This window comes from Cricetulus griseus, chromosome 2 (assembly GCF_003668045.3).
Source record: "Cricetulus griseus strain 17A/GY chromosome 2, alternate assembly CriGri-PICRH-1.0, whole genome shotgun sequence".
NCBI classification, from domain to species: Eukaryota; Metazoa; Chordata; class Mammalia; order Rodentia; family Cricetidae; genus Cricetulus; species Cricetulus griseus.
The window spans coordinates 412498395-412606150 of NC_048595.1; the positions used below are offsets into that span (position 1 = coordinate 412498395).

A 107756-nucleotide genomic window follows, 5' to 3' on the forward strand; every position below is an offset into this window, starting at 1 on the left:
AGTGTGGCTAGTTAGAAATTAATTGGTCTTGAACTGACAGACACCTATCAGCTTCGGCCTCCTGAGTGTTGGGTTTAAAGGAGTGCAGGTGTGCGCCACCATACCTGGCATACATTTTCATATTTTAAGAATACTGCTTGACAGGGGCTGGGGAGATGGCTCACAGGTGAAGAGCTTCCAGAAACCAGGCATAGAACAAACCTGTCTTCCTTATACACTGTCCAGTGTTGGGCATTCAGCCTCAGCAATAATGAACAGAGTAAGAGTTAGAATTAATTGTACTATTTCCCTGACGCCAACCATCTGGATTCTAAAATCTTAAACTAGAGGCTGAAGAGATAGCTCAGTGGTTAAGAGTACTTGATACTCTAACAGAGGACTTGGGTTCAATTCCCAACCCCCACAGTCATCCATAACTCTAGTTCCAGGGAATCTGACTTCCTTTTTCTTAAGTCCCAGGGCCACAGGCACGCATGCACACACACACACACACACACACACACACACACACACACAAACACCCACACGCATACACACACAGAGAGAAAAAACACAAAAAAAGCTACTTGCTTTATTTTCTCCATACATCTATTCAAAAACAAAAACATCAATATTACAGTACCAATAAAGCCAGTGAGTGTTTAATTCTTTTTATCCCTGCAGCACATTCTGCTGAAGATGCAAATTTAATCTTCTCCAATGACACTTATCCCTTTCTCGTAACCAACTTAGTGAAAAGATGCTTTCATTTCATGGGGACTTCAAGTGACCTCCCATCCATTGGCAGTTGTTAGATATTTGTTGTGGTAGAGGGAAAGAATAGCATGCTTTTCCTGCTCTTGCTTGTTAGTACAAACCTGGCATTTGTCTAGGAGAATTTTTGATAGTTTCCCAAAACTGGGATTGCAGAAACAAAAAGTAGATGCATAAGTAAAATTTCTGGATAACGTCAAAATCTTTTCTTTTGGCTTCTATATAGTTTTGAATGCTTCCAGAAATGTGCAAGCACCAACTGTGATAACAAAGGGAAGGGGCTGGATTAATAGAACCTAGATATCTGGGGAACCTCTGAGGGAGGTCACTGCCCAGTCTTTCTCAATAACTTAGGAGGGGGCATTTCAGGGGCTAGACCTGAGATGTATGAGGAGGGCTGCAAGGGAGGAGGGGTCTTGTGAGAAGGCGGGCTGTGGCCTCTCATGGAGGTGTACAACTCCAGACTGAACAGCAGGCTAATCTGGGAAGGCTGAAGCAAGCTGGCAACCGGAACCAACTGATACCGTTGGGCAAAATGCCATTACTAGGGTGACGTTGACAAAAAGTGTCAGTAATTAGGAAGGGGCAAGTGAAGTCCTTTGACCTCTGTACTTTTCTCCTCTGGTGGCCCCATTGGAAGTGTCAAAACAGGTTATCTAGCAAAGAACAGAAAATTTCAGTCTTGGTATCATACAGGCATGTGTCAAGTTAGAGTTGAGATGATGGCTGGCATGCATTAAAAAGTGGAGTTTGGTTTAAAGTGACTCAACTTGTAATTCTTCCTGCATTTGGAAGCCAGCAAAACAACACAAGGTTTCAGTATCACCAAATCTCTGGGTGTGTTCATCTTATCAGTGCACTGGAGAACAAATGGTCCTAGACCACTGTGCTATTAATGTTACTGAGAGTCCATACTTCCTACTCCAGCAGCATCTGCTGGCCCACACTAGCAGATCAGAGTCATCACACCTCTTCTGGGGAAACAGCAGGAGACCTGGGACTCACAGTTGGAGGTGTGTTTTGTTTTGTTTTTTAGATTTGTTTATTGTGTATACGCCTGTCCATATGCCTGCAGGCCAAAAGAGGGAACCAAGGCTCATTATAGATGGTTGTGGTTACATATAGATGGTTACCATGTGGTTACAGGGAATTGAACCTGGCTCCTCTGGAAGAGCAACCTGTGCTTTTAAGCTCTGAGCCAACTCCCCAGGCTGCCTTGGAGGTTAATTCCATTCTTTCCGTGTCCCACTTCAGACACAGGTGTGTGGGTGATTTCTGGAGTCACTTTTGTGGTACTCCAGGTGCTCCTCCCCCTTGCCTTCTCAGTTCTTTAGACTACAGCAAACAGTAATTATGGATTTTATCTCTTGGTTGGTGCTAATCAAATTTCTATCAGTACCAAGCATCATTTGACAAAGTCAGTATCAACTGGGTTTTCAAAAACTCTCCAATATGACTCTCTATGCTGAGATGCGATCATAACATAGATTTTCTGGCCATGACACCACCACCTTCTTCAGGAGAGGCCTTCTCATAGAAATTAGGGACAAGACAAAGATGTTCTTTCCACCACTAGCAAACGTTTTAAGGAAAGTCATGTGACTAGATAAGAAAAGCTATGAATGACTGGGGAATTATAATCAAGGAAAATAAAACTCTTCAGTTTCATTTGCTTTGACTTTCAAAATCATTAATTTTGGAGATCATTCGGGTTGAGTGAGTGATACTAGTGTAGCTGTACATGAAGTGGCCCTGTGTTTTAAAACCCTTATTTCTCCCTGTTCTCCAGCAAAAGATGCCTTTGTTAATGGTTAACTATTCCTAAGAGAAGATCTCAGGTTCATTAATCAGTAACTTTTCTTTAGATTAAAGAGTCCATGTCGTCTGTCCTTCAGACAAGTCAAACTAAGGGCCAAGCGCTTTTCAGTTATGTTAATAGAAGTTAACTGGAAGCATTTGAATAGGAATCCTCCCCATAAGCTATGTTTTTAATATTTGGCTCCCCAAAGCTGTGGGCACAAGTAGGATTTTTCTTCAAATTGTAAGAAACAAATTGCAATGTGCCTGAAAGTGGGCTAGAGACAGTTCAGTTCATGTTCTTTCAGAGAACCCAAGTGCAGTTCCAGCACCTATGTCATTCTTCTGGATTCCTCAGGCTCCTGCACTCACTCCTGCATACACCCACATAATTTTAATAAATCTAGATTTAAAAGAGAGAGGAGGCAGGACACTAAGTAAACCCAGCCATCCTTCCCTATGGGGACTGATGAGATGGCTCGCTCAGTGGTTACGAGCATTTGCTGCTCTTCCAGAAGACTCCAGTTTTGTTCCCACCACTCACATGGGCAGTTCATGATGGCCTGTAACTCAAGCTTCAGCGGCTCCCTCTCACCTACACAGGCAGCGTCCCCTCCATCCTCATGGCATTCACTCACATAGACAAATACACATGTATTAAAAGAATAAATAAAATTTAAGTAAGATCTGGAAAAGTAGGATATTGGCTACTTTTCTGGTTGCAGGGACAAATACCTGATGGAGTAGCTTGAGTAACTTGAGTAAGGGTTTATCAGTTTGTGGTTTGAAGGGATCCAATCCAGAATGGTAGAGAATGCTCGGCAGCAGGAATGTGAGGTGACCGTTCCCATCTCACCTCTAGCCAGGAAGCAATGATTCATGCTGGTCCTGGGCTCAACTTCTCCTTTTCCTTCATATACAACCCCAGTCTGTGAGCTGCCACCGCCCTTCCCACCTTCCTTAGTCTAGAAAGCCACTCAAAACATCCCCAGAATTCGTCTCAATGTGATCCTAGATCCTGCAGAGATCATATTAACTGTCACAGCTACCACTGTCTGAGCCGTAAGATTACATATAGCTGAAGTAATTTTATTTTATTTTTTTAAAAAAGCGCTCATCCCTAACAAGTATTTCTAAAAGCAGAAAGAAGAGAGGAAATGGCAACAAACTAGGACAGGAGTTGATTTTTCAAGTCCTTTTTCATCTTCATGTATACTGAATGGCTCAAAAGCAGAAAACAATATATCCTGGTATACAAAATAAATGCAAAAGTATTTATTTGGGAAAAAGGAAAATAGTTGAATGGTTAAATGATATTCGATAGAAATTTAAACTAACAAGTTATATAATAACCAATGTTTTTAAAAACAGTTTGCTATTTGAAATATAGCTTCTTTATGCACACACACCTCAATGTAAAAATAGACAAAGCAATACTCCATGAACACCTCCCCCCCCAATGCAAAAGAAAGAAGACAACAGAACTCTTCTTCATGAGAAAACCAAACAGAATATTCTTCATGTTTCATGTCTTGGTCCTAGTTACGTTTCTCTTCTGATTTGTGTTGAGAACTGAGAACAACTAGGACCCATTGTCTACTCTGTCTTCTCATCTTGCTGCAAAAGAAAAGAAAAAAGAAACATCAGCAGAAATAATTCCAAGCTAAATTATTTTTATCTGCAGTAGAAGACCCATGCTCCCTCCTCTCATTCACATTAAGTGATGGTTTTTCTCTTCTGAAGCTGGGAGATGGGGCAGTTTTCATCTCACTCAGAGAACTCTTAAGACTTTGATCTGAGTCATCACGGCCCTCTGCAAAATAAAGAAATATAAAATAACTATCAAGCTACAGTAAATAACACATACTTAGCTGTATGGCAGAGAGGATTTCTGATAATCTGTTCTCAGATACTTGTATTATTCTGAATTCATGCTGACAAAAATTAGCCTCTTATTGGAGTTACTGCTATCATTTGAGTTCACCAATCTCCTTAAGCTCTAGAAGTAGTAATAGCTCCATTGCTGAGAGACTCCATTCTAATCTTGGGGTGGAGGCTGAGTGAATGCTCAGTAGTATGCATTTTCCATGGATTCAGATGTAAAATGTGACATGCGAGTACTCCAATTATTCAAACTAATTTTTTTTTGGAATTTTAACTGGTAAATGCACTTTTTAAATATCCTTTAATTCCTACTCACATTTACATATCCATCCCTTCATTCCCTTGCCCTCCCATGTTCCCCACCAACCCCCCCCCAACCCACTGCCCCCAACTCCTTCCAAGGGATAGTGAGACCTTCCACCAGGGACCTTCAAAGTCTGTCACATCATTTGGGGGAAGGCTCAGGCCCTCCTTCCTGTATCTGGGTTGCAATAGTATCCCTCCATAGGGAATGGGCTCCCAAAGTCCATTTGTGCTCTACAGATAAAGACTGGCTCCACTGTTAGAGTCCCATAGACTGTCTTGGCCTCCTAGATGGCACCCACATTCAGAGGGCTAGGTTTGATCCAATGCTGTTTCCCAGCTTTATGACTAGGGTCTCCACGCTATCAGTAGGTCAGGTCCACTGTTTCTGTGGGTTTCTCCAGCCCCATCTTGGCTCCTTTGCTCATTCCTCCTCCCTCTCCACAACTGGATTCCAGTAGTATGGTTCAGTGCTTAGCTGTGGGTGCCTGTTTCTGCTTCGAACAGCTACTGGATGAAGACTCTAGGAATAGTAACCAAGGTAGACATCATTTTATCAGCATGACTATGGAAAGGAAAACTACCATGCTCTAAGCTTAACAGTTAGGGCTCCGTATTTCAGTTTCAAAATCTAACAAATATGTAAATACCGTAGACTATAGCACAGGATCATCAATAAGGAAGACCATGAAAATGAAATGTGTCAGCTCGTTTTCTCACTAAGTCATTACTCTAGCTCATTAGCACTATCAGTGTCATTTCTGTTGCACTGATAATGTAGCACCTTAAGGGAGAGTTTATTTGGCTCACAATTGTGGGTTAGATAACTCTGTCCAGCTTTTAGCTTGCCTTGAATGTGTGCTAATTTGCCTCAGTCTGGAACTTTATTAATCTGACAAAATCTAGAAATCCAAATGTTCATACCATACCAAACAATGGAAGCACAATAAGAATGCCTGCTGTTATTACTTCATCTAAATTTGAACAAGTAGCTATTGCAATAAAGTAAGAAAAAGGAATATACAAACAGGCTTGTAAATTAGGGCGCTAAGGGGAAGGAAAACTATGCTTATTCACAAATAAAAGAAGTACATTCAAAGAAAATTCAAAGAGATAGCCCCAACAAGCTGTTAGAATTAATAACAACTTCACTGGGAACAAAGTCAGTATCTGAAAATTGATTGTATTTTTGCAAACTAACATCAAGAAGAAAACATAGTTAACAAACAACAGCACCAAGTGTCCTGGCACATGCCTATAAATCCCTGTATTCTAGCCATGGAGGAAGGGGAATAGGAATTCCAGGCCAATCTCAGCTACATGAGACCTGGCCCAAATAATCAACACAAAGAAATTCATAAAGTATCAAGCAAGTAGGAAAGAACCTATGATATGGAATAACTCAGAGAGATTCTCCTGTCTCTGCATCCCGGAGTGCTTGGATTAAAGGAGTTCACAACCGCCAGTCAGTTGTTCAAATTCTTTGCTTCTTAGGAATCATATATAGAGTGTGTAGCATGGTGGAAATTATCATTCACACCAAAGAATCTACAGATTGTTAGAGGATGGAGATGTAACCAGCACACAGGCAGGGCCTGATGTTTTCTGCACTTTTAGGTTAGCAGAAAGCAAGTCATAAGGGTGGATTTGTTCTTTCTCCACCCACAAAATGGAAGCTCTACAGCAATGCAGAGCAGTTTAAACTTTTTTTGGCTGACACTTCCTGAACTCCATGGTTCAACAAATGTCACTGAGCTGGTCAGACTCCATGTATTAGCTACATAGTAGCCACAGAGTTTTGCAACAGGGGTTTTGAAGGCCAAAGATATTGGCTTTTGTTGTTCCACTGTTTTTTGTGGTAGATTAAATTTAGTCTCTTGTGTCAGCCAGCTTGAAGCTAATCAAAAGCGAGTGAATTCTTTTATTTCCTTGGAAAACAAATAGTGCTTAATCTGGGCTTAAGAGTGCTTGTGTGGAAGCTGGAGAGATGGCTCAGTGGTTCAGAGCCCTTACTGCTCCTGCAGAGGATCCAGTTCAGTTCCTAGTATGCACACAATGGCCTACAACCGTCTATAACTCCAGTTTCAGGTGACATGGCACTCTTCTGGTCTCCATGGGCACCAAACATTCACAGAGTGGCCATACACACTGAAACATGAAAGGAGAAGCATCGTCTCAGCACCACCAAGACCAAGTTCTCAGCAAAAAGGACATTTATTTGTCCTAGAGGGAAAGAGGACAGGAAATAAGAGACAAAGACAAGAGACAGAGGATGAGGAAGAAGGTGGAGGAGGGGAGACAAGGAAAAGGTGGCAAGGTAATTTGTCCCAGAGGGACAAAGGACTTCCTTTGGAATGAGGGGAGACAGATGCAGCACATAGGAAAATGGTGGTTTATAAATGTAGAAAGAGGGCTGGAGAGATGGCTCAGACATTAAGGGCACAGATTGCTCTTCCAGAGATCCTGAGTACAATTCCCAGCAACCACATGGTGGCTCACAACCATCCCTTATGAGATCTGGTGCCCTCTTCTGGTGTGCAGATATACATGGAAGCAGAATGTTGTATACATAATAAATAAATAAAAATCTAAAAAAAAAAATATGTAGAAGGGAGACCCCCATGTTAGGATGAGGTGTTAATTAGGGTAGCCAAAGGGGGCTTCTGATTGCTGGACTTTGGTAGTGAGCCTCAGGAGGAGGAAGTGACAAAATAAGGGTATAGACATTGATGGCTAACTTTAGGAATATAATCAATCTAACAGTTTTTAGCAAGGCAGAGGGAATCTGGGAGAAGGGCAAAGCTGGCCAGAATCCTTCACATACTTACAGGCAAACACTCATCCACATAAAGTAACAACAAATAAATCTCTTTTTTTTAAGAAATGCAGAATGGGGATGGGGAATGGAGCTCAACTGGTGAAGGAACTGTTTGCCTGGGATGTGTGAACCCTTGGGTTCATTCCTCATCACCACACAGGCCAGGCTTGGTGGTGCAAGCATTAATCAATGGGGAGGAGGGGGTAGGAAAAATCAGAAGCTGAAGGTCATCCTTGGTTACACGTCACATTCAAAGTCAATGACACCCTATCTTAAAACCAAAGGTTTTCAGATAATAAACTTTGTCATATAATTTTTGTTGCTTCTTTATCATGAAATGTCATGGGCAGTGCAAAGAAAGACTTTGTCCAATACCTGGCAGGTAGCATTTCTGAGCTTCTTCTCTGTGTGTTATCTGCATCAGAACATTTCAGCTGGCATTTTAGAACCAATCCCCCCATGCTGGCATGCAGCCTTGATACAGGTGGGGGGTGGAGCTTGGTCCTGCCTCAACTTGATCTTGTTTTGTTGACTTCCCTGGGAGGCCTGCCCCTTTCTAAACAAAAGGAATGGGTGGGGAGAGGAATAGAAGGGGAGGGGAGGAAACAGTAAGAGAGGAGGGAGGGGAAACTGGTTGGTTTGTAAAATAAATGAAAAAATTAATAAAAACTTCTGCTGGACTATCAGAACAGACATTGTGATGGATGCTGGCCACAGTATAAACCCAGCCCTTGACATAGGCCACTTACATGTAATTATTTTGTCTTGTTTCCTGTTTGTGGAGCAAAAACTGCTGCGAGATCTGAAGAGGAGCCATCCACTTGCTCGTCACTGAGAACCTTACCCTAGTAGGCTGGATCTGTTCAGGGTCAGTCAGGAAAGAGTTTCATCTGCCTCATTGGCAGAAAACATGACACTATGTGGACAGGCCCTGAGGACTCATCTGGAGTTATCATTGCAATGGCTAAGCGATGACTAAAACCCAAGTCCTCTGACTTGGAATCTAGCACTGAATGAAACATACAGAAATGTTTTTAAGTGGGCTTCTGGTGACACTCTCCCAGATACCCTGGAAGGCCCTTGACTGCAGTTCTCAAGGGCAGACAAGCAGCAAGCAGTGGAAAGGCTCCTGGGCGTATTGCCTCATAGGTAGTCATTCCTTCTTTTCTCTCAGATTGAAGGCACATTTATTCAAGGAATGGGACTCTACACCATAGAGGAGCTGAGTTACTCTCCCCAGGGCGTTCTGTACAGCCGTGGCCCAAGCCAGTACAAAATCCCTGCAGTCTGTGATGTCCCCACAGAGATGCACACTTCTTTCCTGTCCCCATCTGAACACTCGAACACCCTGTATTCATCTAAGGTGAGCTCTGCTCCATGAGTCCCTGCTTCCTTGATGTCTGTGGGGTGGACAGACATTGGTCTGCTTGGTTGTTCAGTATCTTTACTGAGATTACAAAGGGAGTCCTTATTGAGCATTCTAATTATATAGTAACTTAATGGCATGGTAAAAAATGCTTCAAATATTCCCAATCTGCCTAACATGAACTATCAGATTTCATTTGTCATTTTACATACAATAGTCATCTTCATGCCTATATGTGTTTGCTCTATTTTAAATCATTTTCTTAGGCTAGAATTCTAAGTAAAAGAACATTGAGATCATTCTGGGTCTGAGTTACCTCACTCAGAATGTTTTTCTTGTTCCATCCTGCAAATTTCAAGATGTCATTGTTTTTTACCACTGAGTAATACTCCATTGTGTAAATATACCACATTTTCTGTATTCATTCTTCTGTTGATGAGCATCTAGGTTATTTCCAGGTTCTGCAGGTTCCGGCTGTTACAAATAATGCTGCTATGAACATAGTTGAACAAATGACTTTGTGGTATGATTGTGCATCCTTTGCATATATGCCCAAGAGTGGTATTGCTGGGTCTTCAGGTAGACTGATTCTCAATTTTCTGAGAAACTGCCATACTGATTTCCAAAGTGGCTGTGCAAGTTTGCACTCCCGCCATCAATGGAGGAGTGTTCCTCTTACTCCATATTCTCTCCAGAATAAGCTGTCATCAGTGTTTTTTTTTTTTTCTACCTTAGCCATTCAAATAGGCACAAGATAGTATCTCAGAGTCATTTTGATTTGCATTTCCCTGAAGGGTAAGGAGTTAAGCAATTCCTTAAATGTCTTTTGGCCATTTGAATTTCTTCTGTTGAGAATTCTGTTTGGATCTGTACCCCATTTTTTTAATTGGGATTATTTGGTGTTTAGTTTTAATTCTTTATATATTTTGGAGATCAGCCCTCTGTCAGATGTGGGGTTGGTGACAATCTTTTCACATTCCACACGCTGCTATTTTGTATTATTGACTTTATCATTTGCCTTACAGAAGCTTCTTAGTTTCAGGAGGTCCCACTTATCGATTGTTGCTCTCAAAGCCTGTACTACTGGTGTTACATTTGGGAACTGGATTCCTGTGCCCATGCATTCAGGGCTACTTCCAACTTTCTCTTCTGTCAGGTTCAGTGTACCTGGATTTATGTTGAGGCATTTGATCTGTTTGGACTTGAGTTTTGTGCATGAGGATAGATATGAATCTATATGCAATCTTCTATAGGTCAGCATCCAGTTGTGGCAGCATCCTTTGTTGAAAATGCTTTCTCTTTTCCATTGTACAATTTTGACTTCATCAAAATTCAGGTGTTCATAGGTTTGTGGATTAGTATCAGGGTCTTCAATTTGTTTCCATTTCCACGTGTCTGTTTTTATGCCAATAACAAGCTGTTTTTATTACTGCAGCTCTATAGTAAAGCTTGAAGTTAGGGATGCTGATACCTCCAGGAGTTCTTTTACTGTATAGGATTGTTTTGACTAGTGGGTTTTTGTTTTTCGATGTGAAGTTTAGTATTGTTCTTTCAAGGTATATGAAGAAATGTGTTACAGTTTTGTTGGCAGTGGCACCAGAACCTATCCTGCATTAAATGGCTTTTGGAGTCCATTCCCTATGGTAAGACACCTTGCTTAGACTTGATGGCGGGGGGGGGGGGGGGCTTGGTCCTGCCTCAACTTTGAATGCCAGAATTTGTTGACTCACAGGAAGGCTTTACCCCATCTGAGGAGTGGATGAGGGGTGGAAGGGGGGCTCTGGGATGGGAGAAGGGGAGGAAGGAGGGACACGGGTTGGTATGTAAAATTAAAAATAAGTATTTTCAATAAAAAAGTATATTAAGATAGGTGGTTAAATTACTTTTTCAATAACAATTTACTTATGGTAGTCTATAGGTTATATATGTACATAACTAATATATACTGCATGTTTGTACATATACAAGTTTGCATGTATATAGAAAGGGATAGGCAGTTTGTGTCATAACACACATGGCTCATTTCTCTCAAGGGTCTAGGAGACTCTGAGTTGTTCTGGGATATTTGGCATTTTTTGCCATCCATGTTGCAGTGAGCGCAGCAAGAGAGGCATATCTGGATCATTGAGGCTCAACCGTCCACTGATTCCAGAGAGGATCCCAATGGCCTGTGAAGATAAGTTCACAAAAATGGTATGTTACACTCAAGAGAAAAAAAACATACAATTCTTTGTTTCTGTCTCCTGGCTCTATGGCCAAGTTTCTTTAACCCAGTGCTGTGGTTTTTCCACAGAAGTAAACATGACAGGAACTCATTAGGGTACCTGAGAGGGACAGAATTGCTCTTGAACTTGTGCCCCTTGGCTGTGTCTTTTCATCAGCCTGGCCTTGCTTGGTCTCCTGTGTGCTCAGGTCGTTACCACTTGAGGGGAACTGAAGATTCATTCTCTCAGTTTCGTTTCCCTGAGTCAGGCCTAGGAGTTCAAGGTCTGTAGCCTGGCCCTGGGACACCTGGCCAGAAATCAAGGTCACTCTGCTATATCCCCACTGTCGCCCAAGCAGACCCTGGCAGCGTGATGGAAAGAGCCCTCCCACAGTATCATTCCTGCTGAGCACACACCCCCTGTCTCTGTGTGTCTGTACAGCACCATGACTTGTGATCTGTGACTGTAAGGGAAGACTTGCCACTCAGCTACCTCTGTAGCTACAATTCCCTTCTCTCACTGGGGTAACCTCCTACACTCCTTCCACACTGTCTCTGCAGAGCATCCCGCACCTCACAAAGAGAAACAGACACTGACTCCATGTTTCCCTAGTCCCTCTCCACATGCATTTGAAAGCTCTCCATCCCTCTGCTAGACCCTCTCCATGAGGCCTCCCTACATCACACGATGTCATTCTCTGATCTCATTGGCCCTGAAGCCTGTGGTGGTTTTACCTTTACTATCTTCTGCTATTATTAGCCTAAGTCACAAACAAGCATGTTTCTGAGTTATAAACATCCAAATTTGCTCTTTCCTTCCAGATTCCGAGAGATGAACCTGGATCCTTTGTTCCCTGGAACACACCTGTGTGAGCTATATGCAAGCTTCTGAAGGGACTGGATCAGCTCCACTGCAGAAGGCACTACCTGGTCTGTCTGCTGGAAGGAAGATGCTAACTATGAAAGCCAGATTTTCACAGCCAGGAATCATCTACAGCATTGTTTAACATGGAAGTTCTGTTTCTGGGTACATTAGCATACCTAAGCAATTATAAATCATATTGTAAATTACATAAATACTAAATTGTTTCCTCTAAGGTGGGAACTTATAATTCTGTCCCCTGGATCTGTCCACCTAAATATGACAACTTGTCTGTAGCTAACTTTTGGGTTGTATACACCAGAAAAAGTTATGCTATCTAGTGAATGATGATTTTATAAATAATTTCTTTCCTGTTGTAAACTGTAAATTCAGTTTTTTTTTTTCATTTGTCCCTGAGAGCCATCACCCAATTTTCCTTATCAGGACAGAAACGGGCCCTATATCTAAAGAGTCTCTGAGACAATGGTGGTCAAAAGAAAAGAGATAAAGGAACGTCATCCAACTACAAAGATGGCGAGAGCATTCCCACCACTCAGAAGGGTGAGGAAGGTCTATACTCAACAAGGTCAGCCTGGGCTTCATAGCAATAGTCTGTCCCTACAAGAAAGGGTCTAAGCATATAGTTGGTGATAGAATGCTTGTCTAGTGTGTTCAGGGCCCTTGGAGCATTTCAAACATTGGAAAGAGAATCAGAGAAATCACAGAATAGGAGAAGATATTTGCAAATATATGACAAAAGTCTTGTGTCCAGAAAACTTGCAACTTAGTAGTTAAAAAAAAACAAATGACTCCAGGTTGTTTGTTTATCATTTTTAATGGACTGATAAAGCCAGAGATCTTTAAATGTCCAATCAGCACATGAAAAGATGCTCAGCTTTGTTTATCCTTGAGAAATGTGGGTCAAAGCCTTAGTGAAACACCATTCATATACACTGTGACAGCAGGAGTTGAAACAATTGAACAATGGCAGGTGTTAGCAGGATATGGATAAAGTAGAGGCTCTATTCATTGCTGGAGGGATGTACACTTTGCAGCCACTGGAGAACAGAGAAGCTGGTAAAAGCTAATCAGAATTTCCACGTTATTATAGGATTTAATACATCTTCACAGATAAATCTACACACAAACACTCTGGCATTTTTCACAATACCAAAGGTAGGAAAATGTTCCACCAACTCATAATGTTTAATAAACAAACTGCAAAACATTCACAAAAGTGAATCCATTCAGTCCTTCAAAAGGACAAATTACTGATACACACCTCAGGAGATATGAATGGTGGAAGCATTATATAAATGAAGGAAAATACACAGAAAATGACATCTATATTCCATCTATACAAAAGGCCTTAAATTGGCAAGTTCTCAAAGATGAAGTGGATGAGTGGTTGCTACGGCCTGAGGGGACAGAGGAACTGGAAGTGATTGCTCATAAATGTGGGGTTTTCATTGGTGGAGATATCTGTAGGGAAATCAACAAAATCATATACATTGTTCCAGTTTGCCATCTGTTACTGTTATAAATACCATGGCCAAAAGCAATTTGGAAGGAGAGGGTTTATTTGACTTACACGTCCCAATCACAATTGATCATTAAGGGCAGTAAGGGGCAAGGACACAAGCTGGAGCAGAGGCAGAAACCATGGAAGAATGCTGCTTACTGGCTTGCTCTCCACGGCTTGCTCAGCCTGCTTTCTTAATCACCCCAGGGATACCAGCACAGGAGTGGCATTGCCACAGTGGACTCCATCAATTATCAATCATGAATATGCCCCACAGCCTTGCCTACAGGAAATCTGATGGAGAATGAAGCATTCTTCAATTTTAAGGGTTCTCACTGAAGCCTGTCTTGTTAGATGGCTGAGGACAGGGAAAACAGGCTGGGCAGTTCTCTGCTTTCTCCCATCTCCCTGGCAGCTGCCTCACTTGTGGACTTTTGCTGGCTTCTCCTGTAGCCCATCCCTCCAAGTGGAGGCCTCCTGTGGGGGTGCCTTCATTCTCCTCACCCCACAGCCTGATGCTGGCAGTGACCATTACTCCACCTTAGAAATGGTTTTGTTGCTGAGGCTCTAACTCTGAACACAGTGCTCTGATGGTGACCAGGCAGACATTCAGACAAGGTCTGTTGATGCTGGCTGGCAGGAATGTGTTCTATATACTAGACAGACCTCACAGTCATGGGGATCTTCTGCCGTTGACCACTAAGGGCTGGCATCACAAGCACATGCCACCACTCGCTCCAAGTCTTGCTTTCGATTGTGACTTGGATGTCTCAGACCCCCAGGCCTAATGTGTCCCAAACAAATATCCCAATAGTAGAACTGTCTCTGAGTTGTTAGCCAGAAATGGAGAGTCAGAACTGCCCAATTTGTGAACACAACTTGGCAGGCATGACAGCCTGTCAGTCCCCCTCAGAAACAGTTCTTAATGACCTCACTGTTTCGTCAGCTGCTGTCACTGCAAGCCACCTTCATTTGCCCCTGGCTATTGCAATAGTTGCCTCTTGCTTCTCTTCCCAATTGTTCTTCACTTTGAAGCCAAAGTTTTGTGTGGACTTATGGAGACACATCGTCATCCATTCTGGACACATCAGAGGCCACACGCACATGCTATGCTCTTGCCTATTAACCTCCAGTGGCATCCTACTCACCTCATTGGGATCTTATCCTGGATCCCTAGGGTGCATATGTCCACTATGTGAGTTAGACCCTGTCTATCTACCCAACCTTGTCTCACAGTCCCCTTTTCTGTCATGGATTCCCATATCCTGTCCTTCTTTTGGAGCTCCTGCATCTTTCCACTGCCTGGAAAACATTCTTACGTGTCTGACTGACTACCTCCCTGCAGTGTTTCTTGTTAGGATGAAAGCCCTGTGGCAATGAGAAGGATGGACGTAGAGCATCCAGAGTAAGGTGCAAGAGGTAAGGGAAGGTGGGGTCAGGCAGTGATAAGTACCCAGACCCCAGATATACCCCATCCTGGGTCAGCATCTCTCCCTCAGCTCACACCTCACCTCACACTCCACCATGGAGCAAAGGTGAGTGTCCCTGATGACAGTGTGATCAACCCTAACCCTAACTCTAACCCCTAGCCCTAACCCTAACCCTAACCCTTTCTTGTTCACAGGTTGGTTGGCACCAGATGTAGGTAAGGACAGGATGGCACGTATGCATGACAGTCTCTCTAGCAGTTGGTGAGGGACATATTTTACCAATGAACAGAATTTTAGATGGTGAACGTGGTTATCACCTTATTCTGGTTAATGCAAGTGTCCCATGGATAGAATAACCATGGGTAACAGATGGTATGGCCAGGTATTCAGAGCATAAAAGAGATGAGTGGGGGTGGGGAGGTTTAGACAATAAGTGTATAAGTGGATGACAGTAAGCAAATTTGTGAAGGTTTTTTTTCTTTTTCTGTTTTTTTTTTTTTTTTTTTTTTTTTTTTTTTTTTTTTTTTTTTTGAGACAGGGTTTCTCTGTGGCTTTGGAGACTGTCCTGGAACTCACTCTGTAGACCAGGTTGGTCTTGAACCTATAGAGATCCGCCTGCTTCTGCCTCCTGAGTAATGGGATTAAAGGTGTGTGCCACCACCGCCCAATGTGTGAGGGTTTTATATCACAGTTTTCGTAGCTACATTACTATTGCTATGATAAAACATCATGACTAAAGCAACTTAGAAGAGAAAGTATTTAATTTGAGGCTCATGGATCCAGAGGATAGTAGAGTCCATGACTATCATGGCAGAGAACGTGGCAGCAGGCACAGGCCTGGAGCAGTAGCTGAGAGCTTAGATATTGAGACAACAACCATGAGGTGTGAGTGGGGGGGCAGTCAGTTAACTGGGGATGCCGTGGTATTTTTAAACCCTAAATCCCACCCCCAGTGATACATCTCCTCCAACAAGGCCACACCTCCCAATCCTTCCCACACAGTTCTGCCAACTGGAGAACAAACATTGAAATACATGAGTGTATGGGGTCCATATTCATTTGAACCACCATAAAAGCTGACACCTCGAAAAAAGCTTCCATGATACTTCCAATCAAGCAACTAGACAAAATGTCATGGTCTCTCTCCTCCTCAGTTAGCCCAGTGCTGACACAGGGTGTGATAGGTTGTGACAGCCCTCACATTCCAAGGACTCACATTTACACTTGTCATCTGAAGATCTCGTGAAACAGCGTGTCAGAAGAGTCTGCAGCCAAGTGTGAATGTGGAGCCCACCCACATCACTCGGGCTCTGTGCTACCAGACACACTCAAGACTGACAGTGCTGCAGTGGCCTAGCAGGGACACAGCTGGGGCTTCAGGTAGGAAGTCCCACCTCTCAGGATGCAGAGGTGTGCTGTGAAAGACTCTACACAGTGTTCTACCTCAGGGACAATTGGCTAGCAGAAAGGAGCTGGGCGTTTATAGATTATGCTGCTATCCACTGCATGTTTTAAAATTTCCCAAATAAGAAACAAACAAACAAACAACTGACAGAAATAATGGGACACAAAAAACCAGAGATATTCACTAAATATATAGCACACGGATAACCTCAGGTTAAGAAAAGAAATGCCAGCTGACTGTGGACTGCCCTCAGTGGAAGCGACAGTGTGCATAACAGTGTGGTGGAGATGAGAAGGTCACACCCTGTTATATGTGACACATATGGGACACATCACTTAGGAGGAAGTGGCCTCCAGAACTATACTCACTTCCAAGCCAGGAATTCCAGTTCTGAGAATTTGTCCCACAGGAGTTCTTGTCTGATTCCTTCACCCCAAGCAGTCCTCTTCTCTCCACCACACGACTTATTCTAGTGCCTCCTCCAAACCCCTTCCTTAAAACCTTTCTCCTGTTGCGGTTCCTTCTCTGGCTTCATGACCTCACACTCCACATAACTCCACATGCATGGAAATCAGATGCCATGAGCCCTGAGAGAGAATTCCTGTTACACTAATGAGGAGTGGGCTCAGCCAAAGTGTGTATGAGATGCCATAGGGAAGCTGCTTGCTCTCTATCCTAATTTTAAAATAAAAATTAACAAGAATAAAAGCAGAAACAAAAAACAAACAAAAAAAAAACCTTGCTCAAATAAAAGGAAGGATGGCCAGATGTTGTGGAACACGCCTTTGATCCCAAATCTCAGGAGTCAGGCAGATCTTTGTGACATCCAGGCCAGTCTGATCTACAAATCAAGTTCCAGGACAGCCAGGGCTGTTACACAGAGAAACCCTGAAACCCTGTCTAAAATAAATAAATAAATAAATAAAAATAGAAAGGAGAGAAAGGAGGGGGGCAAGTACAGGCTGCCTCTAAATATGCAAAGATAAAGCCCCATTTCCACTGCAGCATATTTTTAATATCTGGTGTGTGTGTGTGTGTGTGTGTGTGTGTGTGTGTGTGTGTGTGTGTGTGGTGCCCAAGGAAACCAGAGAGAGGTGTCAGATACCCCTGGAGCTGGAGATACATGAGGTCATATGCTACCCTTCAAAGCAGGAAGTGCGCTAAAGTGCTGAGCCCTCTCCAGCCCTGTGGCATGTTCATAACTAGAAATCTGAACAGTTCATGATGTATATCCACAGGTGACCAAGGAGGGTGTTTGGCAATAACTTTTACTGGGGGCTTTCCCCTGGCAGCTGCTGTTTTTAGCACTGTCCCAGCATTGGCTCCTTTGAGCCCGACAACAGCCCTGATAAAGGTCCTACTGTGTTGCCCAACTCACAGGAAAAACCACTGAGGCAGAGAGAATAAAGTCACTTTTGAAGCCATGTGAACAGTTCATTCAATTTCACCTTTTAGAAAATAACAAAATTATTGTTAAGAAACTAACAAAAATGATGTTTGAAGACATCTATATGTAATCTAAGTTCCTTCTGAAACTTTGAAAGACCACAAGAATCCGGTTGCTAAATGTTAGCACAGAGAAACATTATTTTTTTGCTTTTCACACTTGTGTCATTTCTTAAAATATTCTTTTTATAGATTAAAGTCCAAATTAGCAAACAAACACACTTCGGGCCAAGTCACTGCTCTGAAAGCAGTGTGTTGGCTTCATTTCCACTTCACCAACTCCAGCAATTGTTTTGGAAAAGGCCCTCCTGTGGTTGCCCCGAGGCAGATTAAGTACTGAGCATGCGCTACGACAGGAAGGCCCTTCCAGGGTGGTTTAAGGAAAGAGGAAAGTGGAAGACACAGAGGAGAGGAGTGAAGAAGGTAGGGAGCTTTGATGGGACAGGGCTGGGTGGGAGGAGCCAGCAGACAAAGCCCACATCCTGCTGGGTTCCTCAACCTCCTCAGAGCTCTACAGTTCTTCAGAAAGTCTGTCTCCGGGACAGGAGCTTTAAACACAACTGCACAAAACACTGGCGACTGTCGTCAAGTCATGTCTCCTTCTAAGGACTCAGATGAACTTGTTTTCTTTGTGAATGGAAAAAAAGTAAGTGTTCTACACTGTAATTAATAAATGTGCATAAGAAACGCTGGTAGAAGCAATCTGTTACTAACTTTGCCAAAATGAAGGTACTGGGTGGAGGGAGGGGGTGGGGGTAGGGCTAGATCTAGCAACCTGCCATGCTTCTTGGGGAAGAAAGGAGGGAAGAAGAGAGAACCCACAACATGCATGGAATGTGTTGGGGACAAGAGGGGAAGTCTGGAGACCAAACCTCACATTTGAATGCACCTATGTAAGCATCAGGCACTGGCTTCCCTGCAACAGGAGTCTCTCTCTCTCTCTCTTTCTTCCTCAAACCTCCTTTTCCAGCTCCAACTCAAACATCTATGTCCCCAAACAGTACTTTCACATGTTTGCACACACACATCCAGAATCCAAAGTCTTCAGGTCACTTACAAATAATTAAAAAACCTTCAGTCAATACAAATGGGAGAGAAAGTATACTGGAAAGCCAGACAAGAAGTGTTAGTGTGAATGTTATTCATGCCTGGAATCCTAGAATAGGAGGAGGTTTGAAGCCAATCTGGTCTGCAAAGTGAGTTTGGGACATGAAGGTCTATGTAATGAGACCTTCAGAAGGAAGGAAGGAAGGAAGTAAACAAATGTTTATGTGCAAGCAAATAAACAAATCAGGAGTCATAACCCACTAGAGAGAACAAGCTGAAGTGTCTTTTTACCGCTCTATCCTGAGTACTTGACACCTACACAAGACATAAATGACAGCAATATGCCCTTTGCATATATGCTCGATGTCCTTGACAATTGTGTGGAATGGGAAACCCAACACCCTGTTCTCAGCACTATTGGCATAAGAAAAGGTCAGGAAAGTTTAAACCAAGCTTATGGCATTGTGTGCTGTGTGCTGTGTGCTGTGTGCTGTGTTTCAGGGCAATTGTGCAATATGCTCTTGGCTAACAAATATGGGAGAGACCTTGGCTTTCATCTCTTGGCTCCTTTCCAGAGCTCTGTGACCTCCTCCTGGGGAGATGGCCATTCTTCTAGAACACCAATGCTAAAGGGAGGGGCTGGGGATTCATATGAATCTTTTCCTGCAGCTGCCAAAGGAATGCTGTTTGTCTACTGCTGCTAAACTCTTGCTTACTTAACTCTTCAAAGTTGGATGGGGAACACAGACCATAAACCATGTTTGGTGTATGATAAGAATTAAAATGCTCAGTTTAATTCTATGTCTTCTATAATACTGTAGGAATTCAAGAGATTTTTAAATATTTGGCTCTTCAATTTTTATGCCTTTTTATTATTTTCTTGACCCCATATTTTGTTTGAATTCAAAGACTTATTGCTTATCCTCTGAAACAAAGCCAAACATTTGCTTGCCAAAGTATGGCCATGTATCATATAGCATTGTATGCTTTCATAATTGCAAAGAGTGAGGTTTAATCGAGTTAGGCAAGTAAGACCTACAAATATGTTCTCAATCATTCTTACTATTTAGAGATCAAAATGGAAACTGCCTCAACTTACATAATCATTTCCTGTGTACAGGTCATTGAGAGGAATGCAGACCCTGAAGTTACTTTATTGTTCTATCTGAGAAAAGTCAGTATCCTTTTGCTGGTTTGTGAAAAGAAAACAAAGTTTCCACCTCTGGGAACTGTGGTTTCTCCAGAGCTATTTTGCCACGTTCCCTTGAGAAGGTTTTGCTGGTGTGTAGGAATGCAGTGAAGCTGCTTGCCTTGTAAATGGGACTGCCTGTGACAAGGGTTCCAAATTTATGTGAGTTTGAAGATCACCTGGGCATAGTGGTTAAAATGTGAATTTCAGAAGTAGGAAAGAGGGCATGGTGGAGAAAGTGCCTACAAGTAAGTGTGGGGGCGAGAGTTTGGATCCTCAGAAATCACAGGAAGCCTGGCAATGTAGTGTCTGTCTGTTAATCCAGTGTTCTTACGGCCAGATGGGAGATGAAGAGTGGAAAGTCTGGATGCTCACTAGCAGCACAACAGTGAGCAAGACACTGACATCTACTCTAACCTTGATACGCATACCAAGGCATGCTAACATGTACATGTGAATACACACCACACAGAGGGGGGGGAGACAGAGAGAGAGGGAGAGGAAGGGAGAGAGAGAGAGAGAGAGAGAGAGAGAGAGAGAGAGAGAGAGAGAGAGAGCACTCCTCATTTGTTCACAAACACAGCAAACTGTTATTCTTTTGTTTAAGCTGCAGCTGCTAATATAAAGAAAGGAACAATGGATAAACAACCCACGTGGAGTTTATTTACCAGAAAAGGGGAAAGAGGGGGATGGGTAGTCGGCTAACCCAAGAGGAGCCGAAAGGAAGAGAGCGAGGGATGGGTGGCAGGACCTTTTAAAGGAAAGGTTGCATATGCGCAGTGGGGCTTTGCCCCTCACAGGTCGCAATGCATATAGGGTGAGTGAGTGCCCCGTTGTTAGGGGGCGGGGTCAGGGTCATCCAGGTGTTTTGTTCTTACAATCCCGGCTGTTGTTTATTATAAAAGTTGGAGAATTGGGCGTGGCAGGTTAGGGAAGTAGGGGCGAAGATGTCTTAAGGCTGCTTCCTGCTGGCCTGGGGCGTTGACCGTCTTTGGGGGGTTGGGGTGCTGCCATGTCCTGGGTTGATTGTTGTTTCATTGTAGTCCAGGCCACTCTGGTGCCTTTTAGACCTGGCAAGATGTTCGAAGAGTAGAGGACAAGGTTAAGTTTAGAAAAAAATTTTTTCTTAGGTCCTGTCACTTGTAAGAAGAGGGAGGGGTTCCCGAGGTGTCCCAAGATGAGGGAAGGGAAGTTGGGACTGGGGAAAGGTTGGATATTACCTGGAGTGAATCTGACCTGTTTGGATCTGATTCGGCTCCCTGGAACTTATAAGAGTCCTTAAAGTTTGGGAAAACATAAAGATTAGACATATTAAATCATATCTAGGTGGTATGAAATCTTTCTGGTTACCTTTAACCAGAAGGCACAAACACTTGGTGGTCCTTGTATCTTTAGATCCATGGCTTTTAGGTTGGCATTCCTGTAACAACAGCTAAGTAAGTTATTGTGAGATACTTTGGAAATTAATGAGCAGAGTGTAATTAGAAGCAGGAAAGTTTAAATCAGCATTGTAAAAATTGAGCCTTATTCTTCTGAAATAGGAGGCAAAGTAGATGATTTCAGTGTCCTCTGAAACCTAAGAGAACAGGGTCCTGTTGTAGAAGCTGTGTATGAAGGGTGAGTCTCACGTGGAGAAATAAAGGGCTTGAGGTGGGATAAGTAAATCCAGTGGGGAAGGCCCTCAAGTTTAGCTGCTGTTGGAGTGACAAGAATTACTTTGAAAGGGCCCTTCCACTTAGGAGACAGGGGGGAGGGGCTCTGGTCTGGAGGAGAAAGAAGTACTTGATCACCTATGTTAATTGGAGAGGTACAGGGGGTGGCACATGGTCGAGGTAGAGAGTGGTCAGCAAATTCCCAAAGGAGGGAACGGAGATGATGAAGTAAAGGTGTAAGCAAGTGGTCAGGGAGAGGCGAGAGTTTAGGTGAGAGACCAGGTGTTAGAGCCTCTCTCTTTGAACATGAGTTCAAAGGGTGAGATGAAAAGTGGTTGTTTAGGGAGAGCCCTAAGCCTGAAAAGGGCCAGAGGCAGAAGCTTTACCCAGTCAAGGTGAAGTTCCTGTGACATTTTAACCAGAACAGTCTTTAAAGAATGGTTAGTTCTCTCCACCTTCCCTGAGGACTGGGGGTGGTATGGAATATGAAAATGCCAAGGAATATTGAGAGCTTTAGACAGGGTTTGAGAGATCTGAGAGGTAAACTCAGGACCATTGTCTGACTGAAGAGAGGCTGGAATCCCAAACCGGGGGATAATTTCCCTGAGAAGGATGTCAGAGACGGTCTGAGCTTTCTTGTTAGTAGTAGGAAACGCTTCTACCCACCCAGAGAAAGTATCCACTAGTACCAGGAGGTATTTAACTCGCCTGACTGTGGGCATGTGGGTGAAGTCAAGTTGCCAGTCAGTCCCTGGGAGAGAGCCCCTAGCCTGGTGTGTGGAAAAGGGGGAGTTACGATACTTGGAATTAGGGTTTGACATCTGACAGGTTCTACAGGAGGCAGTGATAGTTTTTAAGAAATTTAAGTCCTCAGAAGTAGGCTTGAGGTGAGCCTTGACAAACAGAGAAAGAGCCTTACTGTTAGGGTGGAAAAGCTTGTGTAAGTAGGACAGAATTTGTCTCATGTCAGGAGGTGGCTGTGAGGATGTGGGTTGTAGTGTATGAACTCCTTGTGGTGGGTGAGGTAGATCTGGGCCTTGGAGGGCTGCAGCCCTAGCTGCTCTATCAGCCCGGTTGTTGCCCCTAGAGATAACGGAGCTGTCAGTCTGGTGTGACCGACAGTGAATAATTCCTATAGCTTTGGGGAGGTGAGAAGCCCTTAGCATGGCCATAATATAACCTGAGTTAGTTATGGATCCTCCTCTTGTAGTAAGTAGCCCACGTTCCTTCCAAATAGCTGCATGGGACAGGAGGATATGAAAAGCATATTTAGAGTCTGGGCACCAAAATGTTATTCTTTTGTTTAAGCTGCAGCTGCTAATATAAAGAAAGGAACAATGGATAAACAACCCACGTGGAGTTTATTTACCAGAAAAGGGAAAAGAGGGGGATGGGTAGTCGGCCAACCCAAGAGGAGCCGAAAGGAAGAGAGCGAGGGATGGGTGGCAGGACCTTTTAAAGGAAAGGTTGCATATGCGCAGTGGGGCTTTGCCCCTCACAGGTCGCAATGCATATAGGGTGAGTGAGTGCCCCGTTGTTAGGGGGCGGGGTCAGGGTCATCCAGGTGTTTTGTTCTTACACAAACAACATCAAATTCTGTCAGATTTCTCATTGGATGTTCCCAGTTATTGCATGGGTACAGGCAAAAATGTGAAGATTTCTAAACTGGGCCAAGATAGGGATGAGGAACCTGTCGTCACCATGATTTTCAAGTCTGGGAAGCAACCAAATCCACCCTTAAAGGTAGACTAGCCAGATACGAGTTGTGTTTGGGGTTTTTTTTGTTTTGTTTTATTTTTTGTTTTTTGTTTTCAGAATAGTTTTGTGTTCTTGGAAGCAGGGATGGAGAAACACATATTTTTAAATTTTGTCTGTGTATAAAATTATTGTGTGAGCATGTGTGTAGGCATGCATCTGTGGGGGGTATGTGCATGCACATATGAGTGTGTGTACATGTACCTCTGTCTGTGTCTATTCTTTACACTTGGATATCCCTCACTCACGTAACCAGATGGATGTGCTGTTGTTACCCTTGGCTACTCACTGCTGTGATTCAGGTGAGACACAGAGCATATGTAGGAGACAGCTGAATATACCGTGGACTAACAGGACATGCTCAAGAGTGAGAATGACCAAAAGGACCGCTGGAGAGGAAAGCACTCTCAAGAGTGAGGTTGGATAATGGCCAAAAGGACCCCTGTGACAATGCGTGTGTTTAAGTGGGTTGTTATGTTCCAGACCTCATGTCTCTGGAGCAGAGAGGTTTCTGAGGAGCATTTTCCAGTCCAGGTATTGACAGGCCCATTTGGAATAACTACTGAATGAGATATTCCTTTGTTCTTTATCAGAAAGCTAAATAATAATCATATAGTCTTCCCCGGACTTTATAAAAGTCGTGTCTTCACATGGGGCCAGAGCTCAACACAGATTCATTCATTTATTTACCAAAAAATCACATACCAGGGAAGGTTAAAATAATTAAAGAAAAATGAAAAAATCCTATAAAATGACTAGCTTAGACTGGGATGTAGCCCAATTGGTACAGAATATACGTACCATGCACAAAGCCTTGGATTCAGTCCCCAGTACCACAAATAAACCAGGTGTGGCAGTACCTGCCAATAACCCCGGCACTCAGAGGGTGGAGGCAGGAGGATCAGAAGTTCAGTGTTACCTGAGACTCTTTCTAAAAACAAACGCAGTAAAAAGAAAGAAGCCACACTTCAGGGAAAGCCTGATCCCTCTGCCTACCTGACCTCCATCTGCTCTCTAGCTCTCCTTCCACTTGGTATCTTAGAGAAGGGCAATTAGGTGGAGCAGTTGGGATGCTTCCCCTTCCTGAAGAATTGCTGTGTCAGCAGGGCTGTAGTAATTGAGTCCCACAGTGATCCCAAAAGAGGGATCCTTCCCTGATGACCTTGAAGCATGCTCATTTCTTTTGCTGTTGTCATTTTAATTGGCATTATGGTTTTTATACCTAATAATAGGCTTACTATGGTATTTTCATACATACATACATACTGTATTTTGAGTCACCCCGTTACCCTCTTTTGACCCCTCCCACTCTTGCTGACCTCCTTCCTCTCCCCAGTTTGCCCTTCTTCTACTTTTGTGTGTATATTTTCTTTTTTATGAAGCAGTGAGCTTCACTAGGGTTGCTCACGGGACCATGGGTGTGGGTTATCTATCTTCCAGGGGAGGGAAACCTTACCAGTGGCTTCACCCCAAAGAAAACATCTCTTCCTCTCCTAACAACCATTAACTGTCTATAAATTCGCAGAGGTGTGTTGCTGCATGACACATCCCATTCCAATTTTAAGAGTGTTGATGTTACCACTCTTGTGCAGGTCTTGGCAGATCATCACAGCTGCTCTGAGTTCAAGAGTTCAATGGCCATATCATGCCCAGAAAACAGCCTCTTCCATGATGTTCCCTAAGTCTTGGAGGGGGTGATGTAGATTTCTAACTCATGGTTGAGCATTCAACAGTCACTTATTTTCATCACTTTGACTAATTATGGATCTCATTAATTGCTGATGCCCATTGGAAAAAAGAATCATTTGGACTAAGTCTGACAGCAGCACTAATCTGTGGGCATGAGCAAAATTATGTAGAAAGCATTTGACAAGTGTATCAAGTCCATTTAGCAAAACAACAGTATCTTCCCTACTGCAGACTATGACCTCTCCAGTCACAAGCTTTTGACAATGGGACTCAAATCTAAGCAAATCTAGTTGGTTACCCTCACAACAGACTTGCCACTATTGTACTAGTGAACACATCTTCAGTCAGTAGTGTTATACAAAGAGCTCACGGCTGAATAAAATATTAATGACAATTCTCCCCAAGCAGCCTGCATAGCATTTCAAGGACTATGGGAAAACTTGCTGATTTATAACTAGCTACCCAACACTATGACTACAAAGAGTTACAATTCCCGCCTTCCCCACTGTCAACTCAAGAATGAACTGAAGGGTTAAAGACCGCTGTGTTAGGTAACTCTAAATTTCTCTGCCCTCTTTTTAGGCCAAGCACACCCACCTTTATTGTGTGTTTGGCCTTTGTTTCTTCTTTCCTACCTTCCTGTCTCCTTGATCAATAGAAGTTGTGTTGTGAGGTCTCCAGTTACACTGGAAATGCTCCATCCTCAGTGGTTGGGATGCTTTGTAGTTGCCTCCTCTCCCTTTACTGTGAGTAAAGGGACAGCACTGTTGGGAAGCAAAGGTGGAGTGTTTCTAACAGGAGTGACCAGGTCTTCACAGTGCTGGGGGATAGAGGGATCTCTCTTGCTGTTCCAGATTTCTGTCAGTCTGAATACTTCCCCCCTACAGTGACTGCTGTCTATAAGATGCCACATTCTGACTGATTTATGCTGAGCACCCACATTTTTCAGGCAAGTGAGGTACTTCAAGGAGTCCTATACTGAGACAGTAAGTGTTCATTGTCACCCTGACAGAACCTAGAGCCATCTGAGATATGTTCTTTGGGCATGCCTGTGGAAGGTTGTCTTATATGAGTCAATATGGGAAGACTTGTCTTAACTGTGGGGGGGGGACCGGTCTCTGGCAGAGGGGATCCTGGACTGTATAAATTGGAGGAAGCAAATTGAGCAGTGACACGCTGCATTTGGGGCTCTGCTTCTCGACTGTGGAAGCAATGTCAGTGTCTTCTTCAAGTTTCTGGTGCCCTGACCTCCCCACCCCAGTGGACTGTACCTTGAACTGTGAGTCAGAGTGAACAATTTTTGCCTTTAAGTTGCTTTTATCAGTTATTTTATCATCACAAGAAAAGAAATATACAACCTGCCCTGATATCATTCTTGCCAGCTGTGAAAATTTATATGAAAAGAGCTGAAAGTTCAAGTTCCTCTTTCTTCCTTAACAATAACCCTTCCAGTCCAACTCACAGGGACAAAGTATGGCTGTGGAGGAGGTGACTGTGGTGCCTGTACAGTGATGATCTCAAGATATGACCCCATCACCAAAAAGATCAGGTACCTTTCCTATATAGCCAGGCCTGTGACCAATTGCATACTGACTCCCCATAGGACTTGTGTATGGCGCATTGTGGACTGCACTTCACTCCAGAAAGGAATCTGAGACAACCTCAGTTTTATGAGCTAGAACTAAAATAAAAAAGCTAAAAGTTACTATTTGCAGAATGTGGCACAGAGCTAGCATTGCTGGCACTGAATTTTACAAATGGTGGAACCTGGGTTTCTGAGGGAATCAATACTCTCACCGTTGTCACAGAACTAGTGAATATTATTAGTTCATGGACCCCGAGTCCACTGGTCTATAAGCCAAGATCCTTCGGACAAGTGCCACCCCAAGAGCTGGGAAAGCCTGCTTCTTCCTTCCTATGAAGTTACTCTTTCCCAAAGCACAGGACACCAAGCAAAGTGACTTGTGTTCATGGACATAGACTCTGATGGAAATAATACACCTTACAGCTCACCTCACCTAGCTTCTTCCTAAGCCTTTCAGACTTTCTCTGCAACCACACACAACCTATATCACTCAGAAGAGAAACAGCTCCTTATTTGACTAGTTTTTATACTGACAGGATTAAGTGGGCCTATCAACCAAGATCACTTCAACTCCTGTTTTTAACAAGATAATTTAGGGAGATAATGACCTTCTTAATTGTAACATTTATTTTTAGACAGACGTAGTTAAATTCAAAATCATTTATTTGATTATTTAGTTTTACCATGCACACAATTATCTTCATGTCAAAATAATTATAATCCTGTAAATGTGGTTTTTTTGTTTTCCAATACTGCTGTTGTTTCTATGAATCCTTTTTGACTTCACTGTATAAACTTGGAAGTCATTTCTCTGTTGCTGCCTGTCTGGTCCCCATCTGCTCTCTCCATGGGGTTGCTGTCACTACTGTTGAAGGCATAGGGAGCACCAAAACCAGGATTCACCCTGTCCAGGTAAGAGCATGTTTTAACAAGTCTAAGATTTAACAAGCTATCCTAGTTAACGTTAACCTTCAACTTGACACAAACTAGAGATATCTGGCAAGAAAACCTCAATAGAGGAGCTGTCTAGATCAGGTTAGTCTGTTTGTCTGTCTGAAGGGGATTGTCTTGATTGTTAATTGATGCAGAAAGGCCTAGCCTACAGTGCAGCACCATTCCCTAAACAGATGGTTCTATATAGGAAAAGTAGCTAAGCATGAGCCTGCCTGACAGCCAGCAAGCAGCATCCTCCACAGTTTTACCACACTTTTTTGGTTTTGAATTGAGTTCCCTGGTCATAGGTAATGCTATGTGGACTAGTAAGCAGCACTGCCTTCAAGTTCCTGTCTTGATTTCCTGATTTGATTTCCTCACTGGTAGACTGGGAACTGGCATTGTAATCCCAATAAGGACCTGTGTTGTAGACACCTCCCCCGCCCTTGCACTCATGTAAATAGCTGGGTACAATGGTCATTCCTCCAATCCCACAGTAGGGAGGCAGAGACAGGAAGAACTCCAGGGCATGCTGGCCAAATTCTCTAATTGAATTCATGGGGTCTGGGTTCAGTGAGAAACCCTAACCCAGACAATAATGTGGTAGACAATTAAGGATGGCACATGACATTAATCTCTGTCCTTCACATGCATCTGTACACACATGCACACACTCATGAAGTCATACCCATGCAACCATAACACACACACACACACACACACACAAATGAGTTCATTGCTTTTTCAAGAGATGATTGACAGACTACCAAATCACAGGCCTGCTTGTCCTCCTGCCTCTAAGAAACCCCTGCTATCAGAGGCACAGCTGAGTATATCAGTGTCTGGCCAACTACAGAATCTTCCAATTCATGTACTAAATATTTCTTAGTAAAAATGTCCATATGTGAACAAAACCTCAGGTAATTGCCAAAGTTAAACCAAAAGGCAAGATGTAGAAAGATAGATTTTCCTTCATGGAAATGGTCCCTGATAATAAACGAGGATAAAAGGGTTACCTGTGTGGTAGCAGAATGAGGAAGTAATAAAAATAAAAGTGGTCTTGGTGGCTTTAAACTGTGCCCTTGATGGAAGGCACCAGGGTGACATTCAGAAATCCCTTTCCAACCACTTCAGTGGAATCTTCCCGGAAAAATCTCCTCCTCATATTGCAAATATGAACAATTGCAGATTAGTGGTTGCTATTGTTACTCCTGAGATTCTCAAGAGAAAACCCAGTCCCACAATTTTGATTCACAGACATTTGAAGCAATATTTAATTACATACTATCAGGATAGACTCTTGCCAGGTCCACCTGTGATTCCTAGTGACAGGCAATATAGGGCTTTTTAAGGACAAAACCATAAGGACACTGTATCTCCCAGTGGCTTTGTTATTTTCCAAAAACTACAACTTCCAGCATTCTATGAAGTTACCTGGTCCTTGGGCAAATAGGGCTTACAGGTTGACTTTGGCTGTTACACTATGTGATAGAGTCTGAACCTGCCTGTAGTTGAACCAAACAAAAACATTTCATTTCATTTCTGAGGACTGAAAGTCTCATCCTGGAATACTCTTGCTCTTCATTTTTAGGAAAGGATTGCTAAAGGCCATGGTACCCAGTGTGGGTTCTGCACTCCAGGCATGGTGATGAGTATCTATGCTCTCCTCAGAAACCATCCAGAACCCTCATTGGAACAGTTAACAGAAACCTTGGGTGGTAAGTCTCAACTTCGTAAATTGTAGGATAAGGAGGCAGCAGGGATGCTGGAGCATCTTCATGCACAGAAAGCCAAAGCACTTGACACAGATCTATAGTGATCTTTATGATCTACACTTCTTATTCAGTGTTGAAAAGTATTACTCATCCCCATTGAGCAGGGAGGCAGACTGAGGCAACCAGGTGAAAGTCAAGTACATTCTCCATGTAACTGTTACATTCTTGGCAACGTATCATTTCTTGTGACTTTACTATAGCGCATCTCAACATGCCATGTGCTCACTGAAATAGTCACTTTCTGAGCATCAAGAGATGTGCTTTCAGTGTTATTGAGATGGTTTTAGGACATATTAAGACTTTGAGATCTTGGGATTATGTGGTTGGAGCTAGCCTACACAAGCAGAGACCTTGTGGTTTGTTTTTATTTGTTGCTGAGCCTGCCTTGCTGTCACACTTGTTACTGGAATATAACTGACACTCATGAAATCCCCGACTCTTATGAATCAAGGAGGAAAATGCACTGACTCATAAACATGTTTGCCATTGAAATGCCTTGAGACTTCAAAGTTAATTTCTCCTTCTTTGTCCCCTAAGAAAACTTTATTCTTCTCAAATCTTGTATGCACATATCATTCTGTCAAGACATTTTTAATTTCTCCATTTTTGCAAATCTTATGAACATTGCCTCTTGTCTTTATGCAAGTCATGGACTAAACTATTTAATAAAATAAGCCAAGCAGAGCTAATTAATCAACATCATTAACACTGAACTGTTGTTTAATTGTGTCCCTTGCATTTACATTTTCTGTCCTCCATACAGAGGAGCCCAAACTTTTCAAGTGCCCTATGAAATCTCCATGCAATTATGTCCATGGAATTAAGCAGATCCACCCCAGAATTCTTATCCCAAAGGAGAAGGCTGGCTTTCTTAAGTTCCTAGTCTCTTCTTAGAGACCACTGTTTTTAGGCTCTGTCACAAATAACCCCTGTCAGAACACATCCAGAGGACTGGCCAAGAGTAGAGTCAACCTCACCAATATCCATCTTAAAAAAATAAAAACAGGTCAAGGGTCGCCTGTCTCTGATGTTCTAGAACCACTTTGGTTTATTGTTATGTCTCACAAAGATTGCTGCTCGTGGTTTCTCAGGCTCATCTTGTCATGAGACATATTTTACTTGATCCATCTGACATCCTGAACAAATTAAAAGAGGCTACGAGTTCTCTTAAATTTCCATGTATCTTGGACTCCAAGGCTTTTTGGACAAGGCTCCACTGATGCTTAGTTACCAGGTATCCTGTTGTGTGAAATATGTGAGCGATTATAAGAGTGAGGCCTTCTCTCTGATGTGTCAACATTACTGTCTTCATTGAGTAATGTGATTGTTCTCTTTTGATGTGTGGTTGATGCTGATAGCATTTTCTCCAAACCTACCTCAGTCTCGTGTCCAGTCAACCTGACACTGCTCTGTACCACACTCTTCTCTTCATTTTCTGCTTTGCCTTATGACTTTCAACAGTTCTTCTCTCATTTCCGGGTCCACTGATCAGGAAGCAATCTGATCACAGCCCTGGTCCCTCACTTCTTGTCACATCCAGTTACGTCCTCTAAATCCCACAACTGAGGGCTTCCCCTCCTTGTGTGCTATGCCTCCATCTGTGGCTCTGTCACGGTGCTGTCCTTTTTGAAATTGCCTCTTCACAACTACTGCCCTAAAGAAGAACATCAAGCATTCTTCACCTTCAGAGACCCTGTCTCCAATACCTGCCATTGTCCTATCACAGCCTGTGTGGTTAGCTTTACAGCCTTGCCTGACACTGGTTTCTCTGACCTTTATGACCCTCAAGAAGCCTTTACCCCAACCCCCTTTTTAGCAGAGGTGAAACCTCCCAAATTTGGGTCACTAAAGAATGTTTTCTCAGCTGTAGCTTCCTCTGTTATAGCTTCTCCAAGAAATGTTTTGTCTGTAACTTGCACTGGGCCAGGTGACCTGTGTTGTCCACCCCCTGCAGCAGCCAAATGCTGGCACAATGTGGTGGTTTGAAAGAAAATAGCCCCCTAAGGGAATGGCACTATTAGGAGGTATTGCCTTGTTGGAGGAAGTACATCACTGTAGGGGCGGGCTTTGAGGTCTCTTTTCTCAAGCTTCACTCAGTGTTACATTCAGTCGACTTCCAGTCTGCCTTCCAGTCAAGATGTAGCCAACACCAAAACTGCCTGCACACTGACTGCCTCCATGCTCCCCTTCATGGTGGTAATGGACTGAACTTGTGAAAGTGTTATCGAGCCACCCTCAATTAAATGTTTTCTTAATAAGAGTTGCCATGGTCAAATTGTCTCTTCACAGCAATAGAAACCCTAACACAAGCAATATGAAGGGTTTCCACATAAGGGCTGCAGGGGCTGCTGAAAAACCTATTCACACAGAGCCTTGAGTCAAAGAAGAAGCTAGGTTCATCAACAAAGGACTTTTGACATCTCATTGAAAACTCAGGGACTGCAAGCAGATTTCAAAAGTCACAGGTAGTAAGCATCAGAGAATCAGGTTAATACAGCAAGTCAGGAAAGGGAACAGTAACCAGAACAATTGCCTTCAGGAAGCAGCGTGGCTCGTGATATGCTACAGAGCCCACAGCCTGCGTCTCTCATTGAGCCATCACCCTAATGGCCTCAGTACCCTTCATTCAAAGTTCTTGGATTTCCACTAAATTATGTGTGTGATGATCCTAGGTGCTGGCGCCTTTGTTAGTTTTTATTTTATAACATTGCCACCTGTGTTATCGAGTCTCATCCCTTCAGGTTTTAGAGGTTCTTGCTAGACTCCCAAAGACTCAATGCACCAAACCTAAAAGTCATCCTCTGCAGACTTCAGTCTGTGTTCCCACATCTACAGCCTGCCACAACAGCTAATTTCTTGAGTACTTTCTGTACACTATATACTATTCCATGTAAGTACTACATGTCAATCATGCAAAAAAGGAACTTTAGGTGCAAAATGGGGAACCTAGTGAGAGGAGGAATCCGTTTTTGAACCTAGGTAATCGATATAGACTCCATGTCCTTATCACCTTGTCTGAATTTGTTTACATGACTGTTTTTTCTTATTATTTTCTCTAGAAAATTGCAGACTCCTTTACTTTGTACGCTTGAGCAAAATTTATGTATGTTTTGAGTCATCTATCTCTCTAATTTAGTCCCTTGTCCTTCTGTAAGCATTCACAATTTGCCTGTTCTATGGCAGGCAATGTGCCTGTGGTCCCTAATCTTGGGGACAATGAGTCACAAGGGCTTCTGATGCAGATGATTCTATTGAAGCATTCTGTAAACTTTTGGGCAAAATACAGAACAGAACAGAAATGCCATCCTAGCCTCAGAGTCTACGATCTCACCTGATAAGCCAAGAGACTCTGGAATGTGAGATGACCCCTCTGTATCGGGGTCAGTCCCTCTGATAGGATGAGATTGCCAACACCACCTACTGGTACTCAGGAACTTGCAAAGGTCTGTGACTTCACCCTGCTCACCAGCCATCAAGTTATCCTGCCACTGTTGTTGGACCCTGTGGAGACATGAGATCCCCACCTGGGTCAAGGCCTCAATAGAACAAACATGGCTGGAGTAGCTGCACCCACAGCAGCTCCTGGGTCCCAGACCCCACAGGCAATTTGAAGAGAGCCAGTAACTCCCTTGTGGTGATAGGTTATGTTACAAGGAAGAACCCTGGACTTAGGAAACTTAAGTCTTATCTAATGGGTGCTAAATTCCCTGGAAGGTGGCTTATCTTTTTTATACTAAAAGCTCTCATTTCTGCAATGAGACCCTGTGTTTTCTTTCTCTACACAACTATCCTGGAAAAAACGGTCTGGACCCAGCAGTGACTATTCTCAAGCTATGTACATCTCTGGCATGTGAATTGTATCTCTTACAGTGATATTTTCTGATTTTGTCCTTCCTTTCACTGAGTTTCTCTTCTGTATCTCTCTTAAGAATGTACCCCACAAATGGGTCGTGAGTAATTCCTGATAACATGTGTGACATCTGGAAAGATTCTTGGGACTTTTCAATGATGGGCAAGGGGGGTGTTATGGGTGAAGAGAAAGACTCTGTATGAATGAGAGAGATACAGCACGCCCAGAGAAATGACCTTGGAGTTGAAACTGTGTATTTCATTCACCAGGTAATTTATGCCGCTGCACTGGATACAGACCCATTGTGGAGAGTATGAAAAGTTTCAGCCCTGTGAGTGAAATGACTGATGGCTGGAGAGCCTCCATCTTGCCCACTCCCATGCTGGATCCTTCCTAAACACCCCAGCACACAGGCTAGATGGGTTTCAAGGAAAGTGCAATACTGTGTTTTAAAGAAAAATGATGTTCTGATTTTGCCCATCTCAGTAAGCACAACTGGGTATTTTTTTCAGAAATACAGACAGGTAGAGCCATAATAGCTCTTTTTTTGAAGGTGAAGTTTGGAAATGGCATATTCTTAGTGAAAATGGATTAGGCCATTCGAACATCTTGCTTCATGATAAAGAAAAACTGATAAAAGTCTGTTTCTCAGACTGTCGCTTCCACAGCACTTTTGCTTGAGACATAGCCCGAGTGAAACATTTCCATCAAGTGAATGCCCCTCTTTCCTCTGAGTGTGATTCCAGTGAGATTAGTACTGATGGAGATGGGAAGACGGGAGAAGTCTTCTCCATCACTCACGTTAGGTGGATTCAATTGAAAGTGTGATCTGCAACATCAACAAAGCATCAGTCTGGGACTCTCTCTGCCCTCAGCATCTGCAGACTCCTCTGAAGCAGACACTTGATGCTTTCCCACAGCCCTTGTAACAATCCTGATGTCAGATGTGCAGGGTTTCCCACACCACACAGTCTTCCAACCCTCTAGACATTCATAGGGTACTCTGTGGCTTAACATAGTTAAACTGTTCTGACACTAACTAAGAGTTAGTGTTACAATCTATAATGTAAGGGCTCACAAGACTGACTTCATCTTACCAAATTCCAGTCTGGGCTGTTGGTATTTCTGATCCACTAGCGAAAACTCAAGACACCCTAGGCCTTCACCACCTCAGCTTTAATAATTTTTCAGGATAGTCAACATAACTCAGGAAATACTGCTTGTTCTGTTGTAAAGGGAACAGGTGGATAGCTAGGGAAACTGGTGCAGCAGGAAACATCCCGAAAGGGGCTCCAGTCAGTGGCCTAGAAGACTATCATGCACCTAGTACAGGGGTTCTTTACCATCCTAAAGGCTCATAAATTCTCTGGTTCAAGTGGTTTTTTTGTATGTTATAAAATTTATATAGTATGAGGACATGTGTGTAACGTGTGCGGTCACACATGTATGTGGAGGTCAGAGAACAACTTGTTAAGTTGGTTCTCTCTTTCTATACTTGAGTTCCAGGAATTGAACTCAGAAAGCACTTTACCCACTCAGACCTCTCACAGCCCCCAGAAGTTCTTAGAACTGCATGTTTTCACACATTTGCAATTCCAGTGCTCAAGAGGTAGACTAAGGCAGATTCAGGACAGTCTGAGCTATACAGTGGGTTCAGAGATGGTATAAGCTGCAAAGTAAGACTTTGTCTCATCTCAAAAATAAATAAATAAAAAGTTTTTACATCCCTAAATCTCTAGCCCCTAGCCCCCAGGGTAGTCTACCCACTTAGCTAGGTTGGTAGGCTCCAGGTTTAAACTCATTGATCACAGGGTCTTTCTGCCAATTGGCTCATTCTAAGGCTTCAAAAGTGGTTGTGGGTTCATCAAAAGGAAGGATTTGTCAGTGGAACCCATCTTTGTATCTTGGTGACAACCCAGAGGACATTATCCTATTTTCAGAAGCTCCAGGTCCTCCAGGTCTCTCACTCCACATTTGGACAAACTACTTCCCATCCTTCTGTTTGTAGAGGTTCATTGAAAACTAAAGACTCAATACATAGGAAGCAATGAGCACAAGCATAGAGTAGGATAGGCAATCAGGAAATTGCAGTTACTATTAATAATTAGAATATAAAATTATGCTGAGCGAGTTTAAACTAACTTCATATCAGAATGCATAGCCTTAAATTCTGATTGCACAATTCTCTAGCTACATAATTTGATAAATTATATAACTTAGCCCTTCTTTTCTTGTCCATGAAGTGGAATCATGATTAAAACATAGCACATCTACAAAATACAAAACATCATGCTGAGCATAGACTGTTTCCTCAACCAAACTAGACCACAGCTTACATAGTTTAACTCTTCTACCACCACTGTGTGTTAGTCCATTTTATGCTACTGTAACAGAATACCACACACTAGATCAATTCTAACTAACAGAGATCTATTGGTCACACTTCTGGAGGCTAGTGCATCCAAGATCAGGATTTCCACCTAGCAAGGGCTCTCTTGCTATAAATTGGCAGAAGGCACCGCAATAATGGAAGAGAATTTTGGGTAAAAGAGAGGCAAAAGGGGTCCTAGATTGTTCTTCAAATAGGAATCTTCTCTGGTTGCACTGGCATTAGTCCTTTCTTGGGTGGAAACTCTTTTAACACAATCACAGTGGCTATTAAGCTTCAGTATGAATCTGGAGGGATGCATATTGGAATCATACGGTACCATCATCATAACCATCCCCACCTCCTCTGGATTCTTACAACTCTATGATTCTCTGACTTAACCATTCATGTTGTTTTCTATAGAGTTCATCTTGCTGCCAAATTAATGGGAATGGGAAATGTTGCTTGGGTGAAGAAAAGAATGAGCCAGAGAAGAAAACCAGTGTGAGTTTCCTTTTTCTTCCATCATTTCCTTCCATCTTCTTGTATTTGCCACAGTGCATCCCACCCACAAGAGTCACAGGGAGTTTTGTGCTGGGAAAGAGCAGAAGCTCCAAAGACAACTGTCTTTCCTCTGGTCTTTCCACCCCTTTATTTCCCTTCACCTTCTGTCACTGCCAACACGAGTCCACCTTGGAGACAGGGAGTCCTCAGAACTGGGCTTCAGTGGATAGTAAGATGGATCCAATGTCGAGGCTGGCTGTGGGAAGACATGACCTGGCTCAACACCAGCTCTGTGACTCCTTCAATATCATTGGGTAATCACTGAAGGAAGTTTGGAATAGAATGTATTTGCTCATGTAGTCCCAAGTTGAATGACAAACACACAGCACTTGCATATTAAATGTCTGATTTTCCTAATGACTGAGGTTCAGAATCTCCCTTTTAGTCAGTTGTGGCAAGCAATGGAATTCACGTGTTGAGGGCATTAGATTTTACTTTCATACTTTCTGACTGAGCAATTTCACTGCCTGAAATCCACTCCAGGAAAATAATTAGAAGTAGGTCAAATATTTACTATGAAAAACTGTGCACCACAGTGTTATTTGTAATAAGAGTTAGAGCTAACCTGAATGTCTAGCAAGAGGAGATCACTTAAGACTGCCCTGACATAACTGTTTCATTGGAACTTATACTCACCTGGAATCTTCCTCTGTAACCTTGAAAGAGTTTACAAATAAAAATGACTCATTTAAAGTAAAGTAATTTAAAATTTGTGAATCTGGCACCATTAAATATTATCAGCATATACAATGTAAGAACATATTACAAAGTGAAATTAGGAGGGGAAAATATACAGAATGACAATAGTGGTTACATCTACACCATGCTGTTGAGCAGCTGTTTAATTTCTGTAGATTTTTCAACACTTCAAAATGATTTTATTATAATTGCACATACACACAAAAAATGTTTAATCAAAAAGGAATTCCCATAGATAATATAGTAGTTACATTAAAACACAGTTTCCTCTGAAAGCCACATTTGCTTGATCTGTAGTCTAGAATTAGAGAAGGGAAAGGCAGAAAGTTAAGAGAATAACGTGTGCTCTTCAGCCCACAGCCACTGTGTATGGTGAAATATCCCTACGTGTACTGACAGAGGGTCAGGCCTGCCACTGGTGCCTGTAGGCCCAAAGCAGAAACATAAGGAGGAGAGCTCAAGTCTCATCTCTCTGTGCCACGTCACTGCCATCACAGACCACATACCTGGCTTGTGTGTCCAAACTGTACCCACTCCCAGTCATTTTTCCTAAGCCACCACTCAGGCATCTCTCAGTGAGAAAGGAATGGAGCAGAGGGGCCTACATGGGTCCTGGACGTGGATTTGGGGCTCCTGGGCAAAGGAACCCTGAAACCATGGTGCCAAAAGTCTGTGGCTAACAGGCAGTAGGCTGCTGGCATGGGTAAAATGTTCCCTCACTCTGGGATCTCTTTGTCCTTTGGGGAGGGACTCAGGGATCAGTGGCCTGGGGCCAGGTGGAAATGGGCTTCTTGAAGCCACATTTGGTGTTTCCCATACCAGTAAGATATAAATAAGGGCACACTGCAAGGTGTCGGCTCTTTTGGCTGTGACTTACCAAGAAATCCCAGTTTCTCTTCGAAGTGTAACTCATGGCAATAGCAGCTTCTTTTATTCCAATCTAACGTACTCAGGTTAACTCTCAACTCACACTCTCCACACAGTAAGAATGGCTACAAAGGGGTTAATTAAGAGGCTACACTTGGGAAGTGGGTGTATTAAAGGCAGCAGGTAACACAGATGCAAAGAGCCATTGCTGGTAAGTTATTAAGAATCTAATTAGAAAGCAGCTGGAGGCAGAGTCAGGCCAGGCTCAAGGCAAGTAGAGGCCAGGCAGAGGGACTGACAGCCTATTTGGCACTCCAAGGAGAGGGCCAGTCAAGCAGAGCTAGGCTCAAGGGACACTCAGGAGCTATCTGACTGTCAGTCTCTTGATGTACACACATGGGGTGGACAGATTAGTGAGACCCTCAGTGGCAGTGAGGGGGCCCTCATTTCAGATGACCCAGGTAAGGGGGTTGTGTTTTTTGCTGGTCTAGTGTGTTTGATGAATTCTCAGACCCGATTTTCCTGATATGGTTTTCATGTGTCATCTTCCTCAATGGGCATCTTTTCTTACCTGAATAAGCTAGCACACTGTGCCTCCCGGCTTGTTGTTGGGCAGGTGGTGGTGTCTGCATGCACGAACCAGATACAGTGTCATCCTGCCTCTGAGGTTGCATCCAAAATGGAGTTACTCAGGGCAAGGCACACTCTGAAAGCCACTGTTCCACACAGCATAGAGTAACTCAGTGAGACAACCTGATCTCCACAACTCCCTGTAACTGCAAAACACAACTCCTACTCCAAAGGATGTAAGGGACAGCTAAGTCTGAGTCCAGTGTAAGTGACCATGGTCTGGGAACAGAGATGCACATTGTCCTGAATGACAGGTCTCACATGGAAGCCATCACAGGAATCCTATAGTCACATTTAAAAAAGAAAAAGAAGCCATAGCCAGGTGTGGTGCCCTGTGCCTTTAATCCTAGCACTTGACATCCTTAGCTTTGTGGTTGGTGGAAGCTAGTAGATTGCTTACTACTTTACAAAGTGTTCCCTAATAATCAACGGGATGTTAGGTCAGACCCAAAGGTGGGCAACAAATGACTATTAAGAAGACTAAAAGGCTGGGCATTAGTGATGCACACCTTTAATTCCAGTGCTCGGGAGGCAGAAGCAGGCAGATCTCTGAGTTGGAGGCCAGCCTCGTCTACAGAGTGAGTTCCAGGACAGGCTCCAAAGCAATACAGAGAACCCTGTCTCAAAAAACAAAACAAAACAAAACAAAACAAAACACCAATAACTAAAAGCCCAAGGTAATTTTGGCTCTAAATCAGCAAAATTCCAACTCTACACAACTACAAAGTTCTATTCAATCTGCCTGGGGCTGGACACAAAGCAGCCTCTTAACTGCTTCCTACTTACTCCTGCTACCTACCTAAATATCCCCTGCCTCTCCATCTCGCTGCAGCCTCTCTTCCCCTCTCCAGCTCTCTGGAGGCTCTCCTCCCCTCTCCAGCTCTCTGAAGGCTCTCCTCCCCTCTCCAGCTCTCTGCAGCTTCTCCTCCCCTCTCCAGCTTGCTCTCTCCTGCTCTCCCTGCCCTCCCTTACCCTCCCCTGCCCTCTGCAGTTCCCCCTTGCCTCTCCTCCCCTCTCCAGTTCTCTACAGCCTCTCTTCCCCTCCTCTGCCCTCTCCTGTCACTGCCCTTATGTCCCAGTCCCCAGTCCAGGCTTTTCAAACAGGAAATAGATATTCAATACATGGCAGCTAAGAACCATGTACTAATCTTTGCCACAAAGACTAAAACAATTTTTTTCTTCTTCAGGTTGACACCAAATTATATGAAAAAGAAGAATTTCAGCCCTTGGATCCAACCCAGGAGTTAATATTCCCCCCTGAACTAATGGTTTGTTTTCCCTTGCTTTACTCAGTTTTATGGCACTTGGGAGAAAATGAACAGTCCCATCAGGTTGTCCCCACTTGGGCCTCTGCCCTTATTTGCTCCTCTGGGTCAGCATTACCTCTAAACAGGATTACCCTACACCCAGGCACCACCACTCTACACGGTTCTTGGCTTTTTTTTTTCCTTTTTGTTTGGTTTGGCTTGGTGTGGTTTCATTGATGCTTATATCTTCAAAAAATAACAACCCAACGAGTTTTTATTATGTGGCTTATAGCTATTGACAGGTGTAGTGTGTGCAATTCAAGGCACCATTTTAATTATTCATTTCTGTATAAGTATCCAGAGCAAACATTTTAAAAAATATTTCTTTATTTTTATGTGTGTGGGTGTTTTGCCTTAATGTATTATCTGTACACCATGTGTGCAATGCCCATAGAAGCCAGAAGAGGGCGGAAGATCTTCTGAAACTAACTACAGATGCTAGTCAGCTGCTGTTTGGTAACCAAATTCAGTAACAACAGTGACATTGTTCAGGATTTCTTTACGTCTTTCTAACTATGACTTAAGTGACAGCATCTGCAGCTTTAAGCTGCAGACAGGTGTGAGAGCACCCACCACGGAGCATTTTTACACTACACCATACACTCCTGAGACAATGTCAAGGAAGAATGCAAATCGTTTACTCTTCATTATAAAACTGTTTTGACTTTAGAACCCCTAAAGTGTGTTGTGGGGGTAGTGCCAGCAGTGCTTAGACTCTACTGAGAAGTGCTGGCTTCACCTGATGAGAGCCTATGGGACATTTTGGCATCAGAGTTTTCTCATGGGCCCAGGAACTCTCCTGTCATCATTCTTCCCTACTCCACATACAGACATAACTTAATGCAACATTTCCAGCAATAGAGAAGTTTTCATTTAACCAATCTGCCTTTGGTGACAACTAGTTCCCAGCAGCCTTCTGCCAGGATTCCTGTAGGAGAAAATTTCTCAGTGAGATGATCCATTATAACATGGAAATTATACCAAAAGATCTTCCCTGTGGATGTTCCCACAAAGAGCAATCGTGTTTTCATAAAATATTCTTACAAGGGTATCATCAAAGTTCATTTGACACAAATTAAGCAATTCTATCCCGGCTTGAGAAATGATTGCCTAATATTAACTGGCAGAAACTGTTGAAGTCATGCTTCTTCCAAATGCCCAGAACTCCAGTTTTAGAGGACACCAAGCAAGGAGCCTGCTGTCCTGGTGTTCATGTCTTCTTCACTTTAATGATCTGGGTCACTTTGACAAGGCCACATCTCTAATTTGGCCCTTGTTATATTTTTTCTTTGGTAAAACTAGATGAGTTGTTGTCATGTTTTCTCGTTCTTTCCTGCTCACTGTAAAATAATGCCAAATGTGATTTCACTTAGTAGGGTAGAAATTATTTTAGACAGAAAATAGAAGCATATTAAATGATTTCTGTATCAAATCAGAACAGAGGGCACAGGAAGTCCACAAGAGACAAGAAAGGAAGGAAACTAAAGTTGAGTCTGCTTGACTAAGCATAAAATTATCCTTATGAATATTTATTTCACAGCCATTTGTTTTAGAGAAATTGAGGGAGGAAAACCTGAAGAAATTCTCCATGTTAGCAACTGAGACATCCAATCAGTAGCTTTTAAGTTCTCAGTCTTGCTTAGGACTCCATAGACATCAGTGAGGGGTCCCACTGGCTTTAAAAAGCTTGGCAGTCTAGGTTTTCATGTGTTTGTGGTTGTTTGGGATTGGGTTGCTTTTTGTTCTTCAGCAAAACAGCCTTGCCCCATACTTCAGAGACCACAGAGACCCAAATGACATTCATACATCATCCTTACTTTTCACACACATCAAGACAGACATGAAGAGAGTCCAGAGTTTGCCTAAATTGATCTGGGTACTTAGTAGCCATGCTGGGACTAGAGCCTGGGACTCCTGTTTCCTGTTATATTCAGCATGATTCTCTGCCTGGTAATACCACATAAAGTTCAGCCCACATGTGCTCAATACCCTGCTGATAGTCTATCGTCATTGATAGTTGGGTCTACAGTCATTTCTTTGTTTGGGAAATTGACATAAGATTGTGTGTGTAAGACTCTTGTTTGTTTATGCTAAGACCTCACTAAAATCCACTTCATTTTTTTAAGCTATAAGAGATGAGAAACATATTCAAAGGAATTAATTATGAGTTAAGACATAAATGACTTGTCTTTGTTTTGTTATCCACGGTTCCTGTCTGTTCAGTAGTTAGCTGTGACAAAGTCTGTGTGTGTTTTGTCACTGACATCTTTGTTGTCTGAATTTAAATACTACAGAGGATGGCAGAGGATCCCCAAAGGACAATTCTGACTTTTTGTGGAGAGAAGACTACCTGGATTGCCCCAGGAACCCTAAAAGACCTCCTGGGACTGAAAAAGAAGTACCCCAGTGCTCCACTCGTCATAGGCAACACCTCTGTCGGTGGGTGGCAGAGAAGCAGTTCCTCCTTCCTGTGTGGAGACCCAAACTACTGAAAGGAGGAGAAAGTCATAGTATTGGTCACAAAGCAGAATCTCAGCTGGGGGCAGGGTTTCTTTCTTTGGCTCTGCTGATGGCCAGCTTGTTACAGAGTGACCTTCCTGATTCACACAGCACTTTGGCCTTTCATTCAAACTATAGAATGTGATTAGATTGAAAGGTGGGGAGGTTAAGATTTTTTTCTGGCACCAACAAATTAGTAAAACTGATCTTTGTCTTACTAAGTTTTCGAGGATAAGATCTATAGATGGTAAGCCTCAGTGAGAAAGGAGAAACAACTGAGAAGGACAATGGGTTTCCTTTGCCTTGGTCTTATTTCATTTTAATGAGTTCTAGGTCACAGTTTTATTTGCAAAGTGAAATTAAATGAAATCTAGCTGGTGTGTTTTCCCCTCTTCCTCCTCCCCCACTTCCTCCTCCTCCTCCTCTTCCTGTTCCTCATCTTCCCCTTCCTCCTCCTCCTCTTCCCTCCTCTTCCTCTTCCCACCCCTCCTCCTCTTTTTGCACTGAGAAAGAAACCTGGAGTATCACCCATCTTAGACAAGAGCTCTCCAATTGAGCAATATCCTCTGCTCCCTTCACTTTTTAAACCTTTGGTGCAGAGGCTCTCTGGGTCCCTGTTCCTGAACCACCAGGATTATGGGCTTGTGCCACCAAGCCCAGCATGTCTGATTTTATCCCCAGTTATGATAATTCTTCTCTCTTTTAGGGCTTGATTTGAAGTTCAAAGAAGTTTCCTACCCAGTCATCATCTCTCCTGCCAGGGTCTTGGAATTATACATAGTGACTAGTACAAAGGAAGGTATGTTCTCATCTCTTTAACAAGGTCTCTGTGCTGTTCTCATCTATTCTGATGAGGTCCATGTGCTGCCGATGGTTTGGCTAGAGAAAGCAAAGTCTGTTTGACACTGAGGAGGCCACAGGCTCATGAGATGGGAGGAAATCACACTTGGCACTACAGTGCTGAACCACGACTGATCCTTTGTAAAGAATATCTTCTAAATTTAGAAAATCCTGAAAAAGTTTGCACATCCTGTCTTAAGATTCAACTTTTTCTACAGAGAACTGGGCCTCAAATAATGTTTGTTGGTTTTTCAGACAGGGGTTCTCTATGTAGTTCTGGCTGTCCTGGAACTAACTCTGTACACCAGGCTGACCTCAAAATCACAGAGATCCACTGACCTCTGCCTCCTGAGTGCTGGGATTAAAGCTGTGCACTACCACGAGCCAGCTTCATTCTGCTACTTGTATGGTCCTTGGTTCTCACAGAGACCCTTCCCTTTTATCTTCTCTCTGGCAGCTGAGGAAATAGTTACCTTGTCCCTGTCAGGTAGCACACAGCGTTTTCCCAGGCAGGAGCCTCAGTTATCCTTTCTTCATCACAGGAGAACCAATTCCAGAGAAAACTGCACAGCTATCCAACAAGGAGAGGCTCAATGTTTCTTTCTCATAATATAGGACTCAATTCTGTGACAAGTGAGTGAAATAAAACCATTTCTAAACATTCATTTTCTAGATATTTAGTTTTCAAGTTATTGAGTTTCTTGCCCGGTGCCAGGCACACACCTGTGAGCTGTCAAGTCAAGTCTCCTGTGAAAGACATGGTTAACAACATAAGCAGTAGATGTGTATGGACATTTCAGAGGATGCTGTAATGACTGTGCCATTTGTCATTCAAGTTTCTTAAGTCTTCAGTAGAATCTTCTTCCACAGCTATGGATGCCTTCAAAATGGAGCTATTTTAGGATCATGAAGTTTTGTTGCTTTTTAAACTTTAATTAAAGAGAATCTGGGATTTATTTTAAGGAATGGAAAAATACAAGAGTAAGTAAGTGTTTAAGAGCTACCACACTTGGGTATAAAGGTACAAGCACTAGATTGAGAACCATTTGTATCCATGCTCTTCTCAACACCTTGTGTATTTTCTATTAACAAATGGGTTCAGGGAGGGAAAGGAATTTTTCCTTTAATGTTTTTTGAGCCAAGTTTGGCAATTCACATCTGTAATCTTCCCATCTGAGAAATTTGTGGAGAATTTCCACAAATTTGAAACAAGCCTGTGCTATATAGTGAATTCCATGACAGCCTGGGCTCCAGAGTAGGCCTCTCTCTCTCTCTCTCTCTCTCTCTCTCTCTCTCTCTCTCTCTCTCTTCCTCCCTCCCTCCCTCCCTCTCTCTGTCTCTCTCTCTGTCTCTGTCTCTCTCTGTCTCTCTCTCTCTCTCTCTCTCTCTCTCTCTCTCTCTCTCTCTCTCTCACACACACACACACACACACACACACACACACACACACACTGCTTTTTGTCTTGTACAAGCAGCTAGTGCAGAAAGCATGTGTTGTGCTGGGGGAACTCCTATCTAACCCATATATTCCTAGCAGGACTTGTACTTGGAGCAACTGGAAAACTGCAGAGAAAACACAGTCGCACACGCTAGTGTCGGTATTGCTGTCTTCACCTTTGGTTTCAATGTTGCTGAGTCAAATCACAGCTCTGAATCAGGGGAATTAATTATCTCTCTGTCTTTATCTTACCAATAACAGATCCTCATGTCCTAATCTCTCTTTCAACAGCTGCTGAGTTGTAAATAAATTCATGCTTTGTAATCTCCATTGGCAGAGATTTCTGTTTAGTCAATGATAAATCACAGTCCAATGAGCGCAGGTCAAGAAAGTTGATATCCCAAGTTCAATGTGGGATAAAAAAAACAATGGAGAGTAGAGAGGTGGACAGGTGGACAGGTATCGTTTTTTCTAGATGAATATTTGGACTCTTGAGTTTGGCTGTTTATTCTAAGTTAACCTATTGGGCAAAGAAAACAAAACCTTACTGAAGGGAATTCTGCCCATAGATGAAGCATCAGCCCCACCCATTCACACGATGAGACAGGCAAGCCTTGTTAGGCAAGAGCCTGCTTCCTGCAGATTCTTCTGGCCACAGCCCTTTTGTGCAGCTTGCCAAAACTGAATCATGAGCTCCCTCTGCTGAGTGTGTGCTGATAAAACAGAATCTAAAACATTTGCATTCGTAGACGCGTAAGCAGTTATAAATCGTAATGTTTCTATAGAAAGTCTGTGACTCTGATGCAGAGTGAAACAAGATATAATGTACAAAATAGAGATGTACTAGCTGCACGTTTCTGGTTTCCTGATGAGATTTGCAAGCATGGCTGCTGGTAGGTGACACTTCACAAGGACAGAAGTGTCATCAGGAGGTGCTTGCAAATACCTCTTTCCACATCTTCCTAGCACTTATGGTAGCTAAAATCACAGTATTTATTATTTGCCTGGTGATCTCTTTCCCTATCGAACGTTGATTTAAGAGGAGGCCTCATCTGTATTCTTTGCCCAGGATGTTGCTCACAGCAGGTGCTCAGAAACAGTTACTTAATGAATGAAGCAGGTCAGAATTTATTCAGGGTGTCTTTTAGGATAATGGCTCACTTGAGAATGATAGAACACTGGTCACATAAAAACAAACACAGGTTTAGTAATAAATAATAGAAATGAGAAAAGCAAGGCTAGAAAGATAGCTCAGTGGTTGAAACACTTGCCTCACAGGCCTGAGGACCAGAGTTTGGATTCCCAGAAATATAAATGCTGAGTGGGTGTGATGGTTTGCCTGTCATCCCAGCTGTAGAAGGTGGAGACAGATGATACCCAGAGCAAGTTGCCTATCAGGGCTATCCACATCAGCAAGCTCTGAATTTGATTGAGAGACCCTGCCTCGATGAACAAGGAGGAAGACTGATGGAAGACATTTCTAAAAATCCGCCCTTTGCTTTTACATGAATGCATGTTTCACATATTTGCTGGCACAAATGCAAACATGTCCACATGCATGCGGGTGCACATGCATGTGAGTGAACACACACACACAAATGGAAGAAAAAAGTGTGAAGGAGTATATTGAGAAAGAAATGGAATTCAGGTTCAACTTTTAGATGGGAAAGGTTTAGAGTAAACCAAGGAAACAAGGGTTGTGCAAGGCATCACAGATGCAGTAGTCTAAACCAGGTCTTCTCCCTGCCGGGATGAAGTTATCAGATGGTGAAGGCAGATGTCATACAAACTACATGAAAATTTACAGCTAGGACCAGTGCAACACAAGAAAGACACATGCTGTTAGAGAGGAAGGTAACAAGGCAGTCGACCAAACTGCAACTTGGAAAGGCATATCTGAGATCAAAAGGTAGGTAGAAGGCATCTGGTGGAGAGAGTGGGACCTCACTTGCAAAACACCAAAGACAGAAAACAGTGCCTGGGCCTGGGGTGGGGATGGTGGGGGAGAGGCATCAGAGAGCCTCCTAGATCCAGGTGATGGATGTCTTGATAGCAGAGAGCAGTGAACTGCCTTGATAGTTTGGTTGCCTTTTGGGGATCAAGTATTTTTTGTGCTTGTGTTTCTCCTTTGTACTTATGAGATTGTTGATAAATATGTGGAATATTTATTAGTGAAAAAGGTAACATCAAAATCGACTCTGGCTATCTTTCTCTCACTTTCCCCCTCATTGCCAGGCTTGCAGAATATTAACAAAGCTGTCTCCCTTTCAGGGCTGACACTGGGTGCTGGCCTCAGCCTGACCCAGGTAAAGGATATCTTGGCTGATGTGGTCTCCAGGCTCCCTAAGGAGAGGACACAGATGTATCATGCTCTCCTGAAGCATCTGAGGACCCTGGCTGGGCAGCAGATCAGGAACATGGCTGTAGGTTCTCTTCACCTTATTCTGGGTGGGGAAAGATGGCATTAGTCACTATTTCTCTTTCAGCTGCAGCCACCTGTGTTTTCCACATGGCTGAATGAGAGGTTGCTTCCTTCAGACTCATGTGGAGTAAGCCACATAAACGGCCAGGTTAAATGAAGAGATGGTGTCTCCTGGTTCATTCCCCATGACTTGGATACTGTCTGCAATTTTCTGTTAAGGATTTGTCTATCCATTCCCGAAAGCCCCCAAAGAGGTTCTTGGACTTGTTACCTTATAAAGATGGGTTTGTTGAAAATAACTAACCTGGTCACAGATATGAGTGAGAGCCACACAGTTTGCTCAACATCTTCTATGGTTCTATACTGCCTCTGTAATATGAAGATTAACATATTAACTATAAGTACAATGGCCTCATGAATAACATCAACAGTAAGTAATGTATCATTGCTAGCCCTCCATCTCTCTATATGAACGATAGGGATAGTTCAGTGGTAGAGCATCCACCTTGCATGTGCAAGGTCCTGGGTTTGACACTCAGCATAACAATAAAAGAATTACTGGATTGTTTCTCCAGTCCAATCTAAATCTCTGCTGACTGTGGGTGTGTTAGTTAGGGTTTTATTGCTATGAAGAGACAGCATGACTACAGCAACTCTGATAAAGGAAAACATTAATTGGGGCTGGCCTATAGTGTCAGAGGCTTAGTCCATTATCATCATGGCAGAAAGCATGGCAAAGTGCAGTCAGACATAGTGTTGGAGTTCTACATCTGGAGCCACAGGCAACAGGAAGAGGCAGTGAGCCACGAGGCCTGGCTTGAGCTTCTGAGACCTCAAAGCTCACCCCAGTGACACATTTCCTCCAACAAGGACATGCCTACTCAAACATGGCCACACTTCTTAATACTGCCACTCCCTATAGGCCTATAGGGCCATTTTCATCCACACTAGAACAGTGGATTTGTGTTTTGGATATCTTTTGTGGATCTCGTAATATTCACATTCTGAGTTGCCTGTTTTGGGAAGCCTTAGTATCCTTATTGGTCTTCCCATCTGTGGTTCACCATCTGATGTTCATTTTTTACTGGTGGAACCCTCAGTTGTGGTTTTTCCTGGGAGGTAGATTGCTCAGAGCACAGGGGCCTGCCACAGGCCACATTTCCCGTGCCATATCTCACCAGAATCTCTCAGTATGCTTCCAGCCAGGACGGGTTCCATAAGGCTTGGCTGGAAGTAGACAAACCTTTTCCACCCTGAAGATGCCACTTGTCTCAAGATGTTAGCTGGTCTCTTCCTTCAAACACTCCAGGCCTCAACAACGTCATTACCCTAAACACGCCTGCCCCTTCTATGGCCCTCACACTCATAGCCCCACCCTCCTACCAAGAGTTATAAGCAATCTGGTGGCTTTGTTCAACCATTTCCTGTCTGCTGTCACTCAAGCTACACATGCATAACTGCAGAATATTGACCTCATCCATAAATCCCAACTTCAGCTCCTCCCTGATTGAGGTGGTTTTCACTGCCTTACTTTCTTTTTGTAAGTAATTAGAATAAAGTGATAAGTCATTGCTGTAAATATCTCAGAATTTTCAAGAGAACCTGGAACCATACTGGCATGTTCTAATCTAATTGATGAATTATCCGAAAAGAAATGCTATCCTGTCTAATTCAGCACTCACAGCAAAATCCCTGGGTTACTTACTAATATTTCTTTTAGTCCTTAGGTGGTCATATTATCAGCAGACTTCCGACCTCTGACCTCAACCCTATTTTGGGTGTAGGCAATTGCATGCTCAATGTTGCTTCAGCAGGTGAGTTACTGAGCTCCTTCTGGGTACAGAGGAGAGTTTCCCAGATACTGAGCATAGAGATGTGGGTGAAAGAAACTCATCATTCACACCATTCAACCTAGTACTGATGATTCATTTTGTTGTGGAAAGACCTAGAAGCACACACATCAGGAAGATAGCAAAATGGCATACTTTAAGAAATTGAGAATTGTCAATAAGTCCATTTCCACTGATTTATTCTCTGACTGTGTTAGGTATTATTAATTGTCAACCTGATGGGATGTATAGTCAATAAGAGACCACTCTTTAGGAACACTTGCAAGTTGGGCATGCCTGTGAATTAGGTTAGGTTAGGTTAATTGGGACAGAATGACCCACCCTAACTGTGGGCCACACACTTCCTTGGGCTTGGGTCCTGAACTGCAGAAGAAGGAGGAAACAGCTAAGCAGGGACGCACACTGTTGTCTGCTGACAGAGTATAGGTGCAATGTGATCAGCTATTTCAGCCCCCTTCCCCACACCTGTCACCTTGGCTTCCTGCCTCCCCACCTCGAGCCACATGATGGACTGGACCTTTGACCTATGAGCCAAAATAGCCCCTTTCTCTCCGAAGTTGCTTTTGTCACAGACACAGATCAAAAGTCAGAACACTGTCATTGGCTCATGTTATAGACACTGAATAGTGTATAGCAGAGTTTAGCCCTCATGGCTGTTTTGTCTACCTGGTGATGTGACTCACCTTGTCCTGTGCTTATATATTTAGGTTCCAAAGCAATCATTTACTTCCTCTAAATGCAAACATCACAAACTCACCACAGTACACTTTTGATCCCAGACATGGGCAGGATCATACATGCAGCCGTTCTCCAGCAGACTTGAACTGAAGTCAGCTTGATTCTGACTCTGACATCACTTTACCGTTGTTTTAGTTAGAGTTTCTGTGGCTGTTAAGAAAGACCATGAGCACAGCAACTCTTACAAAGCAAAACATTTCATTTAGGTGGCGGCTTATAGTTCAGAGGTTCAGTCCATTATCATGGGGAGTAGAGTATGAAAGCATGCAGGAAGACATGGTGCTGGCTACATCTTGATCAGAAGGCAACAGGAAGTAGACTCTCTGTCACACTGAATGAAGCTTGCACCAAAGAGACCTCAAAGCCCACCCCCACAGCAACACACTTCCTTCAACAAGGCCACACCTCCTAATAGGCCACTCCCTTTGTGGGCCATTTTCTTTCAAACCACCACAACAGTTTGCCCATTTACTGGTGAGCTCCAGGTGAAGACATCACAGGGCAATACTTATGGGAAAGGACACAGAGCTTCTAAGTCCTCTCCAAGGCGACCACTCTCCAGTCTCCTCTGCATGTTCCACCATGTGGACACAGTCTTTAGAACCTCCTAGTAGATATGAGGAACCCACTGGTGTTTGCTAAAGTATCATCCTATGATCACATGGCGGGTTCCCCTGGAACCAGCTCCCATCCTGAGGCCACTCAAATACCCACTAAGAGTCACTTCATTAATGAAAAAGATGCTTCCCTCATGCAGGAAATCCCCTGGAGTTTTGATATCAGATGTTCTTACCTCTCAGAAAATCTCACAGGCCTAAGAATTCTGTGTCAGCAAACAGACTCAAAAGGCAAAGGCTAAAACCAAACAGTCTCCTAGCTCTCCTGCCCAGAGCTCTAGAGCTCAGTGTCAGAGACCAGGGCAGAAGCAGGTACCGTGTGTGTGTGTGTGTGTGTGTGTGTGTGTGTGTGTGTGTGTGTGTGTGTTGGATCTAACTCATAACCTTGAGTATGCTAGGCAAACATTCTACCATGAGCTGGACCACAGTATACATGGGTCCTGTAACAGGAAATTTTATGGCAGAATCCACAGGAGAGGATCCATGATGATCACATGATACCCTTCATGATGTCAAGGGTTGCTAAGCAAGTCAGCACTGATGCTCACCTTGGTTCCAACAGGATAGGACTGGAAAGTAGTCCCCATGTGGTGAGACAAACAGCAAAAGAAAACTCTTCCTGGGCTACACATTACACAAGAAAAATCAGTCTATTTTCACTTAACTTTTGATCAAATACTGTATTTGTTAATTTGACCCAACACCCTTTCCATCAATCCTGCTCCAGAATGTCTGTTACCCCAGGGCACAGATCACATCCACCGTCAAAGGACAAAGATTCATCCTCACCCAGGATCAGAAAGAATACCAGCCTCTCCGCCCCCCAGAGTTCCCAAAATGTCACAAGGAAAAAAAAAAGTTTCACATTCCCCAGGTGGATTTATCTAGAAGTGTAATGTTTATTTCTGGGTCTTTGTTTTAGGATTTGGGTTTGAAATAATCACATGACTTTATGGTTGTTTCATGTGTTGAGGGACATGTCTGCCATCACCCATGCTTCACCTACTATTGTCACTGTTCTCATTAGTTATGTCTGCATCCTGACCATATCCCCTCAGACACTTACCATACCCCCTAATCCTCTCTTTCATGCATTCTCTGTCCACCCCACACACATCATCTGGCACTGTGTCCACATGTACACACGGATTCAGGTTGTTCTGCCCCTTAAGTCACACACTGTAAGCTGGGCAGAGTTTCCCACACACTGGATGACCCTGCCACTACAGCGAGAAGGCTCTTTCTCAAGTGAGAACCAGATCATGGGGTAACATGATGTTTCGGGTAGCTATTTTTCCACTTAATTTCCATCTTAGAACTTTTGTTTTGTTTTGGTTTTTGAGATAGAGTTTGTCTGTGTTACCGTTGCTGACCGGGAACTCACTCTGTAGAAGTCCAGGCTGGTCTTGAATTCACAGAGATCTGCCTGCCTCACCTCCTGAGTGTTGGCATTAAAGGCATGTGTCACCACTGCCCAGCTTGGAATTTGTTTTTAGATTAAGAATACCACTGGATATTACCAATAAAAGAGTCACAAAGTGATAAGCCTTTGATGAAATGTGTTTCCTTTAATAGAAGGAATATGGCAAATTCCTCTGGATGACCGATTTCTTGCCAGACTACCAGATGCAAGCCTGAAGCCAGACCAAGTGCTCATCTCTGTTTTTGTGCCCCTCTCTGGGAAGGTATGAGGTCACAAGGTTCACAATAGCCACTGGCATCTTTGGCTTTTACCCTGAAATAGCCTTGGTGTAGAGAAGCATAGAATTTGTAGCAAATTCCTTATGCATGCAGAGGTGCAGATAATTCCAGGTTAGACACAGCCAGCTCCTCAACAACATCTGGCAGCATCAGGACTTTGTACTATTCCTCAGCCAGCTCTCAGGCTCAGGACACTTGGATCCACAAAGCAGTTCAGTGTAGGTGAGGAGATTGCACTCTAAGGAGGCTTTATCATTTCAACCAAGATTTGTGGTGAAAGGCCGGTGGAAACATGACTGCAAGCTGCCACCAGCCTCAGAAGAGCTAAGTAGAATAATCATCTTAACGTCGTTTGGCCTTACTGTAGCAGGTTAATGTTTTCTTTAAATTAATGGTGATTACAGAAAAGCGCATGACGCGCCTGTGAGCTCTGGTTGTGGGGAGGGTAAGCTTAAGGGTAGGCGTATGTGATTGGTCACTGGTGAATATATGAATACAAGGGAAGGACATATATTTATTTATGGTTCCTCTCTTAAGACTGCTATAGATTTGAAACATTTCAAAGTAAACAGTCATTCTTCTCATTCTTCAGTGGGAGTTTGTGTCAGCTTTCAGACAGGCCCCACGTCAGCAAAACGCCCTTGCAACAGTGAACTCTGGGATGAGAGTCGTTTTCAAAGAGGACACAAGCACCATTACAGACTTCCGCATCTTATATGGAGGGTTGGGTGCCACCACAGTCAGTGCAAACAAAACCTGCCAGCAGCTGATCGGAAGGTGACTTACAAACGTTTGCTCTTGCCAAATAAGTCTTTTGTCCTTTGATTAGTGGCAACTGACATGATTGTCAAAGGGAAGGAACTGTGCCTTTTCTCTATGGAGTATAACATGTTGGAGTGAGCACAAGAAAAACAGCATACACAAAGACACTGGTGTATGATAGGATATTCCTGTGTGAGAAATAAATTTGAGCAACCTTTGTTTATATTTTAGGTTTACTTTGGCAAGTGTATCAGGCTTTTTCTTTGGGCCCGCCAACCAGCTCCCAAATCATGACACGGAGACTTTTTCTTAGTTTTGAATGCTCTGCCTAGCCTACGCACATTTCCGGCTACTCACTTTACTTAAATTAACCTGTTTTTCTTTATCTCTCTTTTGCCTCAGAGCTTTTTACCTTTCTTCTGAATATATTACTTTTACTGCATCTTCTGGCTGGTGTCTCCCTCATTCTCTCCTCTCTTCTTCTTCCTCTGATTCCTCCTCTCTCTCCAGCCTAGATTTCTCCTCCTATTTACTCCCTCTGCCAGCTAGCCCCATCTATCCTTTCTCTGCCTAGCTATTGGTCATTTAGCTCTTTAGACTAATCTGGTGCCTTAGGCAGGCAAGGTGAAACAGATGCAACACAATCTTTACACAATTAAACACATATTCTTACATCATTAAACAAAAGCAGCATAAACAAATGTAACACACCTTTACACAGTTAAAGTAATATTCTGCAGCATAAACACCTTAACACATCTTTGCCTAGTTAAAATAATATTCCACAACATAAATATTGGATACTTGTTTGACCCTGCCTATACTGAACTGGTTACATTCCTCTCCATGTGCCTAGGTGTTGGGATGAAGAGATGTTGACTGAAGCTTGCAGGATGGTTCTAGAAGAAATCTCCCTGCCAGTATCAGCCCCTGGAGGAATGGTGGAATACCGACGAACTCTTACCATCAGCTTTCTCTTCAAATTCTACTTAGATGTGTTGAAGCAGTTAAAGATGAGGGTAAAGTTGTGTTTGTCTTTAGGATGCACTGGGGAAGAGAGATTGTAGATGCTTCTCCAGCTTAAGGGAACACCGGGTGCTGACCTTACCATAGTTCTCCTTGCCAGCTACATTTCTGAGACTCATTCTGAATGAAACCTGAAGCTCTCCCTAAGTTCACTCAAACTTCCCCAAAGCAATAAAGACAAAAGCCAGAAGACTGTGCAGCAACAGACATTTAAAATCCTGTCTCTCAACTAAATCTCCACAGGAAGTACTTTCCATTAAAGAAACTATTCATCTTTGTTCTAGGATCCTTGTGGATACCCTGACATCTCCAAGAAACTCTTACATGTTCTGGAAGACTTTCCTTTGACTGTGCCACAGGGGATGCAGTCATTTAAGGTCAGTGCATTTTATGAGTGAACAGAACAGCCCAATGGGGCTGTGGCTGTCTTTTGACCTGGTTTTACTCTGAATTTCAAATTGCTCTGTGCTCTTTTAAGAAAGGTTCAGCTAGCAAAGTAATGATACATGCCTTTAATCCCAGCACTTGGGAGGCAGAGGCAGGTGGATCCCTGTGAGTTCAAGGCCAGCCTGGTCTACAAAGTGAGTTTCAGGACAGCTAGGGCTGCACAGAAAAACCCTATCTTTAAAAAAAAAAGAAAGGAAGGAAGGAGAAAAGAAAGAAAGAAAGAAAGAAAGAAAGAAAGAAAGAAAGAAAGAAAGGATTCAGCCATGGAATTATATTCATACTCAATAGTCCGTTAGAAAATGCAGTAGAATGGTAGATCCTACTGACGACAGCTAACAACTAAATCCCTAGAAATAAAACCAAGAAAAAATATGCAATGCTGGTGTAAAACAAACATTTAGACTACTGATAAACTTTTTCAATCAAAGCATAATTGAATAAAAAGTAACATAGTCCATAGGTAGGAAGACATCATATATAAAGATAACGATTTTCTCACAAGTAATGTATATATTAATTAAGTATAATTCCAATCAATGATGCTGACAAGAGTTTGGGAAATTTTGATTTTAAAGTTTATCTAGAAATATGGAAATAGGCATTCTTTAAAATCAGTAATGAGGAGTGGACCCAATCCTATCCAACCCTGAGACTGAACCCATAGCTCTACTAGATAAACATATAGCATTACACGATTAAACATCATAGCCATTAAAGGATTCAGAAATAGACCAAAAGATCAATAAAGCAGCACAGAGTCCAGAAAGAGAGCAGTAAGTGGGTCATCATTGAAAAGCAAAAATAAACCTCAAATAAACAATAAAATGGAGGGTTTAAGTAGAGATTTCTATGCGAGTCACTTTAAACACAAGAAACAAAGCCATATTCCTACCTTACAGTGAATGTAAAGTCCAAATTTATTAGTGTTTTAAACATTAGGTTAAAATGTGTGCAGACTCTTTTTAAGCCTGCAGCTGAGAAAGTCTTCCAAACAGGATTGAAACCCAGAAGTCATGGAGGAGAAGCCTGACAAATCCGACTGCATAAAAGAGAATGCATGAGTGATAAAAGATATTCACAACAAAGACTTTTACAAGTTAATAGACATAAAGAATTGGCAGATCACTGGGGAAAAATGAACTTTAAAACATTAAAATATACAGATCCTCACTCAGAATTTTTTAAAATGCATTTTAAGACAACTGTAAGATAAGTTTTCAGTGTATCAGACTGGAATAATTTAAAATTTTGATAGTGCCCAGGTCTCATTAGACTTGAAGTATTTTTCTACAAACACTGTCTCTCTTATAATAAAGTTACTGAAACAGAGCAGCCTATTTGTAAAGGTAGTGGGGGGCTCTCTGGGAGCCCAGAAGGGGGCAGCAGAGGTCTCCTGTGCTGTGTCCATTCATTTCATGCCCTAGTTTTAAGAGAGGCTCTTTCTAATGTGGTTTCTGGAGCAACTTAAGCACAAAGGGAGGCATGTATTAGTTCTTGTCATTCTCGGTGGCAGTGAATGCTTAGGTGGCTGCTGTCTGGATGTCACCTGGAGAGCCTTCTTGCCACAGTTCACATTACTTCTCTGAGGAGACATGAACGGACATCTGTTCACCCTGTGTAAGGAACCCCTGACAGGACAAAGGAATGAGCTCATCAAGTTTGGTGAAACCATGAATGGATTGGACTCACTCACAGGGCATAGGTGAGGGGTTACTTGAAGGTTACTTGTAGCCCCCAAACAGCTGTATCACCAAAAGATCCCACCTCAGCTGGGGATCAGCCCTCCTGACCTTCCCGGTCACTCACATGGAGCTCAGACAACTGCTTTCATCAACAACAGCCCTCTGTCCTCTGCTCCCATTAAAGAAGTCCACTCCAGGCCCAGCTCAAGATTGCCGTGATGGGCCTCTCTGTACTTAACCAGTAATGCAGATTTGCTTTTGAAGAATGTGTTAATTTTCTAGTGCTAGTTATGACAAAAACCCAAGCTACATAAACTTAAAAGGAGCTAAGGGTTATTTGGGTCATGGTTTCAGGCATTTGTACCTATGACTGATTGGCTCCAGTTTCAAGGAGACTGTGGTGAGGCAGACATCATGGCGGACAATGTGTTGTAGAACAAAGTTACTTACCTCCTGGCATCCAGGAAGTAATGATGAAGAAGAGGAAGAACTATGGTCCTGATGCTTTCTTCAAGGGCGTGGCCCCAGTGGTCTAACTTCCTTCTGCTAGGCTCTACCTCCTGAAGGCTCTACTTACCAGTATCACCCCAGGCTGGTCACCAGGCCTTCAATACACAAGTCTTAATTCAGACCTAAATTACAGAAGGAAACATGATAAAACTTTATACCCATCCATTGTGTCTGTCCTGTCACCTACACAGCTGCCTTTGGAAGTCCTGATGTGTCCTTCAGGGTTGGGGAAAGTGTGGACTGAGGAGTTAGGGTTGCATACACACATGTATGCACACACATATACCACACACACACACTTTTTAAATGGATATTATCTTAGTTTACAAGTTTAAAATGTTATTTCTATATCTTGAAGAAGCTACAACCCAAAGAACTTAAACAAATACTTAGAAATTTCTGTCTAAGACTTGCTAGAACTCTTGTCTCCAATTCCCTCCCACTAGAGACATTAGCTGCCACTGCCATTAGCTGATGACCCTACTTTCAATGGCCTCTCACTGAGGTCTATTTATAAAACACACAAGTTTCCTCAGAAAATAGGTCTCCTAGATGCTAGCTGTCACAAAATCAGTCTTTGTTCAGGTCAAATCCCAACTTGTTTCACCTTTATCACATGTGAGCATCTTCTATTTTGTACATGGCAGATCCTGCTGACAATGGCTGGTCTTGCTTAACAATTCATTCTGTGCTCTGTTCTTTTAACACAGGGTATAGACCCCCAGCAGCCCCCGCAAGACCCAGTCGGGCGTCCCATCATGCATCAGTCTGGCATTAAACATGCCACAGGGGAGGCAGTATTTTGTGATGATATGTCTGTCTTGGCAGAAGAACTCTTCCTGGCTGTGGTAACCAGCAGCAGGCCACATGCTAGAATCATGTAAGCAATGGTGGTGGAGTTGGGAGGCTTGGAATACCAGCAGGTACCTAAGGACATGGTTACCTCTTAGCAATGAATCCTACTCAACACACTTAAAACACAATCTGAACATGTATCTTGAAAACACACGAGGAAAGGGAACAGTGGGCATGGGAGTGCAGAAGAGGAAAACCCTGTTGAATGAGCAACTTTCATCTGAAGAACTTGCCATTGTTATCTGAGAATTTAATGAGGCAAGAACAACTTGCCTGCCTCATGGGAGCCCAAAAACTGTGATTCTCTCTGTCTTTTATGACTGTCTACCTTCAGAGAAGCCCAAGTTTCTCAAAGTGCCAGCCCCTGATCACTGGCCTGGGAAGCAAGCATAGACTCACCCTGGAAGGTAAGGTTAGTCTGTGCCCAGGGAAACAAGTGTCCTCTATCTCCCTCCAACAGTGTTTGTGGTAAGACCTCCACATCTGGACCTGCCTAGTTCATTTGGATCACAGGGAGTTTCTCGGAATCTCCATCTGAGATTTGTAACCCTGCTACACACTATGGTTTTGTTTCCTTTCCAGTTCCATTGATGCCTCCGAGGCCTTGGCATCACCTGGTGTGGTTGATGTGATAACAGCTCAAGATGTCCCAGGTGACAACGGCAGAGAAGAAGAAAGCCTGTATGCACAGGATGAGGTAGTGACGTAGATTGTCACACTGGCGCTTTCCATCCCCTCCTCCAATGACCGCAGACTACCCATCTGTGCTAAGCCTTGTTTTGTACCTGACTTGAGAAAGTGAGAACCAGCTATCTGGCATACTTCTTTTAAGACAAAGACATTGAGGCTTAGATACTTTGCTAACTTACCTGAGGCACATAGCCAGTGGCGGCAGAGGCACTGTTCACACCACCCTGCGCTCGCGCTACAAGTCGCTTCCCCACCATCCCAAGGCCAGCCCTTCTTCCTCCCTGGTTGACAAGACGAAGTCATCTTTCATTCTCTCTTGTGTGTCCTCTGCTCTGCTTCTCCTCAGGTGATTTGTGTGGGTCAGATTATTTGTGCCGTGGCTGCTGATTCTTACGCTCATGCCAAGCAAGCCACAAAAAAAGTGAAGGTTGTCTATCAAGATGTGGAGCCCCTGATTGTGACAGTTCAGGTAACTTCAGCATCTGCTCTCTCTTGGGGCCACCTGGCAGTGGGTTTTTGTAGAAAGTATGAAGGGTACTATTAGATGTTGCTATGCAGTACTTGGAAAATCCCTTACATGAAGCATCTGGCATGCACTCCAGCCATAACACATACACATCACATGTTGTTTTTTGTTTTTTCTTTTTTTCTGGAAGTTTCTTGCTGCCTTCCTCTTTCCTTCAGATACTTGGGGCTACAAAGGGGTCCTCTAGTCCCACCGCAGACCCCTCCTGGCACCACTAGCCCTGAGGACATCTGAAACAAACCCGTCTGGTTTCCCTAAATTCCAAGCTTGACATTTGAATCTTAGAAAGTTCTCCCCTTTGTCTCTTAGGTGGATTTGAGGATAATTAAATTTGGAATTTGTCTCTTAGCATCTGCCCGGGTTGCACCTGCCCAGGCTCTGTGTCATCTTTAAGTCTTCTGTTGCCCTACATGGGACTGGTCCCTTCCCCCTGAGTGTGGAGAAGATCATTTTGTTTCTCTTCACATTTTTCTAGGTTCTAAGGTAAAGTGCAGCAATTCCTTCTTGAGTTTTGTGGCAGGCCCGCTAGAGAAGGAAGCAGCACTATTCCCCAGGAGAGGGTCAGTGATGGGAATGGCTGCATTGCTTAGCAGACCAGACAGCCCACTTCACATTCTCTACTCCTATACTAAGGACAAATGAAGATTTATCCACAGATCCATGCAGTGGGGTCGAATATACTTGAGGTCAAGTGCTAATGAAAAATAGGAATGAGCCATTAACCTTACCACACAGGCTCGTTGCATCAGAATACACCAAGATAAGGAGGGTTGGGTACTGGTGGCGAGGTCAAAAGCAAAATCTGAAGGGAGTAGAGAAGGCACAGGTGGATGCCTTGATAATGTTTCTGAGTATGGCTCAACTTCTAACTTCCGTAAAACAGAGGATTAATAGATTAGCAATGTAAAGAAAGTGCACGTCAGCACAAAGGAAAATGTTCTAGGAACAGAAGATTAGCACCAACTGGAAAAATACCTTCAAGCCATAACATAGGAAACAAGCATAGTCCCTAATTGTGGAAATATTTCCTAGAAATGGAAAAGAAAGGAACAAATAGAAAAACTGAGCAAGTAGATACAAGTAGACAGACCACAAGAAGAAATTAGAAATGGCCAATGTGTGATCCTACTAATAGAAGAAGACTATTAAGAGTGGTAATGAAGCCGGGCGTTGGTGGCGCACACCTTTAATCCCAGCACTCTGGAGGCAGAGGCAGGCAGATCTCTGTGAGTTCGAGGCCAGTCTGGTCTCCAGAGCGAGTGCCAGGATAGGCTCCAAAGCTACACTGAGAAACCCTGTCTCGAAAAGCCAAAAAAAAAAAAAAAAAGAGTTGTAATGAACTGTCATTTTGTCATTTTCAACAAAAATACCGAAGTTTGACAACACTGAGCTGGTGAACTGTAGGAAAACAGATATTGTCTTTCTGAGATGAATACAAAACACAATAATAATCTCTATGAAGAAACATTTACCAACATCTATGAAAATTCTAAGCAAATATATCCTTTACCAGCAAGCTCAATATGGGATCTTCCCCAGGCTTAGATTGTTTACCTGCAAGAGAATGTGTTCAAACTTATTGTCTGCACCGCTGCTGGCAATAGTAAAACAATGAACACGAGTCCAAGTCTTGTCTGTACAGTGGAACTGTAGTTTAGCAAAGTGCTTGCCTAGCATGCAGGAGGTCTTTTTGAACCAACCAGCATGCACGTGCACACACACACACACACACACACACACACAGAGAGAGAGAGAGAGAGAGAGAGAGAGAGAGAGAGAGAGAGAGAGACAGAGAGACAGAGAGACAGAGAGAGAGACAGAGACAGAGACACACACAGAGACACACAGAGAGAGACACAGAGAGAGACACACATAGACACAGTGGAATTCTGTGGAGTTGTGTGTAGATTTATGAGCACATTCTCTATTCATGGCTACAGAAAGATCTCTAAATTGTACTGATAAATGAAAGGCAAACGTGTGCATAATGAGGTGGTTAAGAATATAAACTTCTGTGGATTTGTATGTGCACATATCTGGAAGAATACATAAAAACCTAACAGTGGGGCTTGCCTTTGGGGATGCACCCACACAGATGGAGGTGCCAATCTATGAAAATGCTATCTCACTTTGCAAACCTTGAAATGTGTTGCTTAATTTCAAAAAAAGAAGTTTTAAATATAGTTTGGAAAAAAAGTAAAAAGTAAACTATTCGCAAAGTAAAGAATCAAGAATACAACCAGATGAGATTTTGAGAGGACCTTGGCTAAATTAAGGAACTCGAGTTATGTGTCTCATTCTTGCTATTTGTCACACCCCTGAACACATCTGGCTGTGAGTGGAGGGTGGGGTGAACTCCAAAGCTACTGTAAGGGTTTAGGCTAATCTAGCATTAAGCCTCCTTAATGGGTTTCTTCTGAGGTTTAAAGAACACTGTGTCCTGAATTCGGGGCAGACTGATGTGCAGCTAGATAAGCAACTGGAGTACACCATGATCGTGTCTTCCAAAATGTGCCAGCTCAGAAGACAGGCGCTTAGCTGTCCCCATACTCACTGAGGCCCTAGCAAGTCATGTTTACCACACATGCTGTCCTGGGAAATTTTGAAATTGGTGATTATCATTGAGCATGGCTTTCAGTGTGCAGGATGTGGGAGTGACCACACTGAGTGACCTGAATAATACCTTTATTTGTTACCTCCACAGGACGCGCTGCGATATGAATCATTCATCGGACCTGAAAAGAAGCTGGAGCAAGGAAATGTTCAGTCAGCATTTCAGTGTGTTGATCAAATCTTTGAAGGTGAATTATCTTTGGGGGGGGCATGCAGGAAGGTGGTTGAGACAGGGTCTTACTTGGTAGCTCTAGCTGACCTCAAACTCACTTTATAGAGACCAGGCTGACCTCAGACCCCCAGAGATCAACCTGCCTCTGCCCCTCCAGTGATGGAATTAAAGGTGTGTACCATACACAGCCCCTTGAAGGTGAATTCTTAAGTACCTTCTGTTCTATCCTAGGAATTTTTAATATAGTGATACTCTGGCTTCTATAAAGTTGAAGTGATGCTTGGTGGTGTATCCCAGTACTCTGGATGCTGAAGCAGGCAGGAAGAACAGGAGTTTAAGGGCAGCCTGGGCTGGAGCATAGTGAAAGCTGTCCCAAATGCCAAGGGCAGGGAACACAGCTCAGTGACAGTACTTGCCCAGCATGCTCAAGGCTTGGAAAAACTTAATGAATCTTCACTCTTCTCATGAAGTGAGTAATGTGGGGAACAAACCGGAATATCAGACTCGGAGAAAAGTCTGGAAAAGAATATGGTAGAGCTTGATTTATTGGGGGAAAAAAACTATTCTACTTTTACAGACAATGGAAAATATTTGGTATCTTGCATAGGAAAGTGGCAGGTTCTCAGTTGCTATCTAGAACACCTGGCAGAAAAATTCAGATTGAAATAGGAAGAATGTGTTCATCAGAGGCCAGGTCAAAGGTCACCACAGAGCTCCAGGTTCGAGATAACTGATACTACAGGGCAGGAGAATGTAAGTGAAGATTTAGGCACTGACTAAGTGTGAACAGCAAAGAATCTAAGATGACTGAAATTGAAGATGTGTTGTCCAGCGGGAGAGGAGAGTGATTCTATTAGCAACATGGTAGACATCTTTGTAGACAGAGAGATGAGGGATCCAAGAGGAATCCAAGAGGCATTGACAGGCACTGTCCACAAAAATGAGATGGAACTCATTAGCAGTTAAGAATTCATGTGCTTAGGAAAGAGTGGATCTGGAGACCAGGTTTAAAAACTCAGTCTGGTCTTTAAAGGAGCAAAAAAAAAGTACCTAAAATCCATTTAGATATCCATATTCAACCCGGTTCCACAGGGTTTGGCATGACCTCCAGGTCAAATGGCCAAAATCTGAGGTTAAAGTCAAAATTGATACTGTCAAAAGAAAAACTTGAGACAAATTGAAGAGTTTAATTGAGCGAAAAATGAGTCTCCAATTAAGTGTCATGAGGAGTTCAGAGCACTCTGCTCCCATAGTGTGGACAGGAGGATTCATAGACAAGTGGGTACAGAAACCAATGAGTTGGCCGTTTCTGATTGGCTGGCACTCAGCTGCTGGGATTAACAGACTACAAAAAATCCAACACACTCATGAGTTAGGTTGAAATTCGTTATTTCAAGTATGGAGCCATTCTGGAGCCAAATTTATTTTGAAGTAACAGTGCTACAGTAAAAGTTACAGTCACCAAACACTCAACAAAAGGAGAGGGCGGGAAGCAAATGGGGCAGAGAATGAGAGGGGCGGAAACTTCAGCGACCATCCACTTGTCATGAGTTCATTATTAAAATTTCAAACCTGTTTCCCAGAGAAGTGATGAACACGGCGGCGATTCTGAGATGCTCACCAGGGACACTAGCCACGGGAATCAATAAAAAGTCAGAAGAGTAAAGACAGCCTAGAAACCCAGATCATTTAAAAGCTGTATCTGTGGAGTGATGGCAAACGCAAAGTCTTCTAACCACTCCTTTACACACCTACACCTTCTTGACTGCAAACCAGCCTTTTGTTTTTGGTTTTGTTTGTCAACATAGGGTTTCTCTGTGTAATAGTCCTGGCTATCCTAGAACTCACTCTGTAGACCAGGCTGGCCTAGAACTCACAGAAACCTGCCTGCCTCTGCCTCATGAGTGCTAGGATTAAAGGTATGTGTCACCACAGCCCAACCATCCTTATTTTTAAAAAATCTCTACGTTTTGTGTGTGTGTGTGTGTGTGTGTGTGTGTGTGTGTGTGTGTGTGTGTGTGTGTGCGCACCAAGTACACACATGTGGAGTTGGTTTGGCTCTTTCCTTCCACTGTGTGGGACCTCAGAGTCAAACTCAAGTCTTCAGCCATGGCGGCAAGCACCTGTACCCACTGAGCCATCTCACTGATGCTCAACTTTATTTTTTAATACCTCTGATTGATCACAGGTTTCTGAAATGCTTACTTGCTATTTAGGTGAAATTTGTAAGTGGAAAGAGGAGGAGAGAAGTTTATCCTTCACTCTTCCCCTACCTCCTTGCATACACCATTTATTCTTTCTACCTGAGGTCTCTACTTTGTCTGGGTTGCTTCAGGGGTGAGGATGTTGTTTAGTGTTGAAAATCCAGCCTGCATCCTGAGGCATGCCAGCTAGGCAAGCAATTTACCACTGTGGGTCCCAGTGAAGTCTTTTCCATCTCATTGGGAAACTGAGATGTGTTTTGTGGTTTCAATACTTCCAACAAGCAGACGAGAAGGCATCTGGCTGACTGTCAGTGTTCAAGCACAAGTTTCTGTATGCTTTGTAAAACCATTAACTATCCTGGGCAGCCTCATTACAGAAATGAATTTACCCTTAGGTAAGAATATCTCATTCTTTACTTTTATTTGATATCCCAGTTGTTGCTCAAGCCAACAAAAATTAATTTCTAGTTCTTAAGAACATGTTGACATAAGTGGGTAGGGAAATGGAGCCAAATACATAGGAGATTTTAAATTGCATGTGTTCAGCCAATTATACATAATGACAGCTGCTTACGGAAACTTTGTCAAATCACAGTGATTTTTCTCTTAAATCAAGACAGGAAACTAAATGCTATTCTCATGACCTAAAAGGAAATCATGGCGCTGGGCATTGGTGGCACATGCCTTTAATCCCAGCACTCAGGAGGCAGAGGCAGGTGGATCTCTGTGAGTTTGAGGTCAGCCTGGTCTCCAGAGTGAGTGCCAGGACAACCTCCAAAGCTACACAGAGAAAGCCTGTCTCAAAAAAAAAAAAAAAAAAAAAAAAAAAAAGCAAATCATGGCATTTAGCAATTCTCCACTTCAGATATATTTAAATGATATGTCTCTAAAGTCACATATGTTTGCTCTGTCTAAAAGGGGAAGTACACTTTGGAGGCCAGGAACATTTTTACATGGAGACTCAGAGTGTACGTGTGGTACCCAAGGCAGAGGATAAAGAGATGGACATATATGTGTCAAGCCAGGATGCAGCATTTACACAGGTGGGATTCATTTTATAGTGTCATTTGTCTAACTGAAAGCTATGAAACCAAGGTAGAAGATACCAATTAGACCAAAGTTGAGTATCACGCACACACACACACACACACACACACACACACACACTTAAAATAATTAAAATTAAATTAAAAGTGTACCCCTGATTCTGCTTCACCTAGTGGTGGTTGCTTCCCTCTCTCCCTCCCATCGAGGCATGTTGTATGAACAATTGCTTGCCTTTCCCACTTACACTTCAGTTCAGACTTTCTGCCACAGTCCCCCGTTGCTGCTACTCCTCCACCTAAACCATGCCTTTCTCTCCTTTCCTGGACATCCTCACTGCCTTCCCCTGCAAATCATTTGCTTCTTAACACTCTCCACGGACCTTGCTATGCTCTCAAGTCCCTCCTTCTGCTAAATGATGATAACTTTTCAAAATACAAATTTACAAGGTAAAAAATAAGAAGGAAATGAAATGTGCTAAATATGTGTGTTTGTGCGAACACGCATATAGCTGTGTGTTCCTACAATATTTGCCTTTATAGTCGCAGTATAGTCATTCTTGGGAAGTTTAACACGGATGAACACTACCTCGTAGATGAGCCATAGCCGAGTTTCCACAAGTGGCTCATTCACAGCTAACGACGACCCTTATCTGCTCTCTCTGCCCCAGTTCTACTGTATTTCTGAGCTTCTAGCCTTTCTTACGCCTGCACAGCTCTATAGAAATTAGGCCTTTGATTTCAGGCCCTTCTGAAACAGCATAGCTTATCCTGAGTATACAAATGCTAACTCCATTTATCATCAAGTTACACAGCCCGGCAACATCACTCACTGCCCAGGCTGCATGCCTCCCTTTCCAGCCACCCTCTTATTTTCTTGTGTGAGCTCTCTGTAGCCATGCTACGCTGTGGCCACACCCTTGTACCCACTGATGCAGGAGCAACTATTCCCTGGTTGATGTCTGAGTTAAGGAATGGGAGTTGCCATTTTTTAACTCAGCCCACCATGCTTTGGCATGGTTCCCCTGCAGCCCCTGTCACCTGGCTACAGTCTGAGTTGTTAGCAGCTTCCTTCTGGACCACTTCAGGCCATCCCCCGAGTTATAGCAGGCTCAGATTTACCTTCATGTCTCCTGGTCCACTGATCAGCTCTGCAGACCTGACTTGGAATCATTTAATATTTCCTTTTGCATAGTGCATAGCTTCTTCTGTCTCTTCTGCCAGCTTATTTATATAAGGTATTAATGCTCAGTGCTGGGGGGGGGGCTTGGTAGGATTACAGGGGCTGCTGTGCAGCAGGGAATGAAGAACTCAGTGTGGCTGTTTGTAATTGGATCTATCATTCATTAATTTTGAAAAGCGATACCAATGTATCCTTTTAGCTGGCATGTTGCAGGCATCCATAGCATTTTCTGTGGTTGGTATTCAAAATAGATAAATATATTCTTATTGTAGGCAGTGAGAAATGCTAAGAAAGTTCTTCAGTAAATGAACTTCTTGCTAATCCTGTGTGTTCTGTTTCACCTTGTTGGGGGCCTTTGGCCAACTTCTCACAGGAAATGGTGGCTCGCACCTTGGGCATCCCGAAGAATAGGATCAACTGCCATGTGAAAAGGGTTGGTGGAGCCTTCGGAGGGAAAGCAAGCAAGCCTGGGTTCCTGGCAGCCGTGGCAGCTGTCGCCGCACGGAAGTGAGTGGGTCTATGAGCCAGTCACCCAGATGGGGCCCCTCATATCCGACTTCTTACCCTCCGGTCCCAACAATTTCAAGGGCTTTCTTGGAGACACTCCCGACTTATTTGGAGGGATAGCAAATGCAGCCTCACTGTGAGGCCACTGCACTGGAACAGGCCAGCTCACTTGTCTTCTGGCTTTCCAGCAGAGTCAGCAGCACAGGGTGGGTTCTGTCTCACACTCCTGCTGGGTTTTCAGCTCAACTGCCAAGGAAACAAGAGTGAGTGAAACCGACAGTTTGATTAGTCTACAGTATTCATCGAGGCATAGGCAAAAGCCCAGAGAGATGGAAGGTAGGACAGAGGGAAAAGTGAATATTTGGATGTTACCCATGTGGGCCTTTCACTACTAGGAGGAAGACACCTGGTAGCACATTAAAAATATAGTGTGTTTAGAAGGACAAAAAACTGCTGACCACCGTGCTTCCTGGAAGAGCTATGTGGCTGGGGACTGCAGTAAAGACTTGCTTTTCACTGAACCCTCTTTTGAATTTTTTTAAACTGCCGTATGTGCATGGATAACCTATTAAAAATAAATATTATGGCTATTACTGAGGCACAAGGCTAACAGAGAGTTCTGATGGAATGATGGATGGGCCAAACCACAAATCCTTATCTCTAAGGGAGACCTGATGAGTTCTCAGATAACCTAGAATCTAGGGAGAGTACCCAGGGTTCACCAGCCACACACACACACACACACACACACACACACACACACACACACACAGAGGCACAGGCACACGCGGACACTCACACATTCTCTCTCATACACCACTATGTCCTACAAAAGGACACAATGACAAAGATACAAATCATATGCTCGGTTTTAGTAATCCCAACCATTCTTATGCAGATGGTATGAACTTCATAAATGGGGAATTCTTAAGTAAATTAGTGAAGGAAGAAAAGGCGGGGTTGTTATGATGGAGCCATGCCACCAAACGTCTATGTTGTTAATATCGGCTATTTTACCATTATGTGTGCATGAGGTAAATGTGGGACATGCAAGCTCCATCATGTATGTGGCACTCGGGACAACTTTATGGAATCTGTTCTTTCCCTTGTGTGGATTCTGGGGATCAAACCCAGGTTGCCAAACTTTCATGCAAGCACCATTTCTTGCTGAACCATCTCACCAGCCCCACACATGGCGTTTCCTGAGAAGGTGGCATGCTCACCTTGAGGGGCTCTGAGGCATAGACTGAAGCTGGAAATAGCCAGAGAAGACTCTGAAATTCCAACTGCGATCATCTGGATACAACAAAATTAAGGCTTAGCCAAAGGAACACTTATTAAAAGAGGAGAATTAGAACCTAGAAGTGTTGTAGGAGAAGAAACAAATGGCATGATTTAACATGGATTGCAATTTGAATTAAAAATGCAAGGAATTAAAATATATAATTGGACTTACATGTTAACTAGACCAGAGACTCTCAACCTGTGTGGGTCACAACCCCTTTGAGGGTCAAATGACCCTTTCTTAAGGGTCACATGTCAGATATTTACATTATGATCCTTAACAGTACAAAATTACAGTTATGAAGTAGCAACAAAAATAATTTTATGATATGGAAAATAATTCTATGTCACCACAACACGTGGAACTGTATTAAAAGGTCTCAGCATTAGGAAGGTCGAGAACCACTGGACTAGACAGTGACATCACTAACAAAAGAGAATAATAAAAGATTCACCAAAGTCTCCATTTCAGAGAGTTTTAAGCTTCCTAAATTACTTTGATGGGGGAATCTAATTCACAGCTGTTGACCTTTTCTAAATAGTTGGAGACAAGTCCGTAGAAGCCACAGGCAGGCACGACTGTATCTCCAAAGAGAGGTCCTGCAAAAGAACTTCCATAGCCCACAGGCAGCTTCCTGGCCACACCATCCATCAGGAGGCAGCATGAAACTCAGCACCTTCTCTTCTGGGAGAGGCTGCATTCTGACTCTTTCTCCTTTTGTAGATGCAATGACAGTTGTCGCTGGCATTCTACAAACCTGAACTCAAATCTCAAATCTGTTGGAACTGTGTTTCTGTTTCTTTGTCTCTAGGACTGGCTACCCGATCCGTTTTATTCTGGAGCGTGGGGATGACATGTTGATAACTGGAGGACGTCACCCACTACTAGGAAAATATAAGGTGAGTAGGTAGCAAAGTCAGCTATAGGCATGCCACTTCAGGGAACTGTGGCTTGCAACTCCAGATCTTCAGGGCTCTCTGTTTGGCCACACCGTGTAGCAAAAGATCCCACAGAACCATTGCATCTGGCCTGAACCCTGGAGTGATAGGCTTTGAGCTACCTTTTGTTTAAAGTCAGTTATTATTATCCGAGTGTTTCCTGAAGAATTCCAGAGCCTTTGCAAAACTCAGCCATGAGAGGACCTGGCAAACCATGAGGTCTCCTGACTGAGAATTGCTTAGTCAAACAGGTCATTCAAACAGCTGCAGATTAGAGGTGTTGATATGGGTAAATTGCTTGCTAAAGGTGTAAATTGTGTAACAATGAAAAGACTTTTTGCAAAGCAAGCAATGGGGCAACCAGTTCACCAGAAGCTGGCTCACCCTGCTACTTTTGATAAGCCCAAAATTTATCTTGGAATGACCCCTTTCTTCAATGGACCAGTGAAAAACAGAATACCAACAGCTCTGGCCTTCTTACCAAAGCCTCTGTTTTGCCACTGTGGCCAATGAGTCCCTGCACATTAAAGGAAAGGAGACGGCAGCAAAAACAAGAGTGGGCAGAAACTGACATTTGCCGGTCTGACCATTCCTGGGACCTCTGAAATACGGATGTTTCAGGATCTGATGCTTCTCCAAATTTGACTCATCCTGTTCATTCATGAATCTAGTTCAAAGTGCTTCCTCTTTGCTGGAAGATAGTTTTCTAACAACTTCAGCCTGGTGGAATATAAAGCCCCATGACAAGAAGGACACAGAAAATGCTGCTAAGAAGCAAGCAACAAAACTATCCCCTGGCTCCAACTGTAGATGCCATCGACTTCCTTAGGAGATCTGTGAACTCTAGAGTAAGGCCTGAGTGGTTCCTTACTCCACACTGGATCAGATACAGACCCTTGCTCAGGGAGACCTTCCCTAGACTTCAGCAGCTGAACCCCAACCCCACACATGGTTCATTTCCCTTGACTGTTTCTACACAGTGCTTCCTGTGTGTCAGGTTCTACCCCGCTCATTCCCTCCTGAGTACATGGTGTACACATCCAACCTTGAATTCTGAATCATGTGGAGAGTGATAGGCCTGTCTCCATACCAGACCACTAGCTTCTTGTGCAGGAGGCAGGTTCCTATCTTTTTTCTTTTTCTTTTTGTTTTCTTTTTGTTTTACCAGACAGGGTTTCTCTGTATTGCTTTGGAGGTTGTCCTGGAACTCTCTCTGTACACTAGGCTGGCCTAAAACTCACAAAGATCCACCTGCCTCTGCCTCCCGAGTGCCCGGGTTAAGCAGGTTCCTATCTTTACATGTTTGCTTTCTTAGCATTGCACACATACGATATGTGCTAAAATGAAGTGTGTGATAGCCAACACTCTGTAAAGGGATTGGCAGTCAGATAGACAGATAAGCCTGTTTTCCTTAGGGTGGCCTTCAACAGACAAATACCCCATTTCATAGGACATACCAGAATCACTTGAGCCAGCCAAAATGGGGCATGGGGGGGTTGGGGGAACACTGATAACACAGTCCACTGGAATGACCCTTTTTCTTTCCAACCTTCTCCTTCCAACCAAGTATATTGTGAACTATTGCCAAAATAGACCCATTCTTATAATACTGCAATAAAAAAGTTGCTGGCTTTGTGGAAACCAAAAGATAATGGCAGAGACTCAGTATGTGAGGGCTGAAGAATACAAGAACTGAGAGCAGGGATGAATGTCCTGAGGGGACAGGAAGCACTCTAAGGAGAGAGGGCTGCATGCACAGGGTGGGTCCCTAAGGCAAAACCACAGCATGTCAGTTCAGTCATTACCCCTGCCCCTCCCATCCTCTTCTTGAAGCTTCCCTGGACTTTTCGACTTTCCCCTCCCTCAGCTCCTCAGGCCCAGCATGAACCCTGACTGTTACCCATCTTCAGCCTCCCCGTGCCTGACTAGGTAACCCAGAGCCAGCCTAGCTAGGATGCTGTTGTTACTCAAATTGCTGGAAAACCATGCAAGAAGGGAGAAGATCCATTCAGTATTCTAGTGGAAGACACTGCCAGGAAGTGATGAGTACCTGACAGAGTCCCCTATCTCTCTCTCTCTCTCTCTCTCTCTCTCTCTCTCTCTCTCTCTCTCTTAGGTTTTTGAGACAGAGTCTTACTCTGTAGTCCTGAATCACTTGAATGTCAGGACTACAAGTATGAACCCCCTGTGGGTCCAGTCAGCAATGATCAGAGTATGGTTACTAGATCAGCATCAGCAGTGTCACCTGGGAATTTGCTAGAAACAGTTTCCCAGGCCCAAGTCTACTGAACCAAACACTCCGAGGTGGGACTCAAGCCTTCCAGTTCATGGTGACAGACATGAAGCCTTGGAGTGGGTGACAGCTTTTCCCCTGTTGGCATGCCCCAGGTTACTGTGGCTTAGGAAGGTGGAATGGGTATCCCAAAGCCAATGGGAGAAGCTGAGTTTGAACCTAGGCAGGTACACACCCCAGCCCACACTCTTAGCATCCACAGATCTTCCACTTGCTCTGTTCAAGTTCTCAGGAAATCGTATTCATATCACAAAACTCACAGGAGCAAATATTTAACTCTTCACAGATTGGCTTTATGAACGATGGGAAAATCAAGGCAGCAGACATCCAATTTTACATCAATGGAGGCTGCACACCAGATGACTCTGAACTGGTAGGTGGCTTGAAAGGACATCTGGGGTCCCAGGTCTTGGTAATGAGCAATTCAGTGTAAGCCTGGTGTCTAAGAGGGTTAGCATAGATGGTCTGTCGTGCCCACTGACCTGCAGCTACTTGGCACATACTGTAAACTGTAAGGATGACTCAGGATGCTTCCAGATCTCCCCCACCCACTGCCTATGAGGAGTCAGGGAATGGTAAGATGCTCTGACTCCCAGGTACCCTGTCCAGGAGAGTGCCGGAGGCTCACTTACCACTCACAGTGCTCCAGGGCCTGGGTGTGACCCTTTGATGAATGTCTTGAGTTGATCTCCAGAAGTTCCCCAGAAGAGAGCTGAGTCTTCCATTCCTCTCCTTCCAGTGTCCTCCTCTGGGCAGGACTGAGGGCTGTCAGGGAAGCACATGCTAACACACGGAGAAGAGGGCTGTGGGTTTCACTCAGGCATATCTCCTCTCTATGCCAAGGAAAGCTTTCCTCCACCGCCCAGCCTCTTGCCTCCTGCTTAGAGCCTCAGCCCCACATAGGCTTCTGTCCAGACCCAACAGCTTCTGCAGTGTCTCAGTATCCAAAACTCACAGGCATCTTCCAGGTCTGTCTCAATCTAATCCTTTAACCACAGACATGAGGACATCACTGGCCTGATTGGCCTTTCCTCCCTTTCTAAATCTTTCCATCAAGTCTAAAGTCACTTACAGCTGACTTGTAAAATAGGACCCCAGAAGAAGTTGAAACTGGGGGTAGCATCTCTTCTTCCTTCTTTGGAGAATAAATAAATAAATCCTCTTAATATTTAAGAATTAGAAACAAGCAATGAAACCATAATGTTAAGTACACAGCCATACACAGTGACAGCCAGGGAAAGATTGTGAGATTCCTTTCTAGCTATGGAGTCAAGAAATACATCAGAAGGGCTCGTCTTCATCCTGCCAGGACAAGGAATCTATCTGGTGCTTAGAATTTTACCTTGGAACACTTTTTCAGGTGATAGAATATGCTTTGCTCAAACTGGAAAATGCTTACAAGATCCCCAACCTCCGTGTCCAAGGTCGCGTCTGTAAGACCAACTTGCCATCCAACACAGCATTCCGGGGATTCGGCTTTCCCCAGGGGGCATTTGTAACAGAAACCTGGGTGTCAGCTGTGGCAGCTAAATGCCACTTGCCACCAGAGAAGGTAAGAGGAACTGATAGTTATTTCAAAGTCTTTAAATAGATAAACACCCCATTTTCAATTCCCTACACCGTGTTGTTTCTTGGGTCCTTCATTTGATGCCATGATAACTCTGTAATAGTCTATTGCTCGTCTGTGTTAGGGCTCACTTTCTGAAGACTCTTGTGAAATTTGCCATTTCTGTCCACCAGGTTCGGGAGTTAAACATGTACAAAACAATTGACAGGACAATTCACAAGCAAGAATTTGACCCAGAGAATCTGATAAAGTGCTGGGAGACGTGTATGGAAAATTCTTCCTACTACAGCAGGAGAAAGGCTGTGGGGGAATTTAACCAACAGAGCTTTTGGAAGAAGAGAGGAATTGCCATCATCCCTATGAAATTCTCAGTTGGATTTCCAAGGACATTTTATAATCAGGTGACTTTCAGAAATGCTTAAAACTACAAAAATATATTTTCCAAGTGCTTGTAACAAAAGCTCTATTGATACTAACTCTTAGGACAGTGGTTCTCAACCTTCCTAATGCTGTGGTCCTTTAATATAATTCCTTTATACAGTATGGTGACCCTCCCCCAACCATAAAATCATTGTCGTTGCTGCTTCATAATTATAATTTTGCTACTGTTATGAGTTGTAAATACCAATATGCAGAATATCTGATCTGCGACCCCTGTGGAGGGGTTGTGACCTGCAGATTGGGAAGCATTGTGTTAGAAGATAACTCCAACTGCTCTAGTACTTGTTCAGCAGGTTTGTTTCTTTGGCTCTCATAGCTACAGTACAGATGGTTGAGCAACTACTGATAAGAGATCTGCAGTTCTGAGAACTTCCTTAAACCCAATCCATGACAACCTTATGTAACCTTTTATGTAACCTCAAACCCCTACAGCTGGAAGCCATCTGACATCCCAGTACCTGCCCTGCTCTACCTCAGTGATGCTCAACTCTTACCAGCAAACAATGCTAAAGTTTAGCTTCCCTTAAGGGTCCCTCATTCCAGGCTACTACCTAAGCTCTTGTCTGTGCCATCTGCCTGTTCTCTAGCCTAGCACATGACTGCATGGATGGATGCATTGTTCAATGGGTAGGTGGACAATCTATGGGTGGGGGCATTGTTACATCAATAAGAAAGTAAAAGGATTTTCATGAGTATTTGACCATTCTTTATAATCTTCTTGAAACTATTCCCTGAGTTATAGAAAAATGAACTGGAGTTTTGCATCATCCCTACACAGGCAAAGTGGACACAGTAAACCCAACACTTCTGTAGTAATCTGTTGTAATTGCCTGTAGGTTTTTCATAAAGATACATTTCATCTTGGGAGTGTAGAAATAGCCAGAGGCTGATAATGAGTCATTTAAAATCAATGCCATCAAGATCAAGTAAAGGCAAAGTCCCCCAAAAGGCAGAATCGGTGGAATTTTGGGACATTGTTTTATGGTAATTGAGATATATAGGATTGCATGAGAAGGAAGATGATAGTATCTGCAGGTTCTCTGCTCAGTATTCATGGGCTTCTTGACTACAAGATGAGACTTGAGATATGCTCAAGCTGGAAGTCATGTTCCCTTCCCATGGGTGGCCCCTGGGAGGGAGCAATCCTACATTGCAGTGCGGGCAGCTAGGCCATGTGTTTGCTGCAACTCCTCTGCTGTCTTTGCATCCTGCCAATAAATGTTTTGGAAATATACCATCATTGAACTGTTTAACTGCACCCCATTTCATAATGGAAAGCAACCATTAACCTCAGGGAAGACAATGACTAGTTAGCTATTCAAAATCCTTACTACTAGACACTACCTACATTGTTAATGTCCCCACAGTTGCTCAACTCTAATTGGCCCTGTCTCCCAGATAACTTTAGCTGCCCCTCTCAGAACCTTTGGCTTACCCTCCAGGATTCTGCTTGCTCAGAACATTCTTTGCTCCACTCTTTGAAAAAGGGTAACATGAGATCACAAATTATATCCACTTTATAGAATTTACTTTAATAAGGGGTTTCTAGAGGTGGTACTTAAATCTCTACATTTTTCTGGTTTTGTAACTCAAATGAGGGTTCTACCCCATAACAGGACAAGAGGTCTGTGTATCTCCTTAGCTCCATTCTACTTACTGGTGTTCCTTGTCTCCTCAAATTGTACATTTTGCATTTTTTTGGTTCAGTTTGCTCCTTTTCATTATAAATCTTGATTAAGTTAACACCAATAACCACACAACAGTCAATACTAGTCTATTTTGAGATTTCCTCTGCCAATGGAATTAATCCAAATCTCTTCACTTTAGCCTCAGGCATACTCTTTGGACAAGGGCAAAAAACAGCCACGTTCATTAAAATATCACAAGAACAATCCCTAGGCCACATATTAATATTCTTCTCTTCTGAAACCTCCTGATCCAGAACCACACAGTCCAAATAACCCTCAGCACCACTGTCTTCCAAGTTCCTACTCCATTAAGCAATGCTTAAAACATTCCATTGCTTTCCTAACTCAAACTGCCAAAGTCCAAATTCCTCCAAACAAAAGCTGAGAGTTCTACATCTTGATCCTGAGGCAGCAGAAGGAGTCTCTGTCCACACTGGGCATAGCTTGAGCATAGAAGACCTCAAAGTCCATCCCAAAGAGATCTTCCAGTAAGGCCATACCTCCTAATGGTGCCACTACCTATGTGTCAGCCTATGGGGGCCAATTACATTCAAACTACCATAATGTATATATTTGTAATTGAATGTAGTGGTGATTGCTTTACACATGGTATACTCTGTTTTAAATACAGTTGAAAAGGGCTTTTCTTTTCAGTGGGTGGGGAAATGCTGTCTCCTCTCTCTTCATCCCCCCTTTATCTCCAGCCACAACATTATTAATGTTGTTTGTTCCAAGAACATGCTTCTACTTATTTCTTCATATGCTCTCCAGGAACATATAATTGTGGTGCCCAAATTTTGAACCCCCAAATCGCCAAGAGACCCATTCTGATGCAAAAGCAAAGAGTCTTTTATTATTAACGAGTTAACTGCCTTAACTCGGGCCCTTCATCCATCCCAAACAGAAGTGGCATGAGAAGGACCTGGAGAAACCATGAGGCAGGGAACTTATTAGTGTATATGAGGGGAATGTCTAGGGGTACGCAGCAGTCTCAGGATTGGTGCGCTTCCGGTCTCGGACGACCTGTCCTATGTTGATTGGTCAACTGGTTGCTATGGCCTGTAGGCCCTCCCAAGTTGTTATGCTCTGCAAGTCACTGTTACACTACTTTTACCATAAAGCACATCAGCTAACTTCTGTTTGGTTCCTTGCCACATGGAGGGTATCTGACCTAGGGCAGGTCCTGCAAAGTCAGAAGGCCAGAAACTAAGCACGTATGCTGAGTCAGGGGCCTTTGTCTGGCTAGGTCTTTTCTGCAGTCCATCATAGCTGCTAAAGTAGGGGTCTGGGTGAGGGTCTGGCCCCTTCAATAGTCCTAAGGAAACACTCACAGAAAGATGCAAGTGTGCTATGACATCACATCTCTGAGTGAGAAAGTTCTTCTCACCTTCCACTTTCTTCCTTACCAGTGATGATCAGTGTGAAAGTAGCAGCATTGAGCTAGGTGGGAGTCTGGAGAGAGCTGGCTGTAAAAACTTTCCTGCCTCCCTTGAAGGGCCATATCCCCTCAGAAGCCACCTTAGTCTCAGGCTCTGATCAGAACCTGGTCAACTCAGCACACTTTCCCCAGCACCTGCTGGGTGATTAATGACTGTGACCTGGAGATTTGCTGTTGGAAGGTCTGGGTGTATACCTGCACTAGAATGTTTGATGGTGGCATGGCCTTGGCAGCCTCTGGCTCTCACCATTATTTCCTCATCTGTGAAATGGAAGTGGTATAATATCGATCGTTTCTGTCCTGAGGCAGCTGACAGTCCTAGGGCAGGAGTATATGGCAGAGCAAACCCCTTCCTGTCCAAGGGCAGTAACCCACGGACAAGACACATACAGATAGCACAGATTCACTCCACCAATGGAACAGCACCCACTCCCCTCTAATGCATAGAAACTCTGGGAAAATCCCACCATGTAAGAATGGCTAGGCCAACAGGTGCGGGGCAGACCTGAAACACTGTCAGGTCAAAATAGCCTTGGGGAAGTTGTTCCCAGACCCGGGGTCAGAGGATGAGGTGGGATTGGGGTGGGGGAGTCCTACAAGGACGTTCATCAAAGAAGAGTGCTGGTTCATATGTGCTAACTGAGAGCCCAGAGATGGCTCAGTGTTGAGTACTTCCTGCCCCTACAGAGGACCTGGATTTGGCTCCCACAACTAGGATTCTGATGTAAAATCAAGGCGAGCAGAGGCTACATAGCAAAATTCTGTCTCAACAACAACAAAAGAGGAAGAAAGGAAAAAGCAAACAAAGTGTCTGTAAGTCAAGGGAGTTACAGAGTACCCAATGCCCTTTTCTGCCTTCCTTGGGCACCAGGCATATGCATGGGATACATGCATACAGGCAAGACTCATATGCACATAAAATAAAGACAAATGATGTTTTTAAAGAATATGCTAAATGTGTTAACTAGAAAAATAACTAATACCATAACACATTTGCATTAAGACAAACCACATTCACTGCTAGAAACTTTTCAAAACAACCTCATTGACATATAATCTATGTATCACAAAATTCAACCTTTTACCGTTCAGCAAGGCACACCTAGGATTCTGATGTAAAATCAAGGCGAGCAGAGGCTACATAGCAAAATTCTGTCTCAACAACCACAAAAGAGGAAGAAAGGAAAAAGCAAACAAAGTGTTTGTAATCTTGTCACAGAATTAAGCAGTTGTTACCACAGTCTAGATTTAATAGTCTCTCTCCTCACACATCATACTAATTATAACTGCTGGAAATTTACCTGGTGAGTCTTTTCAAGAAATTGTTTGTGGGAACTGGAGAGATGACTCAGCAGTTAAGAACGATGACTGCTTTTCCGGAGGACTCATGTTCAAGTCCCAGCACCCACATGGAGGCTCAGATCCATCTGTAACTCTGCTTCCAGGGGACCCACACATGCACAGACACACTTGCAAACAAAGCACCCATACACATAAAGTAATAAATGGTAATAAATTTATAAATAGTGTTTGCTGAGATATGCCAGGATGTGATCTGAAGATAAGTGTACACACAAAAAAAAGTGCAGACAACAAAAACCTATGCAAAATAGTCCTCATTTGGAAATGTTTACAATAAAAAGTGTAGACCATATATATATATATATATATATTATATATATATATATATATATGAATATTTATACAGATATTAAAATAAGTGAAGTGGATCTAAATATGTGACATAGAACAAAAATCCAAGATGAAAGGAAAAGTATAAGCTCAGCACCCCCAAGACCAAGTTCTCAACACAAAGGAGATTTATTCGCCCCAGAGAGACAGAGGACAGGGAGCAAGAGACAAAGACAAGAGATAGAGGATGATGGAGAAGGGGAAGGAAACAAGGTGAGAGGGGGCAGGGGAATTTGTCCCAGAGGACGAAGGACTGAGTCCAAATAGAAGAGACAGTTGCAGCACATAGAAAAATGGCAGTTTATAAAGGTACAAGGGGAAACCCGTGTTAAGATGAGGTGTTTAATTTTAATTGGGCATGTTAATTAAGTAAGCCAGAGGGGGCTTCTGATTGGTGGACTCAATGGTTTGATAGCTGGACCTTGGTAGTCAGCCCCAGGAGTAGGAAGAGACCAAATAAGGGAATAGACCTTTAAGAAAGTGATTTAACCGGTTTATAGCAAGGTAGAGGGAATGGGGAGAAGGGCAAGGCCTTCCAGAGCCATGCTCGCCATGCTCGCCATGCTCGCCATGCTGGAGCTAGCCAGAGTCCCTTCACAAGGTGATTATTACATTAAATATAAACAGAAGAGCAATCTTACTATTTTGCCATTCATAGAAGTCATACCACAAAAGAGAGAACATTCCTGAAACCTCTGAGAGCTGTGAATAGGAGCTGATGATTGGTCCCTGTAGCAAGAGGAAGGAGAGTGCTCTCTCTTTTTATCTTGTACTTTTTAAATGTTTGCTTTTAGACGTGGTCATGCTTTTGTGATTCCCTCCTGTGAAACAGTTAAAGCCAGGTGTGAAAGATGGCAATCCCCACACCAGTTACTAGATAAAGTCCTCATTGGCTTCTGGGACAGCGTGCCCTGCTTAAGCCTGAGCGTGTCTACAGTGACATGTGCAGTAATTCACAATAAGTGACATTGCAAAAGACACTATTAATCTCACCTCATTGGGTGAGAGCAAGCTAAGTGTTCACCAGCCAGGTTGGAATTCAGCACAGACACTGAGAGCAGATTCTAATTTCATTTTCAGGCTGCCGCTTTGGTCCATGTCTACACAGACGGATCTGTATTGGTTTCTCATGGTGGAGTTGAACTGGGACAAGGCATTAACACCAAGATGATACAGGTGAGAGAGGTTGTTTCAGCATTGCCTTAGAGAACTTTGTGACACAAGGGCCAAGATGTCCTTAGTGTCCCAGTTGTTCTTTGTGGATCAGCTGGCAGGAAGCCAGCTAGGATGTGGAAAGAGTCCTCACCTCCCTTCTGGAGTGAAAGGGACATCACTAGAACTCAGCTTCCTGAGGGGTCAGTGGCTCCCAGCCCCTGACTGCAGCAGCTTTATGTTCCCATGGGCTTCAGATCTCGGGCTTCTGGCAGCCAGTTTTCCCTGGCAACTCCTGTGCAAGCAAATGGTCATTTTGTAAAAAGGAAGCCCATGGCTGGGGTGAGGGCCCCTCCTCTAGCCCACAAACTCACGCTCCAGGTAGCCAACCCCTCCAAGACAGGGAAAGGACAGAGGATCTGGGTTTTGTCTTTGCAGGATCCTGTCTCCCCACCAAAGTCTGCCACCTGGCACGGGAGATTTTCCCAGCTCCCAGTGTTTGATAGGTTTTAGAGTAGAGAAAGGCCCTTGCTGTCTTCAGGGCCTGTAAGGTCTTTATGAGTTTTACTTTATACAGACTGTTCAAATCATCTTTCTCACTTTTCCAAACAGAATTAAGAAAATCACAACACTTTCTGAAAGGGTTAAGTCGTTGTCCCAGTTACAGTTTGGACTGTACATTCTGTTTATTCCCCTGGACAGGTGGCCAGCCGTGAATTAAAGATACCGATGTCTTATATACACCTGGATGAAATGAACACTGTGACTGTCCCCAACACAATTGCTACTGGAGGCTCGACTGGTGCTGATGTCAACGGGAGAGCTGTTCAGGTGATGAGTGCACTGACTCAAGCCTCCTCTGGTCTCAAAGCCCTTCCACAGAGGAGCCAGCTTTTCAGTACCCCCTTTGGAACATTCCCACCCCACCCAACGCAGACATAAGGATTTGTGGTTCAGGAGATTCAGACTTCAGTCCTTGACCTCACAGATGGGCAAAACATCACTATAGTGATAATTCATGATAGGGAGGGTTTTTTACCTCACAGCAGTGAGCAAGACAAGGGGCCAGGGGCCAAGTATAACTTTCAGTCACACATCCAGTGAGGCACCTCTGGAAGCTTTCCGTACTTCCCACAAGAACAACCACCAATTAGGGCCTACACATGAATCACTAGGGATAATTTCATATTCAAATTATAACATCTGCAAAATGTCCCCTGGTGCTTTTTCCTAGAAGTTTTAGAAGGAAGGGGTTAGAACACCAACTCCTGGTGTCTCTCCTTACCACCTGAAACAGTGGGCACCAGAGCAGTATTCAGCACTATGAGTTCCATTTTTGCTTAATATAATTCAAGAATACCCTAAGACATGAATGCCACAAAGGCAAATGGCAAGTGTCATTTGGAGTACACAACAGAACACGGCCCACTCCTGTGGGCATCCTTGGAGGGCAGAGGGGCTCAGAGAGAAATCTCAAATGAGATTGCAGTGTCTTGCTTTCTGTGTCAGAGCAAGCAGGTTGACTCCTGGAACACTTCAAACAGAAACTGACTCCATTCCTCCATCCTAATTTCACTTCCCATGCAGAGGACTACAAAGATCCAATGTGCCAGAGAAACTCCTACACACACACACACACACATACATACACACATGCATACACACACACACACACACACACACACACACACACACGTCTAACAAAGAACACCACAGACTTCATTCTAGGTAGGACAGGGAAGCCTTGTTGCAACAATGGCCCTGGTGTCTGAAAGATGACAAGTGTGACTCCTGAAAGGAGACAGATTTTCCCAACTCTTGGTCTCTCTGTACCACCTGAAACAGTGGGCACCAGAGCAGTATCAGTTGAACTTGATATCCATGACTCTAGCCAATTGACTCCACGTTCCATGCACTGTGACAGGTGCTTCTGGACTAAAGCAGCTGAGATAACAGCTAGTATTATGGCAACCTGATATGAAGCAACCCTCTGAGGTGGATATCAGTATCAACATCATCCAAGCCAAGGCTCTTTGGAGGTCAAAGGGAGTCCATAATAGCTATACAAGTTGGCAAGCTCAGGTGGGACTTGGCATGGGAAAAGTAGAGGATATGGTCACCACTTAAGATGTCTTCAGGTCATGGATGAGGTCCCTAAGGCATGGAAAGTAAAAGACACTCAAACTCCAGACACATTTTACTGCACAGCACATTGCCTTTCTGTGTGACCTCATGAAAGACCCGATCTGGGAGCCTCATTTGTGTTCATTTCCCTGGATAGTGTTTTTCATAGCATTGCTAGATATTTGGCAAATCTCAAATGAAACATTGACACAGAAACAAATTAAAATATAGTTGGTGTGGCTAAACTGAGAGAAGGGGGTTGCATTTTGCATGGTATCCTTTTGAGCCCCCCTCATCTTCTGCGGTGACTCCCAAAATTCCACATCAGCATCATTACCACAGGGGATGGTCATGTCCCTACCCCAGCCCAGATGTGGAGACAAACCACACCAAGCATCTGAGGGAGGCAGGGAGTGCAATGACAAGTGCTGAGTGAGAGCAAGGTCATGTGGAAGGCGTTGCCCTTTAATTCGCCATTGCTCTGTTGCCCTCTCCAACCTGCAGAATGCCTGCCAGATCCTCATGAAGCGCCTGGAGCCTGTCGTCAGCCAGAATCCTAATGGGACCTGGGAAGAGTGGGTGAGTGTCTGATGTGACTGAATCCTGCAGACCCTCCTAAGGCCACTTGGCAGAAACGCCCGTCCCACAGTACACTGGATCCAACAAACAGGGTTGCTTTTCACCTGGGCAGCATAGAGCAGGGAATATTCCCATTTATCCAGGGACACACACTACCTGGCCACTTGTTAAAAGGGTAGCTGCTTCTTCAAGTAGCTCTGGGTGGAAATCGGGGTCTGTACTTCTGCTGACCCCTTAGCAGCCCCCTCACTGCTGGACCGTGCTTTAAGCAAGAAAGTAAAGGATGGATACAGACCTGAAATACATGTTGGGACATCTTACCTGATGGACATCTTGGTTCACTTGTAGACGTTCCTCAGAGGTGGTGATGCTATTCTTAAGGCAGTTTTGTAGATATATGATTATTCTCCAAGAAAAGAAGAGCCTATACCATTTAGTCCACTTTCCAAACTTTGCATTTAATGGGGGTCCTTGCAGGAGACGCTGCTACATGAGGTCTGGTTAGAAAGGCCCCTTCAGTGAAGGTGACAACTGCAGCTATGTTGCACTTACACATTTCAATAAGCATGGAGAACATGGTGTTGGCATTCTCTGAGTGCTAAGTCTCACTCTTCTTTCAGAATAAATGATTCAGGTAAGAACATACCCAGCTAAGAAATATACCAAGCCCATATCGTTTAATCAGGGCTATTGACAAAGGGAATTCCATGAGGAGTTTGTGACAGATGGAACATGTAGAGTGAAAGGATCATGTAACTTGTAATCTATCTAAGTTACCTCATTTTTCACTGTGGTTTTTGAAACATGCACGTGTGCGCTTGTGTGCGTGTGTGTGCGTGTGTGTGTGTGTGTGTGTGTGTGTGTGTGTGTGTGTGTGTGTGTGTGTGTGTTTATTGGAGATAGGAAGGTGGAGAGCCTTCACCAGATTTTGCTTGGAGCCCCTACATTTAAACTCCCACCCATATTTACCTTTCATTCCTTTTCCATTGGGCTATAAGTGGATCCACAAAACCAGAAACTTAGTCTCCTCAGAGGAAGTCAGACAAGCCAGTCAGACTTCCCAAGTAGGCAGTGGGAAGAATGCGCCATGCTCACCCTGCAAAGGCATATTCCCTAGAGTAAGGAAAAGTGCAACGGCCAGTGGGCATTTGCTTCCTTTTTGTGTCCAGCTATGTGTTATCCTTTGAAAACGGTGTTCCTCTTTTGCAGGTTAATGAAGCTTTTACCCAGAGCATTAGCCTCTCTGCCACTGGATATTTTAGGTAAGAGGTGACTGGTTTCATCCTAAAGCCATTCCCTTTAGAACAGAAAAGGGCCCAGGAAACATGTGTTCAGTTGTTTATATCTTTAGTGTGACATCTACTGCTTATTTCATGTTCACTGAAAGGTTTTCATTAGAGTGAAGAGCTACATTATTATAAAGGTAGATAATTTTGAGATTAGTCCCAGTTTCCTAAATGCAACTTCTTATCACATTACACATAAATTATGCTATGTATACCATATATAATATATATATATATATATATATATATATATCTGTATATTATTATAGGTTTCAGGGTTTCCTGCAAATGCTCCTATGTGCAGAGTGGACAGCTCAAGGTATAGGGACTTTAGCAAGCTTTCAGTTCCAGTACAGTCTAGCATGAACATACTTATGCTTTTGGTCCTGATATTTAGTGTGACCCAGGATTTGGTGCTTCTAAATACTCTCATTCTTTAGAAATCTTGCCCTGTCTCTTGTCATGTAGGATTTTACAAAAGCTTTGAGTCAAGTCAGAGGCCAGAATAGTGCTATACAAATATAAGTTGTTCAAAGTAAGTTAACAGTTTTTTAGACACAGAGACTTGCCAAATAGGCCATAGATATTTCACTAGAAGCAACACAAAACTAACCCTGCTTTTATCACATGAGCACACATGGACACATCTTTTACAATTGGGGCAGGTAGTGGTATGCTCTGCTGATATCTAGCTCTGGTGTGTCTGGTAAGACACAGCTCATATCAGGAAGATCTTCAAGTGTCAGTCACTCAGAGAAAGGGTGAACTTTGGACATCAGAGTGAGGGTGCTCAGCTTTGTCTGGTCTCATAGATAAGACCATGGAAGACAGAGCCCTCCCCCGCCCCCCGAGTGGTGGGTTTAAAAGGTGGTAGCCATCCTGAAGAGGTACAACAAAAGCTAGAGAGGTTATGGTTATGGTTATGGTTGTGGTTATGGTTATGGTTTTGGCTAGCCATGTATTTACCCAACAATTAAATAGAAGCTGAGTTCTGAACAAGGCTAATGGAATAATCTTCTTTTGTAGATTTTCTTATCATGTTTCATTTATCTAAGTCTGGCATGGGTGTTTTAACTTTTTAGAGTTGGGTTGTGGAGAATCAACCCAAGAATCCTGGTGATGTACTACTAGAAGTACATGCCCAACAATAGGACAAGATATTGAGGAGAGAGCATATTTAATCATATGACAGCATCAAATAATTCCTTCCTCATCTTGGTGGATGTACCAAGATATACTGTGGATGAACACTTGAAATACCAGTTCCCCAGATTACTTAGCTTCACAAAATAAAGCACACTTGAAAGATGTAGCCACTTCCTTTCACATGGTGACAGGGCTATAAAGACAATTTTATAGTGGCTTGATGATCTGTGAGCTTTTTAGCAAGTAGTGCCAGCATATAAAAGGTAAATTTCATGTATGTGAGGATGGAGCCAAGGCCAGGTTGAGAACTTCTCAGAGCGGTGGCCTGTGTTTGGACATGCAGCCTGACAGGGACACCAGTTACTGCTGCATCGTTCACCTGGAGACACTTAGCCCTAAAGAGTTTACAGTAATAGAGTCTACAGATTGTTCTAAGTTCACCAGACACAGTGGCACACATCTGTCATTCTCACATTTTCAAGGCTGATCAAGAGTTTTAAGATAGCCTAGGCTACATGGCAAAATTTTAGGTCACTTGTGCTACTTAGCAAGACCCTATCTCAAAAAAGACAGAACAAAATTAATCTTACTTGTAGAAACAATAATTCAGGTGTGTGAAAATTTTAGAGCAATTTGCAATGAAATACAAAAATAAAAAATAAAAAAAAAAAACCTCATGGCCAAGGGATGCTTCAGTCTCAAGATTGAATTGTGAAGTTTCTTCATGGAGTAAGGGTAGAAGGAGGAATGAGAAAGAATTCACATTCGCCATAGGCATATAGAAACCAATGCACAAAGATGCAAAACCTTCATGTGATGAGTGAGTATCGATTTCAGAGTGGCTTTAAAAAGTGGTCATATTGGGACTTGGGATATAGTTCGGTAGTAAAGTACTTCTCTAGCATGTGCAAGGCTCTGTGTTCAATCCCTAATCTCTCTCTCTCTCTCTCTCTCTCTCTCTCTCTCTCTCTCACACACACACACACACACACACACACACACACACACACATTACTTAAGCAGTCACAGACTAGTGAATATCAAATGGTTACACTTACATGAGATTCCTAGAAGAGTCAAATTCTGAAGCTGAAAGCCAAGTGGTAGCTGTTAGGGAGAGAGGGGGGTCTGGGCTTCCAGGTTTTATGGATACCGAGTATCACTGGGAAGAAGACAAAGTTCTGAAAGGATTGGTAGCAATCTTTGTTTATAAGGAGTTAATGTCATGGAACCACACAATGCCTAAAACAGTGATAACTCTCAGAAATATGGAATGTGGGCTTTTTCAAGTGAGTGTTTGTAAGTTGGCTTGTTTAGCAGGCTCTGCAAGAAAATGAGTCCAATACTTTGGTCTCTGATGAAAATTTGGCTACAAAGAAAACATTTCAAATCTGGATAGCAAGGCTTGACCATAGGACCTGTGTGTCCATCCTTGTGAGACAAGAAGCAGCATTAACAGTCACTGTCCTTCAGTGAAGACAGCCGATCGGCCACATGAAAGCAGTCTTATTGACATGTTCAATAACTCTTCTGGCTATCACAGTTCCTTAGCGGGATTCTGGGCCTTTTAACCCCATGACTGCTCAACACAATTTGCAAGGCAATGCTAAATCAAAAATGTACTTGGTCAGGCCTCCTGTGACATCAGAGCAGTAACTCAAGGAAAGGCGGTTGCCACCCACCTCTGGATCTGAGAGAGGTCATCATTTGAATTCATTTTAGCTTCACTTCCAGCAAAAACTACACTCCATGCCACAGCCCTCCAGCAACCAAGGAATTGTTTTTCAAAACGAAAACCGTGTGCACTTTCTTTCTTTTCACAGTTGTGATCGCTTAGAATGTTGCTGGGTGTGTTTTTTAAAAAGTGTAGTACTTAGAGATTATGCTTGCTTGAAGTTAAAAGTGGACTCGTTTATTGAAACCTCACATGAAGCTCATGTCCCTCCTCATGGTAGGCAATGGCCCTTCTCCTCTAGGCCAGGAGGGTGGGCAGTGGCCCTTCTCCTCCAGGCCAAAAGGGTGGCCAGTGGCCCTTTTCCTCCAGGCCAGGAGGGTGGCCAGTGTCCCTTCTCCTCCAGGCCAGGAGGGTGGCCAGTGGCTCTTCTCCTCCAGGCCAGGAGGGTGGCCAGTGTCCCTTCTCCTCCAGGCCAGGAGGGTGGCCAGTGGACCTTCTCCACCAGGCCAGGAGGGTGGGCAGTGGCCCTTCTCCACCAGGCCAGGAGGGTGGCCAGTGGCCTTCTTCACCAGGCCAGGAGGGTGGCCAGTGGACCTTCTCCACCAGGCTAATTACTTCCCAGGATTTCCAGAGCCTCTACATTCTGTGAATAATTTACTCCTGCAGCCAACTCGCTTCTCCCATCTCCATATCCTTAGAGAAATCTCGTTGACATACCCCCAATCCTGACCACTGGCTGTGTCTTGTCTTTTCAGGGGCTACAAAGCTGACATGGACTGGGAGAAGGGAGAAGGTGACATTTACCCCTATTTTGTTTTTGGAGCCGCCTGTTCTGAGGTGGAAATTGATTGTCTTACGGGTGCTCACAAGGTAAGTGGCAAACATGTGCCACCAGTATAGGAAATGTGTTGTGAAGGTGATGTGGCCCACCTTCATTTGCATATCACATATAACCAGCTACTCAAAAGTTAAAAGACACAAAGAAAAAACAAATGCCTAAAACCCACCAAATCGGATGTCTTAACTCTCTCAGATGGATTCAGCAGACTGAAGTGACTTAGATGACCGTTTAAGATCCTCAGAGAAAAAATAAGTTTGGGGCTAGGATCCAAGAAGCACAAACGAAAACAACCAATAGGATACACTTGTTGTAGAATTGTTTTAGAGTATGGATGTCTATAATCTTTTCTGGCAAAAGCTACAAGGGCTTCTCAATTACCAATCTTCCTGGGAAGAAAGAATTGGATATAAGAAGCAAAGTTATGGAAGAAAAAAATTGCCTTAAAATAGCTGTGAGGCCATTGGTGCTAGTTCAATAGACACTCCATATAACACCAACTGCAGTTCTCAGACAAAGGAAGAAACAGCAGCCAGCAGGAAGCTACATCCTCTTCGTCCTCTTGGCAATAGAACAGGAAGATTATGGATTTGAGGCCAGCCTGTACTACATAGAGAGTTCTAGTGCCAGCCTGGGCTACATAGTGAGAACCTAGCTCCCAAAATAAGAACATAACACATGGGATGACTTGTTAATCCTAAAAGACAACCCCCACCACAAATTTTCAGCACAAAGACAACATAATTTTAAAGTCTCTTCTACAATATCACTATTTTAAAATAGCATGCTATGTATTTTTGAAATATCTAATTCTGATAATTTACTTTTCGTTGTTGCTGTTCCAAGCACAAACGAAGTACAAAGAGAACCTTTATTAAGCAAGGCAAAGAGATGAGGTGGCTGTATCTGAACCTGGCAGAAACAGCAGAAAATGGCTTTGCAAGTGTTGATTTTAAGAGGGGAAAGGGGGAGGTCTGTGTTAGAATGAGCCAGGACATGTTGCTAAGTTCTGATTGCATATTTTAATTAGGTTAGTCAAAGTTATACATTTTGATTGCTGGACCTGATGTTTTGATGAATGTTCTCATCTGTGTATGTAATTTTACAGCCTGGTTTCATGACCACTTTCCACATCATTAGTTCATAGCCATTATTTCAAGTAGCTCTATAATATTAGGATTGAGTAAGGAAAAATTTCACAACCTCAATTTTGTAGGAGGATGGGCTCATATCAGGTACTTGGGAACTTTAAAAATTCTAGCAGACTCCAGGTCAACAACTCCATGGTCATCACTTACTCAATAATCCCTGATTTGTATTTATCCCAACAAGCACATTTTAATTAATAACATTTGGTATTTTTATGACCTTTACCAACGGTAGAACTTTGTCGTGGTATTTTATAATCACCTTCTATGCCCTAATCAAAAATAAATATTTATTGTTTACAAAGTGGAGTATATTCTGCAACCATGTTTTTGTTTGTTTGTTTGTTCTCCACAGAACATTAGAACTGACATTGTCATGGATGGATCTTTCAGTATAAACCCTGCTGTGGACATAGGCCAGGTAGGACATATGCCTTGTTGGTGAGGTAATATCCAAATACTTCAAACGATAACCACGTTTTCACCTGCTCTGGATACAGGCTGAAGGAAGCAATTATATTTTCTGGGTATGACAAAACAGTTTTAATGTAACCCCAATATTCAGTACATTACAATAAACAAAGACAGTTTGAGAGTCTCTTTCAGCATAACATTTACAGACATTTATAGTTCCTAGCATTGATTTTTTAAAAATTTTATATGTATAAGTGTTTTGCCCACCTACCTGTCTGTGTGGAACACATATGTGCCTGGTGCCTTTAGAGGCCAGAAGAGGGCTGTATATCCCCTAGAACTGGCATTATAGACAGTTGTGAGCTACCATGTTGGTGCTGGAAATGGAACCAAGGTACTCTGGAAAACACTATTTTTTTGGTTTCTTTTTTTTTCTTTCTTGACTCTCATTTTTATGGAGCTAGATTCAATTCAAATAGCTATTGAACTAAAAAAACATGTTCAGGTGTTGTTAAATTTTAGACTTTGGAATGAGGCAAAGGCAAAGGTGGGTGAATACAAGCCCATTGCCAAAGATACATGCTGAGAAACCCCTGAGAAAGAACAGATCCATCATCCTCAAAATGGACACTAATATTCCCCTGAAGGAGTCCTATATACCCGTGGTCCAAACCAGTACAAAATGAACACTAGAAAGAGAGCTGTCAGCCGGGCGGTGGTGGTGCATGCCTTTAATCCCAGCACTCAGGAGGCAGAGGCAGGCAGATCTCTGTGAGTTCGAGACCAGCCTGGTCTACAAGAGCTAGTTCCAGGACAGCCTCCAAAGCCACAGAGAAACACTGTCTCGAAAAACAAAAAAGAGAGATTGAGAGAGCTGTCTTTCTGTTCATTGAATGACCTTGAGGTACAAATAACTTATTACAGACCACAGGGGTATCAGACACCTATTTCTAAAACCACTGCTATGCAAATGACTTATCCAACCATTAATGATAAGCATTATTGTGTCTCCAACAAGTCCATTTAGATTTCTGAAATCTACCCAGGGGTTTCAGAAGCTATTGTTCACAGCTGCAGGTAGAACACATGGAGCTAAGAGACCTAGACTCCAGAGGAAATCGGTCATTTAAAAGATGACATCATTTGCCTATGCTTGGAAAATCAGCACATTATTTTAAAATTGACACTTATTCATTCATTTCTGTGTTTCAGATTGAAGGTGCATTTGTTCAAGGTCTGGGACTTTATACTCTAGAGGAGCTGAAATATTCCCCTGAAGGAGTCCTATATACCCGTGGTCCAAACCAGTACAAAATACCTTCAGTTACGGATATCCCAGAAGAATTCCATGTGTCACTGCTGGCACCAACTCAAAATCCAAAAGCCATTTACTCTTCTAAGGTAAGCACATACGGTCAGACTTCATTCAGCTTGCCATGTGTACATGTTCTGAACATTAGTCAAAGAAAACGGACAGAGGAGTGATGGCATAGCTTGGTGGCGGAGCACTTGATTGGCTCGCACAAGCCTTTGTCCTATCCCCAATATCACAAAAGAAACATCCTCCTCTGAACAGTTAATCTGGGGCTTTCCCACTGCAGAACTGAAGAATTGGTCACTGTTTACAACGTGCAGAGGCCCTGAGGGGCATGAAATGAGAAATACAATTGAGACCAAGGCGATATTTCTCAACTAAAGTCAGTTGCACACTTCTGACACTAGATCACGTTAAGCATGTTAACATAGTGAATAACCTACTCACTTCTCAGCTTTGTAATCTGCTCTCCATCTTACCACGCTATTTAAACACCTATCCCCTAAGTGACCTCTTTAGCCGTTAACCTAGCTGACATCTCATTGGATATCGCCTACTGACCTCTTTCTCAGTTTCCTTGGGCCCACAACACTTCCCTGTCCTGTGTGCCTCTCCCTGCTCTTTGCTTTTCTTACTGGTGATTGCTATTTTTCTGCCCAACTTTAAATGTCATCTATAGATACAGAACCTTGTCCAGTAGTAAATAACTTAGCTGTGAGTATTGTGGAAACAAAGCGGTATTGTATCCTTGTATCTTTCAGTCCCAAAGCAGTGACTAAACATGGGAAACACATAATAAGCATTAGATGGGTTGAATTGATTTTGTCTTTCTTTATATAAACCACACACCTATGACTGTCTCAAAAAATTATGCCATCCATCAGCTTTTGTGTTCACGCACATGCGCACGCGCGCGCGCACACACACACACACACACACACACACACACACACACACACACTCAAGGGTACCAGCAATATTGTGAACAACCTAGGAATGAGTCATAAAATTAATTTACTAAATCACCAATTTAATGAAGTTTAATGGAGACAGAAAACATGAAAATGTTTTATATGATAAGGGAAATGATTTATTTTTTGGATGTCATTTCTGCATATGCATATCACACACTGATGTATACTAGAAAATAGGACTTGTAGATATTACCATGCTTTATAATAAAAAGAAAGTTGTGGAAACACTGCTCTGAATGGTGCATATACTATTTCATGTCAGAAGTACTCTCAATATAATCTGCCTTGTAAGCAACATGGAGTAAGGTGTAACTTCCTCATTCAGCCTTAACAAATGTCACAAGCTTAAGGCCATTCCAGAATAAGTTTCAAACTAAATAACTGGGTTTTTGTTGGTTGGTTGGTTGGTTGGTTTGTGTTTGGTTTGGTTTGGTTTGGTTTGCCTTTATTTTTCCTCCATTATTTTATTTAAATTAGAAACAAGATTGTTTTACATGTCAATCCCAGTTCCCTCTCCGTCCCCTCCTCTCCTGCCCCCTACTAACACCCTACCTATCCCATACCATTTCTGCTCCCCAGGGAGAGTGAGGCCTTCCATGGAGGTCTTCAGAGTCTGTCATATCCTTTGGCATAGGGCCTAGGCCCTCCCCCGTGTGTCTAGGCTGAGGGAGTATCCCTCTATGTGGAATGGGCTCCCAAAGTCCATTCCTATGCTAGGGATAAATAATGATCTACTACAGGGGGCCCCATAGATTTCTGAGGCCTCCTTGGTTTGCTTTTTCAAGACATTGTTTCTCTGTGTAGCCCTGGCTGTCCTGAAATTCACTTTGTAGACCACGCTGGCCTCAGACTCATAGAGATTCTCCTGCCTCTGCCTCCTGAGTGCTAGAATTAAAGGTGTGTGCCACCACTGCCTGACTAGACTAAACAGCTTTTAATTTCATAATTCATAAATTATGAATGACTTCATACAAGGTTACTCAAGAACTAGAGGTTTGTATCATCACAGGGGGCTTTCCTCTTCTAAACAGACTTCACTAAAGGAAAATTAAGTAGTTCACAATCTATTTGACAGGATCTTCTCTGGGAAAAGCCAACTCTTGTTAACTAGATGGCAGGAACCAGAGACAAGACAACGTTCTGTAGAGCTTTGTGCCACATGTTCACAGGCTGAGCTGCTGCAGACCCTGCTCAGGGCCATGAATATGGCCTGTGACCCCAGTACTTTCCTCTTCTGAGGAGGATGCACCTCTTCGTAACCTGAGAAGGAGATCAGTGGTGGTACATGGCCCTCCTGGATGGTGCTAGTCTTTTGTAACCCTGGAATAATCCAGATGGTTGCCAAACTTGAGAGACTGTCACCTTGTGCAGTTTCAAGCCAGGGGAGAAGGCCATATAATGTTTCAAACTTCTCGATATACTCTACCTGTCAGGTGTTGATTTTCAACCAAGATGAGTGTAGGTTAGAAGACACTTCTTGACATAGAACAGTACCCATCATTGTCTCCTAGCTCCCTCCTCCCCTCTTACATTGTCCCCACTGGGGCTATACCAACGGAGAGTGGGAAGAACCTCCTCCAAGAGCTGGGATTGTCACACTGTCCTTTAGCCATCGGTTTGGACCTGAGGGGCATTTGTCCTCTGAGAGTCTGTAGCTTCTATAACTTCATTCACATGTGCGGATAGACTTGGCTTCAGCACATGTCTTGGGCGTTTCTCCATAGTCCAGCACAGTTGCACATTGCTTCACAATGAGGGTATGTTCCAAGAAATTTGTGTTAGGTGATTCAATATGAATATCATAGCATATATTACATAAACTTAAATGGTATGCATCGGTCACTTAACATGGCCCCTCTTTGCACTTGAGAAACACAGTAAACACAAGCTACATGAAGCTGCTGCCAATATGACACAGTATTCCGGTTCACAGTCAGCTTTTTAAGGTGAATATAAGTGTATTCTAAAATAGCAACAAAAATAAGGCAGACATAAACCAAAGCACAGTTGTTTATTACCAACTGTCGTGTATTGTGTGTACTTGTACTGTTGTACATTTTTGCAATTGGAAGAGCAGTATTCTGTCTAGATCAGCATCCTCATAAACACAGATGTTGCAATGGTGTCACCTTGTCATGATGGCACTAAATCTTGAGCTACCTTATGAGCATGTGGGACCACTGTTGCATATCCTGTCTGTCACTGATCACATTGTCATTATCAGTGTAGGACTGTATCCAAGGTGTGTGTACCTACGTCATGTAGTTGCCTTATGCCAACCAGGAGAAAGGGGATTCCTTCTATAAAGCAGCGAGGGGACACCACATAATAAGGAGAGGTAGACACCTGTAATATTGCTCAATACAAAATGGCAGGATGTGTTTCGTGTTGCTGCATCAGAATACTTGAGACTGGGTAACTTATAAGGAACTTCAAAGCTAGCAAAGTCCATAATTAACAAGCCACATCTGGTGGTGACTTCTTGCTGCATTATACCATGGCAGACAATACAGAGTGTTAAGACAGAGAAGAAGGCCAAGCTCACCTTCATAGCATAGCCACTCCTGCCCATCCTAAATGTCTTACCTCACAATGAATAGAGAACGAGTTGTCAGCACATGAACTCAGGCAGACATGTTCCAACAATGGTAACCAGTAGATGTGACCACTGTGTGGGAGACACTGAAACTAAATGCAGTAGAGAACATTACAAAGTTTGGGAATGTGACCCAGTTCCATCCTTATAAGTTACCCAAGTCCTGGTTTCCATATCTAAAATGTGACAACGGAAGTGCAGGCTTTGTAGACATGAAAGGTTAAGGACACTTCACAAGCCGAAAGTTCAGCAGTGGCCTGTTCAAAGTCAGCTAAGGATGATGTTAGTTGCTAATGTCACTTAGGTATGTTAGTCACTTGTGCATGACTGGGACAATAATACCTGGCAAAAAGGACTTAACAAAAGCAAGATTTGTTTTGAACCATGGCTTCAGAAGATCCACTCCATCCTGGTAGGAAGAGAGGTTCCTGGTAGCCAGGGAGCTGAGAAATAGGGGTTGTGACTCTCTGTTTGCTTTCTTCTTCATCCCGTCTTATTTTCTCTGAGCCCCTGGCCCATGGGATGGTGCAACCCGAGTTCAGATCATATCTCTCTACCCCTGAGTGAATCCTGTCTGGAAAAGTATTTACAAACACATCCAAAGATGTGTCTCCCCAACTTTCTAGGTGATTCTATTCCAGTTAGGTTGACAATGAAGATTAGGCAACCACCCTGTGTTGTTGTCTTCACTAATAAGCAAGAGCTCATCCTTAACAGGTATTCACTCTTTCATTTATTCATCAGATATTTGCAAACAGCTGACTGTGACAGCTTAGCCTAAACCACAAAAGATACAATCCAAGACTTTCCTGGTGGCCATAATGGACAGTCAGACATGTGTTTGTGGCTAACTTGAGCCTCTTGAGGAGCCTTTGGTCACCAAGTGCTTCCCCTGAGATTTGATGGTGGGAAGTCACCAGCCCAGCACAGTGTATAGTCTTAATTTCTCCTCATAAGTTAAGGAGATGGGTATAGCTCACATGCCAACCTCTGGGAATTTGAGTAGTTTCCTAGGGCCCAATTAACTGTAGAGCCTGGTATACTTAGAGTCTATATAATAGACTCTGAGTTGATTATAATGTCAATCTCTCTGCCCCCAACCTAGATGCTTTTTTAGAAGCTTCCAGGACAGGTATGGGGGCCCAAACCATGTTGTCTAAACCAGAAGACCTCCACCTGACACCAATTCTACCACTTGTAGCCACTTAAGACTGTGCAGAGCAGTCAGAGTACAGGGCACTCACTCTCCCAATTTCTGGAAGACATAAGTTGTTAGTATTCAGGCATCTGTACCGGCCTGCCTTTGGGGTTCTGATGGGATATGCCCTCAGCTGCAGCCACGAAGAGTACCAGCTGTGCAATTCACTATGTTTCCTTTTCAAAGGGACCTTCCCACCTCCCATATTTCTCTCTGTCTCTGTCTCTGTCTCTGTCTCTCTCTCTCTCTGCCTCTCTCTCTCTCTGCCTCTCTCTTCTCTTCTGTTACTCCTATCCCCAGAGGCCTGCCATCCCTCTGCTCTCCCCCCTTTTCCCATTCACTTTCCCCTAATAAAGTACCCCTCCACCCAAGTTCTGTCTCATGGTGTCTTCCTCTCCACATGCCACTTTTTAAAATAATAACTTAAGTCGCCTAACACATGTGGGACGGTTCACCAGCACAATGAAGGAGACAGGTACTGCCATCTGCCATGTGATAACATTGGATCCAATGTTGGACCACCTATACAAAGACAAACCTGACAGGCTGTATGGGCTTGGTGACCTTGTAGCTGTCTTTTTGTGCAGCTGAAGAAGGATAAATTGCTCAGTGACACATTTCTCATAACATACTCACATCATTACCTGTCATAACTATACAAAACCACAGCCACAAGGCCCCTTTTGCCTGTCTCCATCACCCTGGCCCATCAAGGGCAAGGAGTTATAGCATGAGAATCTGATGGCTTCTACTGCCAAGGAGATCCAACTATTGATGAGGACAGGCCTGAAGACCTGACTGGACCAGTATATGTGGAACAATGAGCAACCCAATAATGTCCTCAAAGGCCTTGGATCTTCCCTGTTCCTCTCTACCAGCTAATTTCCCACATTAGTCACTGCTTGAAGTCTTTCTTTGACACATTATGCGAATTAAGGTGTATTTGATCTGTTAAGGCAACAGATTAACCACAGAGTACCAGACTAGGAAGAAAGTTCTGTGATTCGTAGTAAAAAATCCTTTGGTGGCTTCCTTTGAGTTGAAAATAAGACACAGCTCTTAACATGGCTTCAGAGCCCTGCATAGTCCATATTACCAATCTCTCTCAAGACTTCTCATACCATCCTTTCTATGCTTAAGCTACATAGCTTTTTTCAGCTTGCCTTGCTATTTAACCAGATACATGGGTGTCCAAACCCACCTAGTTCATGCACAGCCTTACACACTGCCCTTCTGCCTGGGACTCATCCTTCCTTCCTCACCTGGCAAGCACCCTTTCACCTCATACATCAGTGTCAATGTCACTTCTTCAGGAAAAGCCACCTCTGCCTTCTCAGATCATGCAGATGACCACAATTGTCCTGTCTCATAGAGCTTTTCATTTGTTGTGTTCATTCACTTCGTCGGGTGTCTTTCTTCTGCTTGGACATACACTCAATCAGAACAAGTCATACAACCCTCATCAGAGTTTCTCTAGCTCCTAGAGTATATCAGACACATCAGAGAAAGGCTGCCTACATCCCTTAGAGTTCAGATACCCTCTGGCTTGACAGGTGTGTGCAAGAGTCACCCTGTCACGGCAGACAGAAGACTACCCTGCAGCACATGAGACAATGGTTTCCAAACAGGACAAGATATCTGAGTGTAATGTCACCAAGGTGGTGAGGGTTTTATTCCAGGAGACCTCTAACTCCGAAACTCTTTTTTTGGTTTGGTTTGGTTTGGTTTGGGTTTTTCTCTACATAGCCCAGGCTGTCCTGGAACTTACCCTGTAGACCAGGCTGGCCTCAAACTCAGATCTACCTGCCTCTGCCCCCAGAGTGCTGGGATTAAAGCTGTGCACCACCACTGCCCAGCACTCCAAGACTCTCAATGGCAGGCACCATCCCCCATGTGATACATAATCGTCTACTGGTATATCTTGAAAAACCTTTGTCTCATTGTAGTTCTCTCTGAACCTTGGGAAAGCATTTGAACCACTGTTGTTGATTTAATTCAGACTAAGAAAGATAAATCCTTGGCATGGGATAAATCCTTGGCCCTACTAAGAGTGTCAGCGACTAGCAAGGTGTTTCTATACCTTCCTCATCCCTTAAAAGCCCAGTTGGCACATTGGGTGACTTCAGCTGCAACCACATGGTCCCCTTGGGCATGGGCATGCCAGGCCTTAGCCAGGCTCTCATTATTTGGCAAGTGTAACCAGCATTGGGATTACCTCTTGGGCCTATCTTCCACCAGAATGGAGTTCCATTGTGTCCCAACAAACTTCCTAAACAAATAGAAACTGGTGCTGTAGCAGCGTTCTGGCTGTTCTGGAATGGATCCTTGGGGTGGCTGGAAAGCTCATCATCTTGAGAAATGAGTGATCCCAAGTAGGCTATTGTTTGGAAGAGACGAGAAGCAACCAAAAACATACAAGCTGAGTCCTTTGCAGACTTGTGGAATAAGTATTATCTACTCCTGCACTACCCAGGCACCCAACATAGCTAAGTAGAACAGCCCAGAATCTGTCAGTGGGCCTATCCACCTATCAGCAACATTGTTAGAAGGACAAAAGCACCAAAAGGAGGCTCTCCCTTCAGAAGCACTGAGTCAGCTCAGGCCAGCTCTGTCAGTCCCCACACCACCCCACCCCTCCCCACCCCACCCCTGGCGCCTGTCCTCCTGGCGTCCCGTCCATGAGATAGCTGTCCAAGGCCAGGCTTCTAAAAGTCTTCTCATTTTTGTCTTCCCCACCCCAGGGTCTCGGTGAGGCTGGAATATTTCTGGGCTCTTCTGTGTTCTTCGCTATTGCCGATGCTGTGGCTGCAGCTCGAAAGGAGAGAGGCTTGCCCCCAATTTGGGCCATGAATAGCCCTGTCACAGCGGAGCTGATACGAATGGCCTGTGAGGATCAGTTTACAGACCTGGTAGGGACCCCTTCCATCTTGTCTGTGAATGTCTGAAACCCTTTCCATGACTCTCAGTGCAGGAACAGAGGACAAGTGTCAGTTCAAAAGCAAATTCACAAACCCCACAAGCAGGATGTCTTCTAGTGGAAAATAGAAGTTGCTTTGGGAATTTTCAAGTAGGAAGTTATGGATTTTTATATTTATAGAAGGGAATGTGGGTTTTAAAGAGTTAAAAAAAATGGTCTTTCCCACCTGGGTCCCAAAAGAACTGCAGTAGACTATTGCCCTTTCGACAGTACAGCCATCTCCAGCCTCAATCCAGTGCCTCCACCACTTAGGCAGGAGGAGGGCTGTTCAGTATCACTTTTGAAGCCAGGCACTGCCAGCTACTGTAGCTGTAGCCACGTGTGGCCTGGAAATTAGCCTAGTACTCAACTGCAGTGCACTGTGCATGCTAAATCCACACCACATTTTAAAGATGGTTTGCTGGAAAGTAAAATGCTTGGTGAGTAACTTTGTGATGGAAATGGTAATATCTTGGTATATTGGGTTGAGGTTAACTATAACTAAAATGAACTTTACATATTTATCCTCCCATGACCTAAGGTCTTCTAACCAAGTCTCTCCCAAAGGCATAACACTATATCCCACCCCTACATTGGGGACCAAGCTTCCAACACATAAAATTTTGGGGTAACAGCCACATGTAAAACCATAGCAGGCAACTTTACTTTTGTAAATATGAGTACTAGGTTTTTTTTTTTAACCTTTGGGGTTTGGGAGAAGTTTTTGTTTTTGTCTTTTTGAGACAGGATATGTGTCTCTCCACATGGCCCTGACTATACTAGAACTCACTGTATAGACCAAGCTGGCCTTAATTTAAGAGATAACTGCCTCTGCCTCCCTAGTAGTGGGATTAAAGGCATGTGCTACCACACTTGGCCCAGTACTTGAAATTTTAAGATATGCGTGGCTTCCACTTGCAGCTTCCTATGGGACTACTGCTGCCTTCATGTGCAATCCCTTTTTCATCTTGACTGCAGGAGCAAAACACAAGACAGAGATGTTGGCAAGCGTGGTACAGGGAGCCAAGGATGGAGCTCAAACTTTTAGTTGAAAAAAAAAAAAAAACTTTCACAAGGTCCAAAATTCAAGGAGAGGGAAATAGAAAATGGGGAGAGAAGACCTAAAACTTTATGGATCCCTCAAATGTTCTTCCTCCCTGATCCCTTCCAGTGACTCTGTCCACATCTGCCTTGCTGCCATTTCATTCGCCTTCTGGGAAAGCCCCACTCCCACACCATCCCCTACCCCTGTTTACCTATTCTGCTCAGCTCAACAGCTGCAGTTTGAGTACCCACTACATGCAGCAAGCAAGGCACTGTGCTAGGCTGACAGAGCCACAATAAATAATGCACATTCATGCCCCCAAGAGTCCAAAGTCTAGAAGAGACAGGCATGGAAACAGGTGATTACTATACAAACCATCCACCCCTGGAAACTACACTCTCAGGCGATGCAACAAACTGTGAGCTGTTTACTCATCTATGGTGTTCTGTAGTCCTTTATCCCCAACTGGATGGCAGGCTCCATTAGAGCAGGGGGCATATTCGGTTTCTCTTGCTTTGTCATTGAACTTTATAAAATGACCAACTAGAGAAGGTTGGGGGTCTCTGGCTTTGAAATCAAGTGATTGTGTTCCGGTCCCAGCTGAGCCACTCACTATGTCTTTCAAAGAGAGAAAACACCCACATACCTGTATCCCTATGAGTAGAAAATGAACTTGGATTTAACAGCAGTTACCACTGTACTGGCTCATACTGAACTAATGGTATGAGGACCATTACATTGGTAATCTTATTATGCCCCCAAAGAGGCTCTAGTCTCAAGCCTTATGTGCTCTGATTTTCTCAACCTCAATGACATAACAGAGAACTGATTAAAGGAAGGATTTTTACTGAGTCACAGTAGCAAGCAGGGACAGGTGTGTGGGTTTGGCGAGGATGCTGTATAAACACAGGCCCATTATCTCAATATGTTGTCAGTTGAAATTCTCTATGCCACCATACCTGTACAAACCTGAAGTGATGAAAATAGGTTCATAAACGCATATGAAAGATGTTTTACTAGTCTCAACTAAAGGTGCACCAAGCCAATCACAATTGGATTGTGGGGTGTGTGTGTGTGTATGTGTGTGTGTGTGTGTGTGTGTGTGTGTGTGTGTCCAGATAACTGGATGTGTGCATGTATATTTAAATTAAGACTCATTCCTCCCCAAGAGTAAAGATAAAAGAAATAGCAGAGCACAGTGAGAGTTACATTCACATTTTATTTAATAAATTCTTCTAAGTACCTTGAAAATTGTGACCAGGCATTGACAAAACTGCCACCTCATGGAACTTAGAATGTAATGATGATATATGGTTAAAACGAAAGTGATGCAAGAAGAAAGTACCAGACCAGACATGGCACAGTGCATTCAGCTAATGGTTGAGATCTACACATGTGGACAAAAGAGAAAGGATGCAGGGCCAGGGGAGAAAAGCATTAGGTATGTCTTAGTAGACAGATAATGTGGGTCTCCTGGAGGGGAGCATGCACAGAGGGAAATCTACAGAGAAAACTAGGACACACATTTGAACTCCAACACAGATAATGTAATTTGGTGCTATCCGAAGAGCAGGTGGGCCCTTGAAGGTACTGTGATCCTGGGAATGATATACTCAAGTAAGTAACCTGATAGATGCTATAACATGAATTAGGTTGAGAAAAAAAATACAGTTGTGAGCTACTGTGATGGTCAAGAGGTGACAAAGACTTGAACAGGAAAAACTAGTGTCATTTGAAGGAAAGGTGGAGTCACACAACGCCTGCCACTCCATGGAGTGCGGACAGCTGAAGATCCAGGCAAGTCCAGGGTTGTACTCTGATGAGTGGGAGGGCTGTACTGCCTCTCACAGCAATAAGCATCAGAGAAATCCTTCAAAGGAGAATGGCAAATTTGCTTTTAGAGTTGCAGCCAGGTAGTCAGCCAGCCAAAGGATTTTGCCAACAATCAATTAACGTGGAATTGACAACAGGGCAGAATTCCAGACAGATTTATGAGTCATTAGTGCAAACGAGTAATTAGAATCATGAAAGTAGATAAAATTAACCTGTGAGTGAAATTGTAAAGAGAGAAGAAAGAAAATGGAAACAAGAAGAAAAAGGGGAGAGGAAAGTGAGAAAGGTGGGCTTCATGGGGGCACCAGATTTGCAGGCAGACCTGAGGGAGGCATGGGAAATGGCACTCTCAGTGCTTTGACACAGAGGTCCCTGGGCCCTGTGCACACTGGACATGAGAACAGCTAACCACAACTTTGAACAGAACAAACTGCCGGCCTGAAAACCACACCACCGTAACTCCTCATGGAAGAAGGTGCCCAGATGCTAAGAGGCCTCGGCTGCCATGTCCCCCAAATCCAGCAGTGCCCAGGGTTGAGTGGGAATGGAAGGACCTCTCTCCTGGCTCTTTCCTGTCCCATACTCACTTCCACGGTCACTATTATAACAAGGATAGGGTTGGAGGCCTTTGTGGACAGGGAAAGTCACAAGAAATGGTTGTACACAACACTCAGGAGACAGAGGCAAGGGGATGGCCATGAGTCAGGGGCCAACTTAAACCACATAATGAGATCCAGGTCATCCTGGGCTACATGACAAACCCTTATCAAAGGAAGGAGGAGAGGAGAGGAGAGGAGAGGGGAGGGGAGGGGAGGAGAGGAGAGGAGAGGAGAGGAGAGGAGAGGAGAGGAGAGGAGAGGAGAGGAAGAGGAAGAGGAAGAGGAAGAAGAGGGAACAGGAAAACAAGGAAAGTATTATGGGTGGGTAAGCCTCAAAGACATCTTGTTGAGCTCAGAGAAAAGATGTGCAGAAATTCAAACTGCCCTCCTGGAAAGCCACTGTGAGCCTGGTGGACCGCAGCTAACTGGGCCCTGGCTGAAGCAGCTAGTGGTTTTGATCCAGGTGCTCTTGTGCCCAAGTTCTGCCTCCAGCCAGTAAATCTGCACTTTGAGACTGGTGAACCCTAGCACCCCTGACAGGCAAGGCTCAGGTTTGTCCTAACTGCTCCCACTTGACAACCTGCACACTCAGCTCCCATGAGGGACATACGAGTTCTACTCTAAGACCCTTCCTCCACACAGATTTTTGTAACTTGGCTTTTCACCCACCTGTGGCAAATTGGGGGTTTGGAAGGACAACCCTGGGTTTGTCTCCTAAGAATCTGTGTTTTAACATACCACAAAAACAAACAGGTGCAGGGTTGGCTTTGCATCGACGTGTGTCTGTGTACAGCCTGCTCTGTGCAGGTAGAGTCCACTGATGCAAATGTGTGTTCTCCAACCGCAACAATGAAACTGTGTCGTTATCTTTGAAACAGCACAGTCAAAACCCTGCTGACATTCGCTGAGGACTGCATCACCAGCAGCCAGCCTCCCAGGACAGTGCACGCTACTGCAAAAGGGCTGTGCTGCTTTCAGAGTGTGGGTTTACAGGGAAGGAAGGCTGAACCTAGGAGCAGTCAAGGAGGTGCATCAGGAGAGGCCCAGGAGATGCTAGCCCAGGTGCCTGGATGCATTGCTAGAATTAACTCAGCCCCAGATACTGATTGGGCCCTGTAACAGATCTGTGTGTTTTACAGCCTTGAAAAGCAGCCTTCTGATTACATCCCACTCACTTTCCAAAGCAGCAGAACATGAATTTGCAAAACCAGAACTCAACCCCTCACCTTGAAGGTATCAAGAACAAGTGGTGTGAAGTAGATATCGAAAAGCTGCCGTTGTCCCTCTCCCTTCAGCAGCACATCTAGAAAATTCTGCTCTTGCTGTAAGACCCCTGGAAGCTCAGGCCTCCAGAATCTTTCCCCAGGACTGCGGCCACCCCAACCACCAGGGAGGAGGTGGAAACTTGATGCAAACAGCAAGAGGCTTTAATGAAACGTGGACGTTTGTACAAACGGGCTCTCTCAGCATGCAGGCTAGAGAGCAGACCCGTCCCCAAGGCACAGGCGTTTTTAAAGACAAAAACCATAAGCTTAGGGAGGGACCTCGACTCTCTGTCCATTGAATACGTGACCAGAGTCATGGGTTCCTAGGAAGCCCTTTGTCTTGAGGGGAGGCCTGGGAATCAGATGGCCTCCTGACCCCACCAGTTGTAAAACCTGCAGACCTCAGGATGTGCTAACTAATGGTAGCTATCTCTCTGTTTCACAGGGACCCTTAATTGTTAATTATTGACACATTGGCCAGTGGGGCAATCTGTTTCTTTCATGAGCCCCTCGGGGAGGGTGGCCATCTGGGAATTCTTGGTACCCAGTTATCTTATGGCCTTGTAAGGGAGTAATTGCTGGTGGCTGGTAAATTCCAGGCACTAAGTCATAGTAGTAGCCTTGGTCAGTTTCTGGGCTATATTTCTTTGCTAATTTTTAAGTCTTTCATTTCGTGTGTGTGTGTGTGTGTGTGTGTGTGTGTGTGTGTGTGTGTGTGTGTGTGTGTGTGAGAGAGAGAGAGAGAGAGAGAGAGAGAGAGAGAGGGGGGGGGTCACTATCATCTTTCATTCCCATCTTTTACCTGTCTCTCTGTCATCTCTATCCATCCAGCCTCCTCCATCTTCTCACCTACCTCTCTGTTGACTACCAACCCCAGCCTCTGTGGAGGTCAGTTCTCTGGCTTACTCCTTTGCATGGCATATAAAGAAAACATTTAAAGAAATAAAATGGCTTTTAGATTAATTATCCGGCAACAGTGTCAGCTTATGCTTTTGATTCATTGTGAACCAACAAGTATTTAAGGAAATTCTATTTTGTGAAAAAAAATATGAATTCACTTCTCTGGTCAATTTTGACTTGACTAAATTTAGTGGGATCTGTGTACCCATCTGTAAAATTGCTTTTACTTGGATAAAAGACTGTTTATGAAAACACGTGATGATCTAGGTGTTAAGTTTCAAACCTGGGACAAACAGCTGAGGTAGCTATTTAACATATCAAAGTGGACCTGGCTGCCAGGTTCTCCCAGCATCCCTCAGTCCCTACCTGCTACTCTCCAGCCCAGGAGCTGGGCTGCCCTTCCACCAGAGGCTCTTCCTATGTAACCCAGACCTTTCGGTTACCTGTCCTTTGTACCTTTGGCCACCTGGCTGCTGCACCTGGTTCCCTCTCCTTTCTCCCTTCCCCACCCCCCTCTTTCACATGGTCCAGCTCAGCTTGTCCATCTCTCTGGACTCTCCCAGATGTCCCTGCCTCTGGCTGTGCTCTCCTACATAGCTGCAATAAACCTTCTCCTCCACCACACCGAGGAGCAGTCATGTGTTTCCTTTACTTTTTGTTTCATTTTTCATTCACTAGGTAAAAGTTCTATGTCTCTTTGTGGTCATCCTTTTCTCTCCTTTACATATCTAATCCCTTTTCTGTTTCCACTTGACACTAGGTGCTTATTTTTAGAGATTACATCTTTTTGAAACCGGAAGAGGTGACTTTTTTACGTTAAGATTACTTCGTACTAATTTAGTTTTATTTCTGCTTCCTTTAGCAATAATCATCTAAACAGAAAGTCCAGTTTTAAACTTGAAAAAAATCTTTCTGGGGGAAAAAATCAAGTCACTGAATTCTATGATCGAGTCCTTCATTTTGCAGGCCTTTTTTGAAGAGGCTGTCGACATTTTCAGGGATCACCACACACAAAGGCAGTGAGCGTGACATGACGAGGGCGTATTCTCTGTCTCTCCGTTTCTTTTCTGCTTCAATTTGGATGAATATTTACTTCCACTCACAATGATGAACTCTTGCTTCCAGGCTGGTTATAGCTAACCTAGATTAATGAGACCTCATATCACTGAGGTCACCCACCTGATAGAAGATTAACTATGGAGGAAGGCCATCTTTCCACTATTTGACCATGCAGACGCCCTGCGTTTGTGGTTGTATTTTAAAACACTCCATCAGTTCTTTCCAGCAAAATCAGTATTGTGTACATTTTTGTCTCTGCTTTATTATGTCAGAGGACTAGATTTTTTTATCCAAAATTACTTGATTCCTGTTGAGAAAGAGAAAATATATGCTTATACAAGTTATGCAAATAATTTGTGATGAATAAATAGGATAAGTGTCTTTTTGAAAAACAAGAAATTTAGCTACCAATTAGTTATATGAGTTGTTTTAGGTGTTTTTAAACTGTATTCTTTTTTTCCCCTAGGTTCCAAAAGTGGATTCTAAATGTGGTAAGCCGTGGTCCGTCCCAGTTGCCTAATGTTTGGGGTTCAAGCACAAAAGCAGATATTCAGATGGATTTAAAGCTTCAATGGGTCACTAATATAAACATTGTTATCTGGAATACATAGAAAATTGGGGACAATTCTTAAATTTTCATGTTTATGTGTTTATAAAATATCTTGTAATCTTCAATCACATGCACTATAAACAATGTTTGTAGACCTTTAGCCAAGGTGATGTTTAATTAAATATAATAAACAGCACCTTCCACTGTGTGAAGAATTTTTTTGCTGAGTGTACAGAGAAAATGAATGTCTAGTCTAGACCATATGTCCCTGAAAAACAACAACATCAGAGAAATGAACAGGATTCTCAGGCTGTTTCCCTACAGTTTGTGAAGTTCCTAACTCAAGATGCTGTGTGTGAAATAACTTGGTCTTATTTACCATTCTGGATTGATTGTGGAGTTTAGGAATTGACAGTCTGTGGTGACTATGAAATGGGTGTTTGCTGGCTTATTTTAATGCACAAGTTTGTTGGAAAGTCATTTGATTTTTTTATAAAGCTGTCAGTTACCGAAGACTCCCTGAGATGCTGCTTATGGTAGAATTGCCTCTAAGATGATCCAGAGTAGGACTATTTGAGGAAACTGAGGGAGCAGCTTTAGGATGTCACAGCAGTGGTGGTATCTGGATTCCCCGAAACAAATCTGTGTTAGGTGAAAGTTTATAGAAATAAACACAACCAATGTGCCCATAAGTTAAGTTCACATGGTATAAGCACTTAATATTTTGATATTCAGAGCATATTTAAAAGTTGTCCAGGCTGGAATATGCTAGCATTCGAATAATACACAGCAGGAGTCTTCATTTGTACAGGTTTTATTGTTACAAGAGTTTAATGGCTCTGACTCTCAATGGGCTGATTTTGCACATGGCATTGCCTTGAGGCCAACCCAGTAAGTCCTTCCTGAGCCCCACTCATTCCTCGTTTCCATCCTGGGATGCCTCTCCGTCCTACATACACCACTTCCAACACACGGGAAGCTTGTGTGAGGGTCAAGAGAAAAGAGAGAAGGGTGGCAGGCAGTTCATACCTACATGCTCCCAAGAACTTCCTGTTGAAACTGAGTAATAAAAACTACATAACCCTAACAACAGGACCACATCACTTCCCAGTTAAAAAGCATTTCACATCTTCCACTCCCTCAGAGTCTCACCACACCCTGAATGTTTGCCTCGGTGTTCTTAATCTTGATCTGTAATTTGTATTGAACCATTAATTACAGTTAGGTGTCCATTTCTTGAAAGCAGGAATTGTACCTTGTATTTCACATGCATTCACAGCCCACTAGACAAATCTTGCATAAGTCAATACCATCCAGCTGATTACCAAGAAGAGTTCCAGGGACAAAATCATCTACATTTGACAGTAGAAGAGCTCTTAGGCAGGAAGGACTGAGAAAGTAGGTTCCAAGGAAGGGGCTTATACAGGACACCAGGTGTGGTGATTAGAGTGAAAATCCACCCCATAGGTCCATAGAATGTGGAATTATTAGGAGGTGAGTGTAAGTGTTACAGCTCTGATAGAAGGATACCCTGGCAGTCAGGAGCCAAGGAATACCTATAGCTCTGAAGGGAAAGGTATCCCAACAGGTGTTACAGCTCTGTTCTAGCGGAGGGGAGGGGATGGTTTCCCCAACAAAGTGTTACAAACCTTGCTCCAGGAATGGTTTCCCCAATGCAATTATAACAACTCTGATCCATCAGAGAAGGGTTTCCCCAGTGAGATTGTTACAGCTCTGCCTGGCTCCCCTTTGGAGAAGTGTTAACAGCTCCGCTCTGCTCTGGTGAAGGTTGTTACAGCTCTGCTCCACTAAGAGAAGGTTTCCCGGAGGAAGTGTAGCAGTTCTGTTCCTTTCTGGGTGAGAGCCATTCCACTTCTCCTCTGCTTCACTCCAGGGAAAGAAAGTTGGTACAACAAACTTCACTCTAAGAGATTTACTTGGAGGAAGGAATCCAGGAGAGTGGTAGCCTCTGTCAGGGTGGGAAAAGGCAGCCCCGGACAACAGGATTTATATAGGGTTTCTTAGGGTTGAAGCTTTCCAGGGTAAAGATTTTCAGGATGGGAATTGGTAGGCTCTCAAGTTCTGAGCTTGGGATAAGCTCAGAGATTGGTTGGATTTCATGATCAGGAATTGGTTGGTTTTCATGCTCAGGAATTAGTAGGATTTCAAATTCTGAGTTGGTTGGGGGCAGAGTGTATTTCCTTGGCTCTGATCTCAGGGCCAGTGTGCTCTTTCACTGGCCCTTTTTACCTACAGTGTGGCCTTGTTGGAACAGGCCTGGCCTTATTGGAGGAAGTATGTCACTTGGGGGTGGGTTTTAAGGTTTTGGATGCTCAAGCCAGGCACAGTATCACTTTCTCTTCCTGCTGCCTGCAGATCTGGATGTATTCCTCCCAGCTACTTCTCTAGCACCTTGTCTGCCTTCATGCTATCATGCTTCCTACCATGAAGATAATGGAATAAACCTCTGACACTGTAAGCCATCCTCAATTAAATATTTTTCTTTATAAGAGTTGTCATGGTCATGTGTCTCTTCACGGCAATAGAAACCCTGAGACACTAGGAAAAGAACATGCTAGAAAATACTTAAGCATTATCAAAGCATTAGGCCTTTACTTATACATCTTACATTCAGTCCTGCATGTACATGCCTTCATTTATACATCTTACATACACTCCTGCATATACATGCCTTCATTATTCTTAAAGATTTACTTTACTTTTAATTATGGGTACGTGTGTGTGGTGGGGAATATGTGCATGTAAATACAGGTGGCCACGGATGCCTGAGGTATGAAGTCCCCCTGGAGCTGGAATTACAAATTGATGTGAACTCCCCAAAGCATATCCTGGGAAGTGAACTTGGGTCCTCTGCAAATATATTCGTGATTTGTAATCACCACATTGCTTCTCCTGTTATCTATATAGGACACTGAACAATTCTTCCCATTACAGTGTGTCTATCCGTTGCTGGTTTGGTAATTCCTAGGGTATAATATTCTGGGAATAAAGTTGGACACAATGGTTCTTACTCCTACTTTCATTTGAGCTTTCTCGCTTATTAATCAGAATTATTAGGTATTTATATACTTAAATGTGCAAAGAAAATATTGGCCTTGTTAATCAGTGTTTTAGCTTTATTATTTTCTAAGTAGTTGTTTGCTTTTGTCTTCAGGAACATATATATTCCTGATTTCTCTCTTGATTTTATTTCTTTTTCTATTTTTTTCATGAATGTTTGATTTTCTTTTTGAAATCATTGGGTTTAATAAAAAAAACTTAAGTCTACTACATTTCAGGGGCTAGAGAGATGGTTCAGTGGTTAAGAACATTGACTGCTCTTGCAGAGGGCCCAGGTTCGGTTCCCAACACCGACATGGTGATTCATAACCACCTGTAACTCCAGTTCCAGTTACCCGACATCCTCTTCTGGTCTCTGAAGGCATAATACACACATGGCACACATCTATAATGCAGATAAAAAAACTCATACCCAATTCATACCCAATATTTATTTAAATAAAAATAAATTAATTAGTTAATTAATAACTTTTTAAAAAGCTATTTAGTTTATCCAGAATATGACAGTAGTTGAATGTTACAGGTTTCTGGAACAGGCTTTTTGCTGTCTTGTCTTTCACTTGTTTGGTTTGGTTTTTGACATAGGATCTTACTGTGTCAAAATATAGTAGCCCAAATATACTTGAATTAAGCATCTTTCTTCCTGCCAGGCATTGG

General features: G+C 43.4%; 1 protein-coding gene across 1 annotated transcript; it reads left to right on the forward strand.

Moving 5' to 3' along the window:
• The first annotated feature begins 18381 nt into the window (after positions 1-18381).
• On the forward strand, positions 18382-103988 carry LOC100760504 (aldehyde oxidase 3). The gene is made up of 35 exons (XM_027396933.2): positions 18382-18435; positions 19957-20014; positions 26574-26670; positions 27510-27618; positions 29231-29357; positions 33534-33595; positions 36056-36136; positions 39580-39660; positions 41994-42138; positions 42905-42997; positions 46748-46899; positions 48619-48712; positions 51679-51788; positions 52397-52581; positions 53423-53585; positions 53877-53969; positions 56942-57111; positions 57669-57783; positions 58123-58245; positions 61007-61103; positions 64210-64334; positions 65891-66024; positions 68121-68208; positions 70827-70913; positions 71901-72092; positions 72281-72508; positions 78447-78542; positions 79221-79349; positions 81147-81221; positions 82431-82483; positions 86084-86198; positions 87670-87735; positions 88941-89129; positions 96553-96720; positions 103935-103988. The coding sequence occupies exons 1-35, from the start codon at positions 18382-18384 to the stop codon at positions 103986-103988; spliced, it is 4008 nt and encodes a 1335-aa protein (XP_027252734.2).
• Positions 103989-107756: the final 3768 nt, after the last annotated feature.

Excerpts from the sequence above, each read along its gene's own strand:
- LOC100760504 (XM_027396933.2), top strand. The coding sequence starts at position 18,382 with ATGTCTCCTTCTAAGGACTCAGATGAACTTGTTTTCTTTGTGAATGGA. Across the intron at positions 36,137-39,579 it reads AGCCAGAGAAGAAAACCAGT|GTTGACACCAAATTATATGA; the intron begins GTGAGTTTCCTT and ends TTTCTTCTTCAG. Across the intron at positions 42,139-42,904 it reads CATAGGCAACACCTCTGTCG|GGCTTGATTTGAAGTTCAAA; the intron begins GTGGGTGGCAGA and ends TCTCTCTTTTAG.